The sequence below is a fragment of the Pagrus major genome, chromosome 1 (assembly GCF_040436345.1).
Source record: "Pagrus major chromosome 1, Pma_NU_1.0".
Lineage (NCBI taxonomy): Eukaryota > Metazoa > Chordata > Actinopteri > Spariformes > Sparidae > Pagrus > Pagrus major.
The window spans coordinates 18409078-18553256 of NC_133215.1; the positions used below are offsets into that span (position 1 = coordinate 18409078).

At 41.7% G+C, this 144179-nt stretch overlaps 6 protein-coding genes across 9 annotated transcripts in view; 2 read left to right on the plus strand and 4 right to left on the minus strand.

Moving 5' to 3' along the window:
- Window positions 1-282: 282 nt before the first annotated feature.
- Window positions 283-89655, minus strand: LOC140995177 (ankyrin-2-like). The gene is made up of 56 exons (XM_073465170.1): window positions 89521-89655; window positions 69097-69198; window positions 60934-61032; window positions 59990-60088; window positions 59793-59891; window positions 59499-59684; window positions 59105-59128; window positions 58624-58632; window positions 57966-58064; window positions 57497-57595; window positions 57282-57380; window positions 56985-57182; window positions 56676-56774; window positions 56473-56571; window positions 56192-56290; window positions 55767-55964; window positions 55581-55679; window positions 55287-55385; window positions 54447-54644; window positions 54052-54150; window positions 53557-53655; window positions 53348-53446; window positions 53156-53254; window positions 52973-53045; window positions 52798-52848; window positions 51868-51994; window positions 51675-51753; window positions 51419-51522; window positions 51057-51092; window positions 50249-50473; window positions 50046-50144; window positions 49388-49542; window positions 48936-49147; window positions 48628-48835; window positions 48412-48508; window positions 48022-48250; window positions 47553-47678; window positions 47318-47440; window positions 47179-47211; window positions 47062-47083; window positions 44993-45261; window positions 44209-44872; window positions 37573-41049; window positions 35980-36561; window positions 35075-35152; window positions 34763-34894; window positions 34315-34455; window positions 33996-34206; window positions 33537-33615; window positions 6475-6549; window positions 3460-3957; window positions 2875-2964; window positions 2314-2397; window positions 1961-2125; window positions 1653-1826; window positions 283-350 (listed from the first exon to the last, which is right to left on the minus strand). Exons 1-56 carry the CDS (start codon window positions 89653-89655, stop codon window positions 336-338), a joined length of 11268 nt encoding a protein of 3755 aa, XP_073321271.1. The 3' UTR covers window positions 283-335.
- Window positions 89656-93138: 3483 nt separating this feature from the next.
- Window positions 93139-98643, minus strand: hpf1 (histone PARylation factor 1). The gene is made up of 8 exons (XM_073468228.1): window positions 98561-98643; window positions 96707-96890; window positions 95638-95824; window positions 95313-95411; window positions 94887-95040; window positions 94488-94575; window positions 93929-94101; window positions 93139-93475 (listed from the first exon to the last, which is right to left on the minus strand). Exons 1-8 carry the CDS (start codon window positions 98597-98599, stop codon window positions 93341-93343), a joined length of 1059 nt encoding a protein of 352 aa, XP_073324329.1. The 5' UTR covers window positions 98600-98643; the 3' UTR covers window positions 93139-93340.
- Window positions 98644-100182: 1539 nt separating this feature from the next.
- Window positions 100183-109496, minus strand: pde5aa (phosphodiesterase 5A, cGMP-specific, a). Its single transcript, XM_073465283.1, has 20 exons — window positions 109231-109496; window positions 108372-109035; window positions 107699-107782; window positions 107473-107553; window positions 106796-106885; window positions 106516-106656; window positions 106338-106405; window positions 106033-106178; window positions 105213-105388; window positions 105057-105107; window positions 104368-104514; window positions 103371-103499; window positions 102149-102243; window positions 101892-101979; window positions 101303-101403; window positions 101126-101203; window positions 100977-101040; window positions 100812-100886; window positions 100520-100603; window positions 100183-100356 (listed from the first exon to the last, which is right to left on the minus strand). The coding sequence occupies exons 1-20, from the start codon at window positions 109494-109496 to the stop codon at window positions 100183-100185; spliced, it is 2802 nt and encodes a 933-aa protein (XP_073321384.1).
- Window positions 109497-113306: 3810 nt separating this feature from the next.
- Window positions 113307-118569, plus strand: ppp2r2ca (protein phosphatase 2, regulatory subunit B, gamma a). Its single transcript, XM_073465389.1, has 9 exons — window positions 113307-113370; window positions 113885-113982; window positions 114105-114288; window positions 114753-114865; window positions 115118-115295; window positions 116879-117043; window positions 117156-117325; window positions 117908-117999; window positions 118275-118569. Exons 1-9 carry the CDS (start codon window positions 113307-113309, stop codon window positions 118567-118569), a joined length of 1359 nt encoding a protein of 452 aa, XP_073321490.1.
- A 4200-nt stretch (window positions 118570-122769) lies between these two features.
- Window positions 122770-130931, minus strand: wfs1a (Wolfram syndrome 1a (wolframin)). The gene is made up of 11 exons (XM_073465497.1): window positions 130376-130931; window positions 128317-128396; window positions 126419-126563; window positions 126149-126322; window positions 125786-125863; window positions 125569-125708; window positions 125323-125460; window positions 124942-125187; window positions 124452-124730; window positions 124063-124226; window positions 122770-123955 (listed from the first exon to the last, which is right to left on the minus strand). Exons 1-11 carry the CDS (start codon window positions 130929-130931, stop codon window positions 122770-122772), a joined length of 3186 nt encoding a protein of 1061 aa, XP_073321598.1.
- A 4634-nt stretch (window positions 130932-135565) lies between these two features.
- Window positions 135566-144179, plus strand: part of crmp1 (collapsin response mediator protein 1) — a 10255-nt gene continuing 1641 nt past the window's right edge. The window contains exons 1-12 of one of the 4 annotated variants that reach the window (XM_073466536.1): window positions 135566-135916; window positions 136425-136444; window positions 137616-137696; window positions 137840-138024; window positions 138103-138267; window positions 138797-138858; window positions 138966-139046; window positions 140172-140240; window positions 140333-140453; window positions 140562-140718; window positions 142701-142842; window positions 142932-143102. In XM_073466536.1, the coding sequence (XP_073322637.1) occupies window positions 135566-135916; window positions 136425-136444; window positions 137616-137696; window positions 137840-138024; window positions 138103-138267; window positions 138797-138858; window positions 138966-139046; window positions 140172-140240; window positions 140333-140453; window positions 140562-140718; window positions 142701-142842; window positions 142932-143102 (1605 nt within the window). Of the gene's footprint in view, window positions 135917-136424; window positions 136445-136664; window positions 136713-137607; window positions 137697-137839; window positions 138025-138102; window positions 138268-138796; window positions 138859-138965; window positions 139047-140171; window positions 140241-140332; window positions 140454-140561; window positions 140719-142700; window positions 142843-142931; window positions 143103-144179 lie in introns of those variants that run through there. The other 3 variants (XM_073466545.1, XM_073466552.1, XM_073466561.1) reach the window with 3 other exon arrangements.

A 144179-nucleotide genomic window follows, 5' to 3' on the forward strand; every position in this document is an offset into this window, starting at 1 on the left:
CTTCCAGGACTTAAATGGGAAGACTGTGGTAGCTTTGAGGTGCCTTGGTGCGCACTGGGATTGCATGTGGCTAATGCATAGGATTAGGGGGGACTTTAGCATGGGCAGAGCCAGGGAGTTGGGGAGAGTTTTGCACATTCTTCTACTCTTCCTCCTCCTCTTCGTCCTCATCATTGTCCTCTGTCTCTTCTTCGTAGTAGCGGTGAAAGAGCTGGTGGAGATGCTGCTTGAGATCATGTGGTTTTGACCCTTTTCTGGGGTTGTCCACTTGCTCTAGAAGGACCTGTTTTTGCTGCCCAGCTCCCTTCACCACTGTTCGTCTGAGGGTACGACCTTTACGCATGTGGGCCCTAGAGATGGAGCAAGGAAGGGGTGGAATCAAACAGAAGAAGACAGGTCAGTCACAGGTCAGTCACCTAAAAACAACACACACCTGAGGCTCTGTGGAAATTATATTGAAGGAACAGATGTTGCAGTACTTGTAAGATATGTTAAGGGAGAAAAACAAAAAACCCTCAAATTATATCATGCATTGTAAATCCAGCTTTCAATTGTCACATGCACAGCAACTTCATAGCTGCAGAAAACCTAAAATTACGTCATAAAACACTAGCAATCAATTCCAGATGTGTGGTGTTACATACAAACTTTTGACAAGTTCAAGGAAAAACCGACACAGAAGAACCTGCTTTTATGTTTCACCACTTATTTGTTCAGACTTTTCATTAGATTTGTGTACATCTGTTTGTATATCTGTCATTATCAGCATTCATCAGCCTTGTTGATGGCGAGGTACCACCACTGAGGCACCTTTTAAATTGAACTACCTGTTCTTGATGCTTTACCTCCTGTTTAGTACCTTAATTATGTGGAATACTTTAGACTATTTGGCCTGTACTTGCTCATGCTTGTTATTTCTGAGAGGCTTAAGGTGTCACAATACATAAAAATATAAATAATAGAATCTAATTAATAGAATAAAACTGTGATTTACTTAATAACATATGAAGTGAACCACACTCTAATGTTAGCAATGTAACACTATGGGATGCAAAAGTTGTCCAAATAAATAGTATGCACTGCACCCACAAGACAACACGGACCAACTGTATTATTCCTCATAAATAAAAATAGTATTCCTGATATTAGATTTAAAAAATGTTGTCACCCAAATAACAAAATTACAAAACACATACTGCATCTCATTGGTTTCATTGCATGTAATCTCTCTTTAGTACAAACATTTCACAGTATGCCAATGGTTAATGATAGCAGCCACAGCAATCATTTGTTAATATTAGTAAAACTAACAATCCTACAGCATGTCTGTTTTTGTAGGAAATCACACTCACAAAATACAATACACACACACATATACCCAAACAGATGCACTCCAACACTCACACACCTCCTGACCACAGTTCCATCTTCTTTGAATGTTTCTCTTTCTACCACAAGAGGGAGCTCTGTTCTGCTAAAACCACTTATATAACCTAGGGCCTGGTGGCATGAAAAGGAGAAAACAGTATTCACTTAATTTGGAATGATCCTTAAAATAAAGGCCCCATCACATACAGTGTACAGGTAGACATGTATAGTACAAGTGGCTAAGTCAGGCTCTAGGACTAATGTTGGTGAGGTTATTAACAAACCTGTTTAAAGTCGTCTTGGGCTGAGGGGAGGTCAGAAGCCAAAGACGGATCACCCTGGTGTTTCATTGTCCTTTCACCCTCCACCACTGTCGTCCTTTCTACGTGACTGACCTTACATCCTTCACTTGTTTCCTGCTTTGTTGCAGAGAAACCCTCACGTTCAGCAAATGTTACCTACAGGTCAGAAGAGGAAGTTATTCATTTGTAATTCTCCTTTATATACTAGTACCAACATAAATGTTGGTGTGTCTGGTATTTTCTGTTAAAAAGAGATTGATGAACACACATATAATATACAGCATACACACCTCTGTGTGGTCTCCTTCACTCTTCACTACAGTCCGCTTTACCACCCTAGAGTAGCCATCTCCCTCAGCCATACCGATAGACCCCTGGAGATCTCCATCTAATGACACTTGTTCACGCTCCACACCATCCACGGACACACACTTGCGAATAATTTTACGGGTAACCTGTGGAAGATCACGTGTGAAGACCATTACGTTAAGCATTTGTGTAAAGGGAAATGGTAACCAACAGCATGGTTTGTTGCAAACATTCCAGAAACCAATGTTTCCCGAAAATTGAGAAAAAAAGCCTCTTGAATTGCTGCACGATCATAACATTTTCTTTGTAAAGCTTTACTGGAATTTTGCTTTACCTTTTTGACAACAATGTGTCCATTTTCATCCTTGTACTTTTCTTCCGTCACTGACTGAGTGGGGAGGTCAGGCATGTCATCAGCCTGTAACGGAAACAAGACAAACAATAATCAGGAATGCTAAGATGGCACAGTGTAACATTTACACTGAGTTTAATTGTCCACTTCAAAATAAAACACACATACATGTTAGAGAAAAAACAGGATTCAAAGTTTGCATTTTAGGTTGTGATTCAGTGAGAGGATACAGGAAACAAACTGGCATTCTCAGGGAAAAAAGGTTACAGAGGGTTGATAAATAAACCAACAAAGAAGTGCTCATAGCAGCATAAAACACCCCCACGACGCTCAGCCATCTATGCAAATCAAGTGGCAGGTTTCCTTTAAACCCTAAATTAGTTTTCAAACACAAATTCTTAACCCATGTTGATGAGACTAGAGGTTGTTAGACAGTATACATTTTAACCTGATAGTGAGGACCAAGCCTGGTTAAAGTTGCACTCTGGAAGTCACACCCTCCATGCTTATTTTAAACGCCATCCATCATTCTAAATCAGATACCTGAATGACAACTCTCCTTCGCACTATTCTGGTGGTCAAAAATTCATCATCTGAACTTTCTGACATTGATCCGAGCTCCGCTGTGATTTCCTGACCAAACAACACAAACCCATCAAGATTTAAGGAATGGCAATATATGGATATGAATGTTTGCAGCAAAGCAAGCAATACACAGAGTGATATGATGCACTTTCCATTGATTTTGAGTTTTTTTACATTGAATTTTCTTGTCTTTCATTGGAAAGTACAACACGGCAGTCTGTAACTTGGAAATACATTTGCAAAACAAATACCATGCTTTTACTTCGTTAAAGATTTAATGTGCTTATTGCTGATGAAATAACATGTAGCTTAGGTTTATACTGTGAGTGGTACAGCTGGTTACAGGCAGCAAAGTGACATGCTGAGCCAGGACTGATTAAATCTGAAATCAACACAAAAATAAGGGTTATAAGGCGTTTTAGATCCCATCCATGTGGCCAGAGGGTTAGCAGTCATTCCTTTGTGAAGCAAATATGGTATTTAGTTAAGCTCAGCTCTGGAAAAAGCTTGCAGGTTGGGGTGGTTTACCAAATCTCATCTTACCCTTGTCAGATATTTATCAGTATCATCATATGCCCCAATTTCATGGACAGAAGGAGGTTGTGAAGCCTCACACAAGGTGAATTCCTCATCCGAATCTTCATTCTCTTCACGTAGATTATAAAGAGGCTCATGGACAAAAGGGGCATCCTCATAATCTTCACTTCCAGAGGACAACAGGACTCTTCGATTCACCTTTTCCAGCACTCTAGGACAGCCGAGATGATCATTTGGCTGATCACCACTTGCCCTTGTACTTGGATCAGGTCCATCAGGCTCAGTCTCTGAGCAATCTGATGCAGCTTGTTTGCAGTCAAAGTAAGGCTCTGGGTCAGAGTATTCAAAGATTGGGCTGTTTACACCACTATGCACAACTTCTGAGTATTCTGGAGGCATGTCGGTATGGAAGGTTGAGGGAGAACAGGTCTCTTCATACCCAAGTGGGATGCTGTACTCCTCATCAGAGGTTGATGAAGTCATTTCTGCTTTAACTGAAGTGGGCTGAGAGGCAAAACACTCAGAGTCTACTGAAGTCAGAGAATCTTCTGAATGCCGTCCACTGGCCCTTGTCCTATCCTCATCTGAGGATGTCTCTAAGTTCCCTGAGGAGGGGTACGGCATCAGCTCCTCAAAGCTAAAATGTCTTGCGGATGTAACTGTCTCCGGAGTCAAATCCGAAAGAGACTGAGAAGAGATATCTTCACTCTGAGTAGCTTCAAAAGAAGATGCCTCCCTTAAAGGTGGAAGTTGATCCCGAGTACTCTGTGTTGATATTTCTTCTGTCACACCCCTTGAGTCAATAGATGATATAGCTGATTCAAGTTCTTCTTTACGTTTAAGAATGTCAGTAGTAGAATCTTCCTCACACAGATTAGCCTGATGTACCTCAAGCATGTCTGACTGACCCTTTGTAGCTACTCCATGGGAAGACTCTGGAGGATATGTTTCAGTAACATTTTCATCATATTTGCTGGACTGAAATGCGTTCAAAGGAAAACTTGAGTTCAGTGATGGTTCCATCACCTCACAAAGTCTTTCAGGCGATTCAGGAATCGAAAGGGACTCTGTAGGGGATGCATGGCTCTCTTTACAACTACCAAGGCTTGACTGTAAACTTGTCTCAGATGTTTTTGTACGATCCGGAGTGACTAAGACTATTTCAGGTTCATCTTGAATGGATGTTTGGAAATGTGCAGGCACTGTGACTGTTAAATTTGTGTGATTAGTGTCTTCTGCGAGCTGTGTAACAGATAACATGCTCACTCTTTTGATATCAATGTCTTCTGTAGGGTATAGATCTTCAGGTGAAAGGTCTACAAACTCATGAATTTGATCATCTTCAGGGCTTTTATCACTAGATTCTGACAGAGGTGGGTCATGTGTCTCTGGACTTTGATCAAGACTGACTGAGACTATTTCTGGTTCATCTTGAATGGATGCCTCGAAATGTGCAGGCTCTGTGACAGCCACATTTGTATGATCAGCATCTTCTGTAAGCTGTATAAGAGATGATACACTGACTCTTTGAGTATCAATATCTTCTGTCGGGTCTTCAGGTGAAAGGTCTTGAAACTCTTGAATATGATCATATTGAGGGCTTTCATCACTGGAATCTGACAGAGGTGCATCATGTGTCTCAAGACTTTGACTAGGACTAACTGAGACTATTTCAGGTTCATCTCGAATTGATGTTTGGAAATATGAAGGCTCTGCGACTGCTACATTTGTGTCTTTAGTAGTGTTGTTTGCAAGCTGTATAACAGATGACACACTGACTCTTTGGGTATCAATGTCTTCTGTAGGATCTTCAGGTGAAAGGTCTTCAAAGTCTTGAATTTGATTATCTTCTGGGCTTTTATCACTGGATTCTGACAGAAGTGGGTCAAGAGTCTCTGGACTTTGATCAAGACTGCCTGAGACTATTTCCGGTTCATCTTGATTGGATGTCTGGAAATGTGCAGGCTCCTTGACAGAAACATTTGTATGATCAGCATCTTCTGTAAGCTGTATAACAGATGATACACTGACTCTTTGAGTATCAATATCTTCTGTCGGGTCTTCAGGTGAAAGGTCTTGAAACTCTTGAATTTGATCATATTGAGGGCTTTCATCACTGGAATCTGACAGAGGTGCATCATGTGTCTCCAGACTTTGACTAGGACTAACTGAGACTATTTCAGGTTCATCTCGAATTGATGTTTGGAAATGTGAAGGCTCTGCGACTGCTACATTTCTGTCTTTAGTAGTGTTGTTTGCAAGCTGTATAACAGATGACACACTGACTCTTTGGGTATCAATGTCTTCTGTAGGATCTTCAGGTGAAAGGTCTTCAAAATCTCGAATTTGATTATCTTCTGGGCTTGTATCACTGGATTCTGACAGAAGTGGGTCATGTGTCTCTGGACTTTGATCAAGACTGACTGAGACTATTTCCGGTTCATCTTGAATGGATGTCTGGAAATGTGCAGGCTCTGTGACAGACACATTTGTATGATAAGTATCTTCTGCAAGCTGTATAACAGATGATACACTGACTCTTTGAGTATCAATATCTTCTGTAGGGTCTTCAGGTGAAAAGTCTTCAAACTCGTGACTTTGATCATATTCAGGGCTTTCATCACTGGATTCTGACAGAGGTAGGTCAAGAGTCTCTGGTCTAAACTTAAGTTTCATCTCCTCCAGATCCGACAGCAGTTGGTCCAGCTGAGGGGACCCAGACCCTGATGTTGTTGGAACAGACTCTGAGGATATGATGATTTGGTCATCTGGACAGTCTTGAGTAGTTTGACAGGGTGAGTCTGGGGTCACTGAGCTTGGTTTAGCTAAGTCACAATTTTCACTTTGTTTTAGGATTGACAGCTGTTTACCTTTTTCCTGAGGTGAGCTACTTTGATTGGAAAATGTGATTTCAGATTGCGTTTTACTTGGGTCAGAGGTAGCTGGAATTGGTAATTCTAGCTTTTCAATGGAAAGTGTGGTTGAATCATGTGCCAAGGATGGTGTCTCTGTTGGAAAGACCTGACTCTGTCCTAAATGAATGTTTTTTTGTTTTGAAGATTCTGACAGAATTGTCTTGGAAGATGCTGTTGATACCTGCAAGAAATGATACAATGAAGTGGGAAAAATTATGAATAACAATGAATTGTGATTTCTTTTGGTCATGAAAGGAAAAGATGAAATGAAGCATGCATCTGTCAAGGACAGGCTCTGGTCTTACACATGAAAGCAGTGTCTCCAATGAGGAAATTCACTTGTAGCCCACTTGCATTTAGGTAATTGCAGCATTACCTTATATATGTTAATAACTTTTATCTAACAGACAGCACAAAACGTAAAATGCATTACATACATGTCTTGACTGATTAAGATGCTGCAAAATCAGGATATGCTTGAAATTTAGATATATTACATTGAAAACATCCCTGACAGCACAATATCATTTTACAATAATAAAAGCAGGGCACAAATGAACTTAAGTCAAAATCAGGCATTGATGGAACATGAAGGTGGACATGCACCATTTTGCACTAATTTCAAGTAAATTGTTGCTGCAGTGTCATAACAATGTCATAACACATGAGCAGGAAGCACTGCACTTCCCATTAAAATGCAAAACCCACCACTTTACAGTATTTATCACAGTCAAACACTACTACTGTCTGTTCTTCTGTTGGTCTGCTTCACATACTGCATCATGAGTATAACTTAACATTTTGGAAAGCATATTGTTATATTTTTTGTAGAAATGATACACAACTACAACTACAACACAATCATGTAAACCAGTGGGGTTGTGTCCCCTGCCTAGACAATTGAGACGACAGAATGTGGGAGAAGGGGCGGTAATTGGAAGACATATCTAGCTACAGACATGCAATTATATTGTCACATTTAATTTTTCAACTGAAATGAATTCCAATCAAACTTCTTTGGATATGGCTTCCACTGAGGCATTGCCATGTAAGGACATAATAGTGGCACCGATGGAGTAGTTTGTCTCTGAGATCTCTTGTTATATTTGTTATAAAAACAGACAGTACATGGCTCTGGCTGCATCAAGTACATTGGTTGGTTTAGACTTTTATGTCTGTTAAGATCTTAAAAGCTACTGCAACTTATTGAAACTACAGTAGATTGTAATCTTAGGTAAGTTAAGATATATTGAAGGCACTTGAATCTCTTTAGGCTTGAAGCATTCAAATCAGTCTAATGATATTACTAAGGCCATTGGTTAGCTCTGTATGTATGTGGCATATGAGAACATTCCATACCAGGACAAAAAGTTCACGTCACAAAGACCGGGCCACTGTATTCTCCATTAGTTGTGCTTCGCTGAAAGATCATTTCTTCTGCTCTAATGCAAACATGCCACAGCAAGACAGTGAAGCGTCTGGGTTTTATTAGTGACAGCTTCTTCTACATTCACACATTATGTACTGCCATGTTCATTACTTTTGAAGCAACACTGCATTCACTGCTTTGCAATAGCCTGTGCTGTCTTACCGGCACCAAGGAACTTTTGCTCTTGTCCTCACTCATGGATTTTCTTTTCATGTTCTTGGAAAACGAGTCTTGGGCTTGTGTCATCTTTAATTGTGATTCAGGATCAGTCCACTCATGCTTATGTACAGGTTGTCTTCGTTTCACTGATCCTCTCTTTGCTTGAGTTTGTTCATGGAAAGCCTCCTCCAGCCAGACAGCATAATGACATTCAAATTTTTGTTCTTCAGATGGCAAGTGACTCAACGTAGTGCAAAACTGGCTAACATTGTGTGGTCTGACCTGATCTAGTCTAGGTTCTTTGCTTTCCATGGAGGAGGCCTGACAAAAAAAGACTGGTCATTATTGTTTAAGGAGGGAACTATGGGTTCTGTCTCCATTGTTCCACTTGGTGGCATCAACATTTCAGGATGTGAATCTGATACTGTAAGATCAGGGACTGTAGAGTGGGATAGTGAAGAATCCTGTAATGGTTTGGAGTCTGGTATGGTGTTTTCGAAATGACAAGATTTGGATTGGCTATGTGGTTCTCCCATGCTGACTGGTGAATCATCAAGTTTGTTTTGATCGCAAGCCTTATCACTGACATATTTTCTGTCATAGACTGGATCATGTATGTGTGCCATTAACTTTCTGGAGACTTTTTTATGTACAAGTCCGTTGTCTGCCGTACATATCTCATCTGGGAGATTTTGCCCACATGTCAGCGGGTTTAAAACTTCATCTAGATCTCCTATTGATTCAGGAATTTGAGGGGTAGGTGGTCTTAACTCAGACATCCAGTAGTCAAGGAATGACTGTGTGTACTCATCATCAGCTGATATGTTGCTAACGGACTCATGACATTCACTGTCAAACACAATGGACTCAGGGGAATCTGGTCTGATCTCATCAAAGAAAGTATCAAGACATACATTAGTATAATCTCTCTCTGGCATTATGGTGTCTGGTGAAAGAGATGGGTTTTCTGACAAATGCATGTAATAACAAGGTTGACAGTCAAACAGGGGAATTTGAGAGTCAGGAGAAAGGGCAGTGAACTCATTAAATGAAGAGAACGATTCTGGAGAAGGTGGCCTCTGGTCAATGAATGAGCAGGTTGAATATAAAGGATTTCCATCATCTGAATTTAATATTTCAGGTGATGCTTGCCTAAACTCTGAAGGGGAAATAGTCTCATTAAATTGACTTTGCATTTCATGCTGGGAAGGACCAGTGGATCTTGTTTCAACTGTGTCAGATCTAGATATGCCAGAATCGTTTTGACATGCTGGTGAAAATGAGCCAGAGATCACACCACATGAATATAGAAACTCACAAGATCTTTTGTCATCTGATGTACGATTGAGGCTACAAGAAAGCCTTGAAAAACGTTGTTCAGCAGAACTGGTAGATGGTAGTGATGTTTCACAACATTGTCCTTTATAAAATGAATCATACAAATGTGATATTAAGTTGTTAAAGACAGGCTTGTGTTGTTCCATGTATTCCTTAGTATTGGTTTTGGGATCTGATGACGTGGATTCAGAAGGGAAAAGTTTGGGCTTGGTAATTTCTTTCTGTGACTCATGTACTGAAGCAGAGCTGTTAGCAGTGAATGTTGTCTTTTCAGAGAAAAAGTTATCAAGGGAGCTTATATTGTCATCAAAAAAAGGAGATGTTTGTTTTTCAAGATTAATGTTGCATGAAAAAGATTCATGTGTAAGAGGTTTCACAGCTGAAAGTGGTGGGGATGCAGGTGAATCTGGTCTGTTGTCAAACAAATCCTCAAGACAAATTCCACAAAATGCAACATCTGGGAGCTCATCGAAGTCTGAGGAAAATGACTGCTGAGAATCTGCTCTGGTCTCATCAAACAGTGTATCCAGACATAAATCAACACCTTCCCAGTCAGACATGGCTGAATCTGGTGTATATGATGTGTGACGTGTTACTTCCATATCATAACCAAAATGGGGATGCGTGAACTGAGGAATGGGAGAATCAGGAGAGAGGGGCCTTAATTCACTTTGAGATCCTACTGACTCAGGAGACTGTGGTCTCAACTCTGTGACCCAATCGATTATGTAGGAATCAGTGTACTCCTTGGCTGATGTCACTGACAGAGGAGAAGAAGGCCTCAATTCAAAAGATATGACGCCCAAATTGGGTGAAGCTTCTTTTTCATGCGTAGCGATCTGCACAATATCTGCATATGCAAGAGGTATCGCTGCTGAAAGTGGTGGGAATGCAGTTACACTTACACTTGTGTATTTAGCTTCAATAAGTGAAGTAAGTGAGTCTGGTGAATCGGGTCTCTTGTCACCAAACAATTCCTCCAGACAAAAATCATAATACTCAACATCTGACAGTGTTGAAAGAGGTGATACTGGTCTACATTCTGAGTGCTGTAAATAATAATCACAGTGTTGACTCATCATCTGGCCAAATGTCATGCAAGGAGAAAAATCGTGCTGATCAACTGATGCTACAGATTCTGGGGAGGATGCTCTAAAATCTGCCAACCAGTCATGCAAAAGCGAAAAGTCAAAATCAGAAGACACCGATTCCGGGGACAACGTCCTGCTACTAAAGAAGCAATCAAGTCCAAGGTCTGACAAAACTGACTGCGGGGACTCTGGTCTGCTCTCATCAAACAGGGTATCCAGACACAAATCAGTACCTTCCCAGTCTGAAAATGTTGATTCTGGAGTAAACAACCTGTCCCTTGTTAAGTCCACATCGTAACCCATATGTGGAGGTCTGAACTGAGGAACAGGTGAGTCAGGAGACAGGGACCTAAGTTCACTTTGAGAGGCAACTGACTCAGGAGACTGGGGTCTCAAATCGATAAGCCAGTCGTCTAAGGAGCAATGATTGTAGTTTTCACCTGCCATCACTGATGAAGGCCAAAGGGGTGTCAACTCAAATGACGTCAGTGATGGACGCCAAAAAGTTCTCAACTCAAATAATGTGGCGCTTAGAACGGTGGGCGCATGTTTTTCACGTGTAATGCCACACTCAGTATCTGTGTATGTTGGAGGCTTTGCAGCGGAAAGTGGGAGGGATGCAGTTACAGTTGGATTGGTGTATTGAGCTTCAATCTGTGAAGTAAGTGAGTCTGGTGAATCTGGTCTGTTTTCATTGAACAATTCCTCCAGACAAAATTCGTAATACTCAACATCTGACAGTGTTGAAAGAGGTGATACTGGTCTACATTCTGAGTGCTCTAAATAATAATCACAGTGTTGGCTCATCATCTGGCCAAATGTCATGCAAGGAGAAAAAGCGTGCTGCTCGACTGATGCTACAGATTCTGGGGAGGATGCTCTAAAATCTGCCGCCCAGTCATGCAGAAGCGAAAAGTCAAAATCAGAAGACACCGATTCTGGGGACAACGTTCTGCTACTAAAGAACCTATCAAGTCCAAGGTCTGACAAAACTGACTGCGGGGACTCTGGTCTGCTCTCATCAAACAGGGTATCCAGACACAAATCAGTACCTTCCCAGTCTGAAAATGTTGATTCTGGAGTAAATGACCTGTCCCTTGTTAAGTCCACATCATAACCCATATGTGGAGGTCTGAACTGAGGAACAGGTGAGTCAGGAGACAGGGACCTAAGTTCACTTTGAGAGGCCACTGACTGGGGAGACTGTGGTCTCAACTCGCTGACCCAATCGTCTATGTTGGAAAGGTTGTACTCCTCATCTGATGTCATTGATGAAAGCCAAATAGGTCTCAACTCAAATGATGTCACTGCCAAAGGCCAAACAGGTCTCAACTCAAATGATGAAACAGGTGGCATGTTGTTTGCATGTTCCATATGTGTGACACCACGCACAATATCTGCATATGTTAGAGGTTTCGAGGTGGTAAGCGGTAGGGATGCAGTTACAGTTAAACTTTTGTGCTTAGATTCAATCTGTGAAGTTAGTGAGTCTGGTGAATCTGGTCTATTTTCCTCAAACAATTCCTCCAGACAAAATTCGTAATACTCAACATCTGACAGTGTTGAAAGAGGTGATACTGGTCTACATTCTGAGTGCTGTAAATAATAATCACAATGTTGGCTCACCATCTGGCCAAATGTCATGCTATGAGTAAACGTGTGCTGCTCAACTGATGCTACAGATTCTGGGGAGGATGCTCTAAAATCTGCCAACCAGTCATGCAGAAGCGAAAAGTCAAAATCAGAAGACACCGATTCTGGGGACAACGTCCTGCTACTAAAGAACCTATCAAGTCCAAGGTCTGACAAAACTGACTGCGGGGACTCTGGTCTGCTCTCATCAAACAGGGTATCCAGACACAAATCAGTACCTTCCCAGTCTGAAAATGTTGATTCTGGAGTAAACGACCTGTCCCTTGTTAAGTCCACATTGTATCCCATATGTGGAGGTCTGAACTGAGGAACAGGTGAGTCAGGAGAGAGGGACCTAAGTTCACTTTGAGAGGCCACTGACTGGGGAGACTGTGGTCTCAAGTCGCTGACCCAATCATCTATGGTGGAATGAGTGTATGCCTCGTCTGATGTCACTAATAGAGGCCATGAAGGTCTCAACTGTAATGCCAATTCTGTGGGGATGGCAGCCGTATGTTTTTCAAGGGTAACACCACGCACAATATCTGTATATGTAAGAGCCTTTACAGTGGAAAGCGGTAATGATGCAGTTACAGGCACACTTGTGTGTTCAGCTTCAATCTGTGAAGTTAGTGAGTCTGGTGATTCTGGTCTTTGTTCATCGAACAATTCCTCCAGACAAAATTCGTAATACTCAACATCTGACAGGGTTGAAAGAGGTGATACTGGTCTACATTCTGAGTGCTCTAAATAATAATCACAGTGTTGGCTCATCATCTGGCCAAATGTCATGCAAGGAGAAAAAGCATGCTGCTCAACTGATGCTACAGATTCTGGGGAGGATGCTCTAAAATCTGCCAACCAGTCATGCAGAAGCGAAAAGTCAAAATCAGAAGACACCGATTCCGGGGACAACGTCCTGCTACTAAAGAAGCAATCAAGTCCAAGGTCTGATAAAACTGACTGCGGGGACTCTGGTCTGCTCTCATCAAACAGGGTATCCAGACACAAATCAGTACCTTCCCAGTCTGAAAATGTTGATTCTGGAGTAAATGACCTGTCCCTTGTTAAGTCCACATCGTAACCCATATGTGGAGGTCTGAACTGAGGAACAGGTGAGTCAGGAGACAGGGACCTAAGTTCACTTTGAGATGCAACTGACTGGGGAGACTGTGGTCTCAACTCGCTGACCCAATCGTCTATGTTGGAAAGGTTGTACTCCTCATCTGATGTCATTGATGAAAGCCAAATAGGTCTCAACTCAAATGATGAAACAGGTGGCATGTTGTTTGCATGTTCCATATGTGTGACACCACGCACAATATCTGCATATGTTAGAGGTTTCGAGGTGGTAAGCGGTAGGGATGCAGTTACAGTTAAACTTTTGTGCTTAGATTCAATCTGTGAAGTTAGTGAGTCTGGTGAATCTGGTCTGTTTTCCTCGAACAATTCCTCCAGACAAAATTCGTAATACTCAACATCTGACAGTGTTGAAAGAGGTGATACTGGTCTACATTCTGAGTGCTCTAAATAATAATCACAGTGTTGGCTCATCATCTGGCCAAATGTCATGCAAGGAGAAAAAGCGTGCTGCTCAACTGATGCTACAGATTCTGGGGAGGATGCTCTAAAATCTGCCAACCAGTCATGCAGAAGCGAAAAGTCAAAATCAGAAGACACCGATTCTGGGGACAACGTTCTGCTACTAAAGAACCTATCAAGTCCAAGGTCTGACAAAACTGACTGCGGGGACTCTGGTCTGCTCTCATCAAACAGGGTATCCAGACACAAATCAGTACCTTCCCAGTCTGAAAATGTTGATTCTGGAGTAAACGACCTGTCCCTTGTTAAGTCCACATCGTATCCCATATGTGGAGGTCTGAACTGAGGAACAGGTGAGTCAGGAGACAGGGACCTAAGTTCACTTTGAGAGGCCACTGACTGGGGAGACTGTGGTCTCAACTCGCTGACCCAATCATCTATGGTGGAATGAGTGTACTCCTCGTCTGATATCACTAATAGAGGCCATGAAGGTCTCAACTGTAATGCCAATTCTGTGGGGATGGCAGCCACATGTTTTTCAAGGGTAACACCACGCACAATATCTGTATATGTAAGAGCCTTTACAGTGGAAAGCGGTAATGATGCACTTACAGGCACAGTTGTGTTATCAACTTCAATCTGTGAAGTGAGTGAGTCTGGTGATTCTGGTCTGTTTTCGTCGAACAATTCCTCCAGACAAAATTCGTAATACTCAACATCTGACAGTGTTGAAAGAGATGATACTGGTCTACATTCTGAGTGCTCTAAATAATAATCACAGTGTTGACTCATCATCTGGCCAAATGTCATGCAAGGAGAAAAAGCGTGCTGATCAACTGATGCTATAGATTCTGGGGAGGATGCTCTAAAATCTGCCAACCAGTCATGCAGAAGCGAAAAGTCAAAATCAGAAGACACCGATTCCGGGGACAACGTCCTGCTACTAAAGAAGCAATCAAGTCCAAGGTCTGATAAAACTGACTGCGGGGACTCTGGTCTGCTCTCATCAAACAGGGTATCCAGACACAAATCAGTACCTTCCCAGTCTGAAAATGTTGATTCTGGAGTAAATGACCTGTCCCTTGTTAAGTCCACATCGTAACCCATATGTGGAGGTCTGAACTGAGGAACAGGTGAGTCAGGAGACAGGGACCTAAGTTCACTTTGAGATGCCACTGACTGGGAAGACTGTGGTCTCAACTCGCTGACCCAATCGTCTATGTTGGAAAGGTTGTACTCCTCATCTGATGTCATTGATGAAAGCCAAATAGGTCTCAACTCAAATGATGTCACTGCCAAAGGCCAAACAGGTCTCAACTCAAATGATGAAATAGGTGGCATGTTGTTTGCATGTTCCATATGTGTGACACCACGCACAATATCTGCATATGTTAGAGGTTTCGAGGTGGTAAGCGGTAGGGATGCAGTTACAGTTAAAATTCTGTGCTTAGATTCAATCTGTGAAGTTAGTGAGTCTGGTGAATCTGGTCTGTTTTCATCGAACAATTCCTCCAGACAAAATTCGTAATACTCAACATCTGACAGTGTTGAAAGAGGTGATACTGGTCTACATTCTGAGTGCTCTAAATAATAATCACAGTGTTGGCTCATCATCTGGCCAAATGTCATGCTATGAGTAAACGTGTGCTGCTCAACTGATGCTACAGATTCTGGGGAGGATGCTCTAAAATCTGCCAACCAGTCATGCAGAAGCGAAAAGTCAAAATCAGAAGACACCGATTCTGGGGACAACGTCCTGCTACTAAAGAACCTATCAAGTCCAAGGTCTGACAAAACTGACTGCGGGGACTCTGGTCTGCTCTCATCAAGCAGGGTATCCAGACACAAATCAGTACCTTCCCAGTCTGAAAATGTTGATTCTGGAGTAAACGACCTGTCCCTTGTTAAGTCCACATCGTATCCCATATGTGGAGGTCTGAACTGAGGAACAGGTGAGTCAGGAGACAGGGACCTAAGTTCACTTTGAGAGGCCACTGACTGGGGAGACTGTGGTCTCAACTCGCTGACCCAATCATCTATGGTGGAATGAGTGTACTCCTCGTCTGATGTCACTAATAGAGGCCATGAAGGTCTCAACTGTAATGCCAATTCTGTGGGGATGGCAGCCACATGTTTTTCAAGGGTAACACCACGCACAATATCTGTATATGTAAGAGCCTTTACAGTGGAAAGCGGTAATGATGCACTTACAGGCACAGTTGTGTTATCAACTTCAATCTGTGAAGTGAGTGAGTCTGGTGATTCTGGTCTGTTTTCGTCGAACAATTCCTCCAGACAAAATTCGTAATACTCAACATCTGACAGTGTTGAAAGAGGTGATACTGGTCTACATTCTGAGTGCTGTAAATAATAATCACAGTGTTGGCTCATCATCTGGCCAAATGTCATGCAAGGAGAAAAAGCGTGCTGATCAACTGATGCTACAGATTCTGGGGAGGATGCTCTAAAATCTGCCAACCAGTCATGCAGAAGCGAAAAGTCAAAATCAGAAGACACCGATTCCGGGGACAACGTCCTGCTACTAAAGAAGCAATCAAGTCCAAGGTCTGACAAAACTGACTGCGGGGACTCTGGTCTGCTCTCATCAAACAGGGTATCCAGACACAAATCAGTACCTTCCCAGTCTGAAAATGTTGATTCTGGAGTAAACGACCTGTCCCTTGTTAAGTCCACATCGTAACCCATATGTGGAGGTCTGAACTGAGGAACAGGTGAGTCAGGAGACAGGGACCTAAGTTCACTTTGAGATGCCACTGACTGGGAAGACTGTGGTCTCAACTCCCTGACCCAATCGTCTATGTTGGAAAGGTTGTACTCCTCATCTGATGTCATTGATGAAAGCCAAATAGGTCTCAACTCAAATGATGAAACAGGTGGCATGTTGTTTGCATGTTCCATATGTGTGACACCACGCACAATATCTGCATATGTTAGAGGTTTCGAAATGGTAAGCGGTAGGGATGCAGTTACAGTTAAACTTTTGTGCTTAGATTCAATCTGTGAAGTTAGTGAGTCTGGTGAATCTGGTCTGTTTTCATCAAACAATTCCTCCAGACAAAATTCGTAATACTCAACATCTGACAGTGTTGAAAGAGGTGATACTGGTCTACATTCTGAGTGCTCTAAATAATAATCACAGTGTTGACTCATCATCTGGCCAAATGTCATGCTAGGAGAAAAAGCGTGCTGCTCAACTGATGCTACAGATTCTGGGGAGGATGCCCTAAAATCTGCCAACCAGTCATGCAGAAGCGAAAAGTCAAAATCAGAAGACACCGATTCTGGGGACAACGTCCTGCTACTAAAGAACCTATCAAGTCCAAGGTCTGACAAAACAGACTGCGGGGACTCTGGTCTGCTCTCATCAAACAGGGTATCCAGACACAAATCAGTACCTTCCCAGTCTGAAAATGTTGATTCTGGAGTAAACGACCTGTCCCTTGTTAAGTCCACATCGTAACCCATATGTGGAGGTCTGAACTGAGGAACAGGTGAGTCAGGAGACAGGGACCTAAGATCACTTTGAGAGGCCACTGACTCGGGAGATTGTGGTCTCAACTCGCTGACCCAATCGTCTATGGTGGAATGAGTGTACTCCTCGTCTGATTTCACTGATAGAGGCCACAAAGGTCTCAACTGTAATGCCAATTCTGTGGGGATGGCAGCCGTATGTTTTTCAAGGGCAACACCACGCACAATATCTGCATATGTAACAGCCTTTACAGTGGAAAGCGGTAGGGATGCAGTTACAGGTAAACTTGTGTGTTTAGCTTCAATCTGTGAAGTTAGTGAGTCTGGTGAATCTGGTCTGTTTTCATCGAACAATTCCTCCAGACAAAATTCGTAATACTCAACATCTGACAGGGTTGAAAGAGGTGATACTGGTCTACATTCTGAGTGCTGTAAATAATAATCACAGTGTTGGCTCATCATCTGGCCAAATGTCATGCAAGGAGAAAAAGCGTGCTGATCAACTGATGCTACAGATTCTGGGGAGGATGCCCTAAAATCTGCCAACCAGTCATGCAGAAGCGAAAAGTCAAAATCAGAAGACACCGATTCTGGGGAAAACGTCCTGCTACTAAAGAACCTATCAAGTCCAAGGTCTGACAAAACTGACTGTGGGGACTCTGGTCTGCTCTCATCAAACAGGGTATCCAGACACAAATCAGTACCTTCCCAGTCTGAAAATGTTGATTCTGGAGTAAACGACCTGTCCCTTGTTAAGTCCACATCGTAACTCATATGTGGAGGTCTGAACTGAGGAACAGGTGAGTCAGGAGACAGTGACCTAATTTCAGTTTGAGAGGCAACTGACTCAGGAGACTGGGGTCTCAACTCGATGAGCCAGTCGTCTAAGGAGCAATGATTGTACTTTTCATCTGCCATCACTGATGAAGGCCAAAGGGGTGTCAACTCAAATGACGTCAGTGACGGACGCCAAAAAGTTCTCAACTCAAATAATGTGGCACTTAGAACGGCGGGCGCATGTCTTTCACGTGTAATGCCACACTCAGTATCTGTGTATGTTGGAGGCTTTGCAGCGGAAAGTGGGAGGGATTCAGTTACACTTGGATTGGTGTGTTGAGCTTCAATCTGTGAAGTTAGTGAGTCTGGTGAATCTGGTCTGTTTTCATTGAACAATTCCTCCAGACAAAATTTGTAATACTCAACATCTGACAGGGTTGAAAGAGGTGATACTGGTCTACATTCTGAGTGCTCTAAATAATAATCACAGTGTTGACTCATCATCTGGCCAAATGTCATGCTAGGAGAAAAAGCGTGCTGCTCAACTGATGCTACAGATTCTGGGGAGGATGCTCTAAAATCTGCCAACCAGTCATGCAGAATCGAAAAGTCAAAATCAGAAGACACCGATTCTGGGGACAACGTCCTGCTACTAAAGAACCTATCAAGTCCAAGGTCTGATAAAACTGACTGCGGGGACTCTGGTCTGCTCTCATCAAACAGTGTATCCAGACACAAATCAGTACCTTCCCAGTCTGAAAATGTTGATTCTGGAGTAAACGACCTGTCCCTTGTTAAGTCCACATCATAACCCATATGCGGCGGTCTGAACTGAGGAACAGGTGAGTCAGGAGACAGGGACCTAAGTTCACTTTGAGAGGCCACTGACTCGGGAGACTGTGGTCTCAACTTGCTGACCCAATCGTCTATGTTGGAAAGGTTGTACTCCTCATCTGATGTCATTGATGAAAGCCAAATAGGTCTCAACTCAAATGATGAAATAGGTGGCATGTTGTTTGCATGTTCCATATGTGTGACACCACGCACAATATCTGCATATGTTAGAGGTTTCGAAGTAGTAAGCAGTAGGGATGCAGTTACAGTTAAACTTTTGTGCTTAGATTCAATCTGTGAAGTTAGTGAGTCTGGTGAATCTGGTCTGTTTTCATCGAACAATTCCTCCAGACAAAATTCGTAATACTCAACATCTGACAGTGTTGAAAGAGGTGACACTGGTCTACATTCTGAGTGCTCTAAATAATAATCACAGTGTTGACTCATCATCTGGCCAAATGTTATGCAAGGAGAAAAAGCGTGCTGCTCAACTGATGCTACAGATTCTGGGGAGGATGCTCTAAAATCTGCCAACCAGTCATGCAGAAGCGAAAAGTCAAAATCAGAAGACACCGATTCTGGGGACAACGTCCTGCTACTAAAGAAGCAATCAAGTCCAAGGTCTGATAAAACTGACTGCGGGGACTCTGGTCTGCTCTCATCAAACAGGGTATCCAGACACAAATCAGTACCTTCCCAGTCTGAAAATGTTGATTCTGGAGTAAATGACCTGTCCCTTGTTAAGTCCACATCGTAACCCATATGTGGAGGTCTGAACTGAGGAACAGGTGAGTCAGGAGACAGGGACCTAAGTTCACTTTGAGATGCCACTGACTGGGAAGACTGTGGTCTCAACTCGCTGACCCAATCGTCTATGTTGGAAAGGTTGTACTCCTCATCTGATGTCATTGATGAAAGCCAAATAGGTCTCAACTCAAATGATGTCACTGCCAAAGGCCAAACAGGTCTCAACTCAAATGATGAAACAGGTGGCATGTTGTTTGCATGTTCCATATGTGTGACACCACGCACAATATCTGCATATGTTAGAGGTTTCGAGGTGGTAAGCGGTAGGGATGCAGTTACAGTTAAACTTCTGTGCTTAGATTCAATCTGTGAAGTTAGTGAGTCTGGTGAATCTGGTCTGTTTTCATCGAACAATTCCTCCAGACAAAATTCGTAATACTCAACATCTGACAGTGTTGAAAGAGGAGATACTGGTCTACATTCTGAGTGCTGTAAATAATAATCACAATGTTGGCTCATCATCTGGCCAAATGTCATGCTATGAGTAAATGTGTGCTGCTCAACTGATGCTACAGATTCTGGGGAGGATGCTCTAAAATCTGCCAACCAGTCATGCAGAAGCGAAAAGTCAAAATCAGAAGACACCGATTCTGGGGACAACGTCCTGCTACTAAAGAACCTATCAAGTCCAAGGTCTGACAAAACTGACTGCGGGGACTCTGGTCTGCTCTCATCAAACAGGGTATCCAGACACAAATCAGTACCTTCCCAGTCTGAAAATGTTGATTCTGGAGTAAACGACCTGTCCCTTGTTAAGTCCACATCGTATCCCATATGTGGAGGTCTGAACTGAGGAACAGGTGAGTCAGGAGACAGGGACCTAAGTTCACTTTGAGAGGCCACTGACTGGGGAGACTGTGGTCTCAACTCGCTGACCCAATCATCTATGGTGGAATGAGTGTACTCCTCGTCTGATGTCACTAATAGAGGCCATGAAGGTCTCAACTGTAATGTCAATTCTGTGGGGATGGCAGCCACATGTTTTTCAAGGGTAACACCACGCACAATATCTGTATATGTAAGAGCCTTTACAGTGGAAAGCGGTAATGATGCACTTACAGGCACAGTTGTGTTATCAACTTCAATCTGTGAAGTGAGTGAGTCTGGTGATTCTGGTCTGTTTTCGTCGAACAATTCCTCCAGACAAAATTCGTAATACTCAACATCTGACAGTGTTGAAAGAGGTGATACTGGTCTACATTCTGAGTGCTGTAAATAATAATCACAGTGTTGACTCATCATCTGGCCAAATGTCATGCAAGGAGAAAAAGCGTGCTGATCAACTGATGCTATAGATTCTGGGGAGGATGCTCTAAAATCTGCCAACCAGTCATGCAGAAGCGAAAAGTCAAAATCAGAAGACACCGATTCCGGGGACAACGTCTTGCTACTAAAGAAGCAATCAAGTCCAAGGTCTGATAAAACTGACTGCGGGGACTCTGGTCTGCTCTCATCAAACAGGGTATCCAGACACAAATCAGTACCTTCCCAGTCTGAAAATGTTGATTCTGGAGTAAATGACCTGTCCCTTGTTAAGTCCACATCGTAACCCATATGTGGAGGTCTGAACTGAGGAACAGGTGAGTCAGGAGACAGGGACCTAAGTTCACTTTGAGATGCCACTGACTGGGAAGACTGTGGTCTCAACTCGCTGACCCAATCGTCTATGTTGGAAAGGTTGTACTCCTCATCTGATGTCATTGATGAAAGCCAAATAGGTCTCAACTCAAATGATGAAACAGGTGGCATGTTGTTTGCATGTTCCATATGTGTGACACCACGCACAATATCTGCATATGTTAGAGGTTTCGAAATGGTAAGCGGTAGGGATGCAGTTACAGTTAAACTTTTGTGCTTAGATTCAATCTGTGAAGTTAGTGAGTCTGGTGAATCTGGTCTGTTTTCATCAAACAATTCCTCCAGACAAAATTCGTAATACTCAACATCTGACAGTGTTGAAAGAGGTGATACTGGTCTACATTCTGAGTGCTCTAAATAATAATCACAGTGTTGACTCATCATCTGGCCAAATGTCATGCTAGGAGAAAAAGCGTGCTGCTCAACTGATGCTACAGATTCTGGGGAGGATGCCCTAAAATCTGCCAACCAGTCATGCAGAAGCGAAAAGTCAAAATCAGAAGACACCGATTCTGGGGACAACGTCCTGCTACTAAAGAACCTATCAAGTCCAAGGTCTGACAAAACAGACTGCGGGGACTCTGGTCTGCTCTCATCAAACAGGGTATCCAGACACAAATCAGTACCTTCCCAGTCTGAAAATGTTGATTCTGGAGTAAACGACCTGTCCCTTGTTAAGTCCACATCGTAACCCATATGTGGAGGTCTGAACTGAGGAACAGGTGAGTCAGGAGACAGGGACCTAAGATCACTTTGAGAGGCCACTGACTCGGGAGATTGTGGTCTCAACTCGCTGACCCAATCGTCTATGGTGGAATGAGTGTACTCCTCGTCTGATTTCACTGATAGAGGCCACAAAGGTCTCAACTGTAATGCCAATTCTGTGGGGATGGCAGCCGTATGTTTTTCAAGGGCAACACCACGCACAATATCTGCATATGTAACAGCCTTTACAGTGGAAAGCGGTAGGGATGCAGTTACAGGTAAACTTGTGTGTTTAGCTTCAATCTGTGAAGTTAGTGAGTCTGGTGAATCTGGTCTGTTTTCATCGAACAATTCCTCCAGACAAAATTCGTAATACTCAACATCTGACAGGGTTGAAAGAGGTGATACTGGTCTACATTCTGAGTGCTGTAAATAATAATCACAGTGTTGGCTCATCATCTGGCCAAATGTCATGCAAGGAGAAAAAGCGTGCTGATCAACTGATGCTACAGATTCTGGGGAGGATGCCCTAAAATCTGCCAACCAGTCATGCAGAAGCGAAAAGTCAAAATCAGAAGACACCGATTCTGGGGACAACGTCCTGCTACTAAAGAACCTATCAAGTCCAAGGTCTGACAAAACTGACTGTGGGGACTCTGGTCTGCTCTCATCAAACAGGGTATCCAGACACAAATCAGTACCTTCCCAGTCTGAAAATGTTGATTCGGGAGTAAACGACCTGTCCCTTGTTAAGTCCACATCGTAACTCATATGTGGAGGTCTGAACTGAGGAACAGGTGAGTCAGGAGACAGTGACCTAATTTCAGTTTGAGAGGCAACTGACTCAGGAGACTGGGGTCTCAACTCGATGAGCCAGTCGTCTAAGGAGCAATGATTGTACTTTTCATCTGCCATCACTGATGAAGGCCAAAGGGGTGTCAACTCAAATGACGTCAGTGACGGACGCCAAAAAGTTCTCAACTCAAATAATGTGGCACTTAGAACGGCGGGCGCATGTCTTTCACGTGTAATGCCACACTCAGTATCTGTGTATGTTGGAGGCTTTGCAGCGGAAAGTGGGAGGGATTCAGTTACACTTGGATTGGTGTGTTGAGCTTCAATCTGTGAAGTTAGTGAGTCTGGTGAATCTGGTCTGTTTTCATTGAACAATTCCTCCAGACAAAATTTGTAATACTCAACATCTGACAGGGTTGAAAGAGGTGACACTGGTCTACATTCTGAGTGCTCTAAATAATAATCACAGTGTTGACTCATCATCTGGCCAAATGTCATGCTAGGAGAAAAAGCGTGCTGCTCAACTGATGCTACAGATTCTGGGGAGGATGCTCTAAAATCTGCCAACCAGTCATGCAGAATCGAAAAGTCAAAATCAGAAGACACCGATTCTGGGGACAACGTCCTGCTACTAAAGAACCTATCAAGTCCAAGGTCTGATAAAACTGACTGCGGGGACTCTGGTCTGCTCTCATCAAACAGTGTATCCAGACACAAATCAGTACCTTCCCAGTCTGAAAATGTTGATTCTGGAGTAAACGACCTGTCCCTTGTTAAGTCCACATCATAACCCATATGCGGCGGTCTGAACTGAGGAACAGGTGAGTCAGGAGACAGGGACCTAAGTTCACTTTGAGAGGCCACTGACTCGGGAGACTGTGGTCTCAACTTGCTGACCCAATCGTCTATGTTGGAAAGGTTGTACTCCTCATCTGATGTCATTGATGAAAGCCAAATAGGTCTCAACTCAAATGATGAAATAGGTGGCATGTTGTTTGCATGTTCCATATGTGTGACACCACGCACAATATCTGCATATGTTAGAGGTTTCGAAGTAGTAAGCAGTAGGGATGCAGTTACAGTTAAACTTTTGTGCTTAGATTCAATCTGTGAAGTTAGTGAGTCTGGTGAATCTGGTCTGTTTTCATCGAACAATTCCTCCAGACAAAATTCGTAATACTCAACATCTGACAGTGTTGAAAGAGGTGACACTGGTCTACATTCTGAGTGCTCTAAATAATAATCACAGTGTTGACTCATCATCTGGCCAAATGTTATGCAAGGAGAAAAAGCGTGCTGCTCAACTGATGCTACAGATTCTGGGGAGGATGCTCTAAAATCTGCCAACCAGTCATGCAGAAGCGAAAAGTCAAAATCAGAAGACACCGATTCTGGGGACAACGTCCTGCTACTAAAGAAGCAATCAAGTCCAAGGTCTGATAAAACTGACTGCGGGGACTCTGGTCTGCTCTCATCAAACAGGGTATCCAGACACAAATCAGTACCTTCCCAGTCTGAAAATGTTGATTCTGGAGTAAATGACCTGTCCCTTGTTAAGTCCACATCGTAACCCATATGTGGAGGTCTGAACTGAGGAACAGGTGAGTCAGGAGACAGGGACCTAAGTTCACTTTGAGATGCCACTGACTGGGAAGACTGTGGTCTCAACTCGCTGACCCAATCGTCTATGTTGGAAAGGTTGTACTCCTCATCTGATGTCATTGATGAAAGCCAAATAGGTCTCAACTCAAATGATGTCACTGCCAAAGGCCAAACAGGTCTCAACTCAAATGATGAAACAGGTGGCATGTTGTTTGCATGTTCCATATGTGTGACACCACGCACAATATCTGCATATGTTAGAGGTTTCGAGGTGGTAAGCGGTAGGGATGCAGTTACAGTTAAACTTCTGTGCTTAGATTCAATCTGTGAAGTTAGTGAGTCTGGTGAATCTGGTCTGTTTTCATCGAACAATTCCTCCAGACAAAATTCGTAATACTCAACATCTGACAGTGTTGAAAGAGGAGATACTGGTCTACATTCTGAGTGCTGTAAATAATAATCACAATGTTGGCTCATCATCTGGCCAAATGTCATGCTATGAGTAAATGTGTGCTGCTCAACTGATGCTACAGATTCTGGGGAGGATGCTCTAAAATCTGCCAACCAGTCATGCAGAAGCGAAAAGTCAAAATCAGAAGACACCGATTCTGGGGACAACGTCCTGCTACTAAAGAACCTATCAAGTCCAAGGTCTGACAAAACTGACTGCGGGGACTCTGGTCTGCTCTCATCAAACAGGGTATCCAGACACAAATCAGTACCTTCCCAGTCTGAAAATGTTGATTCTGGAGTAAACGACCTGTCCCTTGTTAAGTCCACATCGTATCCCATATGTGGAGGTCTGAACTGAGGAACAGGTGAGTCAGGAGACAGGGACCTAAGTTCACTTTGAGAGGCCACTGACTGGGGAGACTGTGGTCTCAACTCGCTGACCCAATCATCTATGGTGGAATGAGTGTACTCCTCGTCTGATGTCACTAATAGAGGCCATGAAGGTCTCAACTGTAATGTCAATTCTGTGGGGATGGCAGCCACATGTTTTTCAAGGGTAACACCACGCACAATATCTGTATATGTAAGAGCCTTTACAGTGGAAAGCGGTAATGATGCACTTACAGGCACAGTTGTGTTATCAACTTCAATCTGTGAAGTGAGTGAGTCTGGTGATTCTGGTCTGTTTTCGTCGAACAATTCCTCCAGACAAAATTCGTAATACTCAACATCTGACAGTGTTGAAAGAGGTGATACTGGTCTACATTCTGAGTGCTGTAAATAATAATCACAGTGTTGACTCATCATCTGGCCAAATGTCATGCAAGGAGAAAAAGCGTGCTGATCAACTGATGCTATAGATTCTGGGGAGGATGCTCTAAAATCTGCCAACCAGTCATGCAGAAGCGAAAAGTCAAAATCAGAAGACACCGATTCCGGGGACAACGTCTTGCTACTAAAGAAGCAATCAAGTCCAAGGTCTGATAAAACTGACTGCGGGGACTCTGGTCTGCTCTCATCAAACAGGGTATCCAGACACAAATCAGTACCTTCCCAGTCTGAAAATGTTGATTCTGGAGTAAATGACCTGTCCCTTGTTAAGTCCACATCGTAACCCATATGTGGAGGTCTGAACTGAGGAACAGGTGAGTCAGGAGACAGGGACCTAAGTTCACTTTGAGATGCCACTGACTGGGAAGACTGTGGTCTCAACTCGCTGACCCAATCGTCTATGTTGGAAAGGTTGTACTCCTCATCTGATGTCATTGATGAAAGCCAAATAGGTCTCAACTCAAATGATGAAACAGGTGGCATGTTGTTTGCATGTTCCATATGTGTGACACCACGCACAATATCTGCATATGTTAGAGGTTTCGAAATGGTAAGCGGTAGGGATGCAGTTACAGTTAAACTTTTGTGCTTAGATTCAATCTGTGAAGTTAGTGAGTCTGGTGAATCTGGTCTGTTTTCATCAAACAATTCCTCCAGACAAAATTCGTAATACTCAACATCTGACAGTGTTGAAAGAGGTGATACTGGTCTACATTCTGAGTGCTCTAAATAATAATCACAGTGTTGACTCATCATCTGGCCAAATGTCATGCTAGGAGAAAAAGCGTGCTGCTCAACTGATGCTACAGATTCTGGGGAGGATGCCCTAAAATCTGCCAACCAGTCATGCAGAAGCGAAAAGTCAAAATCAGAAGACACCGATTCTGGGGACAACGTCCTGCTACTAAAGAACCTATCAAGTCCAAGGTCTGACAAAACAGACTGCGGGGACTCTGGTCTGCTCTCATCAAACAGGGTATCCAGACACAAATCAGTACCTTCCCAGTCTGAAAATGTTGATTCTGGAGTAAACGACCTGTCCCTTGTTAAGTCCACATCGTAACCCATATGTGGAGGTCTGAACTGAGGAACAGGTGAGTCAGGAGACAGGGACCTAAGTTCACTTTGAGAGGCCACTGACTCGGGAGATTGTGGTCTCAACTCGCTGACCCAATCGTCTATGGTGGAATGAGTGTACTCCTCGTCTGATTTCACTGATAGAGGCCACGAAGGTCTCAACTGTAATGCCAATTCTGTGGGGATGGCAGCCGTATGTTTTTCAAGGGCAACACCACGCACAATATCTGCATATGTAACAGCCTTTACAGTGGAAAGCGGTAGGGATGCAGTTACAGGTAAACTTGTGTGTTTAGCTTCAATCTGTGAAGTTAGTGAGTCTGGTGAATCTGGTCTGTTTTCATCGAACAATTCCTCCAGACAAAATTCGTAATACTCAACATCTGACAGGGTTGAAAGAGGTGATACTGGTCTACATTCTGAGTGCTGTAAATAATAATCACAGTGTTGGCTCATCATCTGGCCAAATGTCATGCAAGGAGAAAAAGCGTGCTGATCAACTGATGCTACAGATTCTGGGGAGGATGCCCTAAAATCTGCCAACCAGTCATGCAGAAGCGAAAAGTCAAAATCAGAAGACACCGATTCTGGGGACAACGTCCTGCTACTAAAGAACCTATCAAGTCCAAGGTCTGATAAAACTGACTGCGGGGACTCTGGTCTGCTCTCATCAAACAGGGTATCCAGACACAAATCAGTACCTTCCCAGTCTGAAAATGTTGATTCTGGAGTAAATGACCTGTCCCTTGTTAAGTCCACATCGTAACCCATATGTGGAGGTCTGAACTGAGGAACAGGTGAGTCAGGAGACAGGGACCTAAGTTCACTTTGAGATGCCACTGACTGGGAAGACTGTGGTCTCAACTCGCTGACCCAATCGTCTATGTTGGAAAGGTTGTACTCCTCATCTGATGTCATTGATGAAAGCCAAATAGGTCTCAACTCAAATGATGAAACAGGTGGCATGTTGTTTGCATGTTCCATATGTGTGACACCACGCACAATATCTGCATATGTTAGAGGTTTCGAAATGGTAAGCGGTAGGGATGCAGTTACAGTTAAACTTTTGTGCTTAGATTCAATCTGTGAAGTTAGTGAGTCTGGTGAATCTGGTCTGTTTTCATCAAACAATTCCTCCAGACAAAATTCGTAATACTCAACATCTGACAGTGTTGAAAGAGGTGATACTGGTCTACATTCTGAGTGCTCTAAATAATAATCACAGTGTTGACTCATCATCTGGCCAAATGTCATGCTAGGAGAAAAAGCGTGCTGCTCAACTGATGCTACAGATTCTGGGGAGGATGCCCTAAAATCTGCCAACCAGTCATGCAGAAGCGAAAAGTCAAAATCAGAAGACACCGATTCTGGGGACAACGTCCTGCTACTAAAGAACCTATCAAGTCCAAGGTCTGACAAAACAGACTGCGGGGACTCTGGTCTGCTCTCATCAAACAGGGTATCCAGACACAAATCAGTACCTTCCCAGTCTGAAAATGTTGATTCTGGAGTAAACGACCTGTCCCTTGTTAAGTCCACATCGTAACCCATATGTGGAGGTCTGAACTGAGGAACAGGTGAGTCAGGAGACAGGGACCTAAGTTCACTTTGAGAGGCCACTGACTCGGGAGATTGTGGTCTCAACTCGCTGACCCAATCGTCTATGGTGGAATGAGTGTACTCCTCGTCTGATTTCACTGATAGAGGCCACGAAGGTCTCAACTGTAATGCCAATTCTGTGGGGATGGCAGCCGTATGTTTTTCAAGGGCAACACCACGCACAATATCTGCATATGTAACAGCCTTTACAGTGGAAAGCGGTAGGGATGCAGTTACAGGTAAACTTGTGTGTTTAGCTTCAATCTGTGAAGTTAGTGAGTCTGGTGAATCTGGTCTGTTTTCATCGAACAATTCCTCCAGACAAAATTCGTAATACTCAACATCTGACAGGGTTGAAAGAGGTGATACTGGTCTACATTCTGAGTGCTGTAAATAATAATCACAGTGTTGGCTCATCATCTGGCCAAATGTCATGCAAGGAGAAAAAGCGTGCTGATCAACTGATGCTACAGATTCTGGGGAGGATGCCCTAAAATCTGCCAACCAGTCATGCAGAAGCGAAAAGTCAAAATCAGAAGACACCGATTCTGGGGACAACGTCCTGCTACTAAAGAACCTATCAAGTCCAAGGTCTGACAAAACTGACTGTGGGGACTCTGGTCTGCTCTCATCAAACAGGGTATCCAGACACAAATCAGTACCTTCCCAGTCTGAAAATGTTGATTCGGGACTAAACGACCTGTCCCTTGTTAAGTCCACATCGTAACTCATATGTGGAGGTCTGAACTGAGGAACAGGTGAGTCAGGAGACAGTGACCTAATTTCAGTTTGAGAGGCAACTGACTCAGGAGACTGGGGTCTCAACTCGATGAGCCAGTCGTCTAAGGAGCAATGATTGTACTTTTCATCTGCCATCACTGATGAAGGCCAAAGGGGTGTCAACTCAAATGACGTCAGTGACGGACGCCAAAAAGTTCTCAACTCAAATAATGTGGCACTTAGAACGGCGGGCGCATGTCTTTCACGTGTAATGCCACACTCAGTATCTGTGTATGTTGGAGGCTTTGCAGCGGAAAGTGGGAGGGATTCAGTTACACTTGGATTGGTGTGTTGAGCTTCAATCTGTGAAGTTAGTGAGTCTGGTGAATCTGGTCTGTTTTCATTGAACAATTCCTCCAGACAAAATTTGTAATACTCAACATCTGACAGGGTTGAAAGAGGTGATACTGGTCTACATTCTGAGTGCTCTAAATAATAATCACAGTGTTGACTCATCATCTGGCCAAATGTCATGCTAGGAGAAAAAGCGTGCTGCTCAACTGATGCTACAGATTCTGGGGAGGATGCTCTAAAATCTGCCAACCAGTCATGCAGAATCGAAAAGTCAAAATCAGAAGACACCGATTCTGGGGACAACGTCCTGCTACTAAAGAACCTATCAAGTCCAAGGTCTGATAAAACTGACTGCGGGGACTCTGGTCTGCTCTCATCAAACAGTGTATCCAGACACAAATCAGTACCTTCCCAGTCTGAAAATGTTGATTCTGGAGTAAACGACCTGTCCCTTGTTAAGTCCACATCATAACCCATATGCGGCGGTCTGAACTGAGGAACAGGTGAGTCAGGAGACAGGGACCTAAGTTCACTTTGAGAGGCCACTGACTCGGGAGACTGTGGTCTCAACTTGCTGACCCAATCGTCTATGTTGGAAAGGTTGTACTCCTCATCTGATGTCATTGATGAAAGCCAAATAGGTCTCAACTCAAATGATGAAATAGGTGGCATGTTGTTTGCATGTTCCATATGTGTGACACCACGCACAATATCTGCATATGTTAGAGGTTTCGAAGTAGTAAGCAGTAGGGATGCAGTTACAGTTAAACTTTTGTGCTTAGATTCAATCTGTGAAGTTAGTGAGTCTGGTGAATCTGGTCTGTTTTCATCGAACAATTCCTCCAGACAAAATTCGTAATACTCAACATCTGACAGTGTTGAAAGAGGTGACACTGGTCTACATTCTGAGTGCTCTAAATAATAATCACAGTGTTGACTCATCATCTGGCCAAATGTTATGCATGGAGAAAAAGCGTGCTGCTCAACTGATGCTACAGATTCTGGGGAGGATGCTCTAAAATCTGCCAACCAGTCATGCAGAAGCGAAAAGTCAAAATCAGAAGACACCGATTCTGGGGACAACGTCCTGCTACTAAAGAAGCAATCAAGTCCAAGGTCTGATAAAACTGACTGCGGGGACTCTGGTCTGCTCTCATCAAACAGGGTATCCAGACACAAATCAGTACCTTCCCAGTCTGAAAATGTTGATTCTGGAGTAAACGACCTGTCCCTTATTAAGTCCACATCGTATCCCATATGTGGAGGTCTGAACTGAGGAACAGGTGAGTCAGGAGACAGGGACCTAAGTTCACTTTGAGAGGCCACTGACTCGGGAGACTGTGGTCTCAACTCGCTGACCCAATCGTCTATGTTGGAAAGGTTGTACTCCTCATCTGATGTCACTGATAGAGGCCATAAAGGTCCCAATTCAAGTGCCGAAACTGTGGGAATTGCAGCGGCATGTTTTTCACCGCGGACAATATCTGCATATGTAAGACCTTTCACAGTAGAATGCTGGTGGGATGCAGTTACAGATACACCTGTGTGTTTAGCTTCAATCTGTGAAGTTAGTGAGTCTGGTGAATCTGGTCTGTTTTCGTCAATAAATTCATCAAGACAAAATTCATAATACTCAACATCTGACAGTGTTGGAAGAGGTGATAGTGGTCTACATTCTGAGCACTGTAAATAATAGTTACAATGTTTACTCTTCATTTGTCCAAATGTCATGCTAGGAGATAAAAAGTGCTGCTCAACTATCGCCAAAGAACTTGGGGATGATTGTCTGATGTCAGCCATAAATGTGGATTCAAGAGACTCCTGTCTTGATTCATCCGATGTGTTGTCAACGGTTAAATCATTATCCATTTTCCCCAATAATGTATGTGACATATTTGGCTTTAATACTCTCTTGCTCCCTTCAAGTAAAGACTCGTCTGTTTTTGATTTTTTATCTGGAAACTCAAAAATGGATTTTGGTCTCTCGACCAAGTTAAAGACAACTGGTTTGGGCAATGTTAGTTCTTTGAACATCTCAAAAGTTTCAGTGGATTGTTTGTGATTTTTGTGATCAAAGCATGAATCTATTCTGGAAGACTCTTTCACCCAATACAAATTTTTGGACTCTTGCACTTTATTGTGTTGTGAGGTGTTTTGTCTGTTGTTTGTCAAATGAATATCTGACTGAACTTCCGATGTTATGTATTGGGAAGGTTCTGGTTTCAATTTAGAAAACCAGTAATCAAGGAAAGATTGGCTACTTTCCTCCTCTAGTTGTGGGGCTTCCAATGAAAGCGGCCTTACTTGAAAGGACTTTTCTGTTTTACTTGAACAGTCTGCACTATATATACCATTGACAGATGTTGACGGAGCATTCACGGAATATTGCAAATAATCACAGTTCATATGCATGTCCTGTGAAACTGACAAATCAGGTGGAATATAACTGCTTGATGTGACTGATTCTTCAGGGAGAGGAGGATCAAGATGTGAGGCTAGTAACTTTGGTGTGAATGCCCTACCCTGACCCACTTCCTCATTGCAGCCTGTCATGGAAGGAGCTGATGTCAGCAGTGGATAGGGCGGATTTCCTCCTGAATATAGTAAATAATAATCACAATACTGACTCATAAGTTGGGCACGAATGGGTTCTGAGAGCAAGAGTTCAAGAAATGAGAAACTGCACTGGGAAGTCTGAGATTCTGGTGAGGATGGTCGGCAGTCCCTATCTAATGATCCATATCCATGAATATTTCTAGCTGAGTCAGACGAAGATCTATCAAGAGAAACATATTGCAAAAACTCGTCACACTCAATATTTGATGTTACTGGTGATAATGCTCTGAAGTCTCCCTTTATCTGTGGACTGTCAGGTATAGGTGAACAAAACTTAGGTACTTGAGAGCTGGGGCACAGTGGTCTATACTTATTCCAAGACTCAAAGGAGTCAGAACAAAGTGAGTGTGAATTCACAGTAGTTGCATAATCTTTCAAACTTTCTAATTGTGTTTCACATTCATGTGCATGTGATTGATTGGGGTGTAATTTATTTTCGGTGAAATTAATTGTAATTTCTGGTGAACTACATGCATCAGATCGTGGAGAGAGTGCCCGGCTGTCATCTAATATACAGGACAAGTCAGGTAAGACCCTTCTTTCCCGCTGTGGAGAGTCAGGTGACATTGCCCTATAATCACTAATTGACATGACAGATTCAGGGGATGACAGTCTCAGTATGGGGTCATTTAGTGTCCATGCCTCTACAAGGCCCCTTTCATTAATAGGTGGTGAGGCACAATGATGCTCAGACACCAAAGAATCAGGGGTCAACGGGATGTACTCAATGAAAGGTAATGTTGCATCTTCCTCAGGTGATTGTGGTGCAAGATGGGCAATAGGTAGGGGAAGGCTAGAAGAGGCAGTGTTTGGCTCAGATCTGTAAGGCGCCTTTGCCCTTACTATAACATGGTCACTATCTGAACTAGAAGAATAGCAATTCAGGTACTGATCAGTTGAGTCACAGGCCATGTGAGCAGGGTCACTGGTTGTCATACTGTTGGTCTTAATTTTGAATGGTTCCACCATGCTGTACTTAGCTGTAGGAATAATGGGGTCAATTGACTGGACGTCACCATTATCATCAATGAAGGGCATGTTTTCCAGATACCGATCACTGCATACTTGGGTTTTTTTCTTTTCCTCCTTGCTTGACTTGAAGGGTTTGAAGCCCATGTCCATATCAAAAACCTGTGGAACCTTGTCATGACCATACAAAACTTTGTAGAATTGGGTTGTAATCTCATCAGTACACTTCTGAGAGACGCTGCTTTTTTGAGCTACATCTGTGTCATCCTCAGTTATGGCCTGAGTTGCTTGGAGGTCCTCTGGTGGCAAGACTAACAGGCTAGGGTTGGAGATTCTTCTGACAATGCTTTTAGCTGCATCTGTTTTGTCAAGCTGTGGTGTATCGCTAAACTCATCACAAAGTTTACTGAAGTCAGTCTCAGCTTGGTCTGATTCTAATAGGCTCAGACCAAAGTCTCTGATAGAGATAGATGATGGTAACTTCAGAGCTTCAAGTGATTGCCCTTGCTCATCTTGAAAACCACACTTCATCAAAGGTAAGGTTTGGTTGCAGTCATCTTTGACTTGGCACTGCTTGCCCCCTTGGAGAGGCCTGATGAAATGAACTTCAACATTGTGGCCATCTTGCTTGTCTCTCATTTTGGGGTTATAAATTTGAGTTGCTTGGCTCCCCAATGCTGCTTCTTTTGAGGTGGGAAGCGTACTTACTTGCTCATCCGAGTTGTCGTAAGCTGTAGGTTCTTGTGTGATTATATCCTCTGAGGTCCATAGGTTAGGGTTTAATTCACTGTAACACAAAAAGAAGGTCACTAATTATGACTTTGCATTAATTTGGTATGACCAAGCCCAAATCTAACAAGAATAGTGCACGTGCAACACCCACAAACAATGGGCCCAGGGCAAATACCTGTACCCACTGTGTTCTATTTAAGCATGCATACCAGTGGCATCAGGATATAGCACTGTTGTATTTCCCAATGCTGACATGCTGGGAAATATTGAACTCCGGAAAAGCAGCAAGTTTTACTACTTCTTTTTTTTGTATACCTATATGACATTTCTGGTGCATGCTGTGAGTGTCAGTTGAAATGTGTCAAATAATGCTACACTACATTACACTGGATATGTGTATGATGATTCAGGAAACATTTCAAATAAATAATTTACTGTGGGATCTCAGGCTCCTCCAACAGGTCACCGTGCATGCTCTCTGAGGGGGTGTGTCCAACAGGCTCTGCCCAGGAAGGAATATCCAATAAGGAAGCAACTGAGAGGTCCTCTTCAGAAACAGCTGGGGGTGGTCTGCGGTCTGACTCCACCCTTCTCACGACTCTTGGGCTGTCTGCATCCTCTTGAACTGAAGATAGGGCTACTGACACTGGAAAATACACATAATAAATAAGTGTGCAAATACACAAATAGAGCCTGGTGTTAGACAGAGTCTTCAAACTTGGATGTTGAAGTGAGTGTTGAGAGGTGTAACTACCTTCACTGTGATCCAGTGTCTTTTCTATCTCTGCATAAGTTCTAGATGTTTGCTCTTGAACTGACTTGTTCATCTGGGTTTCAATAAGATGGACGATGTCCATGCGGTTGATCTTGGTTAGTCTCTTAATCAGACTGTCCTCTGTGAAAGGATTTCATTCAGTTAACACAATGAAGAAATTATGTCAAAGTTGACAGTGTAAGATTAGATTGAATTTTAAGTATGAATATAGATTAAATAAATACACAAAACATTTGGTTAAAACCAAAGATAAATTAGGTTGATTTTTCAGGTTGTGTTCACACAATTGACTGGAGTGCATGACAAGGAAAAGGTAATAGTGCATTCAGTATCATAAAGCAAATAATGTTTACAGAATTTGATGTCCTGTATTGACAAGTACTAGTAAAATGTCAACTGAAATATGCCAGACCAAACCGCCACGTACCTGTTGCATGTTTACCTTCACGTTCAACCCATCGCTGCAGCAAGGCATGGCTCTGCTCTTGAAGGGAATTAGGATTCTCTGTCCTTACTAACTGGATATCATCCTCACTGAATTCCAGCTCTCTTGCCAGCTCTGGGGTGATGGATAACAAAACAAGGGGTGAAAAAAATAACTTTTTTGCATGTTTTACAGCTAGAACATGTACACTCTATTGCTATTTCCCTAATTCTGCTCAGAAATACAATAAAATGCACCAAATACAGTTTTTCCTGAAATTGAAATTTGAAATATTTGCATTATTTTACAACTTACCTGTCCAGCTGAAGCCAAGAAGATCTGCAATGATAGCTAATGTCTCCTCTTTCCTGTCAGCATCATCCTGCCAATCCACTAAAAATGCCGCCAGAGCCAAACATTAAATCTTAATATCATGGTCGATAGATCAAGGTGTAAAATACTATGTATCTCAAAGTAAACCTATTTCCACATTGTAGGTACCAGTCATTAAAATATATTTTGTAACTGCAGATTTACATTTCCTTTAATTTATTCTATGTTATGGGCTGTAATACTCTGAAATTGAGCATGGATCTGTGATGTTGACATGGATGATAACATAAAGGTTGGCCTTAGGGTCGCTCTGAAGAGGAGTTGACTTGTTTATGGACTATGACTATTTGGTCACAATTAGCACATCATGTTTTTTAATCATTAGTGAAAGCAATGGCAATGTGCTGATTAAGCAATCTGCATGCTAATATTAGTAAAGCTGTATTAGTAGTACAGATATTAATACCAATACAACAGTGGAAGTCTGCATCAGAATTGTTAAAGCTACTACTTCTTTAACCAGCATAGCCATTCAATCTTGAGATTGCATAAACACAAACACAGATGGAAAAGTAACTTACCAACATGCAAAACACCACAACGCACAGACAGAGACACACAGACACAGACACACACACACACACACACACACACATACACATACACATACACAGACACGGACACACATACACATACACAAACAGACACACGCACATACATGATACAAACAAGAAAAGATGATGCAAGATGGGACTAGACCAATCACAACAAACGAAAACAACACAAAATGACAAATGGCTACATTATGTTCCTAAGAAGAGTAAAAGGGTTCTTGCTGCCGAGGAGAAGATATAGGAAAGCAAAAGCCCATGTAGGTCTGGCCATACCTGCCATACATTCTGGAGTTTGGTCATCGATGATTCTCCGCATCTGAGTTTCCACCATGTCATCTTGGGCAGGCTTGGATTCAAATACATGCTCTGTCCCAGAAGATGGTTGCAACGAATTGCTTTCAGAATCAGAACTGTGTGAGGCTGGGATGTCATATGTGAAGATAACAGAATCTGGACTCCTGCGACTTGCGCTGCTTATATCATCAGTATCCAAAGAAGACCTGACAGAAGTTTTTGCAGTCTTAGAGAGTTGACTTTCTTTCCCTTGGGGAGAGCAGGAGGAAAACATCTGAGCTTGAGGTTCCTGTTGCGTAACGACAGGAAGTTTGCAGGGGAAAAGGTTGGACTTATTAGTTGGTTGACTACTGTCAGAATAACTCCTTCTGTCTTTGTTAGAGGCTTTACTTGTGTCACTATCGGCCTCAGATCTAGTTCTACGATCCAGTGTTAAGCTTTTTTCTTCTTTTCTTGTAACCTGATCAAGCTTCGATATCTGTGAGACTTCCATGGTTATTTCCTTGCAAGTTGTGCTGCTCGGTTTTATTACCAAAGGTCGGGGTGAATCCTGATGATATGCTGTAATGCCAGCCTGTGAAGCTGAAAAAGACATCTCTATGACTGAGCACTGGTCATCATCATCTTCCTCCTCCTCCTCCTCCTCCTCCTCCTCCTCCTCATCATCATCAGGAGAGGAGTCTGAAGAATCATTGCTCTGCTGTGAGTCCACTGAATTGGCACCTGTGGATGTGTCTGATTGAAGGTCAGCTATGGTAGAGTCTAGATAGTCGAGACCAAGGCTTTGAATGCTTTCGACCTCATTTTGAGCAATAGTTATTCCCTCCAAAGCAGTGGGGGAACCAGGCTGAACCTCTAAAGAGCTGCCTAGATTAGCTTCGGAGAGTGGGCTCTTACCCTCTGACTTGTCACTTGAGGGTTTGATGAGTGTTCTTGGTTTGGGAGTGGGAATTTTATCATTGGCACCCTGAGTCACAGATGATTGTTGGACCTCTTGAAGAGCAGTAATAGAATCACTATTCTCTATGGTTAAAGACTTTGTTTGAGCTTCCCCTGTCTCCTCTGGCACAACTTCATCAACTGGATGTTCCCCTATGTGAAAAAATGCATATCCTTCCCCTTCTTCATCAAAGCTTCTTCTTGTCATATCAATGGCTCCCCCTCTGGTCATTTCAAATAGCTTCCCCTCTTGAAACTGAAATGGATCAGGACTTCTCTCATCAGCTGGTGTTTGTAGAGGTGTTTTATCAGGTGTTTTTCTGTCATCTACAGGAAAAAGATTTATCTCTTCCTTAGCCTCAACTTGTGCACTGAAGTCTTCATCATTCTCACCCTCACATGGTGAAATTTCACATTCTAGTTCTTCAGCACACGCCATAGCCTGAGGTGAGCCATTAACTGATTCCATAGTTATTAGTTGTGACTGACTTTCTACCTTCTCCTTACTGCTCAAACTAAGAGTGTGAGTGCTTTCTGTTGCAAATTTTTCAGATTGTTTCTGTAGTGTCTCTTGTGAGGAAGAGTGTTTATCTGGGCCACATTTTAGATCTAGCTCATCATCTTTGTGATCACCTGTTTCTGACAGTGCAGTGAAATCTAACGATTTGTCTCTCTTCATTTTAGCTTCCTGTTCCATTTCTTCAAATGTTTTGATCTTTGCAGCCATTTTAAACATCTCCTCTTCTGGGGTGAATTGTTTTTCAGTGATATCATCCTCTCTATCAAGTGCATCAAGGGAGTCTTGCCTTATGAGTATGTGAAAATTCTCACTGTTGTGTATTTTGGGGTCAGAGCATATGTCATCAGTTACTCCCTTTGCTGAATAGGAATCTTTGTCCTTTATTTCACTATCCATTTGGATGATCTCACGGTTGTTTTCTTGCTCATCATGCCCACTTTCATCCCTGTAAATATTTTTGTCATAAGCAAAACATGCTTCTAGCTGGGAGGCATAATCCTCATACACAGCTGTCGTGGCTGGCATCTTAAGTACTGTGTCCTTTGATTGAGTGGGACTTCCCTCAAGAGAGTCTGGACAAGGGGATTCTCTGGCAGGACTTGGTTCAATTGAATCAGGGGATGTCTTGGAAGATCTATCCTCCATGACAGGACTTGCTTCAAGAGAGTCTGGATGGCATGGCTCGTCAAAAACCACAGTGCTTAGGTTCTCTAAATCCGATGGTCGTTGTGGTGTGTTAGAACTGCTAGGTCGTTGCACAAATTTGTGTGTTTTGAGAATCGAATCAGCAGCAACTAAACTGACATCCCTATCATCATTCTTATAGTCATACATTGTCACATATGGTTTTGTAATGTCCTCTGTCCCCTCAATAGAGTCATTGAAAGGTGATGCTGCAGTTGGTGAGGTTTGAGCCGCACCCTCCTCAGATGAGAAATTTTTGGGACCTTCTTGGGAAGGGACCTTCTGCCATTTACTTTCCGTAGTTCTCTTTTTATTGATGTCCACAATGTTTAAATTTGTGTCTTCTGGTGACATCATCTGATGTTCAGAGGAGAATATATGTGTTTCTTTTTTCGTGTCTTTTGTCAGAATAACTTGTCTGTAGCTCTCATGGACTACCTTCTCTTCTGGGAGAGATTGTATTGCCACTGGCTTTTCCTTGAGATGTTGATCCAAGTCGCTACTGAGAAGTGACAACATGCCTGACATATCCCTTTCAGCTGTAGACTGTTGTTGCTGTGTCTTTCTTTCGATGTTGACTTTTTGGATTTCTGTTTCTAATACAGAACCTGGTGACAGCTCTGTGACTCCAACTTTGTTTGTCTGCATGTGTTCATTTTCCTCTTCACCTATCTCATCCTCCAAATTACTACTTGTCAGTATAACTTGTTTGTAGCTCTCGTGGACTAGATCCTCTTCTGGGAGAGATTGTATTGCCATTGGCTTTTCCTTGAGATGTTGATCCAAGTCGCTACTGAGAAGCGACAACATGCCTGACATATCCCTCTCAGTTGTAGACTGTTGTTGCTGTGTCTTTCTTTCGATGTAGACTTCTTGGAATGGTGTCTCTAATACAGAACCTGGTGACAACTCTGTGACTCCAACTTCGTCTGTCTGCATGTGTTCATTTTCCACTTCACCTATCTCATCATCCAAATTACTACTTGTCAGTATAACTTGTTTGTAGCTCTCTTGGACTAGATCCTCTTCTGGGAGAGATTGTATTGCCACTGGCTTTTCCTTGAGATACTGATCCATGTCACTAGTGAGAAGTGCGAACATGCCTGACAAATCCTTCTCAATTCTTGACCTATGGCGGTGTGTCTTTCTTTCAATGTAGACTTCTTGGAATGGTGTCTCTAATACAGATTTTGGTGACAACTCTGTGACTCCAACTTCGTCTGTCTGCATGTGTTCATTTTCCTCTACACCTATCTCATCCTCCAAATTACTACTTGTCAGTATAACTTGTTTGTAGATCTCTTGGACTAGATCCTCTTCTGGGAGAGATTGTATTGCCACTGGCTTTTCCTTGAGATGTTGATCCAAGTCGCTACCGAGAAGTGACAACATGCCTGACATATCCCTTTCAGTTGTAGATTGTTGTTGCTGTGTCTTTCTTTCGATGTAGACTTCTTGGATTGCTGTCTCTAATACAGAACTTGGTGACAACTCTGTGACTCCAACTTTGTCTGTCTGCATGTGTTCATTTTCCTCTACACCCATCTTATCCTCCAAACTACTACTTGTCAGTATAACTTGTTTGTAGCTCTCGTTGACTAGATCCTCTTCTGGGAGAGATTGTATTGCCACTGGCGTTTCCTTGAGATGTTGATCCAAGTCGCTACCGAGAAGTGACAACATGCCTGACATATCCCTTTCCGTTGTAGACTGTTGTTGCTGTGTCTTTCTTTCAATGTAGACTTCTTGGATTGCTGTCTCTAATACAGAACTTGGTGACAACTCTGTGACTCCAACTTTGTCTGTCTGCATGTGTTCATTTTCCTCTACACCCATCTTATCCTCCAAATTACTACTTGTCAGTATAACTTGTTTGTAGCTCTCTTGGACTAGATCCTCTTCTGGGAGAGATTGTATTGCCACTGGCTTTTCCTTGAGATGCTGATCCAAGTCGCTACTGAGAAGTGACAACATGCCTGACATATCCCTCTCAGTTGTAGACTGTTGTTGCTGTGTCTTTCTTTCGATGTAGACTTCTTGGATTGCTGTCTCTAATACAGAACCTGGTGACAACTCTGTGACTCCAACTTCGTCTGTCTGCATGTGTTCATTTTCCTCTTCGCCTATCTCATCCTCCAAATTACTACTTGTCAGTATAACTTGTTTGTAGCTCTCTTGGACTAGATCCTCTTCTGGGAGAGATTGTATTGCCACTGGCCTTTCCTTGAGATGCTGATCCAAGTCGCTACTGAGAAGTGACAACATGCCTGACATATCCCTCTCAGTTGTAGACTGTTGTTGCTGTGTCTTTCTTTCGATGTAGACTTCTTGGATTGCTGTCTCTAATACAGAACCTGGTGACAACTCTGTGACTCCAACTTCATCTGTCTGCATGTGTTCATTTTCATCTTCGCCTATCTCATCCTCCAAATTACTACTTGTCAGTATAACTTGTTTGTAGCTCTCGTGGACTAGATCCTCTTCTGGGAGAGATTGTATTGCCACTGGCTTTTCCTTGAGATGCTGATCCAAGTCGCTACTGAGAAGTGACAACATGCCTGACATATCCCTCTCAGTTGTAGACTGTTGTTGCTGTGTCTTGCTTTCGATGTAGACTTCTTGGATTGCTGTCTCTAATACAGCACCTGGTGACAACTCTGTGACTCCAACTTCGTCTGTCTGCATGCGTTCATTTTCCTCTTCGCCTATCTCATCCTCCAAATTACTACTTGTCAGTATAACTTGTTTGTAGCTCTCTTGGACTAGATCCTCTTCTGGGAGAGATTGTATTGCCCCTGGCTTTTCCTTGAGATACTGATCCATGTCACTAGTGAGAAGTGCGAACATGCCTGACAAATCCTTCTCAATTCTTGACCTATGGCGGTGTGTCTTTCTATCAATGCAAACTTCTTGGTATGGTGTCTCCAATACATTACTTGGTGTAAGTTCATGTGTCCCTCCATGTATTTTATCCTCAACATCAGTACCAGCTGCTGATTGTGTTTTTTCACATATTGTAATCCTTTCCTCCTCACTAGAGGATTTTCGGATTTTAGTGAGAATAACTTGTTCAAATCTCTCTTGGATAGTGTCCTCCTCTGGAGACAAACTTTTCATTGGCTTGTCCTTGAGGTGCTTGTCCAAGTCACTGTTAAGCAGTGATAGCATGCCTGACATCTCCTTCACTTTCGTAGATGGCTGATATGAAGTCTTTTTCAATACCCACTCTTCCTTCACTGGGAGTTCTTCTTGTGTTTCTGTAAAATCCCTTGCAACTTCTTCACTTCTCCCTGTGACCTTATCTTTTACTCCAGCACAATCTTTTTCTTGTGTTGTGCCAACCCCTATTGCTCCTTTTTTTTCATCAGTGACAAACGTGAGAATTTCTTGATCTTCGTCCTTTGTGATAGTAATTTGTTCAAACTTCTCCTGAACAATATCCTCTTTTGGTGTCTGACTTGCCATAGGCCTAGCTTGTAGATACTGATCCAAGTCACTGTTCATCAAGGACAATATTCCTGACATGTCTTTTACTGCAGTAGATGCCCCGCTAGACGTTTTTCTCCCAATGTGGACCTCTGTTACCTCAGTGTCAGTTTGTGTACAGAGTATTTTGCTTCCATGATCAAATATTGTATTCTCTTTGCTTACTTCACGAAGTTCTTCTTCATGTGGAGGTATGGTGTTCTTTTCTTCTCTTCTAGTAGAGAAAGTAAGCATTTCATTGGCCATTTGATGAGTCGATGTGAGTACTTCATTATTCTCATTCTCCCCTGAGCTGGAAAGATGGACCCTGATATGGACACTTGTGTCTGAGGTTTCAGCCATACCTTCATGCTTGGGACTCTCAGGACTTAGTTCATCACCTCTCATTTGATTCTCAAAAAGAGAAACATCTTCCCCAAAATAACTTCTCATACAATGACTGGAGATGGTTACTGGAGATGTAACAGAATTATCAGCCAAGGTCTCCACCTCAGGTACCTCCAGCTGATGGCTCACATCTGTAGCTGTTGATGCCTGCTTGAAAAGTTGGTACTCAGGACTTTCTTCCAACTCAGCCTTTATGTCAGCACTGAAGTCCTCAGAAGGTCTGCGATCAGGGCTAATCTGTATGTCTTCATATAAACTCCTTCCAGTGCTTATGACTGGTTCTTCTAAATGTATCCTGCCTCTGACCTTCCCTGACAACTCTGGCTCCTCTCTCTGAGAACTTACCCTTCCATCGTCAAGGTAAATTGCATCAGCAATTGTTACTGTGTCTCCAAAATAAGCAATATCTGAAGCCAGCTGCAATTCCTCAGAGTCATCTCTCTTTAAGCTTACAGTTTGTGCCTCTGAATCCAATGTCCCATGCACATTGACATCACTTTGTGGTTGGAAAATTGTGTGGTCCTGAGTTTGGATTTGTGATTTTGGCTCCTGTGCAGGACTTTGTTTAGTCTTCTGGAACTGTTCAGGACCTACTGATTCAGTTATCAGTGTCGAAATATAAGACGAACCAATGGCTTTGTGTTCAAACAGCTCAGCTTTACTACTCAAAGGGCCCTGCCCAGCATCAAATGCTTTCATGAGCTCCTTCACAGACATAGTGTCTTTCTCTGACAACTCTGCTTCTCTCTGTGTGCTTCCATCATCACATTGAACTGTATCGGCAAACTTTACGGTCTTTCCTGAAGAAGCACTATTTGAAATTAATAGTGATTCCTTTGAGTGATCTCTGCTAAGGCTTACTGGTTGGTCCTCTAAGTCTGTTTTGTCAACGATATTCACCTCACTCTGGTGGTGGAAAATTGTGAGGTTCTGGGTTTGGGTTTGTGATTTTGGCTCCTGTGTGGGACTTTCTTCAGTTGTCTTCATCTCTTTGGAGTCCCCTGATTCAGATACCAATGATGAAATACAAGAAGGTTTGCCTTTTTGTTCAAAAATCCCTGCTTTTGTTTTTGAGGGATCATGCCCAGTCTGGAATGTTTTCATCAGCTCCTTCACAGAGACAGTCTCCTTCTGTGACACATCTGGTGCCTCTCTCTGTGGGCTAAGTTTTCCACCGTCCCTTTGAACTGTATCAGCAAATGTTACTGCCTTTCCAAAATAAGCACTATCTGAACTAATTTGTAATTCATCAGAGCTGTCTTTAATTAAGCTTGCAGGTTGATCATCTAAATCTGTTTTGCCATAGTTACTGACATCACTCTGTTGGTGGAAAAGTTTGGAGTCCTGTGTTTGGGTTTGTGATTTTGGCTCCTGTGTTGGACTTTGTTCAGTCTTCTGTATCTCTTCAGAATCTGCTTTGTGTTCAATAAGCTCAGCTTTATTTTTTGAAGGGTCCTGTCCAGTCTGGAATGCTTTCATCAGCTCCTTAACAGACATAGTCTCCAACTCTGTTCCCTCTCCTTGTGGGCTGATGGTTCCGCCTTCCAAAGGAACAGTAGCAGCAAATTTTACCACCTTTCCAACATCAGTCCTATCTAAAATTAATGGTGATTCCTCAGTGTTATCTCTGATAAAGCTTACTGGTCTATCCTCTAAGCCAGTTTTGTCACATATCATGACATCTCTCTGTTGGTGGAAAATTGTAAGGTCCTCAGTTTGAATTTGTGATTTTGGCTCCTTCATATGACTTTGATCAGTTTTCTGAATCTTGTCAGAATCTCCTGATTTAGAATCCACAACTTTGTGGTCAAAAAGCCCTTTTGAAGGATCATGCCCAGACTGGAAAGTTTTCATCAGCTTTTTCACAGACATAGTCTCGTTCTCTGACAGCTCTGGTGCCTCTCTCTGTGGACTAAGGCTTCCATCATCAACTTGAACTGTATCTGCAAATGTAACTGTCTTTCCACCGTACGCACTCTCTGAAATTAACAGTGATTCCTCAGAGTCTTTTTTGATTAGCCCTACTGGTGGATCCTCTGAATCTGTTTTGTCACGTATTTTAATAACCCTTTGTTGGGGGAAAACTGTGAGGTCCTCACTTTGAATTTGTGATTTTGGCTCCTGCATATAACTCTGTTCACTCTTCTGTACCTCTTCAGCACCTCCTGATTCAGATATTAATGTTGAAATACAAGGAGATGCCACTGCTTTGTGCTCAAAAAGCCCAGCTTTATTTTTTGAAGGGTCCTGTCCAGTCTGGAATGCTTTCAACAGATCCTTAACAGACATAGTCTCCTCTAATCTTTCTGTTTGAGATCTGGGAGATTTAGGAGACTTGGGGACACTGGGTAGTTCTGGCATGTCTGTCTCAGTCTTCCTTGTGGCGATAGAAGATTTTGCCTGAGGAATTAGTTTCTGAGTAGTTTTCTGTTCCTCCTCCTCGACTTTGTTCTGTAAAGCTTGAACTCTGTCCTTTATAGATCCTATAGGTGTCTCAACCACTAAAGGAGAAACTGGAGGATCCACAAAGGTGGTAGGTACAAGGGCACTCTCCTTAAGAATAACATCTCCATCTAAAGACTCCTCAGAGCTCATCCTTTCCAGCTCACCCTCAGAGCTGCTACATCCAGAACGCTCTCTGTCTCTAAGTTTCTTCCTAATAGGTTTCTTGATATCTGGGGGGCGTCGCTTGCCATCACGCTTTATAATAACCTGTTCAAATCTATCTTGGACAAGGTCTTCTTGAGAACCACTTTTCACTGCAGGTCTCTGTTCCAGGTATTGGTCCATGTCCATGCTGAGGTGTGAGACCATGCCAGTCATGTCTCTGACATCTATGGCAGATCTACTCAAATTCTTCCCCTCAATACAAGTCTCTTGTAAGACTGGTTCTACAACAGAGGGTGACCTCATTTCAACAGTGTTTGTCTCATAGATTGAACCCCATTTCTCTTTTTTAGCATCATCTTGTTGAACTTCCTGTCTGCTTCTAATGCCATCTCTTTGAATCTCTCCAACCTTTTCCATCCTGAACTGTTCCCAAACGGCCGAAGGCTCTTTTTCCACCAACCCTCTAGCTCCAGCTCTCTCTTCATATAATAAATGCTCCATTTGCTCTGCAGTCAAAATAGAAGAAATTTTGATGTCGGACATGTCTGAGAGAAGATCCGGGCTTGCAAGAGTTGCAGGGTCAAGAGGTGGGTTAGTTCTCAGGGAGAATGTCTCAGTTGATTCAGATTCATCATCTTCAATTAAAAAAGTTGCATAACCAAAAAGGGTAAAGAACATAAGGGACAAATGAAGTGGGAAAGAGAGACATCAGAAAACTGTGATCAAGACAATGCCATCAAAAATCCATCTTCAGTTCACAGAGTAAGAAGAGGAATGACAGGGCAGAGGATAAGGGAGTCTTGAAGGAAGACCAAAAAGAAGATGGCGAAGTGATCCAGAAGAGTTTGGAGGGGAGTAGAGCAGCAACAGCACAAGCAAAGCCAGGAGGAGTAACGAAACAGGTAGAATATGGACAAGAATAATATTTATCTAATTTGTTGGATGACATATTCAGAGATTTAACGCAAAATATACAAAACGAACAGAGGAAACAGAGAAACATGAAACAAAGGGACAGTAATGAAGGATAACCGACAAACAAAACTTCTCAAGATTGCTGACATGAAGTGTCATGTCTGCCTACAAATTAAAGTTCTAAAAACATAGAAACCAAAAAAAACTTTGAACACAAAAATTAATAGAGGTTTTTAGTAAGAAGGGGTGTAAATTAAGTAATTAAGGTCAAGTAATGAGATCATTGTTACTGGATGTCTGTAGTTTGTTGCAAAGTTTTACATGACTTAGTATTTTTCAAGCAATGTACTTAGTTTCTTTACTTAACTTTAAGAAATGAGATTATAGATGAAAGAAAACTCTAATTTTTCCTCCAATTTACTTTAGATGTGTGCACTTTTCATGGTATCAAATATCATTACAGGGTAAATTTTGTAAATTTTGTTATATAGTAATTAACTCTGTTTTGTGACCTTATAGCACTATTACTTCACATACAGAATGAAAGTAGTGAAGTAAACTCGTGTTTAAAAAATGAAAAGGGATTTGGTTTATAGTGAAAGTAAATGAATGTATGAAAGCAACATAGGAAAGTTGGTAAATTAAAAAGAAATATGTACTTAATGAAAAACACAGTGGCCAAATTCATACAAAATGAAGGATACTAATAAAAACAAATCAGCACAAAATCTACTTACAGTACTTCAACAAAGAGCAAACAACATGATGTTGTTTGTCAATTATTTCTCTACAAAACAAATTAAAACTGTTATAAGAATGTAGTCTGAGCAAATAAATGGTCAAAATGAATACTTCTTATATATTATTTCTACGAAAAACAAAATTTAATATGTTATAAGATGAAATTCTAACATGAAAATCAATGCAATTTTGAGCCGACTAAAATAAAAAGTATTCATTTATGATTGATTCAAAAAAGAAAAGGTAATGGCAAATGACAGAAAATGTAAATGAAAAGGATGGGAGAAAGTCTGGTTTGGAGTGAGGGGAATGCAGAGTACATCAGCCATAGCATAGCTGCCAGTAACAAACACGTAAATTTACACAGTGTTAGTAGAGCAAAATAAGAGAGCAGGGTTAATCCAAAATGGAAAGTAACATATATCATCAGTGCATCTCTTAGCACACAGATACTCATATTTCTAAACTAATACTTCACAATCTTTATGACTCCAATTTAGACTGTGTTGTAATGTCTGTGTTGTAATGTAAAAATAAATGAAATTATTGATATGAATGTTAAATTAATACAATCATAAATATAAACTCAATATATGATTATCTAAAACTTACACTGGTACCCTCAGTCCCAATGCTGACCATTGAAAAACGCATTGTAAAATATGTAAAATGCACAAATTTATGTCTACAAAATGCATTAAAAGAATCACACAATTCTAAAAGCTTTTTACCCTCTAACATAAGACACAAACATTGCAAAACAACAGAGTTCATCTTACATTTCTTGTCACTCTTTTCACTCTGCAAAAAAGACCAAAAGGGCATAGTTAGCTACAACTTAATTATGATATTATTCTTACTTTGTTGTTGTTATATATCGAGTTAACTATATTTACCTCATCATCTGCATCTTGGTCTGAATCTGACTCCTACGTAGAAGAATAAAACAGAGTGAAAGCAAAGAATGCAGTTACTGCAAATAATATTTATTTACTATTATTATATAAATTCAAAATGAGATATATTCAAACTAACCTTTGAGTATGTTGGAAGAGTGATGTTAAGGTTGCAGATAGCATTGTGGGTAAGACTACGGTACGTCCGTGGTTCCTTGGTGAAGGACAAGCGACCACATGGCTCCTGTGCTGTGTCTCTAATCTGTTCATTTATCAAGAAATTCAGTATATTAATTATACGCATTTGGGTTGTTTTAAATTTCTGAATACATGCATTGAACTATGACATATTTTTATCCAATGTGTGGTCGTACTTTGATGAAGAGGGCCAGTCTGTTCTCTTTGAAGGCAAAGAAGCTGAACACATGGTGCTGTCCGCTCTTGGTAAGAGGCACCAGATTTCCAAAGCAGTCAGCAAATATAGGTTTTCCCTCCAGCACCTGTGTGTGAATATCAGAGCCTTGGTCATAATTAAAAACACCAGAAAACCAAGTCTACTTAAAATCTTGGAGAACAGTATTGTCAGATTTTTAAAGGACATGGACATGGACTGTATTAATAGGTACCCGCTGGCAGGCTGTATTACTCTCTTTCTAGAGTCCCTTAAGATACCCACTTGACTAACTTCACTCTTAATCCTCTTCTATCCTTCTCTATATCTTTGCTATGTGGCTACTGTCTTTAAAATCCAGCATATTTCTCTAGTTTCTACCCTCACCCTCTTTAGATTTAAATGTTATCACTTTTCCTTCTCCTTATTTATTCCCCATCATCACACTGCACCTCAACATCTCGGCTACGGGCGACTTCAGTGAAGTTCTCTTGCTGCTCCAGGGTCTTGTCCATCTTGTCGTCTGTCATGCAGAAACAGCGCAGGCGGGCCTCAATGGGGTCCAGAGTCTTTGCAAAAATGACAAACTTGGCCATGTATGGAACGCAGATGATTTCTCTGTACAGCTGAGAGGCGAAACTAACAGACTCCTGGATCTGTCTGCAGTCTATCAGCCAGAATCTAGAAACATGAACAAGACTTTCAGTCAGTTACTGATTGATATCACTAGGTAGTGCGCTAGGTACTCATGGTATAATGGTAAATCACCTAAATAGGGGAAGGAGTATATTAGATCAAAGTGTAAAACTCTATGTGAGGGCTCCACATTTAAAAACTTATACCTCGCTGACACATTCGTGGTGAAGGAAACACATTGGTTAACAAAGGTAAGGGGTGTAGAGCCAGTGATGTCCTCCCATTGGGCAGGAGTGGTTCCACCTAAAACACAGACCGATGATTTGCGCTTGTTCACAAATTGTTCATATTTATAGAGCGAACACTGAATTACATAGGTAACACTTTAAGTGTTTTGACTATCCTGCATTATCACAACTTACCTGTAATGCTGCAAAGCAAACGTAAGGTGGGTGTCTCCCCACTGAACTCTGCGCCTGGCCCTTCACTGTTGGAGCTTTTGGGAATAGGTATCGTCATTGTGATTGGTTTGTGAAACTTCCTCCTTCTTGGCTCTAGTGTAACAATTGAGCTGAATGTCGCTTTGTTACCAAGAATCTTTCTCACCACCTCTACATCAATGGGCTGAGCCTGGAAGAAAGTGAAAAAATGATCAACATAGCTTTATTGGTTGCCTTCCCTATGAACATGCCACCAACTCATGTCTGGCTGAGAAATGCACTGTATGTACCTGTAGCCCAACTCTGATCTTTTTGGTGAGGGCTCCTTCAGGGAAGACAGCCTGGACCTGAGGCACAAGAGTGCTACTGAGGACCCCACCCTCTGGTCCAATGAAATGGCTGTCCTGCTTTATCCGTGACACCACCGCAAAATATTGTGGGAAGTCCCGGGTGATGATGCGGCATATTCTTTTCTTTTCAAGCTCCTCGGGGGAATCAAGCTCTGCAAAGATCAGAAATATTCAATAAAAATACTCTATGAGCAGTTTTGAATATGGTGTTTCAGGTGTAAGATTATTTCAGTTCCTTCTCATTTATTACTTTCTCTACTTCCTGCATCCCATTATCATCCCAGCTGTGTAATCTAGAACTGTGTCCTGCTTCACTACTCTACTGTGACCAGTGTGAGGGCTTCATGTGATCTTATTGTGGCTTAAAGTTAGTTTTGCTGCCGTCTGCTTACTTTCATCCATGCCGTTAAGTATCTGGTTCAGTTCCTCTTCAGTGAAGTCACAGTGGTGTTCCCTCCAGCTCTCCCCTGTCTCACTCCTCAAGATCACCAGCTCTCTCTCTGTGCCCCGCAGAGCTGCAAAATGGGGTATCTCCACAATCACAGGCCTAAAAGGGACGATAAGGTTAAGTCAAACTTAAATTGTACAAGTACGTTTGTGGGAACAGTTTGGCAGAGCTGGCTTTTTTCAGTGATAATATGAAGTTTGGGTTGATTTATCTATAAAAAAGAAAATAATTTATAAAAAAACGAAAAGAAACAAACAAAACAAAAAAAGATTCAAATTTAAAGTTTAAAAACTCATTTTCATGCGTAATAAAACAAGCATTTTCAGGAATTTGAATTTGACAAATGTTTAAACATAAAGAGAACATCCATTCCACATCTAGAGCAGACTTCAACTAGAAACAAATCTGGGGATTGGTAATATAGACTGAGGAAAGCACAGGGATAACTAAAAAACAAACAAACAAGGCAACAAGGTATTTTATAGTAGCCTGAAACAAAAGAAGTAACAAAAAAAAAGTCAGGTGGACACAGTGAGTGGCAAATATGGGTGAGAATGTGACCACTTCCAGGATGGTAGGTTGCCCCCCAACCATGGTCATACCCGAGGAACTTGGTTCCTGGAGGACCCAGCTGCAGGATGCGACTGACCAAGCTCTCACCCTCATTTAGAGGGGGCGGAGCTGTGGGAAGGTGGAGCTTACTGATCCATACGCAGCACAGAGGAGGAGTGAAGAAGAAAATATGAACACACCAGATGACAGTGTAAACACACTCACACAGGCAAACACACACAAACACACTTACCCCAGGAACTGGGCTCCAGTGGGTCCTACTTCTATGATGCGACCAGCCAGCCCCTCACCCTCCACCATAGGAGGCATTGAGGCCAGACGGTGTCTCTTCACGAGCCTGCATGTCACCCGTGTGGGTGCAGAACATTTTCTTGGTGGCACGATGATTCGTAGGCCGTTGTGACGGCAACCACGCATGGCCCCGCCCCTGGCATCAACCATGAAGCTGACCAGGAAGCTGAAGAAAAGGTATTTAAGAAATTGAATAAACTGTTTTTTAAGATTGGTTGTTAATAAATGCACAGATATTAAGCCTGTTGACTATGAGCCTCCATGCAGACAAAGCATATTGACATTACAGTAAGAAGGAACTATTTTTATGACACCATTCAGTACATATATAGCAACCAGCACAAGTCAGCAGATGTTTCATTCCAGCCTCGCTTTAGTTTTCTTCTATTGTTATGATTCATTCCACGCGGAATTGAATTTGCAAGCCAGGCAAGCAAAGAGGAGGGCACTGAATGAGACTCTTTTTCATCTGTCAAGAAGCATATAGTGAGCAACTATTACATATTTTCAGGCAATGCTCAAGTCTAAAGCAGTCAGATCTGCATCAAGATAAAATGACTTGTTAGGCACATCTCTAGTTAACAAAACCTGCACCCTGGAAATATCAAGTCATGCATTAGGAAAACATGCTGACAGATAGGATGGAAATGAGAAGGTTATTTAATAGTGAATGAGAAAAAAAGGTAAGGTCACAGAGGAGAGAAAATAGAGAGAGTAGCCAAAAAAAAAAAAAAAAAAAAGAGTATCACCTGCTGTTGTCATGGTCTAGGCACGGAGAGGAACGGCTAGAAGCAGAATACAACAACACACACACGCACACAATCACAAACACAGCCAAGACAAAAGAGTGCACAAAGAGGCAACAAGAGAAAAAAACAAAAAGAGAATAAAGAATAAGTAAAAGTGACAAAAATCTGACCAGAGACAGAAAAAGACAGAGCAGCAAAGATTATAGAATGAAGAAGAGCCGAAAACACAGATGTGAAGGAGTGAAAAATAAAATACGGAAAACTTAAAATTGGTTCAGAGGTGACTCATACACACCTTATGGTGAAAAAAGGAAATTTAAGTCTTTTACACCAGGAAACAGTGTAAATGTGTGTGTGTGTACCCAGAGTGTAGCAGAGTGGTAGACAGCACCACGTTATCAAGGTGCTCAGCACCCCAGCTCAGACGGTACGAGTCCTTCTCGTGCTCTCTAGACAGCGCTGACACCTACAGACCAACAAACATCAGCAGGTCAGTTAGAAACACAAAATCAAGATATTCTCAAATATTCTGAAAAAAGACTACCCTAAGTATGATCATCTTGGATGGCTTAACCAACAAGACGACAACCATACACTGTTTGTAGCCTTTGTCCTCACCTGGTGGCTTGTGAGCATGTCTTCAATGAGAACTCCTTCTCTCTGATGGAAACTTTGGTGAATGGGAGTGTGCTGCTGCCTGTTGGAAAAGCAAGTTGGAGTTTAATAATTTCTTTGTGGCTTTCTTACTGCTTGCATGTGCATCATGGCAAGTGAGTTGGTTAAGTATGAGTATGTGTGTGCGACTCGTGACCTGTCTAGGTTGTGGCTCGTGTAGCTGAAGCCGTCCAGGTAGTGTCCCGGCAGAGAGTCGTCTCCCAGCTCTCTGAGATCCTCTGCTCTCAGATACTCCCCTCCATCACCTGTCATAGTGTCCTCGCCTTGGAAACAAAGATGCAACATTTGAGATAGGGTGGAGAAAAAATACTGATTTTTATGACAAAATCATTTCAAGTGATTAAAGTTCTGGAAGTTTCTGTCTCAGCTCATTGAACTGGTCATTGCAAAAGATAATATTGTCTTAAACTGAAACTAAAAAAAAATAATAACCTTTAAGAAAGACTGAAACGCTATTGCCTGGTTACAGAACTAATTAAAAAAAATGAATGGAAATTAATTTCAGTTTTAATTTCGTAGTTTAGTTAGCAATAATGTATCAGGTGCCATTTTGCAAAAAAAGGTTGCACAATGAAATGAAAGTTGCCTTGAAAATGATAAAAACTATAAAAACCTGAAAAAAGACTTGACAGCATTATGGAAAATGCATGTCTGCATGTCAGTATTACTAAATCAGTGCCATGATCCATGATCATCCTAAGGTGTCATGATCATATCCACACACCACACACTTCATGCATTAAGTTTCCACCATTGCATGAACACGCAATCAACAAAGTGATTGATTACATCCTATAAACAACGAAGTGTTTGATCAAGGAATGTTCACTAATACAAAATCAGGTAAAATAACCACACAGGAACAAAGGTTGGCCATATTAAATGCATAGACTCTAGAGGCAAACAACCGGGAGATTACTCGTTTGTGAGTATAAGGCTAGAAATTAAATTCCCCAAACTCATTGTTTGAGCAAAACAAGCATTACTGCATACTACCACATCAATTACAATAACACTAATATAGCCCACACCATGCTGGCAGAGCAGCACAGACATTTTGCAGTACCTTCCAGCTCCACAGACATCTCAGATAATGGCTCTTCTTCTAGCCTCAAAGCTACGAAACACACAGCTTTAAGACCCACAGCTATGAAACTACATCACCCACAATACACAGCTAGTAATGACTACTGAACAAAGGAAAAGTAAGCCAACCCTTTTTGCTTTTTAAAGTAACTTACCCTCTTCATCGGACACATCGAGGATCTCAGTCATGGTCTCAGGGACATTGAGCTTGTGTTTCTCTGTCACCGTCTGAGGTGAGCCCCCCATTCACAGTCATGGAAAAAACAACAGGAATAGACATAAGTTTATTGGGTTTTCAGGAACATTGTAGACAAAACTTACTGGAATCACAAGCCTACCGTTGTGGTTGTGATGACCTCCTCTGTGACAACTTTCAGTGTGTCAACAACAGAGATGTATCCGAGGCGTTTGGCAATAGACAGAGCCGTGTTTCCATTCTAACAGGAAGACAGGTGAAAGTGTTAATGTGAGATTAAAGTGACAATACTCATTGATATTTTTATTTTTTTATTAATACTTTTTTTTCTTACCACTGTAGTGGCATTGGGCTTGGCGCCATGTTGCAGCAACACATTGATAATGTGTGTGTTCCCTTGTTGTGCTGCCTGGTGAAGAGGTGTGTATCCATTCTGTAGAACAAAAGAGATGACATGAGATTTTTTCACTGTCAACCAAAAGAAACTATATTTTGTCTTGTGCTTATTCTTATTCTTGTCTTGTGCTACAAGATTGATTGTACCTTGGTTTTGGCGTTGACGCTGGCACCTTGCTGTAGCAGGAAATTCACCATCTTGGCATTTCCATAGTGACAGGCCACTATCAGAGGGGTATATCCAAGCTGAGGTGTAGAGAGGATGAGGAGGTTATTCGAAAAACTGTTATTGCCAAATTTGTCTGATTTGTTGTACCTGCTGGTGAAGAAGCTACAACAAACTGTCACAGATATACTGCCCTCCCAATGATGTTAATGTATGATACGGATGTTGCCATGCCTCCCAAAAGCCAGCAGGTGGCAGTTATGTCTATGTGTTACTTTTTGTGGTTTACTGGTTGGGAGACTGCTGCAGTGAGTGCACGTAAAATAAGGCACATAATACTTAATATTCCCCTTAATTACAAATGTCTATGATTCTATGACTTCACCTCAGAATAAAAAAAAAATCGGCTTTAAATGGAGTCTCCCTGAAAGAACATGATTAGTGACTATTTTTTGTTTGTGGTTGTGTGTTTGTACCTTAGTCTGCTGATCCAAGTTGGCATCATGTTTGGCCAGTACTTCTGCCGCATTGACCCTGTCCTCTTGGGCTGTGAGATGCATAGGAGTCAGTCCACTCTGTAACATACAAAGTACATTGTTGTCTTAGTGTCTTTGTGTGTTACTACTTAGGCTGAAGACTTTCAGTTAGTGTTACGTGGGGCACTACAGAAAAACACAAACATAAAACTCAATCCCTGCTGCGTACTCTGAACGGTTGCAAAAATAAACACACAAGACTCTGTTCTTAATTTAGCTGATTCCTGACAATGAGAGAACTAATTGTGCTACCCGGACCTTTAGTACTTGATGTCTCATTAGTATCAACACAAGTGTCTGACAAGTATTAGCATGTGTCATTGTTTTTGTGTGACCTTGGTGGCTGCGTTGACGTGAGCTCCTTTTCCCAGCAGCAGGCTGGCCATCTCAGCGTGTCCTTCCTGGGCTGCCAGGTGTAGAGGGCTGACCCCCTGCTTGGTCAGAATGTTGGTCTCTGCGCCGTACTGCAGCACCGCTAATGCAATTTTTGTCTGGTTCTTTTTGGCTGCGATGTGGAGAGGGGTGTAGCCGTTCTGCACAGGGAGGGAGGTGAACAGTTACATGCTATAACAACATAACATGTAAATTTCATCTTATTCATTTAAAAAAATGGCTGAAACAACAGGCGTTTCTGTTTTGTTTGTTTTTTTACAATGCAGCTCATATCTAAAATAGCAAGAATATCTTAGGTTTTGCTATCAGCTCAAAAAAAAATAATCAAAAGGAAGGTGCAGGATTCACCAGACAAACTGCAGTACTTGATCAATAGGGCTGCAACTGACAATTCTTTTCATTATTGATTCATCTGACGATTATTTCCACAAAGTAGTTTATAAAATGTCAAAAAGACAAAAGACAAAAGTGAAAAATGCTCATAACATTTCATAAACATATCAAAGAGCCTGGAATGATTTCTTTAAATTGCTTCTTTTGTCCATTCAGTAAACTCTTCTATTTTAAATGACAAAGAAAAGCAGCAAATCTTTACATTTAAGAAGCTGGAACCAGCAAATATTAGACTGAGATGATTAATCAATTATTAATTTTCTTTTGATTGACTAATCAATTAGTCGACTAATCGTTGCACCTCTTTTGATCACAGACTACAGTAACAGCCACCGGTGAAGGCAGAACATACTATAAGTACTTTTCTTTCTTAAAATTCTTTGTCCAACCTTTGCAGCAGCATGATGCGATGCCCCTTTATCCAGCAGCAGCAGGGCTACGTCTTGGTTGTCATAATGAGCTGCCACATGCAGCGGAGTTAGGCCATTCTGTAAGAGGAAGCATTCAATTCAGTTTTTTGATATATCTGTTATGGAGCAGTGTACCTCTGGGATTTTGTTGTTTTTGTCTTCTGATGTTGTCTTCCTGCTTACAACATCTCACTGAAGTGAATAACTTTGCACTAAAATCTGACTCTATGTTTTCTATTCAAACATAAATAATCCAGATTTGTTTTGGTTCACCTTGCCAGCATCATCAGGCAGAGCTTTACGTTGAAGGAGAAGTTGTGCTACATCGAGGCTTCCATATTTGGCTGCTACATGTAATGGAGTGAATCCTTTCTGTAGAGGGAAAAAAGAAAAGACTGTTGTCAAACCTGCATGTCCAAACTGTTTAACTGTGAGCCTATATAAGAATCCTCTATTCACCTTCGTGGCCATTGAGTGTGAGGCTCCTGCCTCCAGCAGCACGGCAGCTGTCTCTACCTGGCCCTCTCTGGCTGAAATGTGAAGGGGAGTGTAACCGTTGGTGGTGGCAGCATCCGGATGAGCCATGTGCTGCAGCAGCAACTGGACAATGTCAGTTTTCCCCAAACGGGATGCAATGTGGAGGGGAGTCTGGTCCTCCTGTGGTTGAGGGATGAAAAGGTTGTACAAATATCAGTCAGAGAGTTAATATGAGAGAGAAACCAATGAAGCAGAGAGACAGGTAGAGGCAATGGAGTTAGAAAAACACACAGAGGCCAGCGCTGAGGCTAGCGACATCATGATGCAAGCCAGTGGATGAAATATGCTTATCTATGATAAACAGAAGGAAACAGTGATTAACTCTGATGAGGCGACAGCTGACTCACCCTGGCCATGGCATCCACCAACGCGCCATTTCTCAGCAAACAGCGAACCACTTCCATCTGACCTGCTCGTGCTGCCATGTGGAGAGCTGTCTCACCGCGCTGATGTGCAGAGACAGAACATTTATGAGCATTAAGATGCTGTGTGAAACACTTCTGAGAATACCTGCTAGGCAGCTGCATTAGGAGAACAGATGGTTGAAAAAAAGGCTGTTTACTTTGTGCCATATGTATTTCTGACTACTGACAACAGAGAGCTGAACAAATCATTTGTCAGTACTCACAATATTACGGACGTCTGGAGATGCTCCGTTCTGTAGCAGGAGTAAAACAATGTTGAGGTGGCCCATGAAGGCGGCTACGTGGATGGGCGTCAGACCGGACTAGAAGATGAGAGAAAGAAGCAGGAAGATGAGCCTTAAGTGCAGGTTCTGTACAGAAAAATGGACTGCATTTAAAGATGCTATTCTGAGATAATGTGTCTCACCTCAGTAATGGCCTGAATGGAGGCTCCATATTTGACCAACAGCTCCATCACCTTCACCCTGTTTTTCTTGCAGGCGATATGGAGAGGAGTAAAACCATTCTGGTAGAGAGAGCAACAAAGAAAAAAATATACATCGATAAATACACTTACATCTAGAGAAGGAAATGTAATTTTAATCTTTATTGTAAAAACCATAAAAAGTATATGGCAAATAATGACTACATTTACAGGATATGACTTCTTTTTCACTGTTGGCGAATGGTTACGTCTTACAGAAGAGACTGGTGTTGTTTCCCTGTGAGTACCTACCAGTGCTCTAATGTTGGGATTGGCCTTCTTGTCCAACAGTAGCTTGGTGACTCTGTAGTGGCCACAGTGTGCGGCCACATGCAGCGCTGTGAGGTAGTCCAGTGTGACATCGTCAACAGGCGCCTTGTGCTGCAGCAGGAATTTAACGCACTCTACATGGTCTCCTTGGGCCGACATGTGCAGCGGGGACAGTCCGTTCTGTGTGAGGACAAAAGTGACGACACATGAGTAGATGCAAAAGGTCAGAAAAAGCAGGACATTGAAGATGGCCTGAGGATTTTGATTTGCATACACTACCTTGGTTCTGGCTAAGATGGGAGCTCCTTTCTCCAGCAGAATTTCTACAGCTGGGTCATGTCCACTCCTGGCTGCACAGTGCAGGGGGGTCAGCCCATCCTGAAGAGGGCACAAACACATAAATATGTACGAAATGTAGACATGAATCCTGTTTTGACAAAAGAGGTAATTGCCAAGTGATTGATACGGGAAAAAAAGAGAAATAAGAGTCTCACCCTGGTTTTAGCATCTATCTGGGCTCCTCGGTCCAACAGCAGGGCCACCATGTTGGTGTTGCCTCTCTTGGAGGCCACATGGAGAGGTGTTATCCCATTCTGGAAAGAAATAAAGGAAAGTTAATTTTACCACAAATATGATTCAGTTTACAAAGCAAAAATGCAATTCATGGTTGTGATTGGGAGCTGAATATCCTAGAATCTGTTTTAATAAGAGTTTGAATGATTTAGATTTCTGTTTCTGTTGAGTTGAGGACAATATCAGAAAGTTATAATACTAACTACTTATATCACAACTACCCAACTGTATTCAAAGAAACTGGAGCTAACCAGGTTAAAAAGATTACAATTGTGGATAGAATAATAGAACAAACTGTCTGCAAGCCTCAGCGTGAAAGTACAGGTCAAGTTCTAATAGCTAGCAGTACAGAAAGTGTTGATTTGCTGAGAAGTGGAAACATGGCGCTACCCTGGCTGTGAAGTCCACAGCAGCTCCTCTGTTCAGCAACAGGGTGGAGACATTCACGTTACCATAGTGAGCCGCGATGTGCAGAGGGGTGAACCCACTCTGTTTAAGATGGACGAGGAGAGAGGAAGGAGAGGGGGGAAAGGAAGAAAGAGAAGATCGGTTGAAGCAGCAGGTTAAGAAAAACAGTTGCAAAAGAAGAAAGAAAGGAGGAAAGAAAGAAAGAAAGAAAGAAAGAAAGAAAGAAAGAAAGAAAGAAAGAAGATAAGAAAAGATCAGATTTCTCTGTAGCAGATACGGGAACAAAGCCTGATTCTACAGAAGCACTAATATCATTAGGCAGCATGCTGAGAAAAGAAACCAGACACGTCGGTGTAAGAAGAAGCATAAAGAATGAGCATACCCCCAAAATAGCACATGCAATACATAATGCATGCAAAACCCCTGTAATTCTGCCATGCTTGCTAAAAAAAAAACAAATGGTGAGAAAAATCAAAGGGCTGAAAGTTAAACATAAAGGACATTAAAAAACAAAACTGAACAAACACAAAGCAACTACGCACTATGTGTATCTGCTTGGACGGACAAATGGACATTTATATATATGCTATAAATATATAGATCTCTACAGTACACAGTTGTAGGTGGGTTCACTCCTTACCTTCCCATTCTGATAGACATGGTGCAATTTAATTAAAAAACAGAGTTAACTTAAAGATCAACAACGTGTTTCAGAGAGGAAAAAAAACAATGGTATCAACGTGCTCAGAAGTACACATGCTGTAGGTAATGCAGAGGAAAAGAGCAGTAAATAAAGAGGTGACATTTTATTGAAAATATGTCAGTATTTCAATTCAGAATCTGTAATGCTCATATATTTTAAAAACACAGAAATATAAAACAAGTCATCGATAACTAAAATACATTCTCTGTGATCTATTAATACAAAACAGTGTCTGCCATGCAGGAGTGTGTAGTACAGCATAGTCAGCTGCATGCATTCATATTAATGGTACATAATTCTGACATGCTTCACAAGTCCTCGTCAAATAAGGCACAGATCAGGACAAAAGAGCTGAAAGAGATGGTCAGAAGTGACAGAAAGCAATTAAAATGAAGAGGTGATGAGTCTGAATGTATACCTCCGTGGTTCTATTGACCATCATCTGGTTAGGATGCATTAAAAGAGAAGGGGGGATAAAGGGTATAGGGTTGTTAGGGAAAGGGCTTATCACCACAGTCACAAAAAACACAGGGTAAGTTTACAAAGTCACACAAACACAAAGAGGAGAAAAGGAAGGCATCCTAAGAGGCTCTGTACATTCATATTAATATAGTCATCAATAAAATTAATAAACCTCTCAACATGAATAATTATCCTTTCTGTCGGACGCATTACGAAACAATTCCTCGTCCCCCCCTCCCATTTGTAACAAAACCATCCCCTCCTTACTGCTTCTATTCTCCCTCTATCTCTCGCTCCACCTCCACCCTTCTCCCTCCCTCCATCAGTTTCTCCCACACGCCCTCCCTCACCTTAGACTGGACGTCAGCGTTGTGGTCGTTCTGGAGCAGCAGTGCGGCAGACTTTGTGTCGTCCTTGCGGGCTGCGATGTGCAGGGCCGGGAGGCGGACCTTGCCCTTGGTGTCGTGCTCCAGCAGCAGCGAGACCACTGAGTTGTGGCCCTGCTGGAGAGCGATGGCCAGGGGAGTGAAGCCATCCTTGGAGGAGCAGAGAAGAAGGAACAAGAGGGAAAGTGGAGAGGAGGCATTTAGCTTTACAATCTGTATAAGTCAACATATATACAGGTATTTTAAACACAAACATACCTCTGTTGCAATGCTTTGGTTGCCTTCATTTTCTAACAGGTATCGCACCACCTCCAAGTGACTCTCCTGGGCTGCCATGTAGAGCGGAGTGAAGCCATTCTGTCGAGGTAAATACAAACACGCACACATATATGGTGTAAGATCATATTCTTGGTGTTACATATTTTTTAGATTCTGATCATCGATAAACTTCTGACCTGTGACTGAGAGTTGATATTTGCTCCTCTCTTCACCAGTAGTCTCACTACTTCTTTTTGTCCAGCCAATGAAGCGATATGGAGGGCCGTGTTTCCTTTCTGCGGAGGAAAACAGGGTTATGCCCACAAGCCAAATGTGTATCCTGTGTGTGTGTGTGTTGGCATTAACACCTTAAAAATCAGAGCTGGTTGAAAGAGAGGCAGGTGTAAAAGGTGTAATGGACACAGAAACCTCCAGTGGGGTAAGAAGTATTCAGATCCTTACACCCAAGTAAAGTAAGTTGCATGTTGATAATACACAAATGTTTTGATCTCGCATGTGTTTGTATTTCAGGGCGTGAAGGTTGCCGACTGATTAATATTAAAGGCCAAATTCATGGGCAGCAGGGCGACAGATTCCTTGCCAGCTGCTAAGTGTTGCAAGCCTTTAAACGTGACACATTCGGCATCAACAGAGTCAAGCTGTTTACCCCACACTCACTCTCATCCCTCTCTTTCCTTTCCGGTAAAGGTAGAATATCTAATATCGAATATGATGCAATCATGTGTCTACTTAGAGTAGAGACGCACATAAGACATTCTTGTTGGATTTGCTGGAGAACATATTACAATTAATTAACATTACACAGTTACAAAATTAAACTCTCTTACATGACTTTCTCCCTCTTAAATCACCCTCTCGTCCACCTCCACCCCTTGTGAATCAAGTTTCATAGTTCAAGACAGAAGCAGTGATTTACATAGCATTTTGCAACTGATACCACTTTCATCTCCTGCTTTCTCTTTCCATCACTCTGTCACCCAGCTATCACTGTCCTCCCTCCCTCCCGCCTCCCTTTTCTTTCCACAAATATATCCTTGATTTAGAGCTAAAGAGCCAACTGTGATATGTTCATGTCTGGAAAGTCTAAAAGCATAATAACTTGCGTAACATTAAAATGCACCTTAGTTGAGGAGTCAACAGGTGCTCCTCTCTCCAGTAGCTCTTCCACTAAGTCCTTGTGTCCCTCTTTTGCAGCCAGATGTAGCGCATTCAGACCATTCTGGAGGGAAAACAAAAAGAAAACATCAACATACGACTTCAAGAAAACAAACCTGGTGAAACAAAAGTGATTATTGCTTAAATGTAGGGACACATAATATGGTATTCAAAGTAAAGTAAGTATTCACTTTCACTAAAAAAGAACCTATTCAAATCTTGATGATGTGAGATTTGTTGGGGTCTGTACCAAACAAATATGATTTCTCACATCTGGAGAAAAAGCAGACCAGGGCATCTCTGCAGCACTACAGTACTTCATTATACACGTTTTACCTTTTGCAAAAAAATTGCAGCTACTGCTATTTGGATATTGCAATATCGCGATTACAAGAATATTTCAATTAATTGTGCAGCCATACATATGTAAGTAGTCCTCAACGAGTTACATTACATAGAGCTTTTCCAATAAAAACAATACCTGCTTTAGAATAGACAGAATATACAAGGAGTGCTGCACAATCTGGTGCACTGAAATACAGTATTCCTGCAATCCATGCATACCATCCTTGTTAAGCCTACAGCGTAATATAAAGTCTTGATGCGTCATGCTGTTATGAGGCAATAATGTGAGGTGTTGTACTGAATTACACTATATTGTACAGATGTGATGATGTTTCTTTAAGATTACATTACAAAAATGTCAGAATTTTTTTTAAAATGTCATTGCGTGTAAAGTATGAAGGTGAAAACAACATTCAATACATTTTTTACTAAAAATATAAAATTTCACTTATTTTGGACATTTGGACCATTAGATCTGGTGAAAGTCATGCTCTTCACATTGATTTTACATTCATTTGTCTTAGGTGGTGCCCAAAATGGCTTGGGTGCTGTGCCTAAGCCTTATAATGGGAGGTTAAAACCCTGCATGTCGCATTGTCACAGCAGGATAATGCAGTTATCAGATCTGCAGTTCTGAAAAATGTCAATACACAAATAAAAAAAGAAAAGAGAAGCTTATTTCTAAAAATGTTTGGGGGGATTATCATCATCATCCAGCAACTCAAACACGAGAAGTGCTGCATCAGTCAAGAGAAAATATCTCCATCAGGCAGGTTTGGTGTGAGCATTTCATCAAAGGCCTCTGATCCAACAACCAGAGCTACAGGTTACAGCACAAGAGGAGGAGAGGAGAGTGTAAATGCTTCATGCTGACAGGCAATCTCAACACAACTGATGTATTTACACAACACACAAGTGCAAACAATTTCCTCTGAGATAAAAAGATCTAAACACCCAAAAGAATGATTCACCTCATCCTCTTCTTCCTCCATACTGCGCGGTGTCTCGCTGAAAAGCGAGTATTTAAAACCGTGACCTCGTTCTTATCCTTCTGGTTTCCTTCTTCGTTTCTCAAAACCAAGTGTCAAACTCTCTCCGTCTTCTCTGTCCGTCTCTCTATCTTTTGCCTTCTTAAATGGTGCGCCAAACTGGATGTAGAAGTGATGGGGCTCCCAACCATCAACAGCGGTCCTCCGCCTCCTTCCACAACACCTCTCCTGGTTTAGATCCAAGCTTCAGCGACTGTCTGCCTCCTTTCCCCCCCTGCAGGCTCTCTCAGATGGGTTTCAGAGAGGAGCTGTGCCTCCTGGTTCTGAAGGCTCTCCTGGCACTGATGTTAAAGAGGAGCTGTTATGTTGCTAACACCTCAATCATTGCCCCTTTCCTTTGCTCGTGCACGTACATCATGCACAAACACGCAAACACACACACACACACACACAAATTACGAAATCAGTACTCGTGTACACACATACGCTCTCTCTCTCTTCTCTCTCTCTGTGTCTCTCTCTCTGAGTTGCCAAATGCCAAACAGCCAAAGGGGTGTCATGTTTCTGCACAGTCATAGAGGGTATGTAGGACACACAGACACACGCACACGTACACGCATACGCACACACACACACACACAAACATGGATACTCATATTTAGAAGCTACTGAAAATGTCAACCTTTCAGAAAGATAAAAGAGGGCATTCCTCAGAGGCCAAAGTTTGTAAGTGAGTGTCTGGCCAAGTGAGTGACTGTCGGAGATACAGTATATGACATGACTTTAAAAGGTTAAAGCAAGAGCCACACTCACGTCCTAGAAAAAGAATTCTTCAAAAGTTATAGGTGTCGTTATGCAATAAGTTCCTAATAGGCTCTTCAAATTGTGACAAGAAGACCTTAAAAAATAAACTGTACTTGTATTTTACTTAAGAAAACTAACACAAATGACCCTTTGGCTGCTTTGGTGTAGCTGTTTGCTAATTCTATATTGCATGGACATGTGAGATTACTTTGTCTTACTTTATTGATGATTCGTCAATTTGTAACCACACCCTGCATATTTATGTTTAAAAATCAATACAAAATTGATCGCAAAAAACAAAAACAAATGACCCTTTGGTCCCGCATAAGATTATTGACCAAATTGAGTCAGCAGGAATTAATCTGAAGAACTATTTTAATGCTGTATATAAGGAAAGTAAAGTCATACTTTAAATATTTTGTCCTGGTTGTAGTTACATTACACACACCACACTGGGCTGCAATTAACATTTAAATATTTTATAAAGAATTTATTTGTCTTTTTAAAAAATTAATAAATACATCATTAAGTCAATAAAATGTCAAAGAAACTGTATTGTAATTTACTGTATTGTAAAGCAAATATAAGGATTTTTTTTGCTAAATGAATTGAACAATCCATCCCATACCAAATTACCTAGATAGCTAATCAATTCTTATCTTCAGCACTAACACTCACATCTGTGTGAGGCATGCAAAATCACACTGACATCATTTCCTTTTGTGGACTTCATCGCAGCCCTAGCTCATTATTATGGACTATGGCTGCAACTGACTATTATTTTCATTAGTGATTAATCTGTAGAGTTTTTTTATATCATAAATCAATTAATATTATAGTCTATAAAATGTCATTAAATAATAAAAAATGTCCATCAAAATCTCAAATTGGTTATTTTGTCAGGAAATAAGTAAAAAAAAGTGCCAAAACACATTTGAGAATGCGTAACCAGTTTATTATTGGCTTTTTTTCCCTTTTTTTTTTAACCTGACCCCTATTTTTTCATGAGAGAAAAAAAAACTACTGGGAGAGTAGATTGCTTCAACCAGCAGCCACAAAACAGGCTGCAATACGTAATCTGAAGGCATCTTTTACAGTCAAAGTCTGTGCCATTAAAGTGCTTGTTTTGCCACTGACAGTCACAGATTGCTATTCTAATTATTTGCTAACGATATGGAAAGGATCCCTACTCAGATAGACCATTATAAGTGTAAGATCCTTTTTGATTTACCAGGAAAAGCTCCAGTGTTGCTCTTTTCAAAGCTACTGGACTTTGTTAAAAATAGACATTTTACCTAGCAGTGCATGGGAGTTGCTGGTCTATCACTGCCTCGATCACTTATTTTGTTTGTGTTATTGTGTGACTTTGGTGTTTTACTACATCAGCTTTGAACTGACCACCAGCATTTTGTATTTATTAGTCATTTAGACCTGTAATTACAAAAAAATAGGGCCCAGGTTTAAAAAACACTGGGTTTATCAACTGATTGATTTACTGACGCACCCTTTCAGAGTACCATGGACATCATCATTTTATCATCATCATCATCATCATCATCATCATCATGATGTGTTGGGTGTGGTTATACTGAGCTGGAGATGCTCGTCATTCTCTGCTGTGGATCATTTCCCTTCAGTAAGTCATTCATCACATTATACAGTCAGTCGGTGACATTTTCACCACAGTGCCAACAGACAAGATGAAACGACTTCCAAATGTGAGACTAGATGCTCTTTCCTGCCGTTTGAAAGTTTCAGTTTCGGCCATCAGTTCAGAAATGATGGACTCACTGACACAGCAAGAATTAGGTAATCTTATTGGAGCGTTTCAATCACATTTCAACCATTATGTATTCCAGGAGAGACAAGCAAAACCCCCAACGCGCTCACACATACTGATCTAAATCTCCTTTTCCTCTGAATCCTCTGAGCTGTAAGTGAAAGCTTCATTTAGCTAATGGAAGTTCAACCCGATGCGGTGATCCCTGGCATTTTGTAGTGCTTCCTGGCAGCAGGGACGCTGTTGAGCTCCATCCAACGCAGATTAATAATCACGCCCTTATGACCGCTGACCTTTGCTATAATCGCATATGATAAATAAAGTTTATTTGGTGTTGTTTATACAGGCCAAAGTGCCAGAAGGGGTGACTATTAGAGGAAAAAGAGAAAATAATGTAAATGCATGCAGATTAAAAAATAATATCACTCACCGGGGATTAACATTTGGGTAGATTAGAGGGGGAAGTCTGGCCTTTAATTTGTGAGGACATGAAAACGAAACAGCTCACACACACAAACACAAAAATGACACACTCATATGGGACAAACTCTCACACACATACACACACAGATACTGCCTTTCCAAAATGATCGTATAACATAAACATACATATACATGCTTGTGTGGGAGCTACAGTTTTCTGCCAAGAAGGTGTTTTGTGTATCTCATTCATAAAATCTGTGCAACAGTTTGACTGTGTGATTTGGCCAACAGGACAGCGTATCTCTCTCTCTCGCTCTCTTTAACTAACTTGGACAGCCTTCTGCCCTTGGCACCAGACTCTGGCCCTGTCCACCCTGTTGCTGCTTTCTAGGATCTGACTCTTCGGTTATTAATGAACACACACCGCCGAGGGTAACGCTCAAAATTCCTGTGTGACGTTCCAGCGTCTCCCGCTGACTTCCAGATGTAGTTTGACTTAAGTCAAGGGACCACTGATGATGTTACATTCTGCTATTATATATTTTAGGATACAGTTCCTGGTTCATATCCAATAACACCAGTGAAAGTAGTAGTTTACGTTGTGGATGTTTTTCTGTAACCCTTACGGAAGTAGATATTGTCATTTACTGAAACATAAAATGAAATATATCAAAAATACATTTTAATATACAAAAGGAGTCCACCTATATGTGACCAAACATGCCAAAATATTATCATCTTGTGTCAAGAATATATTAAAAAATGTATATTAATTTGTACTAAATAAATTATCATTTAAAATATATTTTGCAAATATTTGCACATAATTTATTTTTGAAAAGTACATGGTAACATCTTTCACAATATATGTAAAATGTCAATAATTGGTATTTGCTATTTGTCATTATATAGAAATATATTATTAATATATATATATATATATATATATATATATATATATATATATATATATATATATATATATATATATATATAGAATGCTACATTGCAAGTACATTATTTAATATATATTACAATAACTATGGAGATAACACTAATTTCAAACATACTGTAAGCCTGTGTAATATTATAATTATAATTAAAAGGTGAAATTATCATTATAACACTGTTTAATTTAAACAAATAATGGAAAAAAACAGAATCTTAGTATATTAGATTTATCTATATGTAAAATATATTTCTGTTGCATAAGGTACCATACTGTACTCTGACTATTATGAAAACAGGATGTTATTCCACCATGACTATGATTAACAGTTCCTATTTAATCCAAGTGATAACACTGTGCTTGAAAATAGCTGATCGGTTGAGTTTCCTTAACTTTAAAGTTACAGCACATTTGCTGCAGATTGTTACATCCACTTAACCAGACCGCGCATGTTTAGATTTATATGATGTTTTGTCCTATCGACAGAGCTCTGACTTCACTGACTGCAACGCTGACGGCACTCTTGCAGTTAATGGTTCTATAATTGTGTGGAGTGCTTTTCCTCTGACAAGATTTTGATCCATTCATTTCCTTGAAAGCAATTTTGTGGCTAATCATAAGTAACATGATACTTCTGAATGATCACCTAGTATCATTGTGGAACTGGTTGTGGAAATTGGTATGTCCTTGAAAATATGGTTCAGCTGGCATCATATCTGGGCAACTGTGAGTTAGCATTGTCAGGATGTTCATACAACTGTGTTCTACGCAAACATACATCTGGTTAACATGTGGCAGACCCTCCGCAGTCCTAAGTATGATCATACACCTCAGTTTGACTACACTCTTCCACTGACAGACAAACACGTCTGGATATAAAATGTTTCTCATTAAGCTGTGATAGAGGAGCCATGAGCATGTGATCATGAAGACGTACTGGATGACTGGTAATCAGACACAGTATCACTGTCAAGCTACATGCCTGGAGGAAGAATATATGTACTGGACGTGTAGGAATGTCTGTATGTATGTGTGTAAGCCTGTGCATGCATTTATGTGTAGTCAGAAACACACACGGTAACATCCACACATGGATTTACAATTATGTAATGTAAACAGGCAATAACATGAAGAAGGAAAATGTGCTCAGAAGTGTGTCTCCAAAAGTTTTATTCATTTTAAAGTAACTTTGTCAATGCGTGTGTGAGTGTGTGCGTGTGTGTGTGTGCGATCGCGCGAGTGAGTGAGAGAGAGAGAGAGAGAAAGAGAGAGAGAGAGAGAGAGAGAGAGAAAGTGATAGTGCAATCATATGATCAGTTCTCTAATACAAAGTAAGATAAGCTACCATCAAATGCTTAAGGCCAAGGTCACAGCTAAGTTGTATTCTTCTCTTGGGACTCTCTAACAAAGTTATATCTACTGCAATACTTATATTGGCAACTGTCTCTCAGAAACACACACACACACACAGAAAGAGAGAGCATGAGTGGGATATATATGAAAATGTCACTCGCATTTTTGGTCACCTGACAGGGGCTCAAATGTGATCATCTGACCCCTGACAGATGAAGGGCAGGGATATCCTGTTGCAGGCTGAGGAGCTGTGTGTGTGTGTGTGTGTGTGTGTGCATATGTGTTTGAGAGACTGTGTAGAGTCAGGCTTCCCTTTTGGTTCACAAAACAAAACCCATGGTGTCCATGACAACAAATAGTAGAGCTATGCGTGGGCAGTTGCCATTTCCTGTCTGCCAGCCAATGAGAGCCCGGTGTATAAATAGTTGCTATTAAACTGCTGGAAAATTACAAAAGGCCACAGCAATGAGACGGCACAAAATGTGAGGAGCTGATATGCACGGCTACACACAACACAACACACACACAGACTCACGTAGCACACTACTTTAAGCTACCTTGTGACTACTGTAAATCATCCTGACATTAGGCGGGGGATCTAGGGGGAAGCATTTTGCACCCTCCCCACTCCCTCCTCCTCAGTGGAATGCGGGTGAGGGTAGGGGGTGAGAACAGCTGTCCGTGGGGACACAGACCCATCAAATGCAGCAGAGATTGGATGGAAGAATGGGTGTGGTGTAACAGGGGTAGAGCAGGGGGGCAGTTGTAGATGTGGTTATTATGATCTTGTGAGGGTGGCCTGGCAGGTTAAGGTATGTGCTGACCGAGTTCAGTTGTGTGATGCCACCGTGACACAGCAGAGTCAAGGTTAGATTCAGCAGGTTTCACAGACAAACCAGTTAACAGCTCTGACCTACTAATGTGACAGTAAGCATGTAATGAATGTGGCGCGTGTTATACAACCATACGTTCTATTAAACAGAAGATTTCAGATGTTTTTGGTGTGCTAATTCTGACCAGATGTGGTTGTGTTTGATATTCAGAACACAGTCTGTATTTCATGACTTTGTGACCTTACATTTACCTCTCATGCATTTTGTTGCTATGCGTGTGAATTTGTCTCCTACAATCCATAACAATATTATATATTCTTGCACACAACTGAACAACACACATGACCACTACTTGCCTGTCAGTGTTTTGAACAATCTAATATTCTCCATAAAGGCCATTATGATGCAAATAAGCGTATCAAAAAATTGGTCATGATAAATGTTCACTCTAGCATTAAAGTAATGAATGCACTCCACAGTAAAGGTAGTGTGGTATTCACAGGTAGCTACATTGCTGTAGTGTGGTGGTCCATTTGCAAAGATAACACCTCGGACACAATGCTCTTCATACATTGTAAATGAAAACAGAAACATCATCAGGCACCAGATGTTAAGTGTAGCCCCTGTTGGGGCTGGTGAGAAGTTTTCTTACCTGGTTACAGGTGCTGATGTCAACTCCATTTTTCAGGAAGTCGAGGACTTTGTCAATGTTCCCCGCTCTGGCAGCCCGCAGGAAACTGGTGTTACTGTCAGACTGGAGAGATGAAGACAGAAAGGAGGCTGATATTACGAACAGGAAGACAAGCATGTTTATAATTTTAGTGTTTTATTAAGTTTGAGATCTACTTTGGTATTTCTGGTAGAGGTGGAAAATGTATAAAGGTAACAGTAAGGGTTGGTTTGAGAACGTATTCGTTCACAATGTATTTATTATAAAATATCTTTTATTTGATTATTTAAAAGTCATTTTAGTCAATTTAGAAGTCAAGTCAATTTAGAAAGATGGATGTGGTTTGTTATTGCTCTGGATGATGGGAATTTATTTGATATAAAAAGCTAACATAGCAGGTTCAGAGAGGGTTTTATGGTTATTATGGATGTCAGACTTCCTGCTTGTATCAATAGTTTGTCTGAGTAGGCTTTTTCTAAATTTAACCACAAGTCATCAAGGCTGCACAAGCAGCTGCAACACACACATACAAAAACACACACACACACAAACACACACATGCTCTATTTTTTGCTCATGTGAACGTACGCAAGGAATTTAAAGTTTCTCACTGAACTCCTCAGGTACAATGTTTTACACAGTTAATTTTGTAAATCTTTATAAATAATAAGAAGAAATAAAACACATAACAACAAATATAACTTGAAGTTTAATTGAAGATAATGGTTAAAAATACATAAAATCTTGTACATAAATCATTGATGAATTGCAATTTTTAAGTCGTAATGTATCTGTGATGAGCCAAAATCAGTCAAAGTATGGGCCTTGTGACAAATTAAGGACGGCAAATAAAAAAATGTTATTTAAAATTCTTATTTTTCCTATTATTAAATGATTTGTTTGGTTTATAAAAATGTCAGAAAATTGTGAAAAATGCACAGAAACTCAAACAACACTAAAATTAATTTCTCTATCACACGAAGTAACACAAAGAAAAGCAGCATCTGATAAACATAAAGCAGGAAATGTTTTCCTCTTGAATGATGATTCATGCAATTAATCAGTCAGAATAGCTGATTAATTTCCTGGGGATCAACTCAATGTTAATTAATCGATTTATAATGAACTTTTACAAAGATATTACCTCACAAACTTTACAGAGTTCCTATTGTACAACATGAATGCCACACTACTGTTGCAAAGGTAGTCATGGCTGTATTGATTTGACAGAGTGTTGACGAGCTTTAAACCTCTTTAGTGGGGTTAAGACCGCAACATGTCAATCAAACATACACCGGGTGTCAACTTATGAGGTCAGACCCATCAAACTCCCCATCGCACGTCTCGGATGAGGCCACACCCCTGAAAGGGATCAAGGGTCAAACCTCTCACATGTGATGTCACCACACACACACGCCAGCAGGAAAGAGATTAACACAACATCTCCTCAGTGCAACATTTGTAACAGAAAAGCTGATAACCATTGTTTCTCTCTCCGTCTCTTACCAGTGAATCATCAGCATCAGAGCCAGAGTCAGCAGCTCCGTAGTAGTCAGTGCGATGGTTCTTTAACGTTCTATCTGATCCACAGACCTGACATGTGGCTGCATTGCCCATGGTTAACACCCAAATCAGGTAATAATCCCCCAGCTATGTCTGAAAACTGTTGCCTTTCTCTACTTGGCTCACTGTATGGGTGTATACAGTCCACCAAAGTCCACTCTTTGCAGTTTCTCACTTTGCTTCCTGAAGTTAAAAGCCTCTCCAGCCCACTTTCCTGATGTTTCGCTGCATCAGTCAATCTTACGATCCATTAAAACTGGTCAGGTCTTCTGTCCGAATCTCACTTACGTCCTATCACCACCACTCCTTCCCCTCTCTGTGCCCCTCATCCCTTGCCCGGCCAAAACTCCTCAGTCTTGGATACCTTTTAGTGTGTGAGCTGAGCTTAGCCAAGGCCCAGTCCTGCCTCTTCCTATACCTCTCCTCTCTCAACAACAACTGCAGCCATAAACATTTAACCCTCGCTGTCTCTCCCGCGTTAGCTATTTTTATCGTTCCAGACCCTGTCTTCAGTGAAGACCACCACCCCTTGCTGTGTGTACCCAGGGTGGGGTGCATGACAGCTGGGTTTGAGTGGGGCTGGAGACCGCATGGCCTGTGGTGCTCTCCAGGAACGCCGAGTGTCATGAAGGAGTGATGGAAGTCGAGCCTAAACACAATGCTCATATTTCAGTAACGTAGTAATCTAGAAAATGTCTGATGTAGACAGGGTTCAGAAAACAGCACAATTGGTTCATACTTAGTTTTAATGCCTTTAAAGATTATCATAACAAATGCACGTCATAATATACATGCAACCAATCAGAAACCCCGCAGCATTAAACAGAATCCAGCAGTATACAGAAGGCACACGTGAGTCAGTACTGTCTGACTGTGTTGCAGTATGTTTTTCAGTCACTTTCGCTATCTCGTTCGACTCTCTGCCAATCAGACACACACACACACACACACACACACACACACACACACACACACACACACACACACACACACACACACACACACACACACACACACACACACACACACAAACAGAGATTAGATTGATTGAGAACCAGCTGTAATCTCTGTATCTGCACGGGATTTGACCTGCAGTCCGTCATGTAATGTAGGATACTGGATTATACACTGTACTCTGTCCAAGTCTGTGCATACATCTGAGAGGCATCAAAACTCTACTCAGTGTCATAAACATCTCATTAGCGGCAGCATTTATGTGCACACAAGGCCACTTGTGGTAATTTTATACTACTGACATGGCCTGTATATAACACCTAGTATACTCATACCATATTCATTTGATGAGCTGTCAAACACAGGTTGATCCAAGTATAGTAACCTGAGTGTGTGTGGCTGTACCTCTCAGTGAAAATTAAGCCAGTTTATCTGTTCAGAGGTCATTTCATCTCTGAAGATTAACTACTACTAATTACTTAGAAACATTTTAAGTGGATTAGAAATTCTTGTTCTAAGTATGAGCTGTTTTTATGTTTAAAAAGCAGTACATAAGTTAACAATGTAAATCTGAACACCTCAAACGCAGTTCCACTTAACAGTTAAATCAGCATTTAATAGAGTAACCAGAGCAACAAAACCTTTTAGACTACGTCGGCCCAGATTTGAAATAAGGGGAAGTGCCAAGGGGCCGGACTTTCACATTCACAATGTCTGACCTGAGCTCAAAATTAAATTCATTGTTAAAAATATTTTACTGTAAAACAATGTACCTTTTATTCTTTGGAGTAGGCTGTCACTTTGATTCTTCTCAAACAGCCAGGGTTAAAACCTTTTGAATGAAATAATTCAAAGGGCCAGAATGAGGTTGTCACCAGACTGTTCTACTAATTCTAAAACTTGCTTTTACCCACTTAGTCGTTATGTCTTACTTAATGATTATTTGTCAAACATCTCATTGTGTTAATATTTTATACCAGTATAAGTACAGTCATCCCTACAATATTGTTGCAACATCGATATTGAGGTATTTGGTTCAAAATATAGTGGCATTTAATTTTGTTGCCCAGTCCTAGCATTTATCACCTAAAGATATTGCAATACTATTTTAAGGTGACATTGTCCAGCCCAGAACATGTCTGACAACTTTCTGTATGCACTTTACACAAGCAATGATGTTTTATTTCAAATATCATCAAAAAGGTGTCTCTTCAGCTCTGGCACCACCAGCATGAGACCTCCCTCTGAGCCTGAGCCTTTGTCACATCTGCCATCTCTTCCACCATCGTCCATCTACATGATAAACCAACTGGGAGGACAGCAGGATAAACCACAGCCCGCTGTACGGTCAACCACATCCACATCTGTGCAACCCCCACAGCCCACTCTCACACACAATGTCCTAAAACCAGTGCTCACAATCTACTCTTAAGCCCACAATAGCATGTGTTTTTGCAGTCAAAATTGTAACATGACACAAACTTGTGAAAATGACTTTGTCAGAGGATTGTGTGTTTTTACCAGGCGCTTTCTTTCGGCTCTCTCACGCTGCCGTTTCCTCCTCTCTCTCGCTTTCTGCAGAGCTCTGTACTCGGTGCTTTGCTCGAGCTCCCGAGCTTTTTTCAGGTGGGCTGCAGCATGAGCCATGACGTCAACTTTCTACTTGTTTCTGTCTCAAAAAATTGCCTCACCTTCACTTTGTTAACTTTTATATGTCCTTGACGAACATCAAGGACCACATATATACTTAACTCATCAAATGAAAATGTAATTTAAAATTAAATCCTTAGAGTGTGGATCGGCTCCAAAAAATGATTTCCCTCGTCTTCAATTCTTCTGTTTTCTTCTCTTCAGTCTTCTTTCTCTTCTCAGGAGAAAGATGTGGAGGTGAATCAGCCTTTGTCCCTCCACATCGAAGCCAGGAAACGGCTACAGGATTTTCACATACTCACATATCCACACACACTGACTGAAAATAAACCATTCACATTCATGAGGGCAAACGTGACAGAGGGAGACTGAAAAGGGCTGCTCAATGATGAGATCCATCCGCTTACTCACTACATATCCCCAACACACACTCAATCACACACACAGGGAATGACCCAGTCCAGATGTACATGAAAACCCTACCCCAAGTGAACAGATGTGGCCACAAAACATGTGTGTGTGTGTGCGTGTGTGTGTGTTTGTTAATGTGTGTGTGTGAGCTACAGTCACAGCAAAGTGTGTATTGTGTGAGGGGTTTAGGAAGGCTGCATGCCAACAGCCAGCTGACTGCTCCAGCCGCAGCTACTCTGTCTTACTACCGCTGTGAAAATGCAATGTGTCCTGAGAGGAAGAGGAACATGTGAGGAGAAAGGAGGGTTAACAGGTGATGAGGGGAAATGGGTTGATTAAAGGGGGAGACTGGGAGGAAATCAGGGGAAATAAGGTGAATATTAAAGCCATCTTCTGTAGAGCTTCCCAGTGTTGTTGCCCCCCAGTCGTCATATTAAATAAGCTACCCCTCCCCTAATAGAGGTAACCAAGGGACACTGAGATAAATGGACTGAAAGAACATTCTTGACTGTCTCATTTTTCTACAAGCAAAAACTTATTCCATCACAACAATTTTGAAGAAACAATAATTGTGTAAAAATCTGGCTTTCAAGGTCAAGTGTGTAGGATTAAGTGGCATCTAGCGATAAGGGAGAAGCCTGCAACCAACTGAATATCCCTCGCCTCAGCCTACCCTACAACACAAAAGGCCCTCTCTAGAGCCAGGGTTTGGTCGGTCCATTCTGGGCTACTGTATAAACAGTGCATTGCAAGAAGACTCGCTCCCTCCATAGATATAAAAGGCTCTGCCCCTAAATCCTACACACCAGACTTTTAAAAGAACAGATAATCAGACATGAAATCCAACTTCTGTATATTAAAAAAGGTTCAACCAACTAGCCCAATTATTTAAAATATAAACATGTTCATCCGCCATTATTTGCTACAATGCCACACAATAAGGTGGTTTTTCACATGTGCCATTTTGGCTAAACATAAAGCCAACATATATTCCTTTTTTGTAATATTGCTTTCCATCTTCTCATGTTTATTTCCCAGATGAAGGCTAAACTCTTCGGAGATGTTAGAGGAGTTTAGGTGGCCATAGAAGCAGGGACTGCAGGGATACTATTCTCACACAGCCAGACCTATCTCCACAGGACTGTGCCAACACTGGAGACAGGTCTGGCTGCCCCGGTGCCCCCCATCTTTGAAAAAACGCTGCAAAAGTGCCCTCTTGGATGCCCCTATGGTAGCTAAAACATAATAAAGTGCCCTCTTGGGTGCCCGTCCAAAGTGCCAAGACAAAACGTGGTGAAATGGCCTCTCTTCACTATAAATAGACAGATATCATGACTTGACCTGACCCTCAAACATCCTGAGTCAACCACTGAGCCTTGCCATTAAAATGGCAAAATGTCTGCAAAAGTAAAGATCACAACTGCTGTACAACTTATTCATACAGTTAGCGACAACGTTAAGGTCAGGCTAACTTGCCATTTTTAGCCTGTAGGTTGCTGTTGTTGTTGTTTCCCAAAGAGACAGGGGTTGTGAAACCGCTCGTGGAAGGGAGGAACATGCCCACTGTAATAGTTGGCCAGTGATTTAGACTACAGAGATACTGATTGTCTTCTTGTGTGTCATAGTTAACCCTCCAATCTACTGATGAAGAACAGACCTTAAATCAGAGTGCATATGAAGACATCTGACAGGGTTGTGTTCAACAGCAGTTTGATTCCTGAAAAAAAAAAACTACAGGGGAATATGTATAAGTATTAGGGGACATAAAGAGGAGATGAATACAACAAACGTGATTAAATAAATGAGTGAAGAGGGGGGCAGCTGCAAGGAAGAGAAAGAAGAGCGGAGAGGAAGAGAAGCAGGGTGAACTTGGGTACAGGCTGTCCTTCTGTGAGCAAGCAGAGAAGATGGGACACACCACCGGTCCAGAGGGGGACGAGCCAGCACTGAACACAGAACCACGGCTCCCGATCACCTGCAAGTTACAGGCTACCCCCTGTAAGTGGGGGGAAAGTGGGTTGGTCTGAATCTCAACTGCACTGCACCGTCAGTACTGGTGGCTGATGGAATATGATTTGACAGCTTGTGTGTGTGTGTGTGTGTGTGTGCACGCGCGCGCGTGTGTGTGTGTCCAACACCAGCAGACGAGTGTCAAGGTCCCTCTCTGTCAATGCAGCTAATGTTAGAAGTCTGAAATTTCAGCACCAGGGACAGGGACACTATCTCACGCCTCTATTTGTGTTCACACATTCTGCCTGCTGTGTTTTCACAACCTCAGTCAACAACAATAACAACATCAGCAACATCTCTTTCTACTAGTAACCATGAACTGGACAGATCTGCTGAATCACTCCACGCTGTAATGCGGACTAAAACGTTCCAGCCTGGTGCATAAAGCCTGAGTGCTCCATCCAGTTCCATTGTGATCCTGCTGTTCGAACATTTCTGCAGATGTGCTCTGCTCCTATAGCACCCTCTGCTGGTGGAACTGAGAATAGGGCATTTTTTTCAAGAGGTAACAGCAAATCTTTGATTTAACTCAATACATCAAAAGAAACAACAGAACATTAATACAGATGATGACTATACATTTTTTATATCATTAATCTATGATACAGATATTCAACTGAAATTAATAAATTTTTCAGATCTACTTATTAATTTTCCAGAATTGTTAATCAGTGTTTAAGTATCATTAATTTTAAATCATGATTAATAAAAGTGTCTTTTATAACATATTATGTATATTATTTCACATAGAATTACATAACTTTTCTTTAGAATTAGGGGCCAAAATAGCCTGAAAACAGTTTTCCAGCACTAAAAATATGAATTAAAGGGTAACTCCACCAATTTTACACATTAAAGTGCATATGTGAACAAAGTAGTATAAAGTCATTTGTGGCTCTGGAAGAAGCTGAATGTAATCTGATAAACTGCCTCCAGCGATGTCACTCAGTGGCTACGTTGCACTGTGGGTAATGTAGGCAGCATGTTTTGAAAAGGAAGAAGAATGCATTGTGAATAAAAAAGGTGATATCTCTGGTCTTGATTGGCTGTCTTGATTTTGGTCATTTGCTTTTTCAACTGACCATAATGAGTCCAACATTGTTATAGGAGTGCAATGCTAGACTAGTGGACTGCTTTTCAAATCTGGTGCCTACATTACCCACAATGCAACTTAGCCACTGAGTGACATCACTGGAAACAATTTCTCAGCTACAGTAACATACTGCTTCCTCTGGAGCCACAAAAGGCTTTATACTACTTTTTTCACATGCAGTAGTACTCCCCAAGACCTGTGAACGCATTTTTTTATGTATTTAGTAGAAATATACTGTAATGTAATGCTGTATCCCACTTTTTGCTATTACCATGAGTCCATGTCATGTCTTTAAGTCACAGTCTTTTAGTACTCAACATTATTTGATGTTTTTGATGTGGTCTTTTGTGTTTCAAATCTATTCCTAGAAATAACTCATCTATGTGCGTATTATATAATCCATCTAAGCTTTTAAAATCCTCGAGATCAAAACTCAAACAAAACATAACACATGGTGTACATAAATACAGCAAATCTAAACAGCTACTGTATTGCCTGTACTGTGTTGAGTTCTTGAGTTTCAGATTTAACAGACAGAATCTATAAGCGTATCGATCCACGTGTAAGTTGAGCCCAAAACAGGCTTACTTACTGTAATACCGTTACAGTTGTGTGTGTGTGTGCAAGCAGTGTGTTTTTTATTGATAATACTAACCTGCTAACTTTTCAGTGTCTATGCATCAGCACAATGTGGATCAATGGCCTCTACTGATCCCTCCCATCGCTCATGCAAGATAAGACAGGAGAATACATTATAAACTAAAGAAGTGTGTGTGTGTGTGTGTGTGTGTGTGTGTGTGTGTGTTTGCGTGTGTGTGTGTGTCCATTTAAGAGTCAGATTACATTGAACGTATGGTCCCAAAGAGAGATGATGTGAGCTCCTGTTTCTGTTTAGTGGATCTCGATCATGGGGAGGGGTTAATGGTCTCCTTTTCATTTTATAGATCCAAAGGCTTTTATACGGCCCATTAGGACTCTCTGATAGACAGATATGGGAGAGGCCAGCACCCGTATCCCTGCACGTACCTGTTCATGGGCTTGTGAGTGGACGTGCATGCAGGTTGGTGTGTATGGATATACAAAGAGTTACCTGAAGCCCTTTTTTATGTGAGAAATCACCAAATTAACAAATGCTTCACATATTTAAGTTTTGTTCTTGGTCTTTTTGTGTTTGATTTCCCAACAACAACACTTCTGTATTCGGTGCTTGCTCTCAATACCATTACCCAGCAAAAGCAACTTTTACAATAAATAAAAAAATAAATAAATGTTCAATATGATGGACGGCTTTATGGCTTATGTGGAACTTGCTTGTCTCTGCAGGTTTATTTTCATATCATACTGACACGAGCTAAAATGAGCCAGTGGCTGCCTGGAAAGTAGAGGAAATGCATTAATTGATTCTATGATATGCTTTGGACGGTAGTTAGCTGTATGTAACTCATCCCTCTGCTCCTGAGGGCCAGCATGCAATTCATTTTTTGCTGCTCTACGGTTGTTTTGGATGCTGTTGTTGTTGTTGATAATTTGTCCGCCTGATAATGGAGCTACAGTGCTGACAGGTGGAGTTCTGCCAGTGATGAGTGTCTGGCAGCATATAATGCATCTAAGATCTAATGGAGGGAGGATCTTTCTGTTTAAAATGACTCATTTAGACTTCAAGAAGCCCATACATATTTAATGACCACAATTTTCATCCCCCTCCCAAATGCTCCTCACTGCTAGTTTTCATTTGTGCTTACATCTGTTGGGTTTAAGCGATGCATTAGGCTTATGTTAACCTGGTGAGTGAGTGTGTGAGCGAATGCAGAAGGCCTATATCCCTTGTACTTTTAAAAGAGTGGACTAGAAGGCGAAGCTCAAGAGACCTGACTGCTTTCTACGCTTTTATACATGTTCCATTACTACTCCACTACAGTGAGTCACTGACTGAGGTCTTCCAGGGGCTACTAATGTAGATCCTGGCTAAGACAACTCCTGTAGAGAAACGAGGCCAACTTCTTTGCTGAAATACAAATTCAAGTTAATTTCTTAAGCTAATTATTTCTTAAATAGCTCCATATTTAAAAGGTGCAATATGTAAGAACAATAGTTTAAAACATTAGAAAGTTCCTGTGCTAGCGGTGTATACACTTCCTTAGTGATCTGAGCACCCACTCCAGACTGCGAGCTGTGCCTCTTTCTCACTGGGAGAGCAATGACCACATTTATCAGAATCACTTCCTGCAACCCAAGTTTCACTTTACTTGATTTCACCATGGCTTTATAATAAAGACAACACAACTAGAAACCTGAGGAAATATTTTCATAGAATCTACACTCAAGACAACAACAGGAGGTCTGCAGTTAGGACCCACACTGAAGCTCTGAACATGCACACACACACATGCACAATGCGAACCCCTTCGGGATATTGATTCATAACTGCAGCTGAACCCTGCACCACATGACTGTAACATGAGAAAATCTACTGAGCAGTTTTACCACCCACAGCCTGTATGTTCAAATAAACAAAAGATTGTTTCCTGTCAAAATTTTTTAAATGGAAGTGCTAAGTTTGTCCTTAAATGGCAGTCTTAAGGACAAAAGAAAGTCGAAACACAGTCTAGGCAGAAAGAGGTGTGTCAAACTTGTGGGCTTCAAAAATCAACCAACACGCTCTACAAAATAACTGATTTTTGCACTGAAAGCCTTGACAGTGCTACAGGTAGGCTTGCGTAAATATTGGTAATGGCTAAATTGCTAGTCTACGGTATAAATGATCTGTCTTGTGTAAACACACAAGAGTGAATGAAATACAGAGCAGCGACAGTAATGGATTGGCTCACAGATATGATTTAAATGTCAAGTCATCTCGCAGCCCCTTTTACTGCTTAGAAAGGTCAGAGCTATAAAGTACACAACACACACTAACTCTCTCTCTCTCCTTTGGTTTCGCACTAAACCAAATCACACAGAGTCAAATTTAATAGCGAAGCAGGCCGTTAAGAATCCAGAACGGACCACACCCACATACAGTGAGTAATGACACCGAGACATGGGTGGGGCTGATATGAGAACAGAGGGAACAGAGAGATGGGACCGTGGATGGGACATATAACCTTCATACAGTCACATGATACGTCCATAGAGAAAGACGACTGGATGGAGAAAGTCAGGACCACACCCTGTTGGTACTGAGGCAGAATCACGTCCACACATCGACATGTGCACCCACACGAATGGATCAGTCTGATTGGTGACCGAGCTTATTTACCAGTAGCATGACTCGCTCCGTCCTTCGGTGTAACCATATTAACAAGCCCCCACGCTTCCACAGACAGACGAGCAGCAGCCCTACAGGCAGACAGCAGCACTACATTAACTGATTGCTGAAACCACAGCCTTCAACATCCTCTTTCAAAAACAAACTATGAGTTCTCCAGAAGAATCTGAATGGCAAGGAAATGCAGAGTAAGCAAGTCAATAGGTCAGTAAATTAATTATTCACTTCCTGCGGCTGACGCCAGGACTATGAGGTGCAATATTCAAAAGACATCAGTTAAATGCAATGCCTGCAACCATAACCAATATCCTATGCTTCTCCTTGATACAGTAGGGTTGGTATGACACCCACTGCTGCGGAAATACTGATCATCCATCATATTCATTTACGGCTTTCCCTTTTTTTTTTTCTCTTTGAAGTGCTGGCCAAGTCCTCTGGGAACACATGACGTCAGTTTGCCGTTCCTCTTAGTGAGATGAGGGAGAGTCCACTGGAAAATAAACTACCATATTCCAGAGAAACTGCCATCCCACTGCAGATGCTAAGTAAAATCAATATCATCGTATCAGGGTGTTATGGACTTGAGATTGAAGGAAGTGTGTGAAGAAGGCTGTAATGCACACTGATTCACAGGAAGGGTTTATCACTGAGTTCAGTACAGTATAGAGCTGCAACCATAAATCAATTAATCGATTAGTCTTGGGGTGCACAAACTTTTCTCTCGGGAGCCAAAACTGAAACTTAATGGTGGACCCCAGGCCAAAAGCAAACAGCTATTGTGTTGTCATGATTCAAATATGGTTCTAGGATCCTAAGTTCCCATAACTGACTGATTTCCTGTGCAAAGTGTCACTGCCCACCTTGCTCAGATTATGAAAAATAATAATTAGGTATTTAAAGTTGGGATCGACCGATTATCAGTCTAGCTAATTATCAGAATTGTTGTTTTTTATCAGATTGCAGATAAAATAAATGAATATACTGAATCTGAAAGTAACTAGTTAGTAGAGGTATCAAATAAATTTAGTGTAGTGGAAGTATAAAGAAGCAGAAAATGGAAATACAAGTACATCAAAATTGTACTTAAGTACAGTACTTAATGTCAATTTGAAGAGCATGTTTACCTCAAAATAAAACAGCATAAACAGAGATTTATACGTTTTTTAAAATTATTTATAATTTTGTCTCACTAGAAACATCTGGCAGGCCAAATGGAACCATATGCTGGGCCTACTTTGGCCCACGGGCCCCACTTTGGGCAGCCCTGGATTAGTCGATCAAAAGAAAATTAAAGGTCTACTATTTTGATGATAGATAGATAGATAGATAGATAGAAATAATAAGGAATAATACATGTAAGGAATATTTGCTTATTTTGTCATTTATGGAAGTAAATGAAGAATCTTTGGGTTTTGGACTGTTGGCTGGACAAAAGACACAATTATAAGACGTCACTTTGGGGTCTAGGAAATCGTGATAATCTGCAGATAAATCAATAATGAAAATAACTGTACCAATTATGAACCAAATGATAATTTCCTCATCTCCAGAGAGCCACAGCCCTCAAACGCTTCATGCACTTGCTGCACACAGACATACACAGTTTCTCTTTTACCACTCTGACCTACGGTTTATGTGCTAGCGATGCTAAAGTGTTGCCAGAGTGTATTTCCGGCTGATGGCTCACCTCATCCAGCGTCAGATCACAAAGGGAATTGAGGCAGAAGCTGATTTCACCTCAAACTTGAATGTATGATGAATAATGAAGCGTGTGACCTAAAATTCACGGCAGGCAGCACAGAGTCATACAAGGAATGCTGAGTGATGCTGTCAGACGCAGAGAGACAGAGAGCGCTAACCAAGCTTACAGTTAGTCAGACAGACACACTCAACATAACACTGTACGTGTGAGAGAGAGAAAATGATTCAGGATAAATAAAACAGATGTGAGTTTAAGTATAAACATTTAATCAGCAGTCACACCTTTCAGCTCTGTTCAGGGCTGAACCCAAAAAATTATGAGTTTGAGTTTCACAAGGTAAACTACACTACTGCACCTGCACCGTTCAAAGGCACACTCCTGCAATGCACAGCATCTTCCTAAGCAAGTCTGGTGGGTTTTTTTGCTGGCATATATACGTGCATGTCTGGGTCTGTTTGTTTCTGTCTGCGTGCAGTGCTATGAGCCATGCTATTCTCAACAACACGGCGAAGAGCTTTGATGTGTTTTCCTGTGAGAAAACCTTCACTTACTCAACTCAAACATGATGAGAGGCAGTGGATGGAGAGAGAGAGAGAGAGAGAGAGAGAGCACATTTACATGAAGGTGTTTGAGTTTGAGCTTCTGAGAAAATGCCATTGATCACCAACCACGCCCTCCTCTCTCTGCCTCTTTCTGACGGGAAACAGAGTTAGAAGGCCATAATGAATAATTGACATCTAAATGCCTCCCTCCCACTGCCTCCAGTCCAAACACCTGCCTTCTATAGAGCATGACTGGCAAAGGAAGCATCTTAAGACAGAACACTTCGACATCATTTCTCGCTTCAGGATGCATTTTAATACTCTTTGTAATACAATACTTTGTCTTGACTCTTTCGATGAACAGCCTTTTACTTAAAGAAGAAAAATGATGACGAACCATGACTCATCAAGTGATGCTATCCCTGCCCTTCAAACATTCATGGGGGTAAAACAGGCCAGTGGGAGATGGTGTCAGACAAAAGTAGGTCACCACAACTAGTTATGAGGTACCATGACAACCAACAAGGACAGTTCCTGAGTATCAGGATGCTGTTTGTACCTAACTATAGAAAAGCTGACGGTCCATATGGATGTTGGATCCGGTACAGGAATGCCAATGCTTTCCTCACCACTGTATCACCATTACACAGTATGGTAACTCATATGACGGTTGCATCTATGTTGCATCAGAGCTGCATGCCGACATAGGGGCTCCTTGGTATTTGGAGGCCAGGGTGTCAAACCAAATATGGTCAAACTCTGAGGTGGGATATGAATATGTGTGTGCCACAAAAAGAAGATCAGAGCTCAAATGATTAATCAGTTAAATGATTAATCAATCGACTACTGCAACTATTTTGATAATTAAATAATGGCTTGATTTACTTTTCAAGCAGAAATGCCAATAATTTGTTGGTTCCAGCTCCTTAAATTTGCTGCACCTCTCTAGTCTTTTAAATTATTGTAAGATGAGTATCTTTAAGTTTTGGACTGTTGGTCACCATGAGCTCTAAGAATCAGAGAGACAGTTTTAATAATTTCTGAACATTTGATTAATTGAGAACATACTCTGCAGATTAAGCAATAATACAAAATAATTAACAACTAACTACTAATAATAGTGCTTATTTAGTGATATTTGATTAGTCATTTGGCAACAAACAACAGATTTGATAATCAACAGCAACTTTTGAAGTTTTGGTTGGACAAAACATGCAATCTACTAGTGCTACATCTGACAATTATTGGCCTTTTTTCTGCCCAAGCAAAACCCAAAAACATTCAATTACACGTCAAGCAGCAAGTTTTAACATGAGCGACAGGAATCTTATTAAAATAAGATTAGATTAAATGATAGATTCATTAACCAAAAGTACAATACAATTAGAATTGAAGACCTTAATAACTTTATACTTTAATTACATACATCAGTGTGCATACAGTATCAAGATAGTATTTAACATTGTATTCAAAGACTAGATTTTATATACGTATATAGTATACAAGCAAATGTCACTTGTGGGTTATGCTTTCTTAAAGTTACTTTTTACAACATTCGGACATAACATCAACTGACAATCAAGTGTTTCTGATTATTTTAAAGGTAAACAGAGAGCGAGGGACAGTGTACTGGACAGACTTGCTGAATCATCCCTTACTACAGTACACAGCAATGCAGGTATTAATTCTTAATGGCTTTTGGTAACCAACAGTAGAGGAACAGGAGCGGTTGACTTGTGGTCATTCCCAGGTCTCTGTGTAAGCACTTCTTACAAGACAAGTGCTCTAACAGCTCTGGTAAATACAGCTATGTAATGCTGAGTGTGTTTGGGTGTGTGTATGCATACATACACCCTGTTTAACTGCACGTACAGACACCTCCACTGGCCAAACATTCCTCTTGGAGGTTGTGCATCGGAAGACAGCTATGGCTGCTATGTGTGGGTGTGTGTGGCCGTTCAGAGGTAATGTAATGAAGGCCGTGGCTCCATTAGGACTCCCTTCCTGCACAATCCCATCATACCACTCCCAGTGGAGAAAGACAGATTGGCAGGCAGACACAGAGAGGCAGAGGAGACACAGACAGAGAGGCGGAAAAGAGAGGGATGAAAATGTCAAAGGCTGCAGTGAAATCTGACCTCCTGGCACATCAGGATCTTAGCGTATGGACCAGTGGTGGGGAGGAGTGTGAGGAGGGAGGAAAGGAGGTATTTTGGATGGAAATGAGAGATGAATGGGAATGACAGCCAAGAAGACGAGGAGAAAAACCAGGGTAAAGAGTCAAACCCCCGTTTTAAGGCAGTGAGAGGAAGTGAGGCTCTGGAGAGATGGATTGCAAAGATGAAAAGAAGGGGGGAAGGAAGAGCTGCAAAATGAAGGGGGAGAGGGGATGATACAGTAAGTTCACTGGAAGAGGGACCTTCCCCAAAGCTGGGTAAGAAAATAGGTCAAGTTGTCGAGTCCTAAACACAAGTCATCTCATTCATTCAAAATACAGACTCTGCAGGGTTTAAACTTGAACCAGCAAGTCATAACTGCAGCCTGGAGGTTCATAGATTTCAGTTATCAATATCAGACTGCAGAGGACATCAAACCCAGTCCTGAATTGATCTCTGCAAACTGAGCTCTTAAGTATCCACCACAGGGAAGTGGACTGGCACAGGCAGAGGGTTGACAAAAGATGACGCAGTCTCTGTATTGTTCAGACAGAGGAGAAAGCATGACTGTGGGAAGCAATCGCTCAACACCAGCCCAGAGCAGAGAGTAAATGCCCAGTGACACGGGTTCAGTGAGCACAGGGACATGGACACTCAGCCATTTGGCTAGGAAGAAGCTATTTTTCTCCAGGACAATCACACCAGAGACAGGCAGTATTTTTAGACCTGCGAGTAAGAGCCTCACATCACGTTGTGTGCCTCTGTCATTTTCTCTTTTTGTCTCACACGCGTAGATCTGTTATTTCTGTATTGTGCTCTATCTCAAGATTAGCTTTTATTAGCTGTATTTCATCTGAAGTTTCCTTTACCTGCCAATTCATGTTTTGCATCTCTCACTCTTTCTTTCCACCGCAGAACCACCACCAGATTTGAGTGTCAGTTTACCCAAATCACAGAAACATAGTTTTCCACTTTACCTCGAGTGGTATCCAGTCATACATGTAGGTATTTTTAGAGATAGTGAAATTTTCCATCGTGATACTCGTCTGTGCCAAGTTGCCAACACTATGCAAGGGAGCTGAAGGGACATTTGTTTGTGGCTTTCAAAGCATTGAAAATGCAATTAAAACTCAACAACAATGTGGCTTGATAGAAACAAGTCTTGCTAGCGCTGTGAACAGTTTTCATCAGAAGACTGTCCTGAGAAACCATGTTATTGTTTCTGGAAAGACCTTTTCTGTTGCATAAACTAATAAAACCAATATTATCCGCACACTCAGAAGAAGGTAGATATAACTGTATTTTGGAGTACAGCATTAAAGTGAAACAATGATGATTATGTCACCTAAGGGATCAAAATGTAACTTTAAACACCTGTTAACCGATGTTTTTTTATATTAACAATGAATGAAATGACTACACGTAAAGGGAAATGGGCATAGTAATGAACCCACAGAGAATACTCACCCAACTCTTTAGCTCTTTAAAGCTTTTCGAGCCTGTTAGCTCATTGCTGTGGTTTGGTAAACTGCACACAAATTTGCTTCGGCCTCACTGCTTTCAACAACCCCGATTCCAGAAGCAGCATTGCATGTTTTCAACAAAAAAAGCCCTGATGAAACCGCTGTACTCTGCCTTCCCAGCACCAAACTGCAGACACACAAAGTGGCTGCTAGCTCGTAAAGAAAGTTAAACATCCTGCAAGCTAGACTCACAGGAGCTGGAGGAAACCCAAACTGGAGCTAAAAGAATGAATGCTAATGTTGCTCTACTGTACTTCTGCTGGATTTGAAGGCAAATGTTTGCTTAAATGTTAGGCGTGACAACTTTACAAGCCGATATAACGTGGCGGCAGTGTCGGTCAGCTTCTGTTGTGGAGGGCGTCCTCCTCAGCTGAGCTGTAATGTTAGTTAGCTTAGTTAGCTAAGTTAGCTATCCTCTCATCCATCAGGTGCACATTTCCCTCTGCACAATGATAGCGACAGTGATGACACTGTCACAAAAAGGTCTGTGGATTATTTTGAGTCACTGGGTCATGGTTTCTGGAAAGAGACATTGCGGTTTGTAAGCCAAGTGCCTTCACGTTCCATTTTATTTGATAGAAGGCAGACATCTCTATGCCGATATCTCCAAAACTTGGAAACTCACACCAAAACAATCTGGATGGATAATAGCACTTCATGTAAGAGGAAAAACAGTATATATTTTTCATTTTGGGGTGAATTGTCTCTTTAAAGTCCACCCAAACAGGACTTTGTACTCATTTTGCCTGACAGACCTCTTGTCTTACACAGATCGTGCTTAATTGGCATCGTCCTTATTCTTCTGTTGCACCTAATAATTAACGTATAGCTCTATAGTCCTATGGGCACACTGCACAATGGTGTAATGAGATGGATAAACAAAAAGGCATTGTTGAGTGCAAGCTCTTATTTTTTTACTTTACACCAGTGTCAAATTCTTCCTGCAGTCCTAACTCGTCTCACTCTTGGCCAGGGGAGGGTGGAGACAAAAGGAAAACAACAGACAGACCAATCAGTAGGAGTTACTGGTGCCATCACAAGGACGTGACCATTCATCACCACTTGTGATCGATCAATGGGGCCAAGTTAGGGACTCTGCTGCTAGAGACAGAACATAGATCTCTGCAGTGGTAAATGATTATTCCCCCTGCACCACCAAGGTGCCTCAGACAGTTATAAACAATGTGTATCTTCAACAATCCAAAACGAATCCTCTCATGTGCCTTTTCTTCATGGTACATCTGTGAACTTTGTACATTTATGTACAAAAATGAACCTCTTGAGAGCGTAGGAGTACAGCAAAAATACGATTTTTTTTTGTAAAGTGAGCATTTACCAGCACTCGACCCATTTCAGCTGCCAAAAGGAATTTCCATAGAGGATACGAAAAGTAAAAAAAAACAACAACAACAGCTTTCATTTAACAGGTAACATCTCAAAAGCTGCTTAGGACCAGATCCAAAACAGGGAGATGCAAGTGCAGCTGATGTAACATACTGGTATGTGCTCAGAAGATACTGTAAGATCTGCACGTGTGCAAACATTAGTTTACTCCTCCAAAAAAGCCTTCACACTTAACAGAAATAATAAACTTTTGGGGGGTTAATTAAGTATAAGTATTCTTTGTCCGTAAGTCAACTGACTAATCTGCTAATCTTCTTTCTTTGTATGTGAAGGACACGACTGCTCAAATTCCCTCTGCGTAATGTGCTCCTTCAATCAACACGTAAAAGCAAGTTTAGATTGTTTCTATGCTGATGATAGAAAAACTCCTGATTACATCCAAGTATGTGAGCTCAAAGGCCCCACCCTAAGAGATGAGACTGAAATGTGTGTGTGTGTGTGTGTGTGTGTGTAGCACTACAGTCCATTACTGAAATCACATTAGTCTGAGAGAGTGCACTGAGACAGGAAACAGCCATCTACCATCTCCTGACTCACTTTCACTGAATACACAAACACATTACACATTACAAGACCAGATCTAGATGCTAAAACTTAACATCCAATTTCTAGTTCATGCCTCACGTTTATGAAAATAAAGGCACAAATGACTTGACCAGCTTTTCTTACTAAGCCTGTCTATGCACCTTAGCAAATAAATATATGTGATGTTTTGGGAGACGTGGAGATGGGAGGAGAGGAAGAAGAGGCTGCAGAGTGATGGCAGCATTTCAGTTCACACAAGGACAGAAAGAGTTACTGGCAAACCAGCCCAACCCGAGAGAGGCCTGAGAGAGCAGGCAGGGGACACACACACTATTTACCCAGCAGTGCATTATGCAGAAAGAGAAGCAAGCAAGCAAACTTTATATCGCATAACTTGAAGGCTTGTAAGCTACCAATGTTTCACACAGATCACCTATTAAAGGTGCACTATGTAGTTTTGGGGAAGAAAGTTTAATCAGAAGAAGAGAAAGACTTTTTATGCCTCAACGAACTATGACTGAATAAACTGAATAGACAAACTGACCTTAAAGGACAACACAATTTCATACTGTTTTACTTTGTTTATACGTGGCGGACCCTGCCACCTTTTTAGCTTCAAACAGTGTTCTCGGGACCTTATTTTCCTCTGAGAACAGCTTGTTTATTCAGTTAAGGAAAAATAAATATCTCTGAGTTTGTATTATTACCTCATTGATATTGTAAATATTAAAAATCTGAGTTTGAACTTCTTCTCCAAGACTACAAAGTGCCCCTTTAAAATCCAAAAGCACTGGCAGCGGTGATACTGGCTGCAAGTGATGATTATATTCATCATGTTGATGAATCTTTCAAGTTTTTTTCAATTTTCAATTAACCGTTTAGTTGTTTGATCTATAAAAAGTCAGAAAATGTTGAAGATGACATCCTCAAATGTCTTTTTTTTAGTCTACCACCCAAAGATAAACAAGAACATTTTCACATTTAAGCGGCTGGAATCAGATTTGTGACTTTTTTTTTTCTTAAAAAAATTACTCCAACTGATTAATTAGGGATCAAAACAGTTTTGTGATTCATTGAACAATTGAGAACTAATCGATTAATCCTTGCTGCTCTTGCAATCTGTCATGTTTTGGGTAGAAGGGAAACGAGACAACTCTTCATAAGTCATGATCAGGGCTGCTCAGCCTCTGAGCAGTAAAGAATATGTGAACAGTGCACCTCCAGTGTTGCATGTGAAGTTGTAAACATCCCTCACTGCAGCCTGTAATAGTAGCCTGACTGGAGTGAGGTGCAAGTCTGCTGGTGTTTATTTTGACGGCCATAACAACTGGCACAATCGGCCTATTTGGGTGTTTTCACACTCCCCTAAGTCTCTTATAAGAACAGATGCTATTTTCTCTGCATACACGCTTGTTTTCTATTAGCAGCTTATTTGAACACAATTTACCGCAACAATCTGAGACAATCTGCGCCGATGTGATCAAGCACGGCAACGCCTTTCACTGCTCCCCCCCCCCTAAAAGCGCTCAGCATCAGCAGCGGCTCGTTACACGGCTGACTGGGCCAGTCAATGCAGAGATGAGCGGGCTGCAGCGGACGGACACCCACCTGCCGTATACGGTTCTGGTGCAGCGGTGGTGGAGGTCCACCCTCGGGGGTCGTGTTGCTCGAAGAGGCCATTTTCAAGTCACTGTCGGAGCCGCCGCCCCTGACAGAGTGACTTTCTTCGGAGCTCCTTGACATCCTGTCTCGGGGCTGACTGCTGCAGCTGGAGGCGGCGCGGTCAGCGAGGGTCCTTCTGCCGGTGCAAGGTGGATCTGTGTGCGGGCCTCAGAATCCAGACGGCTCGGCGGGGCCCGGGACCATTCTGCGGCGGTCAGAGACAGTCTGTTAGCAAACGTGACACAATGTAAAAATCAGAGGGTCTGTCTCCAGGTTGTCAAACCAAAACGAGCGCTCCCTCCGTTCAGGGATGCTCCCCGTGTGTTGCTGTGTGCCTGCGTGTGTGTGAGTGTGTATGTGTTTGGAGACGTGAACGCGCCTCAGATGCGCTTCCCCGAAACTCCGCAGGATCAATGCTGCGTTCATGGACAGTCGGAAACCTCGCAAACGCGCTTTGAGTAGGATGATCAGCATGAAAAAAAAAGTGATTTGTTGGCAGTTCAGTGGCTGAAGTACGATCCGTAGGGCCAAAGAGTAATAGCCAAAGTGACATAGGCTACGTTTTGATTGGATGAAAGTGACTAGAGTGATGTTTTTATTATTTTATTATAAACAGGCCTACTACACTGCCACTGTCATATTTCGCTACCAATGAGAAAAATAACCATGCTAGACTTGCTACTTTTAATGAAAAACAGGTCTGTAACAAAACATTTTGCTTCTAGACCATTTCCAACCAATGGCACCTGAACGCACCATCAAGCAGTAGTGTGCTCCTGTTTTGCTTTCTCCAGCCCCCACCCATCACTTCTGCACCAGCAGCAGCTCATGACGGTAAAGTTACAGTGTGGTCCATGATGTCCCATGAGTCACTGAGAACTGTAAAGATTGCTTACACAAACATTGGATCATCGAAGCCCAGGCAGGCAGGCAGGCAGGCAGGCACACTACTGGGTTGGGCTTACATAATGTAATCTCCCTTTTAGTATTCTAACGCCCCCACCTCGGCCTGTGTGTCTTCACTGAGCTCCACATTTAATGGAGGTTGACAGGACAAAATCAATAACAATGTCTTGGAGACATTTATAAAACCAGGCAGGGTTTGAGCGGAGGAGGGTGAAATGGAGAAGGAGGTGTAAGAAATCATGTTAAACAGACAACTTGTTCAATTTGTTCCAAGTAAGCTAATTTAATTGAGTTCCTTGAGAGTAAAACATGAAATTAAAGATAAACTGTGTTAAAGAGACTCATTTTGAATGGGTGTGTTCCCCTGCGTTGGACCCTGTACTTCAGAATTCATAATTGTTAATTCCAACAGGAAGACACTTTAGGCAGTGTTTACTTTAGATTTTGTGACTAGGAACAAATTAAAGATAGCCACTATCCTTTGCATGGTTTATTTGCTCTTGTATAGTTTCTATTTTTATTTCTATTCTTTATTTTATCTCATAAGTATTCTTGTTTTTCTATTTATCTGTGCTTAATTCTGTCCTTGTGCTGCTGCCACACCTGAATGTCCTATTATGTCAACACAATGGACCACAACAGAGAAATTTGATTTCTATATTTTTTTTAGTTTTTTGTTGTTGTCCTAAAGATTGAGGAGAAAATGCTTTTTGGATGATTTTGTTATTGATGTAGAAATAGGGTTATATTACTCCTTGTTTTGGGAGGAAATGGAAGTCTTGGATTCAAACTAGCGATGCATGGTAAACATCGGCATGATATCTTATCAGCTTGATACTGGCAAATTTTTATTGTTGGCTATGTATCGTATCGGCTAAAATTATAGCTCATAAATTGACCTGATAATATGAAGTCAAATTGCGTTCAATGACAGCTGCACCTGGGTAGAGCCATGTAATGTCGACTAGAGACCCAAACAATATTAAGTCCTTCATTTTTGCTCACTGCATTTGAGCCTTCATCACCCTCAGGTGTGAATAAACTACAGGTTAGGAACTTAGAACATACAAAAATGTGAAATTATCGCTTAGGTTATTGAAAACAGGTAATTATTGGTTAGCAGTATCGGCTGAAAAAATATATTGTACATCTCTAATTTAGATGTTGGTTTCACCCTCGGCAAACCATTTCCTTATTATCCAAGTAGAAATAAGACATCTGTGTGATCACAAAATAAATTTAAAGACCTCATCTGCAGCTAGATGACAGGTAAAACATAATTTTACACCCTAATGTTCACTCAGAGAATGGTGTGTGACAGATTCACTGAGTAAAGTACAGACTGCTGAAGTCACAAATGGCACTGGCAAAAGTCACTAGCAGAAGTCATAGAAAACAGAAACAGTGTACAGCCTGTCATCTGCATCATTAGTCATCATTCTACTGATTGTGAAAAACTACCTGAACAAGGCTTGATTAACAAGGCAAAATGGGGAACTGCTGAAGGGGGCCCGAAAGACCGAGAGTTTACTGTGTGCCAGGTGCTTATTTGATACAATACAAATTTGTGCCCCCAAAGTTCAATATCTACGGAAGCCCTAAAGGGCCATGCATTAATACATTTTATTTCCTCTGTTTTCCTGTGATAACGAGTTAATTTCATTCGTTTTCTCGAGATAACGAAACTTTGTTTATCTCGAAATAACAACTGCCATTTTCCCGAGATAACGGGATAATTTTCTCGAGATAACAAAACTTTGTTTTCCCGAGATAACGATATAATTAATTCGAGATCTCTCGAGTTTTTGACGAAGGGATGAATGAATGTTACAACAGCTCAAGATCTGGAATTAATTATATTGTTATCTCGGGAAAACAAAGTTTCGTTATCTCGAGATTACGAGAAAATTATCCCGTTATCTCGGGAAAACGGCAGTTGTTATTTCGAGATAATAGCTCGAGATCACGAAAAAATGATCCGTTATCTCGGGAAAACGGCAGTTATTTCGAGATAATAGCTCGAGATCTCGAGATTGCGAGAAAATGATCCGTTATCTCAGGAAAACGGCAGTTGTTATTTCGAGATAATAGCTCAAGATCTCGAGAAAACAAATGAAATTAACTTATCACGGGAAAACGGAGGAAATAAAATGTATAAATGCATGGCCCTTTAGGGCTTCCGTAAATATCAGCTAGATCCGCAACTGGATTATTATGTCATCTTGTGGCCCTATCAGAGGGGCCAGTGTCAAACACACATGGTGGATTTTCCTAAAGTTGTTTAATAAAAATCTTTGACCAACTGTGCAGAGTTGTGTGTATTGCATTTGATGGGAAATGAGCACATTTCCCATCAAAAGTTTATCATAACTATGAGACATGATGGTAGGGATATGTCTTCCACAAACACGTGATGATGCTTTTTTTTGTATGCAACACTGACCTCTGTTTCTGCTGCAGGGTATCACACTCAAAACACACTACAGTCTATATGCCATGTTTTAAGATTGCCTACAATGGCAGTGGCCAAAGCAAATTGTAATATACATCCTGCCTTGATATATGAAAATGGAACTAAGGTACAGTAACAATGGCGTAAACTAATTATTTAAAAGGAGTCATCAAGATCGCCTCAGATACAAATATCAGACGAGTAAATATATAAAAAATACTTTATTAGAACGTCTACCTTTTACAAACAAGATATCATTGAACTGGTACCCATCAATGACAGCAGCACCAAAACCACCAAGAAACATTAACAATGACACACAACAGAAGACAGGGACAAATGGTGGAGAAAAGCTTATAAGAGCTAGAACTGAAGTGTACTTCGGTTTCTTTTTTTTTTTTTCTTTTTTCATTGTGCCGAGAGCTGGTCCAGGTCGTCATGGCTGCGGCTGGAGAGGTGGGCCTCCAGAATTTCCCCAAACAAATTCCTCTTCAGCAAGCTGTAGGCCATGGGCAGGAGCTGCTTGACAACCTTGTGGAAATACTGGAAGGAGTCAGGAAACCAAAGATTAATGATTTCTTAACTAAACTCTTTGCGTGGCCTTAAGCTGTTTAAAGCAGATTTTTTTTTTGCGTTTTTCTGACTCCTACGTTGTGAAACAACAACAACAAAGCAATTAGATAATGCTTTGTGATTTACTCTGTGCAATAAGTACCTGTAAACCCAAGAGCACCTTCAACAATGTCTAATAGGCACTGAGGAAGCACTGTGCAGAGCTGAAAATACTATAAACAATCTGAGAAGAGATTCATTCACCAAAACATGCATTTTCATAGAGGAAAGTAGCCATTATCTCCGCGTCTGAATATTTGGTTTCATACTGTGGGCCTATATTTAAGAGATGGGTCAGGAAGCAGAGAGTCAGTGGGTGTAATCAAGTCAAATCTCTGAGCGTGCATGTTGAAGGGCTTTCATGCACCACTTTATTAGACTCACATGAGATCCGTAGCAGAAGAGGTCTATTCCTAGCTCATAACCCATGCCGTAGTCACACTCGTCGTTGGCAAACTGAACAAATGTGATCATCTCCTGGAGAGGTCCAAAGGCTTTGACCCGCTCTTCATCATTCCGGGCTTCAGCGATTGCCTTGCAGATCTTTTTGAGACCAGCTGGATCCAGAGGAGGGACAAAAATAAATCAAGTCATCACTCATAGGTTAGCTGGAATTTAATACATTCATTAAGTGTTGGAAATACAGAATCCATCACTAGTAAAACACAAATATACAACTATTATATAATCTTTTAAACAGGCACACTGTAGTTATCTGTCTCTTTTTATCATGCTGTGAAAAAAATAAAACCACCTCTTCCACATTTTCAGTCTTAAAAATAAATCAAGCTTGTGTATTACACCACAGCTCAAATCTGTTCTAGATCAGAGTGAGCAAATGAGCTCATATCATCAATAGATGAATCAGGGGGAAGGAGACAAATGAGAAAATTGGCAGAGACACCTTTCATAAACATCAAGGTGTATTACTGTACCAGCTCACCATCTGTTTCTGGTAGTTCTCTGTATCCTACATCATTCTTGTCTACGGGTACAATGATGCCGGCACCGTGGAACGTCTTGGTGACCACCTATGGTGAGATGGAAAGTTTCTTATTACCAACTTGTGTCAACTTGGAGCACACTTGGGTTGGACATATATTTGGTTTTGAACACATGACAAGAACCACTTCAAAATGATTCAAGTCTATCCACTGTGTCTATACAAATGAGGATAATTAAACCCAATAAAGACCCTGCTACAAATGCTGGGTATAACTGAAAGGTGCATATCATATGGTAAACATTGCTCTACAGAGAATTGAATTGAAATACCGCAGTGGTTTACAATTGTTGTACTAAGAACAAATGAACATGTGAGGTAGAAGTTAGTGCAAGTTACCTTCTTGTCTCTTTGCTTCATGCCTTTGGTCTTCTGCTCTAGAGACAAGCCCAGTGTCTCTGCTCTGTCTCTCAGCCGTGTCTCCAAGCTTTCAACTGACTCTCCCTCTGCTTTCTTGCCGCCCCTCTCTTTCCTCCTCTTCAAAAGGTACAGGCTGATGAAGGAGGGAACAATGGGATCAACAGTAGGTAAGATGACATGCATGGAAGGAGAAAGGAGTCTATAATGTAAATTTGATCATGTACTAAAAAACTGAAACAAAACTACAAATACCAGATGAATAAAATAGCAGCCATTTTTCTAACGACTTGTACAGATTATATTTTATAGAAGACAGTTTCTTTCATTCTGAAATTAAAACTTTCTACCTTCAACTGAACCTGATTACTTGTTTCTGTATGGTGAGTATGTGGTGTAAGTACTCACAGGACAGCAGCAAACACGTTGTCTCCCATCTGTGTAATAGTGTAGCCTTTCTTTGCTTCATTTTCTCCAACAAACGAAGGGAGGGAGTCTGGAGTATCTCTGGTGAATTTTGGAAGAATAAATTCAGTGAATCAGAACTTCTCATGTGGATAGAGTTACCACTGTTCCCATATTATCGACCCCTCACTGCCTAGATTGTGTCGCTTGTATAGTAGCTGTTAGTGGGCTAAGTCAAGGCCTCTCAAGTGGAAGCTACAATACTGAAACAAAAGCAACTGACTCAACACAGATCCAACACCATTACAAACTCCAGTGTGTTATGTACCTGAAGTAGCCAATGTGATGCTTGGTGTCCTCACTGCCCAGAAGGATGGTCTGAAACTCTGGTGGGTCATAGAAATACCTCCAGTGAAGGTGGAAGTTGGGCTGAGGATTCTTGGAGTTTTTGTGAGCTCCTGCCAGAATTTCAAAAGGACCAACCAGCTGCAAACCCAGTGTGTCTTTCAGTGCACCTACATTGATTAAAACGAATAAAAATAAGATATCAATAAAGAAATCAACTGACATACAGACATCACTGAAACAAAAACACTGAATCGAATTCTTGCTACACCTTCCCTTTACATTGATATGACCTTACAAAACACAAGTTAAACATTTGAGCAGGAAATCAGTCATATGGGACAAAGATGGAGAACATCCAGCAAAGATGAATTTATTCATTGTGAATTAATTGTTTAAAACTAAGAGCTTTGGGTAATGTGCAATTTCCTCACCTTTGTCCTTTATAATCTGATGTAACTGCTCTTTTTTTAAAGATATCTGTGCAGATGTTTGCTTAATTTGAAAATGCATCAGAGAGTTTATCTTGCTGAACAAGAAAATACAGCATAACTTTAAAAAAAAGAAATGACTATGCTGATAATTAAACTGAAAATATTCCATCATTTTCTGGTTAGTGCATTTCAAATGTTTGTCACACAAAATCTGCAATTTGCCGCTTTCTGTTTGGGTGGTGGAAATCATGTATTGAGAGAATTAATTAAATGGTTATTGGCTGTCAGAAGTTGTCCTGCAATTATGTTAAACTTACAACGGAAAGAACAACTCCCACCCATGAAACTGCTTCTCAATGCAAAACTGGCAAATAAAATGGCACCATCTAGTGTGTGTGTAAAGTCTGGTCAGCAGGTTTCTTTAAATGTTGTATTTTTACAGGTAGTCTCGAACACCATTTGTGCATCCTGCCTGTCAATCCAGATTTTCCACTGGCTAAGTTTGAGTTCATCCTGTCTTCTCTGTCTACAGAGAGAGAAATTGATTAAATGTCAGATGCACCCTCTATCCTATCTGTATTACTGTAACAAGATACACCGTTAATGTACACAGCATACCACAGGGGCTGTCGGGACAGAGATCCTTGCAGAAGTCCCAGAAGTGGTACAGATCTTCTGGCATTTGAAGCTTGTAGAGTTGCAGCAGCTCATCACGCTGATCTGAATCCACCCCTGACAATGGCACGGCTTTGGATTCATCAGTACGGGCTTTCTTTAACTCCCCATTGCCTGTAGCCGACTCCTAAAGAAATGTATTATAGGAATTATAAACACTTTTTACTATGATGATAACAGGAATTTAGCCAACAGAAATAAACAAGGTGATATCATTTCATCTGGATCACTGAGGATTCAGATATCTGGGTGCTACTCCTACAGTCTCAGTAATACCAGTCAAACTATTAAAAAAAATTATATTACAAATCAAACCACATACACTGTAGGTAGACTAGAATGATCCAGCCCTCATTTGTCTTTGGACAAAAGATCAGCATTTTGTTTTGCAAACATTGTGTCGAACATCTTAAAAATGGATCCAAGCACAGGAATTGATAACCTGTGTAGTATATTCCTTCAAATAGTATCTTACCAAATGGGAAAAGATGCAGTACTCCCAGTCTTTTTACTGCACAACATAACCGTCCTTATAACAAAATAAATATGTTAAGAAACTTTTACTCTTATTTACAAGGAAAATTATGTCAAAAGCCTGTTAAAAGGCACTTTTTTCTCACCACTGTCACTCATGGGGGGAAATGTTGGGTCTTAAATAAATTAATCAAGGAGTACAGTTTAGACCTGCTCAATTTGGAAAGTGCCATTAGATGACTTTTGTTTTGATTTGCCGCCATACAAATAAATATTGATTGATTGAGTGATTGATTGGTGTCTCTTTACTGCTAACAAAACCAGTATACAGACAGGAAAACATGATGGCAGGTTTATGATTGAAGACGGTCCTCTTTTTGAACATCCCTTATCTTGCCAAAGAAATTCATCTGTCCCAGTAAAACCCCTAGAGATTATCACCTTAACTCAACTTGGTTAAGCAGCAGTCCCACTGGTTAAACCTTATGTATTCAGTTTGACAGCATTTGTGTGTTTATGTGCAGTAACATGCGAGTACAATTTACACACATGTATAAAATCTTTCCACATTTCTAGTGTAACAACACATAAATAAATATAATTTTCTTACTATTATTTTTACCTTAGCTGCAATTTCTCCTGCTCTTCACTATTAGGGTTACACATCTTACATGATACATAGTGAGTCTCACTGTCAAGGTGATTGTGTTTTCGTTTTCTTAAAAAGATCATTATAACCCTCATGAAGGTAGTACTGACTGCAAGGCTGTGTAATAGCTCAGTGCTCTCTGTTTTGACCAGGCAGAACAAGTAAAGGGATGGAGGACACATCTTTGTGACACAAGTGAGAAGTAAAATAAGACAAAATACACTTTACTGTTGCCCTTAGGACAATGATTTATGGCCTTTGTGGGATCAAACAACGAATCAAATCAAGACACACAACCGTTTACCATCCACAGACATAGCCTACAAACGGTAAGTTAGCTTAATGCATTTGTTATGTCCACGACTAAACGCTGCTGACTCGTGTATTGCAAACAACATCGACATAACATGTTAAAGACGGCTGTGAATCACACGACAGTTGTGCACGTCAGTGAACAAGAGGCTTTGCGGTACCAGTCATCAGTGCTGCTGCCATGTTGTCGTCTGACCACTGCTGCTCAGACAGCGTGCCAAACACTTCTGCCCATAGCGTTTAACCCAAGTTGCTTTGTCGCCATTATACCCACACACAGCACAGCTGCTTGCCTGGTACAACACGACAAAAGACGACGTACCTGCAGCCCAACCGAGGTAGTGAAAACAGTGTAAAATTACCTGACTGGATTTGGGTTTTCTTTTTGCGCGCCCTGTCATTTTCTTCCTCTTGTCTCTCCGCCGGCGTCTTCTTCTGCGGAACAAAATCGGCTGCAACGTTAAAGTGCACCACTGCCCCCCAGAGGCCGTGGCTGATAACTGCAGGATCCTGAACTGAGACTGCTTTTTAAAAAAAACAAAAAAAAACAGCATGTTTTAGTGATGTGAAATTATTTTCAGAGGACATGCAGTCTCCCACAAGTCTGTAGCTTTTTTTCCTTTCACATAGCCTAATTTTAAAGGCCACGCTTGTGACTGAAAGTAAAGTAGGCCTAATTATCAAAAGGAAATATCCATGGGGATCAGTGCAAGAGTTTGTCAGATAATATTCTCAGCTTTTCTGATATAGAGACCAGATTCATTCATCACCATTTAAAAATCATTATGGTTTGTTGAATAAAATATCTTAATATCAGCACAAACAACAACAAAAAAATTTCAGTGGCAATGAAAATCAATAAATGTGTTAAACAGCACTGGTCTCACAGGGTGAAATACACCCTGTAGGACCAGGGTTGGTAAAATAGGGCTTTATTTATTTCTTATTTTGATTGCTAATGTGTTTTTCACTAGAAATTAATAGCAGTTTTGCTAATATCTTCCATGTAATGTGTCCCAGTGATTCCACGTCAATACCGAAAAATGTTACTAGACTGGAAAAATATGACACGCATCTTCCAAATGGGTTTTAGTGCTTTTACTATTCTACGGATAATTTCTGTAAGACAACATTGTTTTTCTTTACAAAAGTAAAGCACTAACATCCAATATGAAGAGGTCTGTTCTATTTGGCCAGTGCAGTATAAATTAATTACCAACTGGCAATCAAAATAAATGTGCAACAAGAGACCAATTTAAAATGATGTTTTTTTCATTCATGTAAGCAAATCAGCAAGAGGTTACTGATAAAAACAATGGTATTGTGTCACTTATTGATGAGGACTCGTAAAGTAGTAAAGCGTGAGGGCCTGACCCCAGACTGTAAACATTTATTAGCACAGTGTAGCTACCAAACCTCTAACACTGCTAACCTGTGACCTCGCTTCATAGCTGTTTGGTCTCTGACTGCTGACTGCATGTTATTTAAAACAGAAGATGTCAATAATTTTGAAATAATTATTGTAAAAAAGACATACATTAGTAGCCCACATCTGAATATATATCTCAGCTATGACAATGTCAAAGTACCCATAGCAACATGGAAACTCAGTTACATGTAACATAAAATCTGGATATGCATTCATAAAAGTCAGTACAAAGAGTACAGAGAAAGTGCAGATACAGTATGGTAATTATAATTTTCTCAGCTTGTGCCACTTCAGTCCTTTAATATTTGACTGTTGACAGGTTTCCCATTGGACCTGCTTCAGGATATGCTGGGAGAAAACTGCAGCACAGCCTTTAATAGTCAAGATTGATGTATATCCCATTAACACATTTTGTTGTCAGAGTTCTGATGTGACATTTATGATGTGGCAAATATTCAAGTCAAGATCCGTTCAAGTGTAGATGGAGAACAACAGGCCAGGTGGGTAAACCTCCTTTTTGATTCCAAAGCTGTGTCCTCGTCTTACATCCTGTCGCTATTCCTCTGTCTGTATCTCTTCTTCTTTGTTTTTATGTTCTGCCAGCGTTACAATATTACTATTTTTGCTGTTTCCTTCCACTACTTCCTTAGCGAGATGCAGCCAGTTGTCTCTGTTCTTCTTACAGCCATTCAGCAGTGGGGAGCAGGTGCCAAACAGTCTTGACACAGCCTGAGGGAGACAGAGTGATGATTGGAGTGAATTTAGAGTAGATGATAAGAAAACAGGACAGCAGTAAGAACAATATTGTGTTTTTTTTTCCTTACAAACATGCACACATATACATCGATGTACCATCTGCATGCATACATCCACACCTGCAGAAATAACACACCTTGTAAAGGGGGTAACAGATGTCATCGATGTATTCCACTTGCATGTATGGTAGTCGAGTACTGTTTTCTCTGTTCATTATGTCCTGTTGTAAGACAATGTAAATGCTGTTAGAAAAGGGGGCCAGATCAGCTGTATCTGATCAAACACAGTATTATTTTTTGGTTCTCAATGTAAAGCCTTGGAGGAAGTAACAGCCCATAAGAACACTTTGTGCAGTCTGTATAAAGAATCCGTGGCATAAAATATTGCATTCAAAAAATTATTACATTACAGGAGGTACTACAACTTACAATGGGTTTGATTTTGAACTCTTCTCTCTCTTTGTCCCCCTGTGCGAAGAACTCCGTGGCAACCAGGTTGGCAATCTGTTTTGCAGGAGGAATGAGGTTAAGGTTGCAATGAACTCAAAATAACTGATTAAATGTCCACATTAAAACTGTTTGTGTGAGACCTACCCTTTGTTGTTCAGGCCAAGGCTTTGTGATCGCAGAGAGGTCGCTGGCTGTCATCAGCATCGACCTGTGGGGTGAATAAATCTCTTAAAGAAACAGCTCCATCATAGATATTATCATATGCGCCTGAGTCTCATTCATTTGATTCTCACCTCAGTAAATCTCTTTGCTTCTCACTCTTCCAGCTCATTCTGTTTTTCTTACAGAGAGAAAAGAACTCGCTTCTTCTCCTAAAAAGACAAGCACAGATAAACAAGGGTATCGGGGGGAAACAGGACATACACAATGCTTGACCTGCAGCTACATTGACATTTGATGTCTTTACATACTCCATGTAGACGGTCAGGTCAGTGGCGAGGATTGCCCTTTTGATCATGTGTAGTACAGATTTGTGGTCCTCTGTAGAGAGGCCGCTGAGAATCTGACTGCCCTGAGAGAATAACAGAGTAAAGTAAGGTAAAGGCTTTGACTCAGTGACCGCCAGATATACAGCATGGCATAGAAACAAGCTGCCTGTTAAAAGTTTCACTGTGTAGGAATAAGTCACATATACAGGGCTGTTCTAGAAAGAACAAAGATTGTGTCTATAATTGGACTTACATATAAAAAAGAATAAAGGAAGACCACTTAAAATGAAATCTGGTGCTGAATATCTGTCTAACATTACAGCTTCTGTCATTTTTTTGAAGAAACAGAAGTAAAATGTTTAATTTAAAAATGAATAAAAATGAAAGAGACAGAAAGACAGATACAAAGTCAAAGTGTGATGACTCGAGAATAACACTGGATGGTTTTGGACTGGTTGAAGCAGATGAAATAGGTAGCAGGGGCAACATGTGGACATACAGTTGATAGTGTGCATACACAGGTGTATATAAGTTGAGATAAAAGAAAAGAGTGTACTGTTGGTGTACTTACATTGTTGTTTAGGATAAAGAGACACAGGTTGTAGTGGTGGTTTTCAAGAGACGAGTGTCCATACAGCTGAGCTAAAGGCTGCTGACTCCTGAGGGGGAGAGAGAGAGACAGATTATTTTGGCTGAAGAGAAGGCATTGACTGAACTGATAAGTGACAAGATAACCAGTATAATACTGGATAATCATACCGTTAATCTGATAAAAAATACGTAGCCATGGATTAGATGACTTCTTATGAAAAAGAGTGGAGGACTTACCTTTCTATGTAAGAGTTACTGACTCCTCTGTGGTCAATATCATGACTCAGAGTGGCAATCATCAATGCTAAGATCTCCAGACGGGAGAAAATTGTCTGAAATATAAACAGGAGAAAACAGAGAAAAAATGAGATAGAAATAGTGCTGAAATGTTTTTTCCTTTCTTCTTTACATGAAAGCCTGTATAATTTTGTACATATTTGCAGTCGATCAGTCAAGGTCACCCCAGTCAGTCACCTCGAGGCTTTGAATGAGGGACAATAAATATTTCAAAGAGTTTCGGTACCTGTTAGAGATATTAAGTAAAACATATTTTAAGAATGAACATAAAAAAAGTATAAAACACCTGACTGAAAAAGCTAAGAAAAAAAAGGCTGATTTCTGTTCCACAGGATGAGGTCTTATCAGATCTTGACCCAGGACTGACACAAAAAATCAAAAGATCAGGCCAAACCCAAACCCATAAATATGAGCCTCCAACTTTTAACAATTAAAACTTATTTCAACAACTACCTTTAAATCATACAAATGACAGAGACACCAAAGTTTACTGTCAACTTATTGTCATTCAAAATCCAAAAACATGTGCAAAATGCTGACACATCAGCCAGGATAATGTGTAAAGTGTCACAGCACTATTATACACAGTCACAATTAATCAGGTACATAGACAGATGTAGAGACTGACACAAGTGAGCGGCAAAGGTCACCCAAGTAGAGAACTAGTCTGCTATGTGATCCCCATGGAAAGCCGTTAAGAGGTTTTGTGGAGGTCTGGGATTAATCCTACTTCAAATAATTAAGAGTACTCTGCAGTCCTCGAATGACTCCTAGACATTAGCTGAACTTATGACAGTCAGATGAGACGATACTCAGTAGATGTGATGCAAATGTCAACATACGGTTCCACATAGACAGTACCTAACTTCTGGCCGCTTTTAAAAGCACTACTTATGCTAAGTGGCCACTATAGGACTGCTCTGCTCCAACCATGTTATGGAAGAATTGGCAGGTCAGGCATGTCTAAACCCTGATTAAGCTCTTCATGCCTGTGTCGTTTCATAAAAGTCAGCATGCAAAGGTTTAGGATGCAGAGGAGCAGGGCACAATATTTACAGGGAACGTCCTGAAACATGCTAGTTTGCCGCAGTGAAAAAAGTTACAGTATCATCTTTGTATATTTGCATTTTGAGCAAATGAGCAAAGACACACATGTACTGACCTGGAGTTGGTCAGTGGCCATGAGCATAGCAAACATGCTTTGAGCAGTGCTCAGTGCATGGCTCCAGTTGTGATAAGGCACGCTGTTCCTGTAGCCACGTCTCACTGTCAGGACCCACTGGCAGAGACTCTGAAAGAAAGAGACATACACAAGGGAAGCTTAATGCATTCACTTGAGAAAAAAAAAATTGCCCTATTTTTCTGAATTAACGAGACACCTCAAAATCCCAAGAGAGGCTCTCACTAACCTGAGAGCTCGATTTCATGCACCGTCTGCTTAATTTAACCCAGTTTAATTTTGGTTTGGATTTAAGACATTGGGAGATGCTCATGTCTTTACGAAAAAGACCGGAAAATACACACATTTTAAACACCTATTTAATGTTGTGTTATATTATATGTATAATGTGTGTGTGTATATATATATATATATATATATATATATATATATATATATATATATATATATATATATATATATATATATATATATATATATATATATATATATATATAGTCCTGTGCTCAATCCATAAAGCCAAAACAGCTTACTACAATGATGGTTTTCGTTTCTGTTTTGGAAGTTGAAATATTGGTCCTGAAGCAACATTAATTATAATGTTGCAGGAACAACATCAACAGAAGTAGCGAACATACTGACATCACAATAGCATGATTGGTCAGTCACAATGATGTTCCTGGAAAACATTAATTATGATTTCCAAGGAACAACACCAACACGGTGATATCAGATACACCAGGTAGCCACCAGTGAAACTCCTGTAGTTGAATCATCATCATCAGATGTAATAACTCCAAACAGCCAACAATAACAACTCAACCCCCCCAAAAAAGATTTTCATAGAGGCTCATTCATCTCAGTGATGATATTTAAAGAGGAATACACTACCAGGTATCAGGATCAAACGATGATGCTACTTTTCCCTACCAAAAAGACAATTGTTGTCATGGCGATTAATTATTAACAGCTCAGTTACCTTATAATCAATGTTAAAATCCTGCACCAATTTCAGGTCCAGGAACATTCGAATGGTAGCCTGACTGGTCAGGTCTTCTGCCAGACCACAATCAGAGAAATTGAAGTCTAGAATATAAAGTGATTCAGCAGAGGGAATAGTGGCCTCCTAGAAACAGAAGACAATAAATAACAAGCATTGAAATAAACTGTGTACGGGCACAGAGCATTCATCCACCCACAAACACATGATGTCTTTTTCTGTCTCTCGCCTACAAAGCTTACGGGCAGGGGAATCATCTAGGTTTAACGTGGGTGAGGAGGTTACATTGCCTTTGCCACTGTAAGACAGTGATAGCAGCTAATCAAGAGCTTTAACTTAGTAGAACATAAGCTGTACTTTTATTGAAGCCATTTAATCTGAACTGCAGAAATAAACTGAGAGGTGATTATAGGATGTTGTACAACAGACAGGATGACAAAACAATATCGAGAGTGAAGGAGGATGGGTGGTTAAAGGGGTGGCTTAGAGGAACTGAAAAAGGAGGATGTGGAGCATGGTGAAGGAAGATTAAAGAAAAGGGAAGAAGACAAATCAATTTACCCTCTTTCTTGAAAAGATGGCTTATTATTAACATAACAGGAGCTGTAGCAAGGCTAGACTGAACTAAGAGACAGTGATCATTTGTACCAGAGAAAGTTAAGAATCACCTGCAGTGCTTGGACCTCCTGCTCTGCTGCTGTGATGTGGTAGGCAAGAACCTGTGAGAAGAAGAGTGAACACACATACTTTGTAACATTTGAGCATCTGGATAGGTTCACTTGACTGTTAGCTGGAGATGTGAGCAGTATAATGGGGTTACCCACCTCCTGTGTGACCTCTATACTGGCCCTCCGCTCCTCAGTGATCTGCACAGCCTGTGCATACTGCAGAGCCAGGCCGCAGTACACTGCCAAGTCCTCTAGGAGGCGCTCATCATATCTGTTAAAGGCTTCCATCTCATCTGAGTCTCTGCTCCTTTTGTTCATCAGCTGGCACACCGCTGTGTGACAGTAAAGAAACGGATTGTTGTGCAGTACGCGTAAAACATAATAAGTCTGCGTGTCAACTTACTGTAGATACTGCATGTCTAACCAGAGGGGAACAGTTTGGACTTTGGCTGGAGGTCCAGGCCTAGTTGACTAAACTGGACGTACAATTAGGGTCCTTTTGGTCATGGTAGTTGTCCAGTGAAAATCTGATATCGTGACAGCCTGTGACTGTCCTAAATATGTAAATGAAATGTTTTCATCTTTTATTTTATATAATCTTATATAATCTCTATATTAATCTTTGCTAATATGTTGGATTCATGTTAACGTGTATCAGGCACATTTAAAACATTAAAAAAGATGAAACTTTAAAAATATATATATAATATATAAACAATAATTTGGCCCCTTGGGGTCAAGGACACCCCGTTGAGGACCCAGGCTTTAACTAATGTTTTCCATCACACTGCAAGCAAACATTTAACCTCCCTTTCCAGCTAGGTGTCGTCAAAACCCAACAGCATTTTGTATGTTTAGTGTTCCAAGCATGAATGACTGCAGAGTGAAGCCCAGAGTTTGTGATCCGACACCATGAGTATTCAGACGGATGAATAATGTATCATGACATGATCATTGCCATTTATAACAGACTCACCAATAACATCTTCAGATCTCTCATTTCTGACAGGGCAGCAGATCAGACTCATTGATTTCCCAGAACTCTCCGACATATTAAGAGTTTCCATCGCAACCAGGGTTCGAAGGGCATATGATGGGTCAATATCGCTGATGTCACGCTCCCTGAAAAGAGACACGGAAGCCAGTTACACTAATGTGAGATAAGGGAGACATATAATTTGGTTAATGTACAGTATATAAGCAAGACTCATAACATGCTAGCTATCAACCAGGTAATAATACTGATTTGTTTTTATCAATAAAGCAACATGCAGGCAGAACCTTCTATAAATCTGGCACGTTGACCCGAGCTCTTCACACTCCAGGTGGATCACTCTGGAGAATGAAACCTGAAAAAAATAACACATGAGTCTTAGAAAATACCCCACATTAGCATACAATAGGATGGACACTTTACTAAACAAAGTAATCAAACAGGATAATGCACCTCGCCACCCACAACTGATGTTTGGTCACCAGGGATGAAGATGGTGCAGTACTGAGCATGTGTGAACGGCATGATGGTGGCAGCCATCTTACTCAGCAGAACCTCAAAAGAATGGTGCTCCATTGACAATACCTGTGCCATCTCTATCAAGGCCTGACACACACACACACACACACACACGCACACACGCACACACACACACACACACACACACACACACACACACAGATTGATTAGATAACATACATACGTATAAATAAATAGACTTCATATTGTTCTCTGCTGTTGTTACCTGACTGCGTTTGGCCTCTTGTCTTGAGCTCTCATACAGCTGAACATTATCCAGGACCATCCCCAGCACATCCATATGATTGGACAGCACCTGGTCAATTAAATTCAACTCAAACTTAACTCAAGTTGATTGCAAGCAGACTAAGAAAATCTGCTCCTGCTCCAAGTCAGTGTTTTACTATTACATATGATGCTTTTGGATTAATTGCCATTCAACATATTCTATGAGACCATCATATGTTTGTAGCATTGCTCTCCTGTGAGAACCATGTATCTATAAAAAGTCAACATTTCATGAGCTGAGAAAAACAGCCCTGTTTTCACCTTTGTGTCAATGTGTATATAGTTTGTTTAGTTTATGAGGTTTCTCAACCCCTAAAGGAACATTTCACCATTGAGTTTATAAAAAAAAAATCAAAATAACAAAATTTGGAGATATGTCATTTTCACTTGATAAGAAGTGAAATTGTAATCTGAAAAGTTACTTACTAGTTAGTAAGTTACCTTCTAAAAGTGGAAGTCTAATGTTGCATATCATGAAAAGTACAAATACCTTGAATTTGTAGTACATTATTTGAGTAAATGTACTTAATTACATCCTAGCACTGGAGATATGAATACATCAAATTAAATAATATAGAGAGACAAAAAGCTCTGATATCTTATTTAGTCCCTCACCTTTTCATCCATGTTGGTAAAAACAGAAACTGATCCATCGCAGCCATTTCTCTTGTTGATCATTACCACTATACCCACCACCTGTCCACAAAAAAACAGACATATTTTATTGTATCAACAATAATCCCACTGAAAGTTTCATCGGAGTGAGTTTATAAGAGGCAGGTACAGAAAAAATGCATTAATAATAATAATTCTTGAAATAAATGAGAGTTATGAATGTCACCTCTTCCCTGTAGTTCTTGATGGGAATGCTCAGAACTGTCCTGACCTTTGATGACTGATCGTCATCTACATTGAACCTGGGATCCTGTGGAGGAAAACTTTTAAGTTACCACTGCAGACAAGCACATCACTATCTTGTTTTCACTGAAATGCGACAAATTTGTGTGTGTGTAGATCACGTGTAGTGCACCCTTGTGTGTATTAAGAACTTTATGTAATTTGGCACTGCAACACCTGCCCAAATTTAACTCCTGTGTGCTTAAACTATCTGGTCGGACACATCCGGCTTTGTTATGAGGAACTACCCACCCAGGCTCACGCTGACTAGGGATTACCTGCTGTGCAGTGCTGGCATTGGTTGCTAATCACATTGGTGTTAAGGATGAGGATGTGCGGTTTGGGAATCTCCTTTATGCTCTTAAGTATGCTGTGTCATCATCCAACTTTGTGAGGGTGTGTGTATGTGTGGGTCTGTACAAAGATGTCTCAGAAGCCTCTAAAGATTAGAAGCAGATGCGTCATCAGGGATTCCCTCACACAACCCCACACTCCATATGACCATGTCATTATGTCAAGAAATGGAGGACCCACTTAGTGTACAGTCCTTCTTTGTTTAAAATACCTGTGACTGAGAACAAACAAAAAAAAATCAATGTTTCAGTTTGTAGATTTACCTCTGATATGTCTCTCAGGTTCATTGGTGACCCTGTAGCCAGGACACATCCCATAATGCTCTTCACCAGCTCTAGGTGTGCATGGCTGCAGAGGTTGCCTTCGCTCAAGCACCCCAAAGCTGTCGTGCCATTCACCTCCTCCAAGGTGTTCCTTCCACTGCAGTCTTTCTTCACCAGAGAGAGACAACTGCCCTCAGCTGCCAGCAGCTCCCCAGCATGCAGGACAGCCCCCTGGCAGAGCTCTGCAACGGAGCCCATCCAACTGAGACCTCCTCTCAGGAGCTCCATCATCCACGGACAGCACTCACCCTGGCCACAGGCTGCCTTTGCACTAGAGGGGCGCAGAGGATGAGGGGAGTGAGGTATTTCAGGGGAGCCAGGGCAGCGGGGAGACAGTTGATGGCAGGGTGGAAAACAGCAGCGTGAAGAGCGGAGAGAGCAAGGGGACTGAGTGCCCAACACATCTGGACTGGAGCGATCCGTCCACTCAGGGTTGCTGAGGGGCTTGAGCCTGTCCATTAAGGAGGAAATGTTCAAGTGTGAGGTCATTGGAGCGGAGGCTCTGCGATGATGATGATGAACCTTCATCATGAGCAGGTCAGAGTGGTCAGAGCTGCTTCTGGGAAACCTGGCCAGCTGTGGAGACGTCTCTGTCTGTGGACAACTGACCCTGAAAGTCACAGACGAGACAGATTAAACAAGAACAATCTTCTGAAGCCACATTTTCTTGGTTTACAGTCATTAAAATAAACATACAGAACATCCATTAAGTCGTTCAATCACGGCGGACTTTTAAATTCATCTTATTTATAAGTTCAGCAATCAGTTGTTATCAGATATAGTGCAAAATAGATCTTACGCGGAAGCTCTGCGTAAAAAGTAGGCCCTCGTGAAGTCGGAGTGGTCATCCAGCCATGCCTCCACCTGGTCGCTTTTCATCCCGTCTCCAAACCTCCTGCGGCGCGTCTTGGAGCGGGGGCTCCACTGCGGGGAGAAGAACCAGCCCATGCCTCTCACTATCGGCGGGGCCGTCACAGTTTCCTGGCGGAAGGACTCCTCTGCCCCAGCGGCGCGAGGTGTCCCGGGAGTCGCGTTGCCAGCCTCCATGGACTCCAGGCAGGGCATCCCCTCGCTCAGGTAAAGCGAGAAAAGATCGACCAAACTCAGTTTGAATGTATCCGAGTTATCTAGGAGAAACAGTTGTCATGTGGGGTGATGTGGCAGACTGAAGCTACGTGCGTGAGGGCAGAGGGATGGACCTGGAGGAGCAAGTGGAAACGATTGCGTCAAGGTAATCCCCTGACCTTTATTTAGACGATCTGGGGCCACAGCAGGTTGGTTCATTAAAGGAATCTGATTAAACAGATGAAGCATGTTCAGTCTCGCGCTTTGCTGCAGTGTGAAACGACCATTTTGGTGCTTTAGGCAACCTGAAGAAAGTTTAAATTAAGTATAATTACTGCCTATCTGTAACCTCCTTATTAAAACTTAGACACATTATGGGCCTACACAATCACTTTTTAGATTTCATTGCACATGTCCTGGGAATCATCAGCATAAAAAGTGAAGAAAAAGACACAGGTGTGTAACTAACAAAACTAACCTATCAAATCTAAACATCGCAGTTTTGCATTGTAAGGCGGCAACAGTTAAGCTCTTAAGTATGCTGTGTCATCGTCCCACTTTGTGAGGGTGTGTATGTGTGTGTGTGTGTACAAAGATGTCTCAGAAGCCTCTAAAGATTAGAAGCAGTTGCGTCATCAGGGATTCCCTCACACAACCCCACACTCCACATGACCATGTCATTATGTCAAGAAATGGAGGACCCACTTGGTGTACAGTCCTCCTTCTTTGTTCAGAATACCTGTGACTGAGAACAAACTAAAAAAAAGTCACTTTGTAGATTTTATTGCACACACCCTGGGAATCGTCTGCATAAAAATCTGGGAAAAATGTACAGGTTTGTAGTGAAATAAACGAGACAACTGCCTATCAAATCTAAACATCACAGTTTTGCATTGTAAAGTGGTCAACACGTTGCTTCAGATGTTACTTTTTATTGTATCAGTGTTGCTGGTTCACTACAGCGTGACAATATGTGTCTTAAAAACAAGAAACAAGTTATTTTTAGGTTGTAAACACTGGGAAGCATTATATGATAGCTTTGCTCTAATTGGACTGCGGCAGAGTATGCAAATATGTATTGTAACCTGTGACCCTTAAAGGTGCAATATGTAAGATTTACAGTTTAAAACATTCAAAAATGAACTGAAATTATCAACAGAATGTGAAGAAATAACAGTTTTGACGTTAAGTCAAAGACACCAGCACTCTTCCCCCCTGCTCGGTGCTCTAAGTCTGCTAATTAGAGTCTGCTACTATGACCACTAGCTGCTTACGAGCTAAAGGCGGCTACAGTTAGCCGCAGTTTCACTGTGGTGAAATGCTGCCCCCTATTTGCTTGGAGAATTTATTTGACAGGTGGCCAATTGCACCTTTAAAAATGGCATAAACATAAACTTAAGGCCTTGCCTACATTTTATACTTATTTAATTAACATTTGGGTAACACTTTGTATGAAGCCCATGTCTGTAATGCATAATAACACATTATGAACAGACTTTTAATGTGTTACAGTGTACCTATAGTGCTACAGTCGACTACAAACAGTCGTGGATATACATAAAAATAATCATAACTCATTATGACGCCAATGTCTAAAATTAAAAACAGAATTATGACGCGTTACAGTGAGCCTATAGTTATAAGCAATCATAAATATTCAGAATGCTTTATAAAAATAATCATAAAACATTATGAAGCATATGATCAATACCTTACAATTGCTGGTCACCTACTATTCTTGCCATGGTCATATTAAAATCTCATAGTTGTAATACATTATAATCATTTTATAACACATTATGATCACTATTGTAATGCATTATAATGTGATTATAACTTAAGTGGCTATTGGGTGCTTTAAGTAAAATCATGAAATCCCAGTGTTAAAGGTCGATATAATACTTTACAAGCTGGTTATAAGTCACTACAAGTGAGTACATTGTATGTTGTAAGTAACGTGAAAAAGAAACAGTAATATAAATTATACTGATGTTTATAATGCATTATAGACATTGGTGTGAAAATGAGTTTGGGTTATTGTTATAAAGAATATTATAACTGACAAAATGGTGCTAAAGGCGCATTATGACACATGTATGTTCATAATTTGTTGAAATGCATTAGAGACATGGGCTTCATAGAAAGTGTTACCAAAAATGGCAGCAAAACGTGCACCCATTCACAGTAGAGTGTTATCATAGAAAAAGTACATGCCAGTGTTACTACTGTAGACATGGAGGGTGCAACATCACATGCAGGCTTTAAAGAATGGCAGTAATGGAAAGAGACGTCAAATTCTACCTAATTTTAAAGAGAAATCTTTTAGTCACATAAAGGAAACATGATAAGGGATGTGTAATAGAGGAGGTTGACGGGTTACAGGCTGCTGGTCAAAGCAATTTATTTTGTTGAGGGAGTGCTTTAAATGGAAAAGGCTGTTAGTGATGAAAATGTCTCATTCCACTGATGGCCAGATAACACTGTAGTGTCTAGAAAGAACCACAAAGACAGCCCGGCAGCCTTTCTCCCAAAACAAATCTCCCACGGGACAAATAAATGAATCTTGAATCTTGAAATCAAGAAGTACTTTGTGTGTGAGCATTTGATTTCTTTTCAACCAACTCTACAGTGCAATTCAGGCTTTTATTTAAAAAAAACCCCTAAATACTCTTCTGAATCCTTCCTGTGTCTAACTGCTCCCTCTCCTGGCCTCTTTTACTCCTTTACCATCTGCAGTGGGTGGATCCACGAGTGACAGCTGCGCCGCGATTGGCTGCTCCAGGAGGAGGCTGCCATGACACAGTGGATGCTGCACAGAATCAGTTCCACAGCATCAGCAGGCAGCAGACCTCCATCCTCCTCGTTATCCCTCTCTCTCCTTCTCTTTTTTCTTCTCCTTTGCCTCTCGTCCTCTCACCACCACCCTTGCTCTCTCTTCTCTCTCCCTCCTCCTCTCCCTCCGACAGACAGACGGGCAGGACTAGAAGCAGCAGCAGCAGGCGGACTGGTAGGTGTGCTGAGGCCTGTCTCCCTCCTGCAGCACAGGCAAGACATCGCGTTCTCCTCTGATCTCCGTCAAGGACTATCTATTAGAGAAGTGTGTGTGTGTGTGTGCGTGTGCATGGGAGAGCGGGGATCCGGAAAGTAGGCAGAGAGGACTACCACACCTTGGGAGCGTTTACTGCCACTGCCGGGACTGCACAGGGTGAATGTTGCTGACATTTTCATACTCACGTCCTCTTCATCATGTTCTTGTCACTGTGTGAATACAGACGGATGTATATTCTCTGCTGCTCTGCTGGAGCTGTTTGTTGTTTTTCCTCCACTCCACAGCTCTGGGATCTGCTTCAGCGTTGACTAGGCCTCTGCACACGTGTGTCTTTGCTAATGAGTGTGTTGAATGTCTAACAAAGGTCACACCATTTGGCAACGCTGTCTGCATGTTTTGTCATCCTGCCTAATGACGCCCCTCCTCTTTTCTCTCTCCAAACTTCCCCACCAGCCCTTCCATCCACCTCACATCTTCTACCTCACCACCTCTCTATCCTCCTCCATCTTCTCTCTCTCTACTCCCTCTCCTTTTCCTCTCCCTCAAAACCCTCTTTCTCCTCCGTCTACCCCCTCCTCTCCATCTCCTCCTCTTTCACGCCTCTTCTCCTTCCGGCCGGCTGGTTTCCCAGGATGCCTTGTTCCAGGCCGCTCCGCTAGGCCCTAGCAGCATGGGCGGAGCCTGGGTGGGGAGAGAGAGCACGGATTGGACCCTTCCCCTCAGGACGGGCGCGCTGGCGGGTCACCCTCCCTCGGCTTCAGATGGGCGAGGACGCTGAGAGCCCCAAAATCAACCACACCTTCCTGCGAGACTACGTCACTGAAGGTAGGGCAGACGGCGTGTCGTCAATGGGTCTGTGGTGTCAGATAACAGGCTGGTATGATTGAATGGATTCATTTTAGCTTCATGGGTGCATTATCGCTGCACTGCTGGGTATATGGAACGGATGTTGACATTAATCACTCCATGACTGACTGAATGCTCACTGAGAGGCACTGCATTGTTGGGCCTGTTTTTTTTAGATATGATAATGACATCGTGCTCTTCTATGATAGATAAATGTTCGATTTTCTGGTTTGTGGTCCAAGGAGCAGAAGGTAGCAGAAACAATATTTGGTTGATAGTTTCTTGTCCCGATGAGAATTTATCCAGGCATCATGAGTAAGAGATATTCTGGCTCCATTGAACAGGAAGCTTTGCATTGATTCAGTATTCTTCTCTGCCCCTCATTTTTTCTGTTCCTACTTAATTTCCTCTCTATTCTATCATCTCATTTCTTCTCTCTTTTATTCTACCCATTGTCCTGCTTGATTGCCTCATATTTTCCCGTCTTCCTCAGCTGATGTCATCTCTACGGTGGAGTTTAACCAGACGGGGGACCTGCTGGCCACTGGGGATAAAGGTGGCCGAGTGGTCATCTTCCAGAGAGAGACAGAGGTCGGTTTTAACATGTTAGACTTGAAACAATCACCTTAATCTATACCCAGGATATTCACAAAACACTCCACATTCTTTGCATCCTAAAACGCTGTTTATCCTTTACCTTTTGCCCTGGACAGCCTAAAGGGGAGTCAGAGGAGGTGGGGGAGACGGGGGACTCTGGGGAGTACAATGTCTATAGCACGTTCCAGAGCCACGAGCCGGACTTTGACTACCTGAAGAGTCTGGAGATTGAAGAGAAAATCAACAAGATCAGATGGCTGCCACAGCAGAACGCAGCACACTTCCTCCTCTCCACCAATGGTGAGAAACCAGTGACAACTGTGAATGTGCATGGATTTTGATTGATATTAGAAATGACATTTGTACGACCCAGCTCCGGTTCGCAGCATCATGCCAGCCTGGCTTCGTCTTCTATTACCAGGGTGGGGTAATATTACATCAAGCCAGTCATTGGAGCCACATGTGGGTGCAGTAGTGGCCCTGACCTCCCAGTGTGAAAACCACAGAATCTATTCTGTGGTTTAATTATAGTCCTGTCATAAGCCTTAATTGCCCCGAAATCTGTTAAATAGGGATGATATTTTAAAAACGTGGCTTAGTTTACAAAAAAAGTACAATTTTCAACTACACTGAAGAAAACTGGTCAGGGATCAGATCTCTTCTCCACTGGACTGTTGAAGTTTACTTGTTGAAGGCACTTACTGTCAGATCTCTTTGCACTTTATCAGCTTCACGTGATGTGCAAATCTCTCTGCCTGTCACAGATAAGACCATTAAACTGTGGAAGGTGAGTGAGAGAGACAAGAGGCCAGAAGGATACAACCTGAAAGATGAGGAGGGACGGCTCAAGGACATCTCTACCATCACCTCTCTGCAGGTGCGCACACAGAAAACACAACATACACACACACACACACACACACACACACACACACGCATGGAAGCCTGCACATGCACACCTTCATTTTGGTCAGTCACATACGGTCTGTATCAAGTTGACGTTCGATTGGCAAGCCCAGCGTTGATGATAGCCCCCTCATATGATCCCTGACTCTCAAGTCCTCTATTTCTGTCCTTTATGTCTTCCTTGTTCCCTCTTTGATTTCTCCTCACCCTCTTTGTATCTAAGGTGCCCGTGCTGAAGCCGACAGACCTGATGGTAGAGGTTCGACCCAGGCGAGTCTTCTCCAACGGACATACCTACCATGTCAACTCCATCTCGGTCAACAGCGACGGGGAGACCTACCTGTCTGCTGATGACCTCCGCATCAATATGTGGCACCTGGGCATCACGGACCGGAGCTTCAGTATCCTTCTTAACTTGCTTTGTTTATATCACACACATTTCCTTTCATTTCACATCATCCTCTGCTTCTTATGACTCAATAGCTCGCCTCTGATTCTTTGTTTGTAACATAACCTTTTACTGGAGGAGGTGACTCATGTTACACAGGGTATGAAATTCCCTGAGCAAAACAGATCTTTGCAGCTATCTTTTTCACTGTTATGAAAGTAAAAGCATGTGTCATCACAACTAATTCTGCAGGAGCAAAGAGAAAATTATGTTTGGATGTTATCTAATTTCAGGACCAAAATAAGAAAAGAGAAGAAGATGTGTTGCAGGAAGTGCTTATTAAAGTTAAAGTAGTTTAATAAGTCAATAGTATTTTTGGCTTCAGTTCACTTCTATTTAAATCATTCTCCGAACCTAAACCGAATGCTTATTACAATGCTTATAGGTGCAATATGTAAGACTTTAGTTGAAACATTAAACAAATAATGTATGTACTGTGTTCCAGTGATATCTACTGAAGTTAGCATGCTAACCAGCTAACCCCGGTCTGTTTTAGCTTCCCCTGTGCTCCTAGCTCCCAGTCCGGACCGCCAGCTGCATGGCTGAGCTAACTAGCTGACAGCAGCTACAGTTAGCAGCATTTAGCGGTTACTCTAGTGATGTGCTGCCTGCTATTTGTTTTGAGTACGAATTTAACAAGTGGCCAGTTCTTACATACTGCACCTTTAAAGGATAATCATGTTTCAGTTGGAGCAAAATAACATATTTTATCAGTGAATCTTTGCGTGAAAGCGAACAGTTAAAACAAGGGAGCACAAAATCATATGTATGTTAATGTGGGTGACATGATCATATGTGTTCATGTGCCAAAATATATCTACATGTTTTCCAGCGCCCTCTGAAGCAGATTCACATGTGCTGTATTGTACATGCACATGTCATGCTGCTGCAAGGAAATAGCTACTTTTGAATTCTTGAAATCTGTTATTCATAGGCTGTATTCAGTGCCATCTACTATTACTACCACTCTAAACAGCAAAAGCATCTGTGTAGATCCGTGCCTCAAACAAACCTCTCACACACTCAACTCCACCTCTTGAAATATACATACAGCTGAAATATACTTTACATTCCTGCTCATCTGAATTCACCCTGGATCTATATTTAATCTAAACAGAATATGCATGACTATGTTTGGATTTATGTTTCAATTAGAGCGCCATGTATCGCCTCGGAGCACGTGTGTTCAGCGCAGGCTCTAGCGTGTTGTACTGGGGCGCGTTTGGTGATTTCCCATTCAAATGGAAGCTGACCTAGAAAATCATAGAGGCATCTATGGAAGAAGAGTTTAAATAATTCAGTCAGCAGTACACTTTCTACTGAACCACACAGGACTACCACAAATAGAACAGAGAGAGGAGCACAGTGTGCATGCATATTTGGGGTTGGTTATTGGGAGAGCCATTTTTGGGTTGTGATTATGGATTGAGGTGCACAGAGAGTACGAAAAAAAGAAACAGAAAAATTAAAAATCTGCATAGTCATCATACTTTGCCATCTCTGTGGTGTTGAATCCTTAACAGAGCTTTTTCTCAGATATTGTTGACATCAAACCAGCCAACATGGAGGATCTGACGGAGGTGATAACAGCAGCAGAGTTCCACCCTCACCACTGCCACTTGTTTGTGTACAGCAGCAGCAAGGGCACCCTGCGCCTCTGTGACATGAGAGCCTCCGCACTCTGTGACAAACACACCAAACGTGAGCATGTTGTTGAGATTACAGCTCTCATTGGAGTGATACAATTTTGTCACATCATCATGTTTGTGAATATACGGGAAAAAAATACACCTTACCAATCTGTCATTATCAGTGTTCGAGGAGCCTGAGGATCCTGGGAGCCGGTCCTTCTTCTCAGAGATCATTTCCTCTGTGTCGGACGTCAAGTTCAGCCACAGTGGACGCTACCTGCTGACCAGAGACTACCTCACCGCCAAGGTGTGGGACCTGAACATGGACAAGGGCCCCGTGGAGACATACCAGGTAAAGTAGCACATCTGTGTCCCTCCCATGTGCCAGTTATATCTGTATTACCTGTGCTGATTGAATGTATGCCGACCAATGGTGTTTGTTGTGTCTGTTTTATTTTGAGGAGTCATTTGCTTAACTGACAGAAACTTCATCTTCAACAATACTCAATAGCTGATTAGTGGTTATCAAAATAAAATATCACTGTAATTTATATATTTATATCACTGTAAATTCAATATCTTTGGGTTTTGAAACAAAAATAATATTTTTTGGACACTTTGAGCTTTGAAAAATTGTTCAGACATGGAAATAATCGGGAAATGAATCAATAATGCAAACAATTGTTAGTTGCAGCCTTAGATTATTGACCTGAGCAGTCAGATATGCTGCGTTTCTCATGTTTGGTATTACAGCTACAAAGGCTGTATATTATCTACGAGAGGAGAGTGGGAGGAATATGACATGCAGCCAGAATCTGAACACATGCAGTTTGTTGTAGATGCTGTGCTCTGCATGTGGTCGATCCACTAGAGCACCATGTATAATTCTGAACCTACCCCATAAACTAAGCCTGACTGTCTGCATGATTCCCAGGTCCACGAGTACCTAAGAAGTAAGCTGTGCTCCCTCTATGAAAACGACTGCATCTTCGACAAGTTCGAGTGTGTTTGGAACAGCTCAGACAGGTAAGTGGTCGAGATAAAAAAGAGAAAAGGATGGACAAACAGCATATTTAAGTCCTTGTAAAAAGCAAAGGAGGAGGAGTGTGTCAGTGTGTTTCTGCTAACAGTGATTCCCTAAATGCTCTGCCTCTGCCATTACCCGACATTTAAATCAATCCTGCAGACAAGCTTTGCAGACATCCAATCAATCCCTGTGCCTTCTGTTTTGTTTTCCTCGCTTCCCTGAACCTCGCTTTTCCTCCAATATCTCATTATGTCCATCTCTTCTCTTCCCTCAGCGTCATCATGACAGGGGCATACAACAGCTTCTTTCGGATGTTTGACAGGGAGACGGGGCGAGGCGTTACCCTGGAAGCATGGAGGGAAAGCAGCAAGCCTCGGGCTGTGCTGCGGACCCGGCGAGTATACACTGGTGGTAAGCGTCGCCGTGGAGACGTGGGCGTTGATAGCCTGGACTTTACCAAGAAAATCCTGCACATGGCTTGGCATCCATCTGAGAATATCATCGCCATAGCAGCCACCAACAACCTGTACATCTTCCAGGATCGTGTCAACCCTGATCACACACAGTGACAGATGTATGGATAGCGGCAGACACAGTGCTTTTATCAGCTGTCACAGACAGTGACCCAAATATATTTGGATGTCTTAGAGAAGGCATGTGGAGTGGACGGCCTACATGAGAAGTCAAAGCCAAGCTGTTTCAAAAAGCATGCTGAGATGCAATATCTGTTTGTGTTGATAAAAGATCGGATTCGTGATAAAATGACTGTTAATTCATTTGATCCCCAAGGAAGGTGTATAATCATTTCTGTTTTAACACTTATATGAACTGACGTCTCCAGCACCCATCAGGACATGTTTTTGGTCCCACTACTCCCACTTTTTGAAAATGTTTGTGTAACTGTCCCACTGTAGTGGCAGGAAAAGAGGTGCGGGGACACCTCTCCATCTGCATTGACTCAGTGCTGTTGACCACACAATGTTGCACTTAAAACACAAAAGGCCGAAGATGCACGATGGGAAGCAACAGAGAAGGAATGATTGAGACGCTAAGATTGCAGATTCCCACTGACAGTGCATCTAAAACTAAGCATTTTTTTCACAATTGTGGAACATTATGAGCGGTGTTATTGTACAGCTCTTCACAGCAACATCCTCAACCATTTTTTTTTTCTCTCTATCGAGTGACAACAGCAGCTGAACCTCTCCTACAGAGCAGTGCTCTTGGAGATTGCACGCATAAACGACCCATAATCTTTGCCCTATTCACTTTGCAATAACAGCACTAAGAAAAACACAGTGCAGCAGTATTCCTGCTTTGAAACATGAGTTCTTCTTCTACAGGTATACACTCTTTGTACTGTTTGCTGTAAATATTCTATGTTCTTTCTTTTTTAAGGCGGTACCAATTTTGGTTCCAGAGAGCTAAAAGATGCATTTTGTCTAGTACACTGCAGATGAATCATGGGATCTCATGTATAGAGAGGCTGCCGAATCACACTATTACAGTTAAAGACTAAATGCGGGCAAGTATTGCTGGCTGTAGAGATAGGGTAAGGGGTGAGTTGTGCACAAACCAGCTGTTTTGTCATGTGTAGTAAGCTTTGATTGCTGTATTAAGGCCATTTTCTTGTCTAAAGTCTACATACAGATGAGGTAAATTACTGAAAATGAGAGTGGCCATATGTTCAAGCTGAGCTCCCTCACATATGTTCAATTTGAAGCTGATTGGTGATTAAATCTAACATAGACTAAAGTTTAATTTGCGTTAAGTGTTATGCTAATTTAAAATGAGCGGTGTTCATTTTATAACGCATAAGCACATATTGAAGAAGTATCTTACAATCAAGAAAAACAGATGGAATTTAAGCACATTGTTCACAAATGAGGCCCATGATTCAGATAATCAAAGTCTTGCTGAGTATGTTTGTGTCCAGTGTATTTGGAGGTCAGAGGTCATCATCAGTGCAATAGCTCATTATGTACATTGCTGAAATGTCTTTAGCATTAAAACAATAATATCATGTGAATTTATCATATCACAGGTTCTAAATGTCATCATACCATATACCTCACAGTGCCACATGCTACTCTGGGGAGCGACCCTGAAAAACCAGGATGTACAGCAGTAAGGTGATATCTGTGTTGGACTGAATCGCGCGACTTGGTCAAGATTTGATTGTTTACAGTGAAGTGCTTTGTTTTCAAGTGACCTTGGCCCTGATGGGAATTATTGCAAGTGTTTCAGACGTGTACTGTAGCAGGCAGAGTTGATGCAAAGTGACAGAAAGTGTCAAGTTCCTTTGCACTTTTTCAAAATCTGACAAGTACTCAACAACAGTTTCACTGTGTAAACCTCAAACTCCCAAGAAAAGAAGAAACTTGTTAATATATATGTTCCACTTGTCTGCTCTCTTCTCACTTTTCACCTCATTTTGGTTTCAAAATCACTGTTCACAGACATTTGCGTTGCAGCTTGTGGGCTACTACTGTGTTTCCGTCTTCACTGTCTGCCAGTGTCGTTGAATGCAGACATGGTCTTGCACTGATTTGTTTAACAAGGTGTACAAAACACAGCAGAATACAAAATGACAACCCACAAGAAAATGGTTTTCATAGTGACAGGCCACCTTGAGCATTATGTAAGTCTTGGGGCTCAGTCGTCTCACACTGGGCTGTAGTTTAGAGCAGGTCAGTTGTAATCTCATCATAACCACCACCACCACGTACAACCAGTGAGAGGATTTGTGTTCAGGAGCACAGCAGCAGCAGCATGTTGCCATTACTCAATGCTACTAGCGTGTATATCTATCATACTTTAAAAAAAGACAAATCTAACAATACAGAAAACATAACTCAAATGAGGTGAATGAAAGGAATGTGCATTAATAAAATAATGTGAAATCGGACAATTTGCTGCCTGGATTCATTTATGTCTGTGTCCGTGTTGTGCCGGCCTGGACCCTCACCAGTATGCTCTCAGAACCAACAGATCCGCAGACGATGCCATGTCCACTGCCCTTCAATCAGTCTTCACACACATTGAAAATAACAACAGCTACATCAAAAGGCTGTTTGTTGACTTCAGCTCAGCATTCAATACAATCTCACCCATATACAATAAAAAGGTCAATAACAAGCCAAAAGCTGTATTGTTTGAAAGACAAGCACTTTAATAATCATTGCATGCTTCCATAAACTCATCACTGAATAAAGAAGGTGCTCTAATTCACAGTATGCAGGCTCCACATCCACGATTGTTATTCACAGGTAAGTATTGTTACAATTTGACAGTGTTCACATATAAGGCTTTTCATGCAAAAGTGACAAATAGCAAAGACAAATTGTAATTATAAATGTGACGAAAATAATGACACCGAGGCAATGTAAAGGCACTCTGTGCTGTGAAGCTAAACAAATCATTGCAAATATTCCCACTACCGACACTACTTCTATGGAATGAACACTGTTCAATGTTTTCTTGGTGTGTCTACAGTCAAAGATAACACCAAGAATAAACTCTAGGAATTAATGCACTTAATTAGTTTTCATTTGACTTTAGTTTCTCAGACTATGAAGACTAGTGATGTTTATACATATATATATAAAAAATCACATTTTATAAGTCATCCCTCTCATAAATAGTGACATCTTTGGCATTTTGGTGTGTGAGTGTGAGATACAAGCCATGAAACAGCTGCATTATTTTACTATAAACAGCCTCACTGCAAACATAACAATCGAATCAGTGTTTTATGTTGGCTTTCCAACATAAATATTATATACTGTATATTTCATTAATTAAAATAAGACGAGAATGTTTTAAGACCACAAAGCAAGACAATCATGGCTAACAGAGCAAGAAATATATTTGGTAACACTTTCTCTGACGATCAAATCTGTAGTTTGTTATGGGGGCATTCATAGTAAATCATAATGCATTAAAAATGCAAAGATAGTCATAATTTATTATAAGCCCTATCACTGAACCTCTAGTTTATAACTAATTAGGAGCATCTATAAGACACTTGAATGTATAATTAATTAAGACTCACATCTTCAGTGTTTTATGGCTGTTGATATAGAACACATCATGAGTACAGTCATAAAGCATTACAAATGCACTAGAAATCCCCATGAATGAATAGTGTTACAGTATATTCTACCACATAGCCAATGTAATGGACACATATAAATAGGTCAATGTACATTTAAAATGTTATATACACACAAATGTACACACATATCGTACATGCAATCATCCCCATACGCTTAAGAAGTTCCTTAATACAAAAGCAGCAGCAACACTGCTCTATTAAATAAAAATATCATCTGATAATATTTCATTTTCAACAAATGTACAGTATCTCTACTCACTGAGGATCAGTTAGCGCTCACATTAGCTTCCCTGCATATAATCTGGAACCATCACATTGCAGGTGTTTGTCCAGTTTTTTGAGAAAATACTGCAAATAAAAACGGGCCGTGATTGTGTCAATAAGTCTCAAGCAAAAAAGTTGGCATCTGACTACGACTGAACTGCTTTAGAAATACTTTGTAAACTCATGCACTAACAGGAAGCAGTAAACATATTAAATCATGTCCTAGATTCTATCACCTAAACATGAGCTGTAGATGAATGTCAGAACAAATTGTAAACAATACTACAAGTTACATTAGTAACATGATCACATCAAAAGAAAAAGGCAGCATGGCTTCCTCAAGAGATTCAAGTGAGTCATTACTACTTCTGCTTCACTGTCTTTCTTCTCAGGCATGAATTTTTGCTGACAGGAAAGGTGAAAAGAAAAAATCAAAAGCGAACTTCAGGGCTCTCATTGTGGTGCGTCTCCAGTCTCTCTCTATCTTCACCTGCCGACCTCCAGACAGCAGTGACGAAACGCAGTCCAGACAGTGGATAGCCTTCAACTCGAAGGCCGGAGCTTTGGCTCCTAGACGGCCCTCCAGCTTGGTGCTGAACTCCACCATGTTACCAGGACTTAGGTTGAGCAGAACTTGTCTGAACTCATGGCTGGCCACGAGGATTACATCCCTGGCTGGATCGTCTACGCCTCCGTCCCAGATCATCCCTATCGTCACCTCAAAGAGGTAGCTGTCGAAGTGCTTGATATGGCAGGGGTGTTTGGCCAGAGCCTTTATCTGACACAACTCTTCCTCCTCTTGCATTTGCAGCAGTAAGGGCACTGACGTAGTAGCTGTTGCAGAACTGGCTGCCAGATTACCAGCTGTTAGGTTTGCAACTGTGGCGTTCTTTGGCTCACATCTGGGATACCTCTCTCCGTACAGGCAGCGCAGCCAGTCCCCCATGAACACTGGCAACATGTGGATGAACGACTGTGCCCCGTTCTCTGTCTCGACCACACGGACATGCTTGAAGCGCCCAGTCCAGGTGACTCTGTGTCCGTGCAGGTGGCTGCAGAAGATCTGTGTCTTGGCCATGCCTTTAGTTTCCCAGGCAGGTGGCCCACACGCCTGGTTGTACTGGATCCAAGTCAAGGTGGAATTGTACATCTTCTGTCCCTCTGCATGGTACACATAGATAGAGAACAACAGGGTCACCATGGAGATACAGAGTAAGATGAGTTTGACTGGGCCGCCGTGGGTCAGTGAGCGGAAGACATCCAGGATGGACATGCTGAACCGCGTCCACAGCCGTAGGGTGACAGGGATCGCACAAACAACCAGGGTCACAATCACCTTCGTCAGTTCCAGCTCGAGGAACCACTTAAAGATCTGGATGAAGAGCATGGCGGCGAGGCCAAAAGCCAGAACAGGCAGGGCAAACAGTAAGAGGAAGTAGGCCACACAGGTGCGTATTAGACCCACAACAGAGGAATTCTGGAGGAGCACCACTGAGAACTCACACCACATGAAGCACACAAGGTAAGGAACCAGGAAGCAGTAAGTCCCCCTGAAACCACGCATCCGGGCCATGCTGGAGGAGAAAATATATAGAAAGAAGGGGAAAGAGAGTTAGAAATGTAATTTTTATCAATCTGTTGTTCAGCAAACACATCAAATGGCCCAGATGCTTTTGCTCACCTGAAGAACAGATAGAAGAGGTAAACATAGAGCAGGCAGGGGAGACTGAGCTTCAGCACCACTGACTCCCCCAGTGGCAGTGTGGCGAAAGTGCGTCCTAGTAAACGAAGCACTGTCATGTGCTCTGGCAGGAACTGGGTCAGGCAACACAGAGATGATGCTACCTGGATTAAAGAAAAAGTACACAGAGAAATTTAGATTTTTTTGTTTATTGAACCAATGATTCAAATAATGTTGGATCAGATAAACACCCATGCAGGACATGGGGACCCAAAGACCAGGGTTGAAAACCACTGCTTTAAGATTTGTAAGATTATGGTAATACACCAAAACATGCAAAACAGTGACTCTGTCACATATTTAATGCTTATCACTGTGTGCCACCTGACCTCGATGACCATTGCCCGCCGTGCATACGTGGCAGCGGTGGGGCTGAGGCTCATGTAGCTGACAGCAGTGAAGAAGATAGCCACAGTAGAGAGCTCAGAACAGGGGATCCAGCCCTTGTCAGCTACAGGGAAGGAGAAAATGATGAAGAAGACGGACAGGATGAAATAGAGGTACGGTTCTAGGTTGTTCCAGCCAAAGTTAGTCTCCGCCTGCTCCACATCCAGGCCAGGTTCGAAACGTGTCAGCAGAGATGTCAGTGCACTGAAGTTCTCCCAAGTCTGCAGAATAAAGGAAAAAACAATGAGTTTCCCGCTGGCATAGTTTGTGAGGAGAGGGAAAAACTAATAGAAAACTTCCAACATGTTCATCTAATGCAGTAAAATGAAAACCTTAAACCAAGTACACACATATCAACATCTTGACAGTATGAACATGGAGCAATGTGATTTTTTGTAATTAAAAGTAATGGAGAGTCCCGGCTTTACTCACCTTGCTGCTCTGGAAAACTCGCAGTGTGCAGATGATCATGGAGATGAAGGAGAGGTAGAAGACGAGCAAAGGGATGACAAAAGCGAACAAGTCAACGGTCAGATTGCTGACGATGAAGAAGAAGATGAGTGCGTTGACGTGTTGCGTTGGGATGACTGTGCTCAGCCACTGGACACCGGCCCGCGACGCCCAGTCCACCAGGTGCTCTTTCATCTCAAGAAAGGCATGCAGCGGGTACTGCAGCATCTGAAGAGATTTAATTAGGAGATAAACTAAGATGCAAAAATCAGAAAATAGAATAAAAAAGTTAATGATTTCAAGAGATTATTAATGAAGAATATATAAAAAACTGAATTGTAATACTAGATATGATTAGGATACCATTAAGCGTGATTTCATGTCCATGGCTTTTCTTATGGCCCCGCTGCGATTAGAGTTCAGCATCATCCCACTTCGGCCAAAACCCCAAGAACTTCTGTGGGCTCTCTTGTATCCTGACGGGACCAGCTCAGCCTTGTGCTTTAACACAAACACACACTAGTCTGGATTGTTTGAATAAAAAATAAAATGACATCTCTGTCTTTATGATGACAGATTATTTCAATTTTTGTTGTTTGGCTGTTTTACCTCCCCACCACTGTCTTCAGCTGTTGGGCTTTCAGTCTTGGCTGTGACCTGGTTGTCATTTTGGGGCGCAGAGGGGACGATGCCTTGTGCATACTGTTGAGTCATCTCAACAAAGTCATCCAGGTCCACCAGCTGTGCGGCTGAAAGGACAGGGAGCAGGTTATTCCACATGAGGACACGTGATGTTCTCTGCACCTCTCCCTGTCTGGATACTCACACTCTTTGCTGACCATGCTCTCCAATACTTTCTGGGTCTGGCCTGAAGTCGGAGCAGGAATCCAGCTTGCAGTGCCACCTATTGGTGAGAAATGACCACAACATGGTGAGTGAGTTAGAAAACATTAGGCTGGAGGGCTGTATGTAATGTGATATTCTTCACCATGACAGCTGCAAATACTGAAATCACAAAGGGCCACACATGATATATTTAGGTATCATATAACAACATGTTACGTCCTCCTGGGCAGTCTGTAGTACATCAGACAGGACTGTTGTCACAATTCAAAAAATACTCAATGTGGTGTTGATGGCGTCTTTTATCAAGTGTGTGTGTGTGTGTGTGTGTGTGTGTGCACCCTACCCTGCACTCCATTGACCTGGCTGACATTTTCCAGCATCTCAGCCATAGCCACCTTCTTCTTCCTCTCTGGGTTGAGTTTCCAGTACATCATCATGGCCGCTTTACGCACCGCCAACTCAAACTTACTCTCTGTCGACAACTTACGCACGTCCGCCTCATTCTCCGGAGTGATTCCTGTTTGAGGATGACAGACAAGGGAACCGTTTAGGAAGGTAGGAAGGACAAATGCACAAACATGCACACGCATGAACTGAATTCTGCAACATGAACCTTTTTTCTGGATCCAACAGCGCTGCAGAATTCTGGCTGCACCTTTTCTTCCCTGTTTAGCAGCTTTAATCAGCCAATTAACAGCCAGACGATTATTTAGCTCCGTTTCATTTTCTTCCGCAAGGATCAAGTAGTGCTGACCCAGCTGAAACACAGAAGAGAGGAGATTAGTTCGGCCTGTGTGGCCATGTTCAAACTGCTTCATTTAATTAGACATAAAGTTCAGCTTGAACTTTAATGTCCTGTACTGTATGCATGTGTTTAGAATATAAACTAGTCTCTGGAATAATAAAAAATCCTTCACATTATTACATTAGCTTAGATAATTACATCACATTTGATATAACTATTTAACGTATTACTTCATAAATGGTGTTAAGATATTTAATGTGATTATATTAAACAGTAAGACCTATTACATGTGACATACTGTTGTTACAATCTGTGAGACTATAAGTAATTCTATATGCGTGCTTATATCTTTGTAACATTAATATTAATATAATGTTGACTAATATTATTTACGCTCACAGGCAAAGAAAAGGCCAATTTCGAGAAGAAGGCACAAACGTTATACTTGAGTAAAAGTAAACATATCGTGTTAAAATGTTACTTTGGTTAAAGTGAAAGTCACCCGTATGAAAAGTACTTGAGTAAAAGTCTTAAAGTATCTGATATCAAATCTACTTCATTTAGATTTACAGGGTGGTTTATCCCCCCGACCCAGACAGCCTCATCTACTGTTTCTCCCTCTAACTCAATACAAAGCATTACAAATTTGAATTCATCAGTAACTTGTTTATCCAGAAACAGAATCCCAGTTAATTTGGATAATCCTCAAGGCACAGAGACCATTTCTTTCGCTACAGCCAAAACACTTCACAGTGACAGACAGATGACTACACAACCCATAATCACCTGTCCCTGTGGCCATTGGTGTCTCCGGGGTAGCAGAGGCTACAGCGGCGTATCAAGTGACTGTTTTTTCTAATCTTAACTCTCATTTCATAACCCCCCCTCTCTCACAGTTATCCTCAAATGCATCTATTTGTGGGAGGATGAGATGTGTCTTGATTCGAAGTGGCTCAGCATTAATATATTCCTGTCTGTGTCTCTGTTACATTCATTAGACATGCAATCTCATAAATCTACTTTCGTAGCCTCCATTTTAAATAGTGTTGTCAAAACATCCAAACACAACAAACAATGATGGGAATAAAAGCGACTATGGTCATACAGAAACAAAAAACACTGATTCCCAGTGTATGACTTGTGTTTACTGTGAGGTATGGTTCCTCTATTATGATGTATGGAACATCACTGGAGCGTCTGACCCATTCTTTACTGTACGTACAGTATGTAACCACTGTACTGATGTGGTCACATGTTTTGACATGATCGCTTACATTTACATTTACATTTAGGGCATTTAGCAGACGCATGCAACCCTTGTGGTTATTTAAGTGCTTTGTATGTGCTAATACATGACATATAGCATTGGAAAGTTCAAGCTGTATAACCAGACACTCTGGAATTTACCCTTTCACAGCTGAAGAGTCTTAAATGCAAAGTCTGGGCTCATCTTCCACCTCTAGTCCTCCATTTTCTTTTTGCCAGAACCTCTTTTTTACATTTGTACTTGTTGGTAGAGAATTCAGTGTAAAGGAAATGTGAATATTTCATTATTTCTTGTACAAACACAGTGAAGTGCTGCAATACTCTGTAATAGTGTTCAAAATGATGTGTATATGTGACAATATCTTGGTGTATGATATTGAAAGCCTGGGATCATCTTCCAAGCGGCCAAAAATAGACACACACTCACAACTAGACTGAGTCAACCAGCAGGAGTGAAAACAATGCCAAGTGCCAGCCTGTGTGCGTGTGCTTTCACCCACCCGGGTCTGAGCTCTGGCATCACCGGCCTCTGCCCTCTCTTTCATCTGATCCACAGTCAGATCTTCTTCTGGTTCTTCGTCTGGAGGAGGATGAGGAGCAGATGCCTTAAATTGCACACAAATCCATCTTGATTGATCAAAAACTACTCTCTGAATCACTCACTTCCAAATGTGCACAGCGGTAGTTAATAGTAATAAGTCACTTATAAGGCCTTAAAAGATGCTTATTGACACTATTTTGTGTGTGTTAATAGCATCATAAACACATGTATTCTTAGATTATAAGACATTTTTAAGAAACTTGTTAACAGTTACAGTCGTACAGCAGTATAGACTGCTTGAGAAGGTTAATAAAAGTTTTTTTTTGTATAATTGCTTATTATAGCATTATAGAAGCATTTATTGCATTTAACTAGGTCAGTCCAAGTCCATATTATGTATATAGCCCAAAATCAAAATCACATTGCCTCATTGGGCTTTACAATCTGTACAGTAAACAACATTCTCTGTCCCCCCCTGATATGTCACAGCCAGCGATGAACAAATCCCACCTGCGTATATCTCGCAACATGAGAATAACAAGAAGTCAGGGGTGGAGTAGGTGTGAGAGTGTGTGCATTTTAAGCACGTCTGTGTATCTGTCTGTCTATGCCGATATCCTGTGCCAAGACCCCATAGCTTTGATTGCCCCATTGCATAACGTTTCATTACTGTTACCATTCCCTCTGTGTCCTTTAAGCGAAGGGGTTCAGCTTCTTCGCTTGTAGCCACATTTTAAATGTCTCATGCGCCGCAAAACCTCCTACTGGTGCAACCAGTTTGCTTGTTACAATTGCAGCAAATTAATCAAAGTTTAAATTTGTCATTAATAACATGTCTTTCTCTGCAGAAATTATATAAAATAAACCTATGGGTATTCCAGTATAAGTAAAACGTAAATAATTGGTTCATATGTTGCTGACAAAAGATTAGCATGTAGCGACAGAGCTTAAGCATGTTCAGATTCAACAAGACGAAGAGGCTAATCATGCTAGTGGCTCTGTGAACATGTGAAACATGCAAAAAAAAAATAATGTTAACATGCACTTAGCAGGTATGATGCTTATCATGTTTACCATCTTAATTTAGCCTGTAAACATGCTTTCATTTGTTCATTAGCACTACACACAGTACAGGAATCTAATTTCTCTTGCAGGTGTCATAAACCAAAGTGTTGGACACATTTTGACCTAATGGTGTCGCTATTTGAACGTTTTGGTCATTGAAAGTATTAACAATATTTTAACAGTTCATTCTAAGGGGGACATAAGAATTTGTGCACCAAATTTCATAGCATTAAATTTGCTCAAAACGACAAATCTGTAGGCCTACCTCATGGTGGCAGGGATCATTAAAGTCATTAGGATTCATTGTCTGGGGACCATGAACATCTGAACAGAATTTCATGACAATCCCTCTAATTGTTGTAGAGATATTTCAGGACCAAAGTGGTGACCGACCATCTATCAGGCTAACATCCCCAGAGCGTTCCTGCTAGTATGACTAAAAAAGGTTCACTTAGGCATGTGTTGCATGGTTGGCAAAATGGAAGACAAGTTGTTGGAAAACTATCCGTCGGCATGTTTACTACTGTCAACCTGCCCGTTGTACAGTAGAAGAGACATGATGATGTGTGCTCTTTATCTCTGTGGAATTTCTTGAGCAATACCAGAGGTCTAACAAGTACAGATTCAAATGTCGAACGTTGAATTTAATTGACCAACTGGATAATAAAAAATACCTGTATGTTGTTTAACTATATTTAATTATAAATTGTTAATTAATAAATATTAATTTCTATTTTTGTATGTCAACCTTTATGTAACCTGAGGTGCCCAAAGTACATCTCGATTCTGGCCAAGAGACTTGTTCATTGAATAGCGGGGTTACTCTGTTACGCATGGAAAGACATTCCAAAACATAGCACAAGGATTATCACCTCAACACAGCAATGAACCCGTGTTTGGAGACTTCAGCTCTGTGTAATTTAATCCCAAACTCAAAATAAAGGCATATTTACCATCCTCCTCATCATTTGCATCCTCCTCAGCTTTCCTAAGTCTTTCCTGAATTATCACCCGCTTGGCCATGGAGGCGAAGGTGCGTTTCGCGGGGGCCATGGAGGAAGCAGCAGGAGGCGTAGCTGAGGCAGCAGTGGAGGAAGAAGAAGGGGAATCTGTTGGAGTGTTACAGGCCAAGCTAGGGGATGTAGAGGAGGCTGATGAGGGCTTAGAAAAGGATGAAATTTGGGGGATTTCAGCAGTAGGGCTTTTAGGAGAAGTTACTAGTGGTGTTTTGTTTGGAGCAGGAGGGGAGGGTTTAGTAGAAACTGTTTTAGAAGCGGGTTTAGAGGACACAGCAGGAGACTTTGACCCCTCTGAAGAAGGAGGGGAATCCATGGCTTTAGAGACAGCGTGAGCAGGCGGGTGAGAGGATTTTGATTTTCTGGGTTCTGTGGTGTTTTCTGTGGAGGATGGAGGTTTGGCTGGATGAGAGGGAGGAGAGGCTCCATCCAGGACAGGGCATGACCCCTGGGTGTTGACAGCAGTTTGGGTTGATGGGGAGTCCTTCTCCATATTACCTGGAATAAAAAGGGGTGTTAGTCATTCATCATGTAACTAACGACAACCATTACCCTGCAGCAAAATTATCAAGGTCATTTCTGATAGTGTTTCAACAGCAAAGAAGACACAGTGGGTGGTGGACTGTGTGAACTTGGAGGATCCTTTCCTCTGGATATTTGACACCCAAATATGACATGTTTACTTTGAAAGGAGGAAGATTTACGACACACATCAGTGAAACTCTCCTCAATGTCGGTCAACATTGTAAAAGAAGAAATATGACAAAAATAAACCGAATGTTTGTTGCAGGTTAACCAAACAAAGCTGCAAATGAAAGTAAGAATGTCTGTTAAACACTGGCGGGATGTAACTACAGATACATTTACTCAAGTACCAAATACTTTAAGTGAGGATTTCACTATACTTTCTATATTTCAGAGAGAAATGTTGCACTTTTGACTTTATAACATTTATCACACAGCTGTAGTTACAAGTTACTTTTCAGGTCAAGATGTTGAAAAAAAACACATGATCAGTTTAAACAATATGATGCATTCTTATAAATTAAACTTAATTAAACTACATTAAGCAGTAATTAATAGCTCTATCTCGACAACATTAAAATGCTGCTTAAATAAATGCATCAATAGGCTTATAATATTCTTATAATTTATATAGAATATATACACTACACTGAGTGGGGTCATTTTGCATTAAAAGTACTTTTATTTTAGATACTTTAAAGCTGCTACAAGGAATTTGAGTATTTTGTTGATTTTGGAGGCCCCTGTGGACAAAGGTGATAGTGTTTCCACCATCAAACCCACACAATATAATGTAAAAAAATAAAATGATCTACAGGAAAATCTCCTCCTGTTTCTTTTTAACTGGCTAGTGTACAACTCACTGTAATTTTGCCTGGGGAAATGTAAACACAGGCACACAGACCTGGCTGCACTGTTAAGAAAAACTAAATAGAAATAGTTTATCTTCTTGCTGATGGTCTCCTTTCTCTTATGTAGGTCATAAAGAGGCACCAGTGTTAAACTGAGTGTTTCATAACAAGTTAAAAAAAACTCCTTGTGGTAGCTTTAAGTCAATTTTGACGCTGACACTTGAGTTTTGCTGAAATACGATTATGAATGCAGGACTTTTATTACTTTTATGACTTTTTTTTTAACTTTTATTTAAATCACCAAAGGAAAATATGGAGCAGTAACATTACGCCGGGATTACTGTAATTATTCATCGTCATAGCCTCTCATCTCAACACCCTGGAGTTTGCCTCGTCCTTCACATGCGAGAGAACTTTATGTCAAGTCGGTTCCCAACAACTGAACCTGCGTCAGCACAGCTCTGAGTAGCAAAATGAAGAAGCCTTACTTGGTGGCTGCGTGAACCGATGTCTTCGGGATATAAAGGTCAACTGTCCTCCCGATTTTAAAAGTTGTGCCTGTCGTCCATGCTGAGCTCCACGCACTCCACGCAGCTCCGCGAAACCAGAGACGCACACCGACTGCGCTCCAACTCTCATGTGTCTGATTGACAACAAGTTCACGGCCTGCCCTCTTGAAATAGACTCTTCTCTAATAGGAGGAATTAAATGTCCCTCAAATGGGAAACTTACCCTGTTGGTTGAGAGTTTACTCAGTTGTCTCAAATCAATCACCCTCTTTTTGTATTCAAAAATAACCTGAAATAATATAATATACGCTTTTAAATGGTGGGTGGGTGTTCATGTCCACTAAGGCTGCATGTGCTGCTATTCTCAACTGAATGGTCTCAACATTTAAGTAGATTATGGGGTTCCAGGTCAAAAGCCACTGTATGTAGGCCTCCTCTAATCGAGCCTGACTCTCTCCCATATGGCACCAGTCAGCAACAAGCCTCACCAGAGTGGAGGGCAATCATGAAGTCCAGGTCTCCATTAAGAAATTATGAGTTCGTGTGATTAGTTAACACTTCATGGATCACCAATTACTGAATGTTAACTCACAGTTACTTTGAATACGTTAAATTATATGACAATACGAAGCTGTTTTTCTCTTGTTGCGGCAGCTTCTTCTTGGATGTGGCAATTAAATTAGCATGAAGTAAATGTAGGTTTATGTGAACTACTTGATAATCCATTAAGCATTAACTAATCACATATTCATTGTGACATTTCTTAATGGTGGGCGATAGGAGTTCGTGACACACCCTGCATTAATCCATGCATTTGAACACCATGAGTCATGCAGCAATTACTGCATGTTTTATTTAAAGGTGCAGTATGCAACAAGGTTACTGTTAAATGTTCACATTTTTAAAGCTGCTGTAATTTTTTTTATTAAAACAAGTGTTAAATAGCTCCATATTCAAACAGTAATCACTGTTACAGTGTTCTCCTCCACCCACTCATGCAGTAAAAGAGAAAATACATTTTCTGGTATCCCTTCCTACTTTATCCAATCAGGACTGAGAACTCCGTAAAGAGGCGGTCCCGTCAGCTCGTTAACACGTAGAGAGCAGGATCCTCCTGCTTGCTTCTATGTCTGGTGATTACCACTACGCGTTCATGTGGTGTCGTAGAGAGGAGGGAGGGGGTTGCTAACTGCAAAACGGACAGGAAGTAAGCTAAAACGACGCTAACAGTAGCTTTAACTTTTACTCAAAGGTGCGATATGCAATACTTTTACTTGAAAACAGTAAAAAACCAAAAAAACAAGCAAAAATGTGACAGACTGTGAAAAATATGACATTATGGCAACAAGCTAGCCCAGGCTCGTTCTGTCTTGTAATACCACTTTGTACCTCTTGAGGCGTCTGGAGGTGGCCGCTAACTGGAGGCTGATTTCACTCTTGCTCCTCTTCTGAGTCACGCCTCTCTTGTCCCTCCCTGAACCTGTCATATCTTCATCGTCACCAAAATCAGGCCCAGTCGGAGGTGCTGTAAATCACCTCTGTACTGTATTCCCTGACATCAAACTGTCCCTTCCCAATGAGCAAATATACATCCAAAAGATGTCTTTTCAATGTCTTTGCTGACATTGAAAAGATGTCTGGTGGAGAGCCAGAATGAAAGTTTTTTAGACATCTTTTCAACATTCACTTACAGGGTTCAAAATTAAAGTTTTTATGACGGACCAAATTTTACTTCCTACAGCAAAAGCTACATGGTGGATTCAAACCTTGAGCGTCAACCTCAGTAGCCTGCATGAGGCATGATCTTTACCAGGTGAACTATTTATCAGCTATATTAAATACCATGTTTTGTTTATCCAACCTAGGAACATCAACCTACTTGATGAAGGTAGGTATGATGTATATAAACTTTCATTTTGATCCCTGTAAGTTTTAGCTTTAAAAAAAGACATCAGAAAAACTTTCATTCCGGCTCTCCATTGGACATCTTCTCAATGTCAGCGAAGGCGTTGAATAGATGTTTTTGCTCAGTGGGTCGCTCGCTCAGGCATTGCACCCCGCGAGTATTCCCCGTTGGGTCCCCCCTGTCCCCAACCTGAAAACCTCCTGCAGCCGGCAGTCTGAAGCTCCTGTGTCAGTGGTGTAAACAACACCAACACTCCCCCGGTGCTCTGAGCTCCCAGTCCAGACAACTATAGCTGCACGGTTCGGCAGTGAGAAGTTACTCTGGTGGTATACTGCCCCCTATCTGTTTGGGGTAAGAATTTGACAGGATGCCATTCTTGCATATTGCACCTTTAAGCACATGACGCCTACCCTTATGATATCCTAATGATAAGTGCTATATAGGCTGTGGACCTGCTGTTAGATATGTTGTAAATACATCCTACATCTCAACTGTGTTTACACATGTGCACTGTGCCATTGTCTCCATGTGTTGTGTTGGTGCTGTGCTTCATGTTTGGTTCATTGTTCCTCTGGGAGCTGTCCACCTGCGCCAGTACTGAAAGGACAGCTCCCACTTTCTCTCTCTCTCGCTCTCTCTCTTCCGCCCTTTCCCAGCATCCCCATGAGCCGTGACAAGGACAAGGACTGTTGCTGCCTGGTACAAACTTCAGCTCTCACTGTCGGCTCACATCAGCAAACATCTCATGAGCAGACAGCTCACTGGCTCCTGTCCAATCGAGGTGAAAGCATCCCCGCTGCAGCCCGGAGTCTCACCTGCAGGTCGCACTCATTCTTCTCGTGTCACGCAGCGCAACAGACCTCCCCCAACACCACCCCACCCCTTGTGAGACAACAACACCTCTGAAGGCACCGTTCAACAAGCTGTCTGTGCCTCCAGATGTGGGTTAAAGATGACACATGCTGGTTTAATCCGCTGATGCTGCTGTGACCTGCTCACGCACAACCCCCCCACCTCCAAAGAGGGAAGAGAGACTTGCGCTTCTTTTAGTTGTGCGTCTTTTTGTGCGTCAGGTGACTAACTAGCAAACTAGTTCACGCTGACACACCTCCTATTAAAACTGGAACACTGCATCACTTGTTTATATGTGTGTGTGTGGAGGCAACAGTCTTAGGTAGCCCGGAGAGAGAGCGAGCAGTTTTCACAGTTGACAGCATCAGCGCGCACCCGAGAGGCGGGGCTGTCTGTGACCCGGTTAGACGTGAAACAAGCCACAGGCTCCAGTCTCCATCGTTTCAGGTTGGGGGAAAGTCTCCGTCTCCCCGTGGAAGCCGCAATGTCTGACTGCAGAAGGCAGTGGAACCGGGAGGATGAGCTGCCGGTGTACCTGGCGGGGCCGATCAGCACCGGGCCCAACCAGAGGAAAAGCTTCGGCATGTTCAGCTCGGTGGAGGGGGCGTTTGAAAGCAAGACCATAGACTTCGACAACTACGCGGTGGGGAGGAAAGGGAGCCGCACCCCGAGGAGCGGGAGCCGGGAGAGGCTCTTGGACACAGGTGAGCCCGTCGGGAAGACGCCCAGCGAGGGCCGGGAGGGGTCACCGAGCAACCCGCCCGGGGAGAGAGACGACGGACAGCCCAGTGTTGAGACCAGACACTCAGCTGGGAAGGAAAGCCCGGATGGGAAGGTGGCACCCTGCTTTTCTATTTTTTCCCCCCTGTTTGTCTGTCTTTATGGTTAAAATTCTGATGATGTGGTCGTGCTCCCTGGTAAATAGTTCATAATGTACGCACTAACGTCGGATACAGCCTGGAGGAAGAACAAAGGCTTGTAGTTTTAACGACTAAAGGCATAAATGTGAATACTTAATTTTTAGTATGCAAATAGTGACATGTTGGCCTCATTTTGGAGGAGCCTTGTTAATCTCTAACCCCTCAGGAGTTTTGATTGTGACACAAATACACCAGTCTGCATAAATGATGAACTTTTGTGCTGCATTGCAGTTTGGCCATTTTGCTTCACGTCGCTACGCAGCTCGACCAAAATCCTCCGAAAATATGCAAATGCACAAGCACGTCGTTAAATGACGCTGATCCTGGGTCTGGTGCTGAACCGGGCAGAGACAGGCGGCTGTCCTCGCTGTATTGTTTTTGTGCTCTCACGTGAGCTGCCTCTCGTGTGCGCGCGTGTAGAAGAGACAGGGGAGGGAGGGGGGGTGGGTGTGAGCTTTTCTGCCCGCGCGCGCACGCACAGGATCGTCACCTGTCTCTCACGGCGCGCGCTCCACGCATCCTGACGCAGCCCGACGGCGGCGGATTCATCGCTCTCCATCTCTGAACACACGGAAACACCAACTCACTCACATCAGGGGGAGGCGAAGGGGCGCAGAGCGCAGCGAAGGGCGCCGGTGTCACCACAACCCGGGGGCAGAGAGCATGTCTGGGACCGGTCACCAGGGGAGGAACAGCATCCCCCACCTGACGGTAAGCGACCCGGCCTGGTCGGTGGAGAAGCTCTACGCGTGTATGCAAATCCCTGCTGCCAGTGCCGGCAGAGAGGGGATTAAATTCTTAGTGAGGCAGCAAAGAGCAGAAGGCCTTTCTACTGTTTCCCAACAGCAATCCCAAACCAGAGAGGTGACAATCGTCAATGTGTGTGTGTGTCAAATCCAGCGCGTTTTCGTCGCTCAGTGTTGTGTAATCTCGCCGCCTGTCAAACGGATTAACTCGGTTGACGCGACGGTCGAACCTGGAAACAATGACACGCACGAAACTACACAAAAGGTGGTGATGAGACCGGATCCGTGCAAAGAGGCATCCCCTCTCAGCTCCAACATGCATGCTGTAAAGAGACAGTTAACACAACTCGGCGTTTAATTCCTTTAACTGAGACACGCGTCAGGCTGCATTCACATTTTGTGAGCACCCTTACTGGCTAAAGATGCTGAGGATTCAGCAGGGCTGTCAGCTGCCATCATCTCGCACCATGGGCTGATCACTGGTTGCCATGGAGACATAACATCTTCCCAATGCTGTTGCCAGGCACCCTGCCTGGTGGTGGAGGGTGTGGACAGACACATAGCCCTCTGAGGGAAACGTGGTTTAAAAGCTTTCTTCTAAATTATCAGCACTTATAACCTCGTTATGCATGTAATTAACACAAATAACTGCACTGATATTATGTGAGACCCCACCCCCCCATGCACAGTGCTTGTGTGGCTGTGCATTTCTCTCCAACCCTCATCGACTGCACTGTGTGGTTATATTGCTGTAAAGTCAGGGATTACATAACTGATTGTGCAATATCTCAAAATGTCAGGATTGAATTCGACCCCTCTCTCCCTCTTTCCCTCCCTCTGTCCCTGCCTCTCCCCTGCAGAGTGAAAGGCTGTTGATCAAAGGAGGGCGGCTGGTCAACGATGACCAGTCCCTCTATGCAGATGTCTACATCGAGGATGGGCTCATCAAGTGCGTATATAAGAAGGAAATTATGTCAAAAAAATTGAAGACGCATTTTTTATTTTTTATTTGCAGTCGATGATGAGCCCACTTTCACTCAGTCCTGCTTTCCTCCCACCCTTTTGTCTCCACATGCATATTATCCTTGGCAGGCAGGTGGGGGAGAATCTGGTTGTACCCGGTGGGGTCAAGGTGATCGAGGCTAATGGCCGCATGGTGATACCAGGGGGGATAGATGTCAACACCTGCTTCATGAAGCCTTTCCTGGGCACACAGCCTGTTGATGATTTCCTCCAGGGCACCAAGGCTGCACTTGCCGGGGGCACCACCATGATCAGTGAGTGTGGATACCTCCTACAGACTGTTGAAAAAATATTGGCTGAACTCTTAACCTTTGACCTCTCTCCTCTCTCAGTTGACCATGTGACCCCCCAGCCGGGGGACAGTCTTCTGGAGGCTTTCGAGCACTGGCAGGAGGCTGCAGACAAGAAAGCATGCTGCGATTACTCCCTCCACGTGGACATTCCTCAGTGGAATGAGTCTGTTAAAGATGAGCTGGAGCTGCTGGTGCAGGAGAAAGGTACATCTAGTTATTCCACCATACTTCAGAGCTGTGGTCATTACTGTAGTTCTTCATGTTCATCCCTATTCTGGACACATTTCACAAGAACAATAGGGACAGAGTTGGGAACAATCTGGCCCAGTGTTGAATCCTCTTACAGTGAAGTCACAGCGGAAATCCATTGTCCTCATCACGGCGCTGTCATGGTGGCAGTGTATAAATTCTCGCTTGTAATCTGTTTTAAGTAAAAAATCACTTTTCTTTTGGGGGAACTACAACATAATGCAGTAACCGAGCCAAGGCAGCTGTCTCGGTGAAGAGTTGTAAGTCTTGGCTCAGACGTTACACATAAACACGCTCTGCAGACAAGGCTGTACATCAGCTTCTGGATTTTTTAAGTTTGCCCTTCATCACGACTTTATTAACTGCGTTTCATGATACATTATTTTGGCAACACTCACACAGTTTGTCTTTGTAGTCCTTGCTACTGAGATCCCATTTATTACCTTCTTGACATGAGTACATTCATCGTTTCTACTGCCGCCAGGTATCAACTCCTTCCAAGTGTACATGGCATATAAGGACCTGTACCAGATGTCGGACTCTGAGGTATTACAGCACAAACACTCAGATGACTCATTTTCTCATGTAAATGTGTGACTTTCTGCCCTTTCCTGTCACTATTTATCCACATGTTGTTCTTTCCATTTCCTCAGCTGTACGAAGCTTTCTCCTTCCTGAAGCAGCTGGGTGCTGTGGTGTTAGTTCATGCTGAAAACGGAGACCTGATCGCTCAGGTAAGTGCTACGTAGCCGACTCTATTTCTGTCCCTCGGTAGGCAACTAGCATCCCATACGTCTCGTGACACCATCACAACCTGTCGGAGTCTTTACTCAGCTTCCAGACGAAGCAGTTTACAGGTTCAGGTTCAAGTGTCTTTGTCCGTGCCAGAAGGCAGATCTGATTTGCAGTAGAAGAAGACAAGGTACCCGTCTTGACACAAACAATAGAAATACATGGTAAAACTACTCAAACTCCGCTAATCAGGAGGATTAAGACAGAAATAACACTAAAAATCACTAGACTAAATAGTTATTGTGGTGAAATAACAAACAATGTATGATGGCTGAGCTAAATCTCAACCAGTCCATTACCTTTATATTCCCCTGCAACCTCCACTGCAGAGATGTTCTTGTTACATAACTCCCCAGCTCTCATAGAAAGCCAAAAAGAGAGGGGGAGAGAGGATTAATGCTGCTGTTGCCTCTGCTGATGTTGGGTGTGACAGTTTTATCATAGGCCACCATTGCTGTTGACCATTATTAAAGTAATGATGGTGATGTAACAGTGATTAAGATGGTGAGGGTGAAGGTGCTGATAATGCTGACAGCAGTGATGAAAAGTGGTAGTGGTGGTCATGGCGATGAAGCTCCTTATCGAGGGGACAATTACGGCACAAAACCGTGATGTATTTGAAAATTAATGAGGGTAATGAATGATAATGGGGGTGCTGATGAATGATAATGACGTACTTGTTAACCTAAGTGTGAGAGGAGATGGGTGATGAAACACCTTTAGAAGCACCAGTCTCATTTAGAAAAGAAAAAAACGACAGTGAATCAAAATAAATGATATATGTAATAAAAACAGTAAGGGGGTTGGGGTCTGGTTTTCATCCAGATTTCGCTGTTCTCCAGACAGTGCTGTCAGGAGCACAACAACTCGCCATTCTAGGATTACAATGAGCACTTCATTTTCTTTGATAGCCTGGCAGACCGTTCAAATTCTCATTTAACGCCCATGAGACACCAGCAAAGGCATTAAAACATGAATCATGTGAAACACAATTTGACAAGTAATGTATGTAAGGCTGACAGTTATTGTAGCGGGTATGAAGATAATTCTCTTCATTCGTGTTTTAGGAGCAGAGTAAAATCCTTGGAATGGGAATCACCGGACCTGAGGGCCATCCTCTGAGTCGTCCTGAAGAGGTGATATAATTTATGCACATCCAGTTATCCACCCTTCCATCCATCCATCCATCCGTAGGTTGTAATTTTTTCTTTACTTCCTGTAAACGCAGCTGGAGGCTGAGGCGGTGTTCCGTGCCATCACCCTTGGCAACCGTGTGAACTGTCCCATCTACATCACCAAGGTGATGAGCAAGAGTGCAGCCGACACCATCACGCAGGCCCGTAGGAAAGGTCAGCCTCTCTTTCTCTTAACTGCATTTCTATTACCCAGCAGGTTCTCGATCGGTTCATGTGTCAGATTCTCTTTGAACGACTCTTCTCTTCTGTCTTCTCATCCAGGCTCTCTGGTTTTTGGGGAGCCAATCACAGCTAGCCTGGCCACTGACGGCTCCCACTACTGGAGCAAGAACTGGGCCAAAGCGGCTGCTTACGTGACATCTCCGCCTTTGAGTCCTGACCCTACAACCCCTGACCACCTCCACACACTGCTGGCTTGGTACGTCTTAAATCTAAACAGACACAGAAGCAGCAGACAGTTGAAGTTTGACTGACTGTGGGCTTATTTCCCTTATTTCATATTGGGGCCAAAATGTGAAATGTTAGTTTTGCTTTGTAAATATAACACAGACATCAATCACTAAACTAGGCTTCTGATACCAGAATCAAAAGACAGTAAATAAGCGTAGCTAAGTGCTAATGTGGATTGTATTTGGAATAAAAGACTTTAAAGACAGTGTCCTAGATTAATAATAATTATCTTTTTTCCATAATGACATTCATCACACAACTACTAATGAACTGAGAAGGAATAAGCTGATATTTTGCGATGACGGTTGTTTTGTTATTCGTGGAGTCCCCAGGGAACCCAGTCACTAGTCTTCGTATTATAATTAGCGTAAGGGTTAATGCAAGGCTGTAAAGTTGTACAGTATGTGGTGATAATCCTCTGAGAAGCCTGCAGTATATTGAACACTGGGATATGTAAAAACTTTTCTAATTAATGCAGAGTGAGGGCAGACAGAGTGCTTAATTTAGCTGTAACCTCTGCAGAAAGTGAAATGCAAATCAGCCTGATGACACCAAAGGAGACAAATACCGGGGTCTAACTCTGGCTGTTTGCCCTCAGATATAAGTTTGGTATTCATTCCACAAACAGCTGCTCGTGTAATGCACAATGTCAGAGCAGCTTCAGTGATAAACAGATGGAGAGATGATGAAGGTGTATGTATGAGTGTAGAAGCACATTGATAACAGTAAGTTGTAATTCATTGTAAAGCATCACAGAGTGTTTTCACTTCAGACACACACACGCATACACAATGCACAGAACAACCTGCTGTACACTTTTGACTGTCCCCGATTCCATAAATAGCACAGGAACTAGAATCCTTCATCATCTGTTGCCTTGGCTACCAACTGCCTTCCTGCTCCTCTTCCTCCTCCTCACTCCTCCTCCTCCTCCTCCCTTTCGTCTGCAACACCAGCTTGTCAGGGCGGGTCCATGCTGTCACACCGGTGGTGTGATACTGCTGTTAGGTTGAGCCTCTGCTGAGGCGACAGGGTGTATTTTTAGGCTCTTTTTTCACAGAGATGCGGACAGAAGAACAACACGTTTCCTCACATTTCAGTGAGGCCCATTATCTCCATAACGGGTACTCTCATGGCATCGGGGCTAAGAACCCATGGCTCACTATCATGGAGTAATCACTGTAATTAACAAATGAATCAAAGGACTTTGATAAGAAATTAGCTCTTTGTGATGTCAAATTCATTGTCTTATATATTCAGATGTAAAATAAGTATATATATATTGATCACTTTTGGATAATGCAGTGGATCATTGTGATGTGATTTTGTTAGAGCTTTAGGGGCTGGTATTGCAGCTGCGTTGCACCATTCTGACTGGTACAGCTGTTTTTTCTGCCCTCTGGCCACTACATGACTTGTACTTTAACTCACATGCTCAATGAAGACACCTGGTGGCTAATAGTAGAAATGTATGTCTTTATCTTTTTAATGATTGCGTGAATGTGAATGTGGTCTTTAAGTGTTTTTTTATGCAGCCAAATCTCCTTTGAGCTGCATGTATTTCAGAGTTCAAAGCATTTAAAAACTTTACAAAGAAATTATGGATTGTACAGTAGAGATTCCATTATTAGTTGTTTAATCGATTAGTTGATTGAAATAAAGTTAACTGCCAACTATTTTGATAATTGTTTCAGACATTTTTCAAACAAACATTTGCTGTGTTTAGGACCACTGGTTTGACAAAAGAAGCAATTAGGAGGCGTCAGGTTGAGCTCTGGAAAAGTGTTTTTCAGAATTATTTGATGTTTTATAGACCAAAAAATCGATGAATCATGAAATAATCAGCAGATTAATCAATACTATACATAATCATTAGTTGCAGCCCTATTTGACATGTAACTGTCAACTGTAATACTCATGATTTCATATCATTTTGTTGCCTTGATGCAGTGGGGACCTCCAGGTGGTGGGCAGCGCTCACTGCACGTACAGCGTCTCCCAGAAAGCAATCGGTAAAGATGACTTCACCCTGATCCCAGAGGGAACCAACGGAGTGGAGGAGAGAATGGGTTTTGTCTGGGACAAGGCCGTGGTGAGCAATAAGCATTTGTGTGTGTGTGTTTCTTGTGTAGCTGTGAGTGTGAGTTTAGTCTCTTAACAGCCACCTCTCTGCCCCCCAAGGCCATGGGGAAGATGGATGAAAACCAGTTTGTGGCAGTCACATCTACCAACGCTGCAAAAATCTTCAACCTGTACCCACGTAAAGGCCGGATTGCGGTGGGCTCTGACGCCGACATTGTCATCTGGGACCCTGACAGTGTCAAAACCATCAGTGCCAAACTCCAGCAGTCGGTGAGAACAGAAGAAAAAAGGGGAAAGGGAAAAGAAAAAGAAAAAGGGAGGATGGATAGATTGTCGAATGGAATGTAAGGTATTTAAGCTGATGTTGTGACGACTAAACTGATCCTCACATACTGCGTCGGTTGAAGGAGCAGAAGTGCATAAAGAAGTGGAGGCAGGAGAAAAGCTGCAGGAGTCAGGGTTTTGTATGGGAGATGCTGGAGTGTGAAATAGGATAAATAAAAGAGGAGGATCACAGGAGGTGAAGAGGAACCTGAAGTGTGCTTTTAAATTGGGATATAATATTCAACTCAGCCTGGCATTACTGTGTAAGAGGCCATACTGCATTGGTGTGGCTGTTTTTGAATAATACAATAAAGGAATTACATTACATACAAAACCACTGGTTATTTAGGTTATACGGTACGTTTAAAGAATGGAGTATGGGATTTGTCTTGAAAGGGTCAGTTCATCCAAATTATATGGAAACATTTTCTTATTTATTTCAAGTGGCTTCTAGCCATGCAGATGGATAACTGGTAGCTGGTTAGCATGCTAACTCTAGCTGATATCTCTGCATCACACTACATAGATAGTCATGATGTCAAAACTGTTAAAATTGTGTTGATAATTACTATACTATGCTATTCAAGCAATGCAATTTTATTTTTATGATATTTCTGGATTTTCAGCGATGCTTTCAGACTCCGTTCAGTTGTCAGCATTCTCACTGTATTTTCGCAGGAAATACAATTGTCTAATTGTTGAACTCTACTCAACAAAAAAAGCTTGCATATTGCACCTTTAAACAATTTAGGAGGTGAATAAGGTTTGTTTATGGTGCTCACAGCATTAATGCAGGATGCAGGTTATACCAGGATGCAGCTGTTTTAATACTTTGATCGCCAAGAGCAAAATTCAATTCACCTCCTTCACTGGGATGGCAAAAGCTAGACAAATAAAATCATTGCCACAGTATATACATGATCAGGTGCCCTAAGAGGTAAATCCTGTTGTTTTTTATGTGACCCAACCTTTTAGACTCAAGACAAAATGATCCATTTAAACTCAGCAGGATGGCCTCAGAGG

Coding starts and splice junctions, on each gene's coding strand:
- ppp2r2ca (XM_073465389.1), top strand. CDS start 113,307: ATGGGCGAGGACGCTGAGAGCCCCAAAATCAACCACACCTTCCTGCGA. Junction 114,289..114,752: donor CTTCCTCCTCTCCACCAATG/GTGAGAAACCAG, acceptor TGCCTGTCACAG/ATAAGACCATTAAACTGTGG. Junction 115,296..116,878: donor CATCACGGACCGGAGCTTCA/GTATCCTTCTTA, acceptor GCTTTTTCTCAG/ATATTGTTGACATCAAACCA.
- wfs1a (XM_073465497.1), bottom strand. CDS start 130,931: ATGGAGAAGGACTCCCCATCAACCCAAACTGCTGTCAACACCCAGGGG. Junction 126,323..126,418: donor CTGTTGGATCCAGAAAAAAG/GTTCATGTTGCA, acceptor ATCCTCAAACAG/GAATCACTCCGGAGAATGAG. Junction 125,461..125,568: donor CTGAAGACAGTGGTGGGGAG/GTAAAACAGCCA, acceptor TTTGTGTTAAAG/CACAAGGCTGAGCTGGTCCC.
- pde5aa (XM_073465283.1), bottom strand. CDS start 109,496: ATGCCCTGCCTGGAGTCCATGGAGGCTGGCAACGCGACTCCCGGGACA. Junction 105,108..105,212: donor GTATAGAGGTCACACAGGAG/GTGGGTAACCCC, acceptor TTCTTCTCACAG/GTTCTTGCCTACCACATCAC. Junction 100,357..100,519: donor TCTGTTACCCCCTTTACAAG/GTGTGTTATTTC, acceptor TGTCTCCCTCAG/GCTGTGTCAAGACTGTTTGG.
- hpf1 (XM_073468228.1), bottom strand. CDS start 98,599: ATGACAGGGCGCGCAAAAAGAAAACCCAAATCCAGTCAG. Junction 95,041..95,312: donor AACGTGTTTGCTGCTGTCCT/GTGAGTACTTAC, acceptor CTCCTTCATCAG/CCTGTACCTTTTGAAGAGGA. Junction 93,476..93,928: donor TCTTCTGCTACGGATCTCAT/GTGAGTCTAATA, acceptor GACTCCTTCCAG/TATTTCCACAAGGTTGTCAA.
- LOC140995177 (XM_073465170.1), bottom strand. CDS start 89,655: ATGTCAAGGAGCTCCGAAGAAAGTCACTCTGTCAGGGGCGGCGGCTCC. Junction 50,474..51,056: donor CTAGACCATGACAACAGCAG/GTGATACTCTTT, acceptor CCTTTTCTTCAG/CTTCCTGGTCAGCTTCATGG. Junction 50,145..50,248: donor ACTGGAGCCCAGTTCCTGGG/GTAAGTGTGTTT, acceptor CGTATGGATCAG/TAAGCTCCACCTTCCCACAG.